General features: G+C 40.7%; 1 protein-coding gene, 2 long non-coding RNA genes and 1 other non-coding gene across 8 annotated transcripts; 1 reads left to right on the top strand and 3 right to left on the bottom strand.

Annotated features, from left to right (window-relative positions):
* Positions 1–4,527: 4,527 nt before the first annotated feature.
* LOC113898088 lies at positions 4,528–23,759 on the bottom strand. Its single transcript, XR_003512518.1, has 3 exons — positions 23,649–23,759; positions 12,667–12,807; positions 4,528–4,657 (listed from the first exon to the last, which is right to left on the bottom strand). It is a non-coding gene; the product is annotated as an uncharacterized LOC113898088 (long non-coding RNA).
* A 2,165-nt stretch (positions 23,760–25,924) lies between these two features.
* SLC17A5 (solute carrier family 17 member 5) lies at positions 25,925–101,989 on the top strand. Of its 3 annotated transcripts, XM_027550944.1 has the most exons (12): positions 25,925–26,154; positions 32,841–32,897; positions 38,363–38,559; positions 41,909–42,142; positions 43,685–43,772; positions 46,281–46,367; positions 47,219–47,337; positions 69,103–69,261; positions 75,513–75,645; positions 77,320–77,467; positions 90,029–90,119; positions 100,622–101,989. In XM_027550944.1, the coding sequence occupies exons 1-12, from the start codon at positions 26,061–26,063 to the stop codon at positions 100,757–100,759; spliced, it is 1,545 nt and encodes a 514-aa protein (XP_027406745.1). In that variant the 5' UTR covers positions 25,925–26,060; the 3' UTR covers positions 100,760–101,989. The 3 variants fall into 3 exon arrangements, with proteins under 3 accessions (XP_027406745.1, XP_027406746.1, XP_027406747.1); XM_027550945.1 differs by lacking the exon at positions 32,841–32,897; XM_027550946.1 differs by lacking the exons at positions 25,925–26,154; positions 32,841–32,897 and adding an exon at positions 36,676–37,802.
* Positions 57,190–57,293, bottom strand: LOC113898940. Its single transcript, XR_003512796.1, has one exon. It is a non-coding gene; the product is annotated as a U6 spliceosomal RNA (small nuclear RNA).
* LOC113898087 lies at positions 92,749–113,094 on the bottom strand. 3 transcript variants are annotated; one of them, XR_003512517.1, is made up of 3 exons: positions 112,555–113,094; positions 106,553–106,666; positions 92,749–92,956 (listed from the first exon to the last, which is right to left on the bottom strand). It is a non-coding gene; the product is annotated as an uncharacterized LOC113898087 (long non-coding RNA). The 3 variants fall into 3 exon arrangements; XR_003512515.1 differs by lacking the exon at positions 92,749–92,956 and adding an exon at positions 99,250–99,489; XR_003512516.1 differs by lacking the exon at positions 92,749–92,956 and adding an exon at positions 105,447–106,149.
* Between the last annotated feature and the right edge of the window lie 10,704 nt (positions 113,095–123,798).

Below are 123,798 nucleotides of genomic sequence, written 5' to 3'. Positions count from 1 at the left end.
GCAGCAACTAACAAAAGCCTGAGGGCAGCAACCAAGGCCCCGCGCAGCCATAGACAAAGAAATAAATCATTGTTTTTTTAAAGAAATTCTCTTTAACCTTTTTCTCAGTAGAAGGGTATTTGGTACATTTAGGTGCATTCTGTTTTCATCTTCTGGAAACCGCCTCATGAAGTCCTTTGTCCAATTTGTATTAGGTTGCCTTTTTCTTACAGATTTATGAGTACTACATATAATCTGGATGCTAAAATGTTATCTTAGCATATAAATTACAAATACCTTTCTTAGGCTCTCTTTTTGTTTATTGTCTTTTGTGGCACAGAAGCTTCTCATTACAATGTGTGCAAATCTATCAGACATACTTAGAGGGTTGTGCTTTTCATATCTCCTGTTAAACAAATAATCTTTCTACTGCAACCATAAAGATAATCTCCTATATTTTCTTCAAGTACTCTTAAAGTTTTATTTTTCACATTTAGGTTTTTAATTCATCAAAACTTTTTATGTACAGTGTGAAGAAAGTATCAAAAACTCTACTTTTTCTCATGTATCTACTGTCTTGACATATATAATAAATAAGGAATCTTTCTTCCATTGATTTGTATTGCCACCTGTAGCAGGATTTAGCTGGAAACATAGGCAACAGAATTCATGACATTTCCCAGCCTTCCTTGCAGCTGCTGGGGCCATGTCTTGGCCAATGAGTTGTTAGTCGAAGTAACATGTGCAACCTTCTGGAAATGTCCTCAGAGGAAGCATTCATTTTCCATTCCTTAACCTCTTTCCTGCTTGTAGAATGCTGCTTGTAGACTTGCTGGTTGGAGCTGCAGAAGCCATCCTGAACCATTAGTTGAGTTTAGAAAAGCAGGCCATGCACAGTGGTATAAAAAGATGTAAGTCTAGGGGCTTCCGTGGTGGCTCAGTGTAAAGAGTCTTCCTGCCAATGCAGGAGACATGGTTTGATCCTTGACCCAGGAGGATCCCACATGCCTCAAAGCAGCCAAGCCCGTGTGCCACAACCATTGAGCCTGTGCTCTAGAGCCAGGAGCCACAACTAGCAAGTCCATGTGCCACAATTACTGAAGCCTGTGCACCCGAGAGCCTGTGCTCCAAAGAGAAGCTTCTGCAATGAGAAGGCCTCAAACCACAACTAGAGAGAAGCCCCAACCCTTCACAATTACAGAAAAGCCCACACAGCAGTGAAGACCCAGCACAGTCAAACATAAATAAATAAAATTATTTTTTTTTAAAAGATAAAAACCTAGGTCCCTGACTTCCTCTGGACTAACAGGTAAGAGAAATAAACAATACCTTGTTTAAGCCATTGTCATTTTGAGTTTTTGTCACTCACAGAAAGAAATTCTAATACATCACATTTATATCAATGTCCCATAAACACTTTAGTCATTTTTCTTAGTGATTATTTCTCTTCTATTAATCTGCTTGTCTATCATTGGGCCAGACACCACATGCTTTAATTAATAAAATTTTGTATTGAGTTTTGGAATCTACTAGTTTTGGAATTTAACTAAGTAAATCACCTCTTATAGTACCTTTTCAGAATTGTTTTTGGCTGTACTTTGACTATTATTCCTCCATATGAACTTTAGAATCAGTCTAATTCCATGGGGAAAAGAGTGATGGCATTATTATTTGAATTTTTATTATTTTATTTTTATTTAACTTATAGATTACCTTAGGAAAATGAACACCTTTATGAAATTGAAGGTTCCCATACTTGTGAGTAGGAGGTATGTGGGGGCTTATTTAGTGGCTCAAATGGTAAAGAATCCTGGATTCAATCCCTGGGTTGGGAAATACCCTGGAAAAGGAAATGGCAACCCGCTTCAGTGTTCTTGCCTGGAGAATCCCATGGACAGAGGAGCTTGGCGGGCTACAGTCCAGGGGGTCACAAAGAGTCGGAAAGGACTGAGCAACTACAGAGCAACAACAGGAAATATGTGGGCCCCTGGGCTGAGCAGTTTGAGTTTGTCAAGTAGAGTAAACTGGAGCTTTGTTTTCCCTAAACACTCAAAGGATAAAGTTAGTGGCAGAAGCTGGGTTCTGCTGCAATAAAGAGACAAGATGACCACTCCTGAGGTCAGGGAAACCTCCCTGACTATACATGTGCAGGAAGACTGGGGGTGTCAAAAAGGGAGGGGGACACCACCCCAAAATAAATGTGGTCAAACCTCCCACAGGCCTTTGTGCTGGAATCCATCTTGGTAAAAACATGAACAAGCATATTTTGGAGGACCCTAAAACAGGTCAGACGAGGGAAAAGAAGTGAGACAGTTGGCCAGAGAAGAACAAAGACCTAGAGGAACTGCCCTATATAAATGATTAAACCGCCTCTTTACTTCATTAGGTAAGACGTCCATACCCTTTCTCTTTGGGTGTGTATTTCTGCCTTCTCTCTCTCTCTGTGTGCGCGCGTGTGTGTGTGCGTGTGTGCACGTGCATGCACTAAGTCCCATCCAACTCTTTGCGACCCCATCGACTGTAGCCCACCAGGCTCCTCTGTCCATGGGATTTCCCAGGCAAGAACACTGAAGTGGTTTGCCATTTCTTTCTCCAGGGGATCTTCCTGACTCAGGGATGGAACCTGCGCTTCCTGCATTGGTAAGCAGATTCTTTACCACTGAGCCACCAGAGAAACCCTACCTAAGGGGTTATTGATGGTATAAAAAATACAATTAATTTTTGCATGTTGATCTTGTATTCACCATTCCTGCTGAACTCTTATTAGTTCCAAGAGTTTATCTGTATAATCTCTTGAATTTTCTATTAAAAGTTGGTTCTCCGTATACCTGAAACTAACACATTGTAAATCAACTACATTTCAATTAAAATTTTTTTAAGTTGGCCCTCCATATCTGCAAGTTCTATACCCACATATTTAACCAACCACAAATTGAAAATACTTGAAAAGAATTTTCCAGAAAGTTCCAAAGAGCAAAACATGAGTTTACCAGGAACTGGCAACTACTTACATAGGAATTATGTTTGTACTTACAACTATTTAGGGCTTCCCTGGTGGTTCAGACTGTAAAGAATCTGCCTGCAATACATAGACCTGGGTTTAATCTCTGGGTCAGGAAGATCCCCTGAAGAAGGGAATGGCTACCCACTCCAGTATTCTTGCCTGGAGAATTCCATGAACAGAGAAGCCTGATGGGCTCCAGTCCATGGGGTGGCAAAGAGTCAGACATTACTGAATGACTAACACTTTCACTACAACTAGAGCCACCAGGGAAGTCCATTTACATAGTATATACATAGTATTAGGTATTGTAAGTAGTTTAAAGGTGCTTTAACATACGTAAGGAAGGATATACATGGATTATACGCAAATATTATGCCATTTTATATAAGGACATCCCTAGATTTTTATATGGGGGCACCTGGAACCAATCCCCAGTGGACACTGAGGGACAAATACAATTATTTTCCATCAAGCAACCCTAGGGACATGAAAAAGTTTAACTGACTTGATGGTAACAGCATCAGAGTCTTGAAACAGATTAAGAACAGGCAAGAAGTTTGGGTGGCAGTGGTAGAGCCTAATCAGTAACATGGGGATAGAACTAACAAGGAAGAGCTGGGATTCTGAACAAGGACACAGGCTAGCACTGGACCCGCAGACGGGGCCTGAAACACAGAGCTGGGGCGGAGGAGGGGAAGGCAGCCTAGGGTCAGGAGTAATTCAGGAGTCAGGCACCTCCACTCCCACGGAAGTCATTCAACGCAGATGGGTTTGAACAAAAACTAGACTTTGTCCAATCTGAAGAAAAATGGGGACAAAGTGGCACTGTTTTGATTGAGACACTGAGGGCCTGTAGGCAACACCACTTCAGTGCCGGAAAAAAACAAAAAATACAGTGAAAGAGAAAAGACCTGGCTCCCCACCAGCAGCGGACTCCCGGAGGCCAATTTAGACTGAAACTTTTTGACTTCTCATAAACATTGAAAAAGGAGGTAATTTTGTTGAGTTATATTGTCTCTTTAAGGACGGTAGTAATAAACCCTTCTTTTTATAAATTCCCATCACCCACTTCTGGGTTCTTTGGTGTTGTTTTAATTTTCATCACAGGACTCAAACTTTTAGAGTGTGACCCTCTGAGTTCCAGGCATCTATATAAGGGGGCCCTTGGGTCACGTTACAATAGTATGGCAATAACTCTATTACCTGGAATAGGATGCTTAGTCTTTTGTGTTTGAAGGTCTAAACGAAGAAATAAAGAGGAAAAGGTAACTGGGTGACAGGTCCATAAGGTGACAGACGGTTGAACTCGTCCAGCTTGCATTCTGAGTCTTGGAAAAGCCTGCGTGCCCCTCTGACCAGAGAATAAGCCAGACGCCGAATGCTGTCGTTTCCCAGGGCACTGTCGTTCTGCATCAGCCTGCCACCTGCTGGTCATAACAATCGATGCAACATGTTACTGGTGTCTCCACACCATCCAAACAGTATGCTGCTGCTGCTGCTGCTGCTAAGTCGCTTCAGTTGTGTCCGCCTCTGTGCGACCCCACAGACGGCAGCCCACCAGGCTCCGCCGTCCCTGGGATTCTCCAGGCAAGAACACTGGAGTGGGTTGCATTTCTGTGCCTGGGAATAAATGCTTCCTGGGTCAAACCAAGGAGGAGAGAGAAGTAAACATTCCTGTAACAATATGACAATGACAAAACAATTACTGATAAAAACTCTTAGAAGAAAAAAAATTCTTAGAAGATAAGAACTATAACTCTTACATTTGTTCCATAATTAAGAGTCTACCTAACACAAGCGTTTTAATGTCACCTGCTTCAACATTTAGTGAAATGGACCATCAACAGCCTCCGCTTACACCACAGTTAGTCATGTGAAATGTGAGGAAGCACAGGAGGACGAGACCACAGGGATTTTAGGATTTCTACCCAGATGGCGGATAGCCTTGTATTCATCACTATAGACAACACCATGGACAAAAGAATTTCAATTTCTCTAACTGAAAATTGGAGGTGACCTCAGCTCAGTGCCAAAAATACCTTCCGCTTGAACTCCTAGAGAACAGACTCTCCAAGACCCAAAAGTAGGACTACGTCACTTATTCTATGCAGTTTCCATTATACTGAGAACTTTGCTGTGAAAAGAGGTTTCCATGGGTCAACACCACAATTCTCGGAGCAGACTTGAGGGATCTCCCAACGTCGGGTATCTCCAGAAGCAGCCAGCCACCCAGGCAGACCCTGGAGTAGTGTTGAGTAACAATATTGGGCCCAGGCTTTAAATCTGAAGTCCCATACATCAGGGATCCCCAACCTCTGGGATCTAATACCTGATGATCTGGGGTGGAGCTGATGTAATAATAATATGAATAAAGTACACAATAAATGTAGTGCATTTACATCACCCCAAAACCACCCTCCCAACCCAGTCTGTGGGAAACTATCTTCCATGAAACTGGTTCCTAGTGCCAAAAAGGTGGGGGACCGCTGTTGTACAGCAAAGCCATCTATCACAGGGACCTCTCATGGCCAATTCACAGCTTTACCTCTAGCATATATGCAGTCAAAAGGCATCATCAACTCAAAACTCCATGACATGGACTTCCCTGGTGGTCCAGTGGTTAAGAATCCACTTGCCAATGCAGGGGACATGGGTTCAATCCCTTGTCTGGGAGGATTCCACGTGCCGTGGGGAAACTGGACCCGTGCACCACAACTGCTGAGCCTGAATTCTAGAGCCCGTGTTCTGCCACGAGAGAAGCCACCACAGTGAGTAGTCCGAGCACTGCAGCTAGAGACTAGCCCCTGCTCACTAGAGAAAAGCCCACACAGCAACAAAGACCCAGCACAACCAAAAACAAATAAATAAATAAAATTATACAGAAAAATTGAGAGACCCCTTCTGTGTAGGAATGGGTCTGAACTGCACCACCAGCAGGTCTGCCTAGACTGAAGGACAGTTTCCATACAAATACTAGACATCTCGATAAAAATTCATCAATCCCCAAAAATATATATGACATGGGAACTTTAGTGATAACAATATACGTTATATTTTAAGCTCTTCACTAAAGGAAATCCTTATTTTTTTAAAGTAGTTTGTTGCTTCCAAACAGATAAGATGTATATTTTTTAAAAACTCAAAAAGTCTGCTTCTTAGGCTTCCCTGATGGTCCAGTGGTTGAGAATCTGCATGCCAATGCAGGGGACACAAGTTTGATACCTGCTCCAGAAAGACTGCAGATGCCATGGAGCAATTAAACCCATGCACCACGACTGAAGCCCATGAGCCTAGAGCCCGTGTTCCACAGCAAGAAGCCACCGCAATGAGAAGCTCACGCACAGCAACTAGAGAAAGCCCGCATGCAGCAACAAAGACCGAGCACAGCCAAAAATAAATAAATCTTAAAAAAAAAAGTTCTGCTTAATAACTCAATTTTCAATCTGTCTGTGCATCAGTCCATAGATCACCACAACACAGACAATACTTTCCACATTACCATTTAAAATGCAGAAATTAAAAAGTAATAAACTATAGAGTAGTAGAGCCTTCATTTAGAAAAAACTATTTGTCAAGAGAAATTATTGCTTCAAGGAACAGGAACTATCATGGCCAAGATATCAACTGTAAACAAGAAAGTAAGATGCTCTGATAGAACCCCCCTTGAACTGATTGTAAATCAGACATTTCCTTTGTGCTCTCATTATTCCTGAAGGGAGTCACAACACGGCTTCTCCAAAATGTATACTTAGCCTAAAGCAATTTTAGAAAGTTATATTTTCAACATCTTTTTTAATGTGCACTAAAAGTCTATTGAAAAGAACTAAAAAGACTTAACTCCACATTGGCCAGAGGTTTTTTTAACCCTATCAGTTATTGTGAAATCAGACAAATTTACAAAAAAGAGAAACAAATCTGTCATGTGAAATGTGTGAGGAATTCCAAAAGAACATAATGCCTGTCTATCCCTTGTAGGCAATATATTTTAAAATATTAAATTGAACTGTCAATAATATAAAATAGAGTATAATCTAGGCACAGTGGTAGAGAATCCACCTGCCAACACAGGAGATGCAAGAGACACAGGTATGATCCCTGGATCAGAAAGATCCCCTGGAGAAGGAAATGGCAACCTGCTCCGATATTCTTGCCTGGGAAATTCCATGGACAGAGGAGCCTGGCGGGCTACAGTCCCTGGGGTTGCAGAGTCAGACACGACTGAGCGACTAAGCACAGTAGTATCTTAAGGTCTTTCCATCCAGTAAGTTCTTACTTGTGTTTTCTCTTTCAAACATGAAGATGATACTAAACTTCTGTCAAAAAGCATGTACTTTACACATCATGAATCTGTCAGAATGTGAAAATTCTGCAAAATAAACGGCCTGGTTTCTTTAACAGGTAAATGGCATGGCAAGGGGAACAGAAAGGTATAAAGCTGTTACAGATTAAGAGACTTGGAATGCTCAACATCCTATGTCATTAAAGAGCTGCAAATCTAAACAACGAGACAGCACTACACACCTGTTAGAATGACTAAACTCCAGGACACTCTAGACACCACCAAATGCTGGGAAGGATGTGAAACAACTGGAACTCTTGTTTAGTGCTGGTGAGGATGCAGAATGGCACAGCCATTTTAGAGGGTCTTCTGTTGTTCAGTGCTTTCTTAGAAAACTAAATCACATCTTACCATGTGATCCAACAGTCATGCTCTGAGTTATTTACCCAAATGAGTGGAAAACTTAAGTCCACAAAAAAAAACCTGCATGTAATAATATACAGCAGCTTTATGCATAATTACCAAAACTTGGAAGCAAGATGTCCAAGATGTCCCTCAATAGGTAAATGGATAAACAAAGCCATACAATGCAATGGTATTCACCAATACAAAGAAACCCATTATCAAGTCATAGAAAGACATGAAGGAACCTTAAATGTGTGAATGCTTATTGCTAAGTGAAAGTAGCCAGGATGAAGAGGCTGCATACTATATGATTCCAACTATATGAAAAAGGAAAAATTCTAGAAACAATAAAAAGACCACTGGTTACCACGACTTGGGAGAGAGCAGGGAGGAAGTGATGTATAGAGCACAAGGGATTTTCAGGGCAGAGAAATTATTCTACATGATACTGTAATGGTGGATATATGATATTATACATTTGGCAAAACCCATAGACCTGCACAGTAGTAAGAGTGAGCCCTAAGGTAGACTATGAACTTTAGTTAATACTAATACTTCATTATTGGCTCATCAATTATAACAAATGTACCACATCAATGCACCAGTGCAAGATGTTAATAATAGGGGAAACTGGGCATGAGGGGAGGAAGTAAGGGAATTGTCTATGAATTCTGTTCAATTTTTCTGTAAACCTAAAAATGCTCTAAGGAATAAAATCTGTTAACTTTTTAAATAAGAGAAACAACAAATTTTTATTTTTTAAGTTAATTAACTTTAATTTTTTAAATTAAGTATAGTTGATTTACAATACGGCGTTAGTTTCAGATATACAACATACTGATTCAATTTTTTTGTAAATGTATTTCATTATCCTGCTGCTGCTGCTGCTAAGTCGCTTCAGTTGTGTCCGACTCTGTGCGACCCCATAGACGGCAACCAGGCTCCCCCATCCCTGGGATTCTCCAGGCAAGAATTCTGGAGTGGGTTGCCATTTCTTCCTCTAATGCATGAAAGTGAAAAGTGAAAGTGAAGTTGCTCAGTTGTGTCTGACTTGTAGCGACCCCATGGACTGAAGCCCACCAGGCTCCTCCATCCATGGGATTTTCCAGGCAAGAGCACTGGAGTGGGGTGCCATAGGTTATTACAAAATATTGGGTATAATTCCCTGTGCTACAAACAGTAAATCTTTGATGCTTATCTATTTTATGTATAGTAGCTTGTATCTATCAATCTCATCCTCCTAATTTGTGCCTCCCCATCTCTCCATCCCCATCCTATTTGGTAGCCATAAGTTTGTTCTTTATGTCTATGAGTCCGTTTCTGTTTTGTCTATAGATTCATTTGTGTTATTTTTAATATTATTGAATAATATTTTGTATCATTTTTCTATTCCACATATAATTCATGTCATACAGTATTTGTCTTTCTCTGACTTATTTCACTAAGCATGATGTTATCTGGGTCCATCCCTGTTGCCGCAAATGGCAATATTTCATTCCTTCTTTTGGCTGAGTAATATTCCATTTTATCCATTTTATATATATTAAATGTTGATGGGCACTTGGGTTGCTTCCATGTCTTGGCTATTGCAAATAGTGCTGCTCTGAACTCTGGGGCGCATGTATCTTTTCTAAATAGATCTTTTGTTTTCCAGATATATACCCAGGACTGGAAATGCTGGATCATATGGTAGCTCTATTTTTAGCTTTTTAAGGAAATTCCATACTGTTTTCCATACTGTCTGCACAAATTACATTCCCACCAACAGTGTACAAGTATTCCTTTTTCTTCACACCCTCTCCAGCATTTATTATTTGTAGACTTTTTTGTTGTTGGCTGCACTGCATGGTTTGCAGGATCTTAATTCCCCAACCAGGGATTGAACTCGGGCCTTCAGTAGTGAGAACTTGGAGACCTAACCCCTGGACCACCAGGGAAGTTCCATTTTATTTACAGACTTTACTAAAATTAATTTTTATTGGAGTATAGTTGATTTAAAATGTGTTCATTTCTGCTGTATATCAAAGTGAATAGTTATATATATACATATATCCCCCCTTTTTTAGATTCTATTCCCATGTAGGTCATTACAGAGTGTTGAGTAGACTTCCTTGTGCTATACAGTAGGTTTTATTAGTTAACTATCTTACATATAATAGTGTGTGTATGTTAGTCTCAGTCTCCCAATTTATCCCTCCCCCCACGTCCCCCCTTCGTAACTATAAGTTTGTTTCCTACATCTGTGACTCTATTTCTGATTGCAAATAGGTTCATTTGTATCATTTTTTTTAGATTTTACATATAAGTGATATCATATGATAATTTTCTTTGTTTGACTTACTTCACTCAGTATGACAATCTCTAGGTCCATCCATGTTTCTGAAACAACATGGCATTGTTTCTTTTTTTTTTCCAATTAAAAAAAAATTTAGTGTGGCTTACAGGATATTAGTTCCCATCCAGGGATTGAACTTGGGCCCAAGGCTCTGAAATCACAGAGTCCTAACCACTGGACCACCAGGGAAGTCTTATAGTATTTGTTGATTTTTTGATGATAGCCATACTAATTAGTGTGAGGTGACTGATACCTCACTGTGGTTTTGATTTGCATTTCTCTAATCCAACCAGTCCATTCTAAAGGGATCAGCCCCAGGTGTTCTTTGGAAGGAATGATGCTAAAGCTGAAACTCCAGTACTTTGGCCACCTCATGGGAAGAGTTGACTCATTGGAAAAGACTCTGATGCTGGGAGGAATTGGGGGCAGGAGGAGAAGGGGACGACAGAGGATGAGATGGCTGGATGGCATCACTGACTCGATGGATGTGAGTCTGAGTGAACTCCGGGAGTTGGTGATGGACAGGGAGGCCTGGCGTGCTGCGATTCATGGGGTTGCAAAGAGTGGGACACGACTGAGCGACTGAACTGAACTGAACTGAACTGAATAACTAATAATAGTGAGCATATTTTAATATGTCTATTAGCCATCTCTATATCTTCTTTGGGGAAAATGTGTATTTAGATCTTCTGCCTGTTGTTCTGATTGAGTTGTTTTTTGATACTGAGTTGTATGAGTTCTTTTATATTCTGGATCTTAACCCATTGTCTATTGTGTCGTCTGCAAATACTTTCCCCCATTCCATAGGTTATTTCATTTTGTTGATGGTTTCCTTTGCTACAAAAAGCCTTTTAACTTTTATTAGGTCCCATTTGTTTGTCTTTCCTTTTCTTTTTTTTTTTTGCCTTGGGAAACTCATTCAGAAAAATATTGCTACAATTTATGTCAAAGAGTATTCTGCCCAAGTTCTCTTCTAGGAATTTAATGGTGTCATGTCTTACATTTAGGTCTTTAAACAAGTTTGTGTTCATTTTTGTGTATGGTATGAGGTTGTGTTCTAATTTCATTGATTTCCATGTAGCTGTCCAGCTTTCCCAGTACCACTAATTAAAGAGGCTGTCTTTTCTCCATTGTATATTCTTGGCTCCTTTATCATAGATTAATTGACCATAGGTGTGTGGGTTTATTTCTGGGCTCTGTATTCTAATCCACTGATCTATGAATAAAACCAATTTTTAATTGAACTTATTCAGTAAAAAGACATCTTTGAGACAACTGGGAGAATTTTAATATGAATAAGTATTAGATGATATTATAATTGGAATATTATGCTTTGGGGCTTCCCAGGTGGCACTAGTAGTAAAGAACCCACCTGCCAATGCAGGAGACATAAGAGATGCAGGTTCAATCCCTGATTCAGAAAGATCCCCTGGAGGAGGGCATGGCAACCCACTCTAGTATTCTTGCCTGGAGAATCCCAAGGATAGAGGAGCCTGGCGGGCTACAGTCCATAAGGTTGCAAAGAGTCAGACATGACTGAAGCGACTTAGCATGCATGCATTGTAATTTTAGTGTAATAATGGCACCATCATTTTTAATCTTTTACCTGAAATGTAGGAAATGATGTCTGATAATTGGTTTTAAATAGTCTGGTGATGGTTATGGAGGAATGGGGGACAGGGAGACACAAGTTAGTTGAATGGGAGATAGATGAAACAAACTTGGCAAAATACTGATAATCATCAGAATCAAATTACTTGTCAATAGTAGTTTATTGGGAGAAGGCGATGGCACCCCACTCCAGTACTCTTGCCTGGCAAATCCCATGGACAGAGGAGCCTGGTAGGCTGCCGTCTATGGGGTCACAGAGAGTCAGACACGACTGAGGTGACTTAGCAGCAGCAGCAGCAGTAGTTTATTATTCTATTCTCTCCACATTCATGCATTTTGAAATTTTTCATAATGGAAAGTTTATGCTAAGGCACATATTTTGAAATGTTTTTTAAGGATTGTGCTGATCTGTTTCCCTCACGTTGTCATTCAGTCGCTAAGTCATGACCGACTCCTTGTGACCCCATGGACTGAAGCACTCCAGGTTCCCATGTCCTTCACTGTCTCCTACAGTTTTGAGTCAGTGATACTATCTAACCATCTCATCCTCTGCCTCCAACCTCTCCTCTGCCTTCAACCTTTCCCAGCATGACTAAAGGGCATAACAAAGCAGATTAGAACGTAGGCTGGGTTTTCACTTAGGACCACCTACTGCACAGCAATAGGAGGGGGACTGTGGGGGGATGACTGGGTCTTAGGTAGTAACTGGAATTTCTTTTCAAGTTTAATGTATTGACAGTCTAATCCAAAAGTAAAGTAATTTCCTTAACCTGCATCATAGCATTCAATGTATACATTCCCTTGCCTAAGCAATCAGAAAAAAGCCAACAATGACTCTTAGACACAACTGAAGCTATCATTGAAAATCCCTTCCAAACTTCACAAAGGTAGGGTAGCATTCATTTCTTTAAATCTGTATCAAAACATTTAATTAACTCAAGCCTAAGTAGGGGCTTCCCCGGTGGCTCAGTGGTAAAGAAGTGCCTGCCTCAGATCAAAGTCCTCCCCATGGCCCTACCTTGTAGCCCCAGTAAAAGACAGAGTCTTCCTTACCAGGTCACTCATGCTCTTCTCCATGAAAATGGATGTGTGGGGTCCACCTCTGCTGACATCACTGTGGCTAAGCTGTCAGCGTGGCTACATGACAGATAGTAGTGTGACAATCCAGCAGTAGACTACTGAGATTTTTTTTTCCTGAATAAACACAAATTAATGAAAAAGATATTGCAAGTTTTAACAGATTAAATACCTTTTCAAAATACTTTAGGAATTTTTCCTTGTAAAACTCTATGAAGAACCAATTCTTCACTCCTGTACACAATTTTGTTATTTTATAGACACATCTTGTGTGTTAAAACCGTGACCTAGTTTGACTGCTTTCCTTTATATGTCATGATGCTACCACATTAGCATTATTAACTCTATGTCTTGTTGTTGGTTTTTATTTGAGTTGAAGGGGTTAATCAATCATGAAAACTCTGAGTTTCGGTTTTGCCTTGGCTGTTGTTATTGTTTGAATTTTGTTCTTTGGTGCTTGTTTGTTTAAACAAAAAGAGGTCTAATGATAGAGACTGGAATCGTTTCATCAACTGATGTAATCAGTTCTGATGAATTTTCTTTTAATAGAAAGGATTAAATATAAGATTCTGATTTACTAGCATTATAGCTAGTGATTTGTAAGATCGGGATTTTTATTCCTGAGATACTCAATTAAAAGATAATCTCAACATAACTGCATTTTTCTTTTTACTTAAATTACTGGTACAGAAAACAAGTATAAATGTGTCCTATTAAAAAAAATAGCTAAATTTGGAAGTCTACATCTTTCATGAATACTGGGAATTGCTGATTTTTTAATTGATTTTTAATCGGAGGATAACTGCTTTATAATGTTGTATTGACTTCTGCCATAGAACAACATATCAGCCGTAAGTATACATATACCAACCCCACATCACCCCTCTAGGTCATCACAGAGCTCTCAGCTGAGCTCCCTGTGTTAAACAGCAAGTTCCCACCAGCTGTCTACTTTACATATGGTAATAAATGTCTCAGTGTACAAATTCAGAAAGCTTAACAAATTGGAAGCCAGATAAATAACGAATCCACACTTAGATGCATAATAGTGAACCAAAAGAGAACAGTCAAAAACAAGTTACTAAAAGCAACTAGAAGGAAAAGACAGATTAACTAAAAAGGGATATCATTTAGTCAGACACCAGACTAATTAATGACCAAAAAAAAGGGGGAAATATGCTCAATTTCCTAAGAGGAAATATTCATCGATTTTTGACTTGTAAAATATCAAACTGTAATTCAACAGTAAAGAAGATAGAGGTTAAAAAAAATACCTAAAAAATGAAAATTCAGCTATTCCTCTACAAAAGGGTTAATCATAGCCCTTTTTTAAAAAGTAGCAAACTCACGTGTCATCTTAAATATGACTGAATTTATATAACCTTTTATATAAGTTTATATAAGGAAAAATAAGGTGCTATTGTGTTCATTGGCAGGTTATAGGGATACCTAGAGCCGGACATCCTGGAATGTGAAGTCAGGTGGACCTTAGGAAGCATCACTACAAACAAAGCTAGTGGAGGTGATGGAATTCCAGTTGAGCTATTTCAAACCCTGAAAGATGATGCTGTGAAAGTGCTGCACTCAATATGCCAGCAAATTTGGAAAACTCAGCAGTGGCCAAAGGACTGAAAAAAGGTCAGTTTTCATTCCAATCCCAAAGAAAGGCAATGCCAAAGAATGCTCAAACTACTGCACAGTTGCACTCATCTCACACGCTAGTAAAGTAATGCTTAAAATTCTTCAAGCCAGGCTACAGCAAGATGTGAACTGTGAAATTCCAGATGTTCAAGCTGGTTTAAAAAAGGCAGAGGAACCAGAGATCAAATTGCCAACATCTGCAGGATTATGGAAAAAGCAAGAAAGTTCCAGAAAAACATCTATTTCTGCTTTATTGACTATGCCAAAACCTTTGACTGTGTGGATCGCAGTAAACTGTGGAAAATTCTGAAAGAGATGGGAATACCAGACCACCTGACCTGCCTCTTGAGAAACCTGTATGCAGGTCAGGAAGCAACAGTTAGAACTGGACATGGAACAACAGACTGGTTCCAAATAGGAAAAGAAGTACGTCAAGGCTATATATTGTCACCCCGCTTATTTAACTTCTATGCAGAGTACATCATGAGAAACGCTGGGCTGGAGGAAGCACAAGCTGGAATCAAGATTGCCGGGAGAAATATCAATAACTTCAGATATGCAGATGACACCACCCTTATGGCAGAAGTGAAGAAGAACTAAAGAGCCTCTTGATGAAAGCGAAAGAAGAGAGTGAAAAAGTTGGCTTAAAGCTCAACATTCAGAAAACTAAGATCATAGCATCCAGTCCCATCACTTCATGGCAAATAGATAGAGAGACAGTGGAAACAGTGGCTGAGTTTATTTTTCTGGGCTCCAAAATCACTACAGATGGTGATTGCAGCCATGAAATTAAAAGACGCTTGCTCCTTGGAAGGAAAGTTATGACCAACCTAGATAGCATATTAAAAAGCAGAGACATTACTTTGCCAACAAGGTCTATCTAGTCAAGGTTATGGTTTTTCCATTCGTCATGTATGGATGTGAGAATTGGACTATAAAAAAAGTTGAGCACCAAAGAACTGATGCTTTTGAACTGTGGTGTTGGAGAAGACTTTTGAGAGTCCCTTGGACTGCAAGGAGATTCAACCAGTCCATCCTAAAGGAGATCAGTCCTGGATGTTCATTGGAGGGACTGATGTTAAAGCTGAAATTCCAATACTTTGGCCACCTGATGCGGAGAGCTGACTCATTTGAAAAGACCCTGATGCTGGGAAAGATTGAGGGCAGGAGGAGAAGGGAATGACAGAGGATGAGATGGTTGGATGGCATCACTGACTCGATGAACATGGGTTTGGGTGGACTCCGGGAGTTGGTGATGGACAGGGAGGCCTGGCGTGCTGCAGTTCATGGGGTCGCAAAGAGTCGGACACGAGTGACCTACTGAACTGATCTGACAACTTTTTAATATCCAGATCTCATTTTCTCAGATTATTTTTCCTGTTATAAAGTAACAATTAGTTTCTAATCCAGTATATCCTTCATTAATCAGAAAATATGAATGTATATGTGCAGAGAATTCTGACCAAAAAGGATTATCAGGAAGAGCTGATTCAACAGCACTGTGGTTTCACACACTAGTTAAAAGAACAAATTTGAACCTTAATCTTCTAATCTGCCTGAGTCATTCAATTTTAAGTTGCTTTACATGCACTTTCAGCTTATTTCTGAAGGTCATTCTGTTTCTTGTGGTTCTTATGTGATTTTCCCAGCTGATTCACTATCTGCTTCACTGATAATTCACATTTGCAAAAATTGACTTATTTTAAATTCCCTAAAGTCAAAGAGATAAAACCAGAACATATCTTCTAAATTTTTCAGTGTATTTAAATGTTACATATCAGTCTTTTCCAGGATTTTCCCAGAGGCAAAATTACTTATGTCTCTTTTTCAAGTGACAGCTTTTTCAGCATCCATATAGCAAATAAAAGAAAGGAAACTGACAAAGAAAATGTCATATAATTTGTAGTCAACAACTAACTTCACATATTATATACCTATCACTGAAATGACTTCCAAGAGTAAGCAAAATTGTACTCAAAAGTTTTAAGATGCAAAGATAATGAAGGAGGTGTTGAAAATCAAGAAAATTATGAAGAAGCACCACCATCCTAGGGGCTCTGAATTCTAGAAAAGGCAATAAACCTAAATTGCCATAGTGCCTCTCACTGACCTTGGACAATTTACTTCATTCAATTGTCATGCATTAGTTCCTCTCTTTTAAATGGTTATAATAACCATGTATCTGTGGGTATATTACAATAATTACCCAATTGCTATGTTAGGTTGTAAAGCACTAAGAAAATTTAAACCCTGCTATAAAAATAATTGAGCGTATGCTGTCAGGTAAACATGACAAAAAACTGTTCACATTTACCTGCCTTACTTTGTTTACATTTTGATCATTGTCTGAGAACATCTGTCAGTACAGCTGCATGAAGGAAACAGGATATGGGAAAATATGTCCAGACTGTTCATTTTTTAAATTCCTTTCTAAAAATATGATCAATCGTCCTCTGGAATACATTAATCATATACCACTGGTTCTCTAGAAAATATACATTTAAAAAAGTCCTCTAATTCATAATTGTTAGAGAAATATTTGTACTTCCCTTGCACAGTAATTAAGAAATATTTTCTCCAAGGTACATTTTATTTATAGACTCCTTAGAGGCAAAAATCATGTTTATTCATCCATATGCTTTATAGCAATCAGGTCGGGCCCTTGGCACAATATGAGGTTCCATAAATATTTCTTAAGTTGTTCTGTCTGCTGAGAGCTGAAATGGAAGATAAGTAAGTCAAGGTTCCTATCCTCAAGGAATGACTCACACACTATAAACAGCCTTAGTTATAGCACAATGTGTTAATATAAATGTATGAACAATACATACGAGAGCATGAGAAAGGGAGAGGTGGCCAAGAGACCTTTAAAGAAATGTGACATTTTAGTCCACAAACAAATAAGAACTCACCATGCACAAAAGAAGTAGACAAAGAAAACATGATGTGGAGTCCAATGTGTACAGCACCCAGAGGTGCAGAAGTGGTGGAAGGTGGAAGGAAAATGGGGCCCGTCAGTAACGGTCTTGTGTTCTCGACCAAAGTATTTAGATTTTATCTTCTAAACAATAGTCTCCAAAGTGGGGGGCACTCACTGCAGAGCATATGCAAACTGATTCAGGGAAAAATCAAAACATCTATTTATATTTTCTCATTTCCTTTTTAATTTTGAGTGTTCATTGAGTATATATATATATATATTCATGTGTCATTTCAAATAAAAATACACAAATTGGGTCCATATTCAGAATTTTCATTGACGTAGTACACAACCAAAAGATGTGAAGACCCAGGCAATAGGTTATCATGAAGGGGTTTTTTAAAGGAGTAATAGTATCAGACCTGTATTATGTAGAGAGAGCATTAAGGTACATGCAGATGATACTGTAACAGGGAAAAGGAGAAATTTTTTTTCCAGCTTTGTTGAAATATTGACATATATGTAAGCTTAAGGTGTACAGCAAGCCTCAGCAAGACTGAGTGACTGAACTGAAAGTGTACAGTGTGATGATTTAACACATGTATATATTATAAAATGATTTCACAAGGTTAGTTAACATCTCCAAACCCTCACATAATTGCCTCTCTGTGTATGTACTGATAACATTTAAGATTTATTCTCTTAACTTTCAAGTATACAGTACAGTACTGTTAGTTATAGTCACCATGACATACATTAGATCTCTTGAACTTATTTATCTTGTAACTGGGAGTTTGTACCCTTTGACTGACATCTCTCCATTTTCCTCACCCCACCGCCAGCCCTTGGCAACCACCAATCTACTCTCTATTTTCAAGTTCAGCTTTTAAATTTCAAATATAAGTGAAAAAATACAATATTTGTCTTTCTCTGTCTGACTTACCTCACCTAGCATGTCCTCAAGGTCCATCTATGTTCTCACAAAAGGCAAAATTTCCTTTTCTATATATCTGAATACTATGCCATTATATTTCCTTTATCCATTCATTTGTTGATGGACACTTAGGTTGTTTCCATGTCTTGGCTATTGTGAATAATCCTGCAGTAAACATGGGAGTGCAAACTTTTCTTTAAGACCCTGACTTCCTAAAGATATATATATATATATACACATACATCCAAAAGTGGAATTGCTGGATCATATGGTAGTTCTAGTTCTAACTTTTTAAGGAATCTCCACACTATTTTCCCTAGTGGATGCAGCAATTTACACTCACATCAACAGCTTTGCCAACATCTGTTATCTTGTCTTTTTGACAACAGAATTTCTAACAGGTATGAAGTGACACCTAGTGATTTTGATTTGCATTTCCCTGTAATTAGTGATGTTGAGCATCTTTTCATGTATCTATATATGTCTTCTGTGGAAAAAAATCCACACAAATCCTTTACCCATTTTTTAATCAGACTGTTTGGTTTTATGCTACTGAGTTGAATGAGTTCTTTCACTTATTATGGATATTAACCCCTTATCAAATAGGTTGTTTGCAAATCTTTTCTCCCACTCTTTTTATTTTGCTGACTGTATCTTTTGCTGTACAGAAGCTTTTTATTTTAATGTAGCTCCACCTGTTTATTTTTTATGTTGTTGCTTATACTTTGGGTGTCATATCCAAAATATCATTGCCAAGACCAATGTGAAAGAGCTCTTTTCCTATGTTCTCTTCTAAGGGGTTTTACAGTGTCAGGTCTCACATTTAAGTCTCTAATGCATTTTGAGTTAATTTGTGTAAATGATGTAAGATAGGGGTCCAATTTCACTCTTCTGCATATAGTTATCCAGTTTTTACAACATCAGTTTTGAAATGGCTATCCTTGACCCATTGACTATTACTGACACCCTTGTCAAATATTAGTTGACCTTATAAGTGGGGGTTTATTTCTGGGCTCTCAATTCTGTTCCATAGGTCTATGTCTTCATTTTTATGCCAGTACCATACTGTTTTGAGCACTATAGTTTTGTAATAAAGTTTGAAATCAAGAATTGTGATGCCAGAAAAGAAGTATTATAAGAAAAATCAATATTCTTAGAATAGAGAGAAATCTTATACTCAATAGAAATTCTCCTACAAATCCTATCTTTTTAAAATATTTTAACACTCCTCCTTGAATAATTACATTAGGTCATTGTTTGAAGTCAGGCTGATTGGAACTACCTAAAGTTTTAGTGTCTCTCCTTTGCAAAAATCTATTGTCTGGGCAAGTATTTGGCCTAACACTCTGTATAAGTTACAAAGATAATTTGAGAAAAAAATGATCAGTGGAACTGAACTTCACAGAATTCTATGAGGAAAAGATCTCCAAAATGCTGGAATATATAATAATGTGATACAATTTAAAGAAAATAGTTGCTAAATCCTAGAGATTCAAAACCATAAAATGACAAAGAATTCTGAAATTAACCCAAAGAAATAAACTCTCAGATGATTAACTGTCACGTGTGGCAAAATAATAATAATTAAGACATTGAATAAAGTATCTCAATAACCATTATAGCTTGATAATCATCACTTGTGTTTATAATTAATTATTTTAGAGGAAAACCTGGAATAAAGGATGATTTTCTAAGGTGACATGTTCATCCAAAAATTCCTTTACAAGTTTTACTATTTCTAAATTTAGTGGTTCCAATATTTGTCTCTCCATTGAGTTTTTACACCCTATATACACATATCTATTTGAAATTTCACCTTGGTAGTTTCACCAAGGCCAACATGGCAAAGCACTGTGAAATACGATAAGCACAGTGAAAGAACCAGAGTTACAAACTTCTCAGCTCACAAAGATAAATGAGACATGATGCCAGTTCCTAGGACACCAACAGTTACAGAAAGGAACTGAAACAGCTGCACAGTCAGATACTATCCATATAATTCTGGACAGAAAGTGATTTGTATTTTGAAAGAGGTATAATAAAAATCAAATTGGAGCTTCTGTGCACTGTTAGTGGGAATGTAAATTGATGCAGTATGGAGGTTCCTTAAAAAACTAAAAATAGAGCTACCATATGACCCAGCAATCCCATTCCTCAGAATATATCTGGGGAAAACCATAATTTTAAAAGATACAAGCACCCCAATATTCATAGCAGCACTATTAAGAATAGTCAAGACATGCTACTGCTACTGCTAAGTCACTTCAGTCGTGTCCGACTCTGTGCGACCCCATAGACGGCAGCCCACCAGGCTCCCCCGTCCCTGGGATTCTCCAGGCAAGAACACTGGAGTGGGTTGCCATTTCCTTTTCCAATGCATGAAGGTGAAAAGAGAAAGTGAAGTTGCTCAGTCGTGTCTGACTCTTAGCAACCCCATGGACTGCAGCCCACCAGCCTCCTCCATCCATGGGATTTTCCAGGCAAGAATATTGGAGTGGGGTGCCATTGCCTTCTCGGAGTCAAGACATAGAAGCAATCTAAATGTCCATCGGCATTGGAATATTACTCAGCCATTAAAAAGAATGAAATAATGCCATTTGCAGCAATGTGGGTGGACCTAGAGAATGTCATACTGAATGAAGTAAGTCAGGGAAGGAAAGATATTGTATGACATCCCTTATATGTGTGTGCATGCTCAGCTGCTTCAGTCGTGTCTGATTCTTGGTGACTCTATGGACTATAGCTCGCCAGGCTCCTCTGTCATGGGACTCTCCAGGCAAGAATACTGGAGTGGGTTGCCATGCCCTCCTCTGGGGGATCTTCCCACCCCAGGGATCAAATCTGCATCTCCTTTGTCTCCTGCATTGCAGGGGGAATCTTTACCCACTGAGCCACCTAGGAATCCCACATATGTAAAATCTAAAAAGAAACAATACAAACGAACTTATGTATAAAACAGACTTACAGACTTAGAGAACAAACTTAATAGTTTCCAGGGAGGGAAGATGGGAGGACGAGATAGGGAGTTTGGGATGGACATGTACACAGTGTTATACTAAAAATGGATAACCAACAAAGAACTACTGTATATAGCACATGGAACTCTGCTCAGTGGTAATGTGGGAGCCTGGATAGAAGAGAAGTTTGGAAGAGAATGGACACCTGTATATGTATGGCTGAGCCCCTTTGCCTTTTACCTGAAACTGTCACAACATTGTTAATCATCTGTACTCCAATACAAAACAAAAAGTTAAAAAAAAAAAGATGTGGTACATATATACAAAGGAACATTAGCCAGCTATAAAAAAAGAATGAAATAAAGCCATTTGCAGCAACATGGATAGATCTAGAGATAATCATACTAAGTGAAGTAAGTTAGAAAGAGAAAGACAAATGTTATATGATATCACTTATATGTGGAATCTAAAATATGACACCAAGGAACTTATTTATAAAACAGAAACAGACTACCAGACATAGACAAAAAAATTTATGGTTACCAAAGGGGAAAGGGAATGGGAGAGGGATAAACTGGGAGTTTGGGACTAGCAGATACAAGCTAATATACATAAAATAGGTAAGCAATAAAGTCTTACTGTATAGCACAGGTAACTATACTCAATATCCTGTAATAAGCCATAGTGGAAAAGGATATAAAAAAGAATATATATATATGTGTGTATGTGTGTGTGTGTGTGTGTGTATAACTGAATCACTTTGCTGTACACCAGAAAATAACATGACACGTGAATAAACTACATTTCAAAATATATAAATAAGGGAGTTCCTAAGATGGGTAAGTTCATTTTCTAAAATGAATTTAACAATAAACATGATAATAGCTACCATATATTGAGACTTACTACCATCATGTAGTGCTTCCCTGGTGGCAGTAAAGAATCCACCTGCCAGTGCAGGAGCCACAGGAGACACGGGTTCAGTCTCTGAGTAGGGAAGATGCTCTGGAGAAGGAAATGGCAGCCCAGTCCAGCATTCTTGCCTGGGAAATCCCATGGACAGGGAGCCTGGTGGGCTACAACCCATGAGGTAGCAAAAGAGTTGGACATGACTTGGTGACTAAACAACAACCCATCCTATACCATGACTTGCATGCATTATCTTATTTATTTCTCATAATAACAAAATGAGTTGTTTAACAATTATAGTTGTTTCTATTATTATCTCCATTTTACAGAGGAAGAAAACAGCTAGTCTTTTGAACTAGGCACTGATCAGAAGACATTCTTTTTCCATGCAAAGACAGAATTTGGGGAAAAAGTAAGCCCTCACATGGTCTACAACTGTGCTGTCCAAAATGGCAGCCCAAGCCACATGCGGTTATCAAACATTTGAAATGTGACCAGTCTTAATAAAGATGTGCTGTAAGTGTAATATACACACCACATTTTGAAGATTTAGAACTGAAAAAAAGGATGTAACATATCTCATTAAGTGGTTTCTGGTTTTGATGTGGATCATTTTTAAAGTCTTTTCTGAATTTGTCACAATATTGTTTCTGTATTATGTTTTGGTGTTTTGGTCCAGAGTCATGTGGGGAGTCATGTGTGATCTTAGCTTCCTAACCAAGAAGCTAAAGAAACCCCCAGCCCCTGCGTTGAAAGGCAAAATCCTAACCACTGAACTACTAGGGAAGTCCCTCAGTAAGTGTTTTATACTGATTAGATATTGAATTTGCAAAAAGTTTGATAGATTTGACTAAATAATATATATTATAAAATAATTTCATCTTGTTTTACTTTTTTGCTTCTTAAGTTTTTAATGTAGCTTCTAGAAAATGTTAAATTACATATATGTCATGCATAATATTTCTACTGAACAGCACTGGTTGAGAGTACTGGTAAAGGAAGGAATTACCAATCAAAAATAAATAAATAACCTCAACAACAATCTTTTATGGCAGTGAGCAGGAATTGAATGCCAGATACAAGGAAGTAAAAGGTGTTACTTCATACTTAAAATATATATATATATATATATTCTCTTGGGAAGATTATAAAAGGAAACAAAAACAAAAGTACCTCCTCTGGGCCTGGAATCAGTGACAACAGAGTAGCAAGAAGTACACCCAGCACCCACCCTGGTTGCTAACATCACTGCCCTTGGAGAAATGGCAGGAGCGGAGACTATTCAGGATGAGCTGCAATAGCTTGTAATACCAGAAACTAAGGTAGTGCTCAAAAAATACACGGCAGGGACATATAAAAGGGGTACAGGAGCCAACTGAGAGGAGCACTCAAGTTACCAAAGCTGGAACAATCTGAGCAATGAAATGAATGACAAAGCGCTGGATTATAACCCAAAGGATAAAAAGCCATGAGTCCACATTAACATAAATAAATGACTGAATAAACAAATATATGGGGGTGGGGGAGGGATAGATTAGAAGTCTGGGATTGACATGTACACGCTGTTATATTTAAAACAGATAACCATGGGAGTTACCTGGCGGTCCAGTGGTTAGTTAGGATTCCTCGCTTTCACTGCCTTGGCCCAAATTCAATCCCTGGTTGGGAAACTCAGATTCCACCAGCAGTGCAGCGCAGCTTAGAAAAAAAAAAAATGAACAAGGTCCTACTGTCTAGCACAGGGAACTCTCAGTACACTAGAATAACCTAAATGGGGAAAGAATTTGAAAAAGAATGATGCATGTACATGTATAACTGAATCACTCTGCTGCACACATGAAACTAACCCAACATTGGCAATCAACAATACTCCCATGTAAAGTAAAAAATTTTAATAAATATGAGTCTCAAATTTTAGATATATATATATACATATAATAAATCAGGGAGAACAGACACATTTCCAAACAAAAGAATTCTGTCCTTCAAAGAGAGGAAGCATAAAGTACCTACCCCTCAAGTACAGGCTGCACATACTGAGAGAAAGGATGGAATGGGAGGGGGAAAAAGAGGAATTTGACACAAGGAAAAACCTGACAAACACCACCTCAAGCATGTGATGAAGTGTAATACCACCAGTGATAACCATTAATGATGAGCTATGCTGACAGCACATTCTCTTGAAATTATGTGATGACGATGGCAATTTACCTCTGCAGTCTTTCTTCAAAACCCATAACTCCAGTTTAATTACAATAAAAGCATCCAACAAACCCAAATTGAGAGCCTTTCTACAAATTCTACCAGTACTCAACAAAACTTTCAAGGTCAGCAAAAACAAGCAAAGTCTGAGAAACTGTCAAGTCTAGAGGAGTCCCATGAGATACAATGATTAAATATAATGTGGCATTTTGGATGGAATCCTAGGACAGAATAAGAATATTAGGTAAAAGCTAAATAAATCTGAATATGAAGTATGAACTCCCATTAACAACAACCTATCAATGGCTAATTAGATGTTATCAATGTATCATACCAACCTAAGATATCAGCTATATGTCAAACAAGACAAATGGTATGCAAAACTCTCTGGATTATCTCCACAACTTTTCTTTAAACTTAAAACTTCTAAAATAAAAAGGGTAGGGTTTTGCATTTTTTTAAAGGACCTCTTGTGGTTTGAAAACTTTCAAGTTTTTGTTGGAATCTTTCTGGTTCAAGTCCTTTATAACCTTGCTATTCAAAGTGTAGCCACCTGTGAACTTCCTAACACTACAGAATTCTGACAGGCCAGAATCCGCCTCAGAGAGTTTAAAATCTACGTAATTTCAGAAAGTAGGTCTGATTTGTCCTAGTTTTAACGTGATAACCTTCCTAGCCATTACCCATGCAGAGGTTAAGAATTCCTTCAGTAACTTCCACCCTCCCCTCTGGAAAAAGGTGACCCCTCTCATTTGTTCCCACGTGGACCTCACCAAGCGCCTGACCTGGCTGACTCAACTGTTGGCTTGTGAGTTTCTTCCCCGCTTTTATATCTCATTAATCTCCAGTTCCCAGGATTACTGCCGGTGGTCACACCAAGGCAAGATAGTGGATTTTCCTAGCGCTTCTCCCTGAGTCAGCAAATGCCCTGTGGAGACGTAAGTCAGATGACTGCATAGGGTGAACCACAGGAAACTGCTGATAACTGGGTATTTTGACTGCAAAGTAGGCAATTACATAGGAATCAAGGTATCTATTGCCTGTTTTCCACCTTCAAAGCTATCCTAGGGACAATATGCTGTCACGGGCAGAAAGAACTGGGGTTGCTAATATCCATGGCAATTTTCCCTTGTGGCTCAGCTGGTAAAGAATCCGCCTGCAATGAGGGAGACCTGGGTTCCATCTCTGGGCTGGGAAGAACCCCTGGAGAAGGAAAAGGCTACCTACTCCAGTATTCTGGCCTGGAGAATTTCATGGACTGGATAGTCCAAGGGGTCGCAAAGAGTCGACTGAGCGGCTTTCACTTTCATGGCAAATTACTACCATAACGGAACGTCATATACATGCTATCCACTCCAAGTTCTCCCCTTAATGATGCACGATTTAAGCCCTTGTCTTCCGCCTTAAGGTTCCCAGTCCCCGCTGCTCTCTGAGCTTTACCAGGAAGCGCAAGGAAGAGTAACACTAGTCTTTAGAATACCAGCGACCCAGCGGGCCTACAGCTGGCGGGCCCGACAACTCGGCGTCCGCAGCGCCTCAGCAAGCCAGGCCTCCGGAACCCGACCGTCCCCGCCCCACCGCCAGCCAAGTGGCCCGACCTCAACATGGCGGCGGGGGCGGAGCCTGCGCGGCCGCCCCGGGGCGGGATCTATGACCGACGTGGCCGGGGGGCGGGGTCAGACTGGGGGTGGTGCCAGCGGCCCAGCTCACCCTGGCCACCTCGGCCCTGGGGCGGGGGGCTTCAGCGGTCAGGCTGGAGCTCTCTTTTCCGCGGGGCAGGTTTGCGCCGTAGCTCCCTGGAGACGTCATGAAGTCCCCGGTTTCGGACTTGGCCCCGAGCGATGGCGAGGAGGGCTCGGACCGCACACCGCTCCTGCAGCGCGCCCCGCGGGCGGAAACCGGTGAGTGGCGGCGCGATCCAGGGGGGTTTCGGGCAGGTGGCCGTCCCAAGGTGGAGGGTGTCCAGAGCCGCTCAAGCCCTCGGGGGCTGATATCAGGGAGCCCGGTGAGGGCCCCCCTCAAGCCTCCGATTTCTCGGATGCCCAGAAGCCCGGTGCCGGGCCCGGGAGGCAAGCGGCGCCGGGAGGCCGGGGCCGGGCGGAAGCTCGGGCGGGACCTCGGCAGGTGCAGCCCCGGGGGTCTCCGCAGGTGCAGCCCAGGAGGCCTCGGCAGGTGCAGCCGGCGGGCTCGGGCGAGGACCTGCTGGGCGCCGCGGACTCAGGGCGCCGGCCGATCTTCCGTAGTATTGAGCTGGGGACCCTGTGGAAGAACGAACTGGGGTAGAGAACCTTGAAATGAATGGGCAGAGGGCGAAGCGGAGGATCCCGAGGAAAAAAGCACCCTGGGGAAACCTGCAATTGAAGGCTGGAGGGCGGGACGGAGACGCGGACTCTTCCTCCTTGTCACTGCCAGCTTGCCACAGCTGCTGGTCCTCCAGCATGTGATCTGGTAGCTAGCTCCTTGGGCGTGGAGACAAAAAAAAAAAAAACAACAACAAAAACAAAAAAAACCACCGGACTGGGATTAACTTTGTTGCGTATGCGGAGGGAAATTATTGGATAACTCAGCGAATATTTTGAAATTGTGCGGTAAAAGTTACTGCATACATTTTCCCCCCGTATAGTTAGTTGTCTACAATGAAGTCGTAGCAGTCTAATAAGTTAGGGAACGGGTAGGCTATCCATAGATAGGCTCAAGATAGGCTATCCACAGAGCACGCTAAGGTAATTTGTCCAAAGCATTGCAGCAAATAGAAAAGGATGTATAATACTTCACAACTTATCTTCCCTGAATTTGGGAAAATTAAAATATTTTGTTATCATGCTTCTTTAAAAGAAATCAAAACTAAAGAATAAATCACTTTGCATGCATTCATTCTGTAGTTTCAAAGATGTATGCTTGAGAAACAGAGCTGAATTAGAAATTTAACTTTTCTTGACCAAGAGCAGTATAACCTTTTAACTTTGTTTTCAACATTACCAGATGGTGGCAGTAGAGGTAGCAATATTATAGCTCCATCTGGCAACTAGGTGCTTATTTTTGTGGACGCTCAGGGTAAGCACTGTACCATACTGGCGTTTTATCTGGAAGTCGGGCTTAGTTCCATAAACTGATCTTTTTTCATGGCATATGAATTAGATTTCTGTAATCCTCTTCTCTGAAATAATCTAGTGTGGAAATACAGAAATAAATGCCGTCATAAAGATATTCCCTAGAAACTACTATATTCTATTGCAATTGGGAAATATATATATATATAATCAAATTTTAACTCAAATGTTAAACAGAGTAGTTGTCAGGAAATGCAGATTAAAACTGCAATGAGCCATCTTACTAAAATAGCTAATGTTAAAATAGCCAAAGATACCAAATACTGGCAAACGTATGGAATAACTAGGACTCATATTTTGCTGGTAAGAGTGTAAAATGGTACAAGTACTTTGGAAAACTGACAGTCTATTAATATTTTAAAGTTAAACATGCAGGACCATAGTACCACACAATGTTTATAGAAGCTTTAATTCATAATATCCATAGTTAAACCTGGAAACAACCTATCCATCAATCCATCAACAAATGACTGGATAAACAAATTGGGGTATATTCACATATACTCAGTGATAAAAAGTAACTACTGACACACGTGATATGGCTAAATCCCAGGCACAAAGGAAACCACCATGTTAATGTATCTTTCCGTCAGTATGAACTTCTAAACAAGCGAAACTAATCTGTAATAACAGGAAGCAGATCATTGATTGCATGGAAACTACAGGCAGGAAGGAATTGCCTGCAGAGACACTAGGGTACTTTTTGGGGTGATGGAAAAATTCTACATCTTGACTAGGGATCACAGATGTATACATCTGTCATAATTCACCAAATAGTACACTTGAAATGGGAGCATTTTATTGTGTGTAAAATATACCTCAATAAAGTAGATTAAAAAAGAAAATTTTCATTCCTTTTGGAAAATGGAATGAGATGGAAATGAAATTTGAAAACAATCCCTCCTTGATTCATGGGTTGAGTGTTCTTGTATAGATCTTAGCCCTGTTCCTCATGTCTTGAGGTGGCGGTCTTTATTATAACCACTTCCCCTCTTATTTTTACTCTATACATTACCTACAGGAGAGGAAAAGAAGATAAAAATAGCACAACACATTGTTATTTTTTGCTATTTAAAATTTAAGGGTTTTATAGAAAAGTTACAGGGTGTTGCATTAGTCAACAATATTTTAAATTAAGCTCTGTGCCTGGCATGCTATGACAAGGACAAGAGAGGAGCAATGAGAAAGACAAAGATGGGTATAACAGCTTTATAAGAGGCACCAGGGGTTACCTCGTCTTCTCGCTCAGTAGTGCCCCGGTCCTAGCTTCTGTACATCTAATAGGAGAAACAAGATGACTATTAGTTGTATTTTTATTTAAATTATGTTCTGTATGTTTACTTTGCACATTTCAGACATTGTAGGTGTTTAAAAAAAAAAAAAAACTTTTAATCCAGAATTAGCTTTTTTAGTGGTGCCTGAAGGAATAAATCTTCAGCTGACCTTAAAATCTCTCTTTCTGTATGTTTATATATGTCTTGGGCTTCCCTGGTAGCTCAGTGGGTAAAGAATCTGCCTGCAATGCAGGAGACCGCAGTTCGATTCCTGGGTCAGGAAGATCCCTTGGAGAAGGGATAGGCTACCCACTCCAGTGTTCTTGGGTTTCTCTGGTAGCTCAGCTGGTAAAGACTCTGCCTGCAATGCAGGAGACCCTGGTTCGATTCCTGGGTCGGGAAGATCTCCTATCCTAGAAAAGGGATAGGCTACCCATTCCAGTATTCTTGGGCTTCCGTGGTGGCTCAGATGGTAAAGAATTCACCCACAATGCGGGAGACCTGGCTTGGATCCCTGGGTTGAGAAGATTCCCTGGAGGAGGGCATGGCAACTCACTCCAGTATTCTTGCCTGGAAAAGCCCTGTGGACAGAGGAGTTTGGCGGGCTACAGTCCATGGGGTCACAAAGAGTCCGACGCGACTGAGCGCAGTATGTATGTTTTACTTATCATTTATGTTTGTTTTGGAACAAGCCTATTTGAAATTAGCAGTATCTTCTCTACGCTTATGTGTATAGTTTGTTTATCAGAAGAGATAACAAAAGCTGATAAAATGTTAGTTATAACGTTATACATCAGTTAAAACACCTTAGAGACTAAACTACCATCTGGTGGGCATCATTTTATATATAAACAACCAAGAGCCAAAGAGATTAAGTTCCCAAAGATTGCTGTAGCCGTGTTAAAGTCTAACCAGAGTTCTTCTAGATTTTAGTCCCATCCTCCTTCCTTGTCACAACACTGCCACCTTTGCGTTACATTTGAGAAATTCCTACTTGCAAAATGCTTAATCATTTTTGTTGACTTCACAAATGTGAAAGTTCACCAATCACTCCATCATGGATAAGAGGACATGGTTTTGTTTTATAGGTAGTGCTTCTTTATTAAGAGAGCTCAAATTAAGGTATATTTCTATAGTATTGTAAATCAGATCAACTGTTAATATATCCCCCAAAATGTTTTTAAGTGATGGGGGGAAGGAAGGCTCGATGCTGATAAACCACAGGAATGTATAGATTTTTCTGCTTAATTTAGATAGGAGGGAGGAAGGGAATTAGGCACACACATAAAATTTCCATTCCTCACACTTCTCACCAGTTGAAGGTTTATTTTTGTATGAATGAAATGTGTCTTGTATTTGATTAAATGGACTTTCAGAATACTGTTTGCACCAAAAATATATTCATTCATGTTAGGAAAAGTCAGTTTTAGATCTCCTTAGACATTTCTTTGTGTTTAAAAGCAGAACATGGATCTGGAGGCAGGGTGCCTAATTGCCAATGCTAGTTTCACTACCTAACCTAACCTCTCTGTGCCTGTAAATCAGAGAAAAATAATATACCTAACCCATAGGGCTGTTGTGAGGATTAAATAAGCTAATAGAAAGTGCTTGGAATAGAGTTTAGCATACAGTAAATGTTAATTACTATTATTATCATCAATTAAAATTGTTTGGATTTTGCATTCCTCAGAGCAGCTGGCACCAAAAAAAAAAAGAGCCCCATTCTTCATGTCACACTCTATTGGAACTTGATTTTCTAGCTTATAATGGCACATCCTCTGCTTTATTTCATTTTTTTTGTTGTTTTGTTTTGTTTTTTGCCTCTACTATTCTTTTGGGACAAGAGGCAGATGGTTACATTCAAGGTTCAGTTATATAAGCTTTGTATGCTAAACTACTGCTAAGTCGCTTCAGTCGTGTCCAACTCTGTGTGACCCCAGAGACGGCAGCCCACCAGGCTCCCCCGTCCCTGGGATTCTCTAGGCAAGAACACTGGAGTGGGTTGCCATTTCCTTCTCCAATGCATGAAAGTGAAAGTGAAGTCGCTCAGTCATATCTGACTCTTAGCGACCCCATGGACTACAGCCCACCAGGCCCCTCTGTCCATGGGATTTTCCAGGCAAGAGTACTGGAGTGGGGTGCCATTGCCTTCTCTGAAGCTTTGTATAGTACACATAAATAGAACTTGTATGTAATTACAGTCTTAAATATAAGGTATGGAGTGCTCATAGTTAGCAACCATATTACAGGATGAAGGGAAGTGGTCTTGGGTCATGTTATGATAATCAGTGTTAACATATTAAAGTAACTGAGTCCATTTTAGCAGTTTTTTATTTTTCTCTTTCAGAGTATAGATTTAAACAAGGCCTACATTTAATATTGTGTGTTGGTCACTCAGTCATGTCCAACTCTTTGCGACCCTATGGGCTGCAGCCCGCCAGGCTCCTCTGTCCATGAAATTCTCCATGCAAATACATTTAATATTGTTGCATATATTTTAAAAATTAATATAGTCAATGCCTAACAGGAAAAAAATTAACTGAGTCCATTTTAATGGAATTTGTTTTCATGTAAATGGATATTAATTTGGGAACTAGAAATGAATAAGGATTTATCAGGAGTGGGTTATCCATAAGACAGGCATGGTGTGTGTGTGTGTGTGTGTGTGTGTGTTAGTTGCTCAGTCATGTCCAACTGTCTTGGCAAGTCCAACCCATGGACTTGCCAGGCTTCTCTGTCCATGGAATTCTCCAGGCAAGAATACTGGAGTGGGTTGCCATTCCCTTTTCCAGGGGATCTTCCTGACCCAGAGATTGAACCTGGTTCTTCTGCATCACAGGCAGATTCTTTACCATCTGAGCCACCAGGGAAGCCCAAGACAGGCTAAGATTAGTTAAATATTTACCTTTTTTAAAAGCAAAACTTATTTTAGCCATTTAGATAAGAACTCTTTTTTAATGCAGTTTCCTGGCCAAGGGGCTCACCCATCCAAGCCCCCTCCTCTAGAAAAAGTCATCATCTTTGCATAGGTCAGTGCCCTTGACCATGAATTTTCCACCTCAGTCTCAGCCCCTCACCACCACTCAGTATGTCCCTGCTCCTCAGCCAGGCCTGCTCATCCCCGAGGCCTGGTATTCTCAGGTTTTCACCAGCCTGCACTCACCTCAGGCACCTCCTTACTCCAACAGAAGCCTGGCCTTCTGGGCGCTCCACTCCCACTCCTTACTGCTGTTATCTTACAGCAATTGGTGGGGTCACTTCCTTCATACTCCGCACTGATGCTCCCAGACAATCAGCCCTCCACTCTCAGGGCCATTCGGCTAGACCACTTTCCCCTACATGGTCTCCTCCTCTGCCCACTGCCCAGCCCTTTGCTTCATTGATCACAGGCTTTACCACCCGACACACGTCCATCTTCTCCGTTCTAATTCCCCACTCTTATCTCAAGTGACTTCTCACACACGTCGCCTCAAGTTCTCAGACTCAAACGTGTCTGATGACTTCCTTCCCCCCTCAGTCACCCCTTGGACTTCGTCAGCTCCCATAACTGCCTTAACCACAACTAGAATTCCTCCCTTCCTGCCTGTGTAACTGCTCCACTTTGACCTCTCTCCTATTCCATCTGAACTTTCCACCCACTGACTCCTCATTTATTTTTATGGAAGATTTCACAAGGATCCAGAAGTAGAGAGAAGGTGTGTCTGTTTTATCTATTGTCAAGATAGATACCAACTTCATAGGTAGAACTGTGAACTTCCATCCAGAAACACCCCTTGGGACTTCCCTTGTAGACCACTAAGACTCTGCCCGCCAAGGCAGGGGACATGGGTTAGATTCCTGCCCCAGGAAGATTCCACATGCCTCGGGGCAACTAAGCCAGTGCAGCACAACTCCTGAGCCTGTTCTCTAGAGCCCGTGCTCCCCAACAAAAGGAGCTACCTCAGTGAGAAGCCGATGCACCTCATGAAGGGTAGCCCCCACTCCCCACAGCTAGAGAAAGCCTACGTGCGGCAGTAAAAGACCCAGCACAGCCAAAAATAAGTAAATCAATAATTTTTTAAAAGATACACCTCTCGACTTTTTCATGTTCGCTCAGTCATGCCCGACTCTTTGTGACCCCATGGACTGTAGCCCGCCAGGCTCTTCTGTTCATGGAATTTTCCAGGCAAGAATACTGGAGTGAGTTACCATTTCCTCCTCCAGGGGATCTTCCCAACCCAGGGATCAAACCTGCGTCTCCTGCGTCTCCTGAATTGGCAGGTGAGTTCTTTACCAGCCGAGCCACTGGGGAATCCACACTCTCTACTTTTAAGCCCCCTAAATATTTGTATGCCAACTCTTGCAGACACTGCTCTAGGCATTGAAGGTGGGCAGCAGTGAACAACACAGCTGAAAAACTCCTGCTTTCACTGAGCATTAGCCCTCTCCATTTTACTTGCTTCTTGAGTCAGACTCGCACTCCAGCACTTTATTTTCTTGCTCGTACTCTAAACTCCTTTGCCCTCTTGCTTTGTCACTGCATCCATCTCAGTGTGAGCTATCTGCTTACAGGCAAGTTGTGCTTCAAGGTGAAATACAAGGGCAGATTGCTCGCCCCAGTTTTGGGTGGATGTTCACTCACTCAGCAATTCTATCTGTTTCACTGGGAACTTCACACCCCCACTCTCTTCAATAGCTTCTTTTTTCAACTCTTAATTTCTCAGAAATGAGAAATAACCTGGATCCCTAACATACATGCATGCTCAGTTGCTTCAGTCATGTCCAACTCTTTGCCACCCTATGGACTGTAGCTCTCCAGGCTCCTCTGTCCATGGGATTCTCTACTCAAGAATACTGGAGTGGGTTGCTATGCCCTCTTCCAGGGAATCTTCCTGACCCAGGGATTGAACCCACATCTCCTGTGTCTCCTGCACTTCAGGCTGATTCTTTACCCACTGAGCCACCTGGGAAGCCCTAATTACCTCAATTCCTAATATCCAGAGAAAGCATTATAATAACAACAGTTCACAGTAATTGAAGCATATTATGTGTATTCTAAATATTTTATATGTGCCACCCCAGTTAACCCTTAAAACCATTATCTAAAACACTTAGACTGATACTGAGCACATTGAGCTCAATAATTATTGCCTATTGTTTTTGTTATTAAATTAAGAAACCAGTGTTCCACTCAGTTACTGCAGCATCATAGTCCAGCCCCATCAGGTCATCTGCTGTTTCCTGCTCCTTTTTTTAAAATTAATTTATTTTTAATTTTATTTTTTTTAATTGGAGGATGATTGTTTTACAATGTTGTATTGGTTTCTGCCTTTACGACAATGCGAATCAGTCATAAATATATATATATATATATATACACCCCTCTCTCTCTTTAGCCTCCCTCCCACTTCCCATCCCACTTCTTGGGGTCATTACAGGATGCCATGCTGAGCTTCCTCTATTATATAGCAGTTTCCCACTAGCCATCTGTTTTCCACATGGTAGTGTATATCTGTCAATGCTATTTTCTCAAGTCATCCTATTCATCCTGCCCTTTCCTTTCCTATTGTGTCCACAAGTTCATTCTCTACATCAGTATCTCCATTTCTTCCCTGTTAATAGGGTCATCAATACTATTTTTCTGGATTCCATATATATGAGTTAAAATATGATATAGTTTTTTCCTCTCTCTGACCTTGTTGTTGTTCAGTCGCTGAGTCATGTGTGACTCTTTGTGACTCCATGGACTACAGCACACCAGGCTCCTCCATCCTTCACCATCTCCCAGTTTGTTCAAATTCATGTCTGCTGAGTCAGTGATGCTCTCTAACCCTTCCTAACCTTTGCGATCCAACCCTTGCTATCTAACTGATGTTTCAGCCCTTCCAATGAATATTCAGGGTTGATTTCCTTTAGGGTTGACTGGTTTTATATCTGTGCAGTCCATGGAACTCTCAGCAATCTAGAGGGGTGGTATAGGGTGGGAGGTGGAAGGGAGGTTCAAGAGGAAGGGGACATATGGATGCCTATGGTAGATTCATGTTGATATATAGCAGAAACCAGCACAATATTGTAAAGCAATTGTCCTCCAATTAAAAATAAGTAAGTTTTTTTTAAAAGAGTCTTCTCTAGCACCACAATTCAAAAGAATCCGTTCTTTGGCGCTCAGCCTTTTTTATGGTCCAGCTCTCCTATCTGTACATGACTACTGGAAAAAACCATAGCTTTGACTGTACGGACCTTTGTTGGCAAAGTGACACCTTTGCTTTTTAATATGCTGTCTAGGATTGTCATAGCTTTCCTTCCAAGGATCAAGCGTCTTCTAATTCCATGGCTGTAGTCACCATCTGCAGTGATTTTGGAGCCCAAGACTTACTTCACTCTGTATAACAGGTTCTAGGTTCAGCCACCTCCCTACAACTGACTCAAATTCATTCCCTTTTATGACTAATATTCCATTGTATATATGGACCACATCTTCTATATTCATTCATCTATCAGTGGACATCTAACTGTGGTCAGAAACCTTTCAACAAACAAAAGCCCAGGGCCAGATGGCTTCCTGCCCCTTTCGTGCTCACTCTTCTTGTTTCCACACTGTGCTTGCCCTGCCTTTGTTTGTATTACTCTCCCTCCTCTAGCCTGCCCATGGCTTCCTGCTTATGGATGAAGATTCAGTGTTGGGTGTTCTTTCTCCCAGAGGCCTTCCTTGACCATCCCCTACCCCACACACAGCATGTTTACATCCCTCTTTTGTCCCGTGTTACACACTTACGTGTATTGTAGCACTGTATCTCATCGGTATGACTTTCTCCAGGGTAAATGGGAAAGGATTCTCTTTTACCGCCTGCCCTTCGGTACTTCATCTAATCTACACACAACCCAGTGAGGTGGATGGCGGTCACCTCATTTGGCAGCTGAGAAACCTCTTATTGGAAACTTAGCGGCCTTCCCCCAAGACACACTGCCAGTGAAAATCAGAGCTGAGATTCCATCAGCAGGTCTGCTGCTGCTAAGTCACTTCAGTCATGTCCGACTCTGTGCGACCCCATAGACAGCAGCCCACCAGGCTCCCCCATCCCTGGGATTCTCCAGGCAAAAACATGAGTGGGATGCCATTTCCTTCTCCAATGCATGAAAGTGAAAAGTGGAAGTAAAGTCGCTCAGTCGTGTCCGACCCTCAGCGACCCCATGGACTGCAGCTTACCAGGCTCCTCCATCCATGGGATTTTCCAGGCAAGAGTACTGGAGTGGGGTGCCATTGCCTTCTCCAATCAGCAGGTCTGCTTTGATCTAAATCAGCCTGTGTTCTTTCAACTACACCTACTTCACATTCCTAAGTTGAAACCATGTTTTAGAAGCTGCTGTTTGTTTTGGTGGGTGCTCCGCTCGTTATGCAAGCATGGTTTTACTTTGAATTTGATTTCTGTGTGGCGGGTGCCCAGTGAATGTACTCTCTCATTGTCATGCAAGCGCACTTTTCTTGGGCCAGTTTCAACCACTGGCCACATTCACAGGTACATTTTGCTCTGCCACCATACATTCCTTTATTCTTGTCATACTTTCTTGAAATAAAATCTTTCCAACTGATTTCTAGTCAACAGCCATTTTTTAAAACTAAGAACGATTTTTTGTAATATTTCTTAAAACCTCATAGTCAAATACTTTGTGGCTTCTGTGTTGGCGTTTTCTTTTCTGATTATTGAATGTGCCTCCCGAAGTTAAAATTGCCTGATCCGTAACTACTAGATCAGATTTTCAAGTAATTGCACGGGTAATTTGAAATCGTTTTACTCGCTTTTTCTCCACTTCCCAAACTTTTGGCACCAAGGATGGGGGAAGGGATAGTCAGGGAGTTTGGGATGGACATGTACACACTGCTATATTTAAAATGGATAACCAACAAGGACCTAATATACAGCACAGGGAACTCTGCTCAATGTCATGTGGCAGCTTGGATGGCAGGGGAGTTTGGGGGAGAATGGATACATGTATATGTATGGTAGAATCCCTTTGCTGTCCACCTGAAACTTTTAACAACATTGTTAATCGGGCTATACCCTAATACAAAATAAAAGGCTTAATTTAAAAAAAAAAACAAACAAACATGCCTTGTAGTTTGCAAACTGTCCTTAACTAAACAGCTACCAATTTGCTTGGGGTGGAGAGCAAGAGTATCTAGATTCAGGTGACAGAGGCAGTGTGAATAAAACTTTATAAATATAGTTTCCACAGGTCTGGATTGAACTGTGGCAGGCGGTGCCACAGTTCGAACACCAGCTCTACTCTTGAGAAAGAAATCAAGAATGCCAAATGAAAAATTTTCTGTTAAAAGATGTCAGTCTTTCACAAAGCTAAAATTAATAGCAGGTGTTAAGTGTATGAGTGCTTACAGAGGAGTGAGTTGGATTACAGTATGTTAACATACACCTAAATGCAGTTGTGCTGTCTTCATTAAGGCTTTAATCTGAATCTGTACGAAGACAATTGTACTCTGACAAATACATCCTTGTGCAAAGCTAGGTCAATGAAAATACCAGGATTCCTGAGTAGGGAACAACAGGCATATGTGTGTGTGTGTACTGTATTTGTATGTGTGCATACAATGCCAATATATCACTGCCAAATAAAAGCACACATATATGCTTTTATGTATATATAAATGTATGTATGTATTTAACTTGTCGTTAGCAATTGAAATAGATTTTCATATCTTTAAAAACACTCAGTGTTGGCCGAACTTATGGTGTAAAACCCTGGATTCACCACTATGTCATTGTCACTTGGGGTCAGTCACCCTTAATTCAGCTTCCTGAATTCTTATCTCCCCTCCAGTTCTGCCACTCAATAAAAGAAGAAAACCAGAGACAGTAGGTGCATACACCTATAATTAGAGGGAAAAAAATAGGTCAAACTCCTCCTGTCATATGATCTTCCTTTAACAGGTTTCTGCCACCCACTCCCTTTCCTTTTGTGTGTGCATGTGTGTGTGTGGTACATTCTCTTACTGTGCTTTTCACCGCGGGCCCTTTAAGCAAGACCAACTGAGCAACTGTCACAGGGGCTGCAACTGTCATAGATTCTGCAAGTTTGCTTCTGGATTCTTAAATACATATATTTCAGGAAAGGCTTAAGTATTAATCATGGCTTCTGATTCAAACCCAGCCTCTGAGGATGGTTTTCAAGGTAAGAAATTGATTGTGGTGTGTGGGGGGCAGAGAGAAGGGAAGGGGGTTCATGCCCTGGCCTTAGCAGAAAGTTTTTATGCTGAGATGTGTTTATGATGAGAGATGACTACTAACCCATAGTTAGTAATGTACACGGTATGCTGAATACTCAAGGACTTATTGGCCATGTTTGAGATCGATTTTCAGCAACAGCAATGCCATTAAACCCCTTTACCTGTGTTTCTCATATCTTGTCAGCTGACAGGGATTGGGGCTTCAGTTTTGACTCCAGAATGCAGATTTTTCTGAGCAAAGTTAATAAAACTGTTGCCTCCATATTTTAAGAAACCATCTTATAGTTCAGGCTCTCATATGTTAAATGTTTATCAAAGGTACAGATACCAGAACAAATTTTCCTTGATACATGCTTTTAGGTATACTTCATCTGATAATATTCTCAGAAAAATATTCATAATTTACTAACTTGTGTACATCTAAGAAGTGACCTTTTTAATGATTTAGACAATATGATCTAAGTTATTCTTTTCATGGAAGTTTTACCCCAAGTCTTTATTTCAGCTCCAGTGTGCTGCTCTGCTCGTTACAACCTAGCATTTTTGTCCTTTTTTGGTTTCTTCGTTCTCTACTCATTACGGGTGAATCTGAGTGTTGCCCTAGTAGACATGGTGGACTCAAACACAACTGCCAAAGATAACAGAACGTCCTACGAGTGTGCAGAGCATTCGGCTCCCATAAAAGTTCTTCGCAACCAAACGGTGAGTGCTGTTTTTTCAAGCAGACGATCTTAATCGTAAAACACTTCCAGGTAAACATATTGAAAAACATTGAATTTGTTCGTCCTACAGAAACACAAACTCTTTCTTCATGTAAACCCTGAACCATTTTCTTTTGTGTTTTCCCAGTGACTGGTTAGCTGCTGCTGCTGCACCCTGATCTGTTTGAAAAGTAACTTTTGAGTTCCCTCCATAAACATGCCATCCTTGAAGAGAATTTAGAAAAACCTGTCTGGCATACTGGGAAATTAGATTGTTTTAGATGTTGCTAAATAGTTTTTATGGGAACAATATTTAATAGCTGTACTCTTTAAAAGGTTCCTGTTGCAGGAGAACTTTTTAAATCTTATTTATTTATTTTTGGCTACACTGGGTCTTTGTTGCCGCGTGGGCTTTTCTCTCCTTGCAGCAAGTGGGGGCTCCTCTCTAGTTGCGGTGAGCAGGCTTCTCATTGCGGTGGCTTCTCTTGTTGCGGAGCACGGGCTTCAGTAGCTGTGGCACGTGGGCTCAGTAGTTGCAGTTCCCCAGACTCTGGAGTACAGGCTCAATAGTTGTGGTGCTTGGGCTTGGTTGGTTCCACGTTATGGGGGAATCTTCTTCATAGGTCAGGGATCGAGCGTGTGTCTCCTGCATTGTCTGGCTGTTTCTTTACCACTGGTCCACCAGGGAAGCCCTCTGTTAGGAGAATTTAAACAATCTCAACTACAAGGGTGAAAAATAAGAATTCATCAATTTATTTTCAAATATCTATAATTTGTCTCACCTAAGCTACTTACATCATTTTGCCCCCCTCGTATTCTAGTGGTATTGATGAGTGCTTGTTCATCATTTGTTCAGAATTGAGTTTTACACATATTAAACGTTTTATTTTGCATGGAGACAATACAGGGGGGACAGGCGGATGTCCTTTTATAAGCATATTTTTATCCATCTTCAGTGCTCATCAAGGAGCCAGATCCCATGTTAGGTGAGTCTTCTCTGCCATTTACAGATGAGAAGACTTCCCTCTTCTCAAACAGGGAAGAGGGTTTCCGCCCCCAAACAAGCACATGTACAAAAATAATGACATCAAAAATCTTTACGTTGGACTTTGATAATGCTACTGAATACATGTTAAGGGTACATATCACCCACTTTCCCTGACTCAACCTGTAACTGCTAGATACTTCATGAAGCCCTAGAATTTCAGAGAAGCTACAGAATGGTACTATAAACAAAGATAATTGTGGGTTTGCTTTGTATTTCTTCCTTCCACAAATTCTTCTGATAATTCAACTACTTGAAAAGTTTTAGTCACTAATCGTGTCCGACTCTTTGCAATCCCATGGACTCTAGCCCACCAGGCTCCTCTGTCTATGGAATTCTCCAGGCCAGAATATGATGGTGGGTAGCCATTCCTTTCTCCAGGGGATCTTCCCAACCCAGAGATCAAACCAAGGTCTCCTGCATTGCAGGCAGATTCTTTAGCATCTAAGCCACCTATCTGCCTTATATGCACAATAAAAAGAAATCCTGAATGGTTCTTAACACATGGGTTAGGTTACATGGCTACGTGTACTAAAGATTCAGATACCCAGCTGTCAAATCTTCATATTCAGACTTCCTTGGTGGTGCAGTGGATAGGAATCTGCCTGCCAATTCAGGACACAGGTTCGGTCCTTTGTCCTGGAAGAGTCTACATGCCATGGAGCAAATAAGCCCGTGGGCCACAACTCCTGAGCCTGTGCTCTGCAATAAGAGAAGTCACTGTAATGAGAAGCCCATGCACCTCAGCTAGAGAGTAGCCCCTACTCGATGCAACTAGAGAAAGCCCATGCATAGCAACAAAGACCCAGCACAACCAAAAATATAAGTTAATAAAATTTTAAAATCTTCATATTCACCTTACTGTGTGTTGCTACTAGTTAAAAGGCATATCCTACTCACATGAAGCTTCTGGCTTGGTTTAAATTCTTGCTCTATTGTACTGCTCTATATCCTTATTTAAGTGCTTGCTCTGAAATGAGGAGACATTATATTTTTGCATACTAGTAGCTAACATTAAGTGATTACTTGGTATGTGTCAGGCCTTATTTTATGTGCCTTTTCCATTTAATCTTCCCAGGTTACAAATCCAGTAAGTAATAGAGCTGGCCTTGAACCCAGTCCTAGCTCAAAAGCCTGGCTTAGCCTCTGAAGTATCCTGATCAGTAACTTTCTGGATCAGCCCTCTGCCTTTTTTGAGCCTTCTTTGTCACAAAACATCTACAATTCATCCCATAGTCTAGTTTTATAAAATAGCAAGCATGCCTGCACATTATGACTTTGAATGATTTTCCATTCACTCCTAGAAACTGCATGTCTGTATCACATTGACTCACCCACCCAAGAGGAAGTCTGCATGTTCTTCAGCCTCCATCAGTGGTTCTGGGGAGTTTCCTGGTAGTCCAATGGTTAAGACTTGGTGCTTTCACTAGTATGGCCTGGGTTCAGTCCCTGGTCGGGGAACTAAGATCTCACAGGCCTCACTGCCAAAAAACAAATAAACAGGGAAAAAAAGAACAGTGGTTCAAAATTGCATTTATATGTACCCACATGCCAGTAAAAGGAGCCATTTTATCAAGATGTTAAAAGGCTGAGTTTTTTTAAATTTTTTATTTGGTGGAAATTTTCTTTACAATGTTCTGTTGGTTTCTGCTGTACAACAATGGAAATCAGTCATAATTATATATATATCCATAGCCTCCCTCACCTGCCCCCATCCCACCCGCTCTAGGTCATCACAGAACGCTAGGGTGGGCTCCCTGTGTTCTGTAGTGACTTCCCACTAACTGTTTATTTTACACGAGTGTGTATATATGTCAGTGCTACCTTCTCCATTCATTCCTACCCTCACTTTCCCCTGCTGTGTCCAGAAATCCATCCACTAATTTCATCAGTACCATTTTTCTAGATTCCAAATATATATGTTAATATACAATACTTGTTTTCCTCTTTCTGACTTACTTCACACTCTATAACAGGCTCTAGGTAGAAACCTCAGGCAATGTTAGTGGGAATGTAAACTGATGCAGCCATTATGGAGAAGAGTGTGGAGTATTCCTTAAAAGAAAAAAAGAGGACTAAAACTACCATATGACCCAGTAATCCCACTACTGGGCATATACCCTGAGAAAACCACAATTCTAAAAGACATATGCACCCAGTGTCCATCGTAGCACTGTTTACAACAGCCAGACGTGGAGGAAACATCCAGGTGCATTGACAGATGAATGGATAAAGCTGTGGTATGTAAACACAATGGAATGTTACTTAGCCATAAAAGACTTTTTTTTTTTCCTATTCTTTATAGGGTAAAAAGTACCAGTGGGATGCAGAAACTCAAGGGTGGATTCTCGGGTCTTTTTTTTATGGCTACATCATCACACAAATTCCTGGAGGCTATGTTGCCAGCAGAAGTGGGGGGAAGCTGCTGCTAGGATTCGGAGTCCTTGGTACTGCTGTCTTCACCCTGTTCACTCCCCTCGCTGCAGATTTCGGATTCGGAGCCCTCGTTGCACTCAGGGCACTAGAAGGGCTAGGAGAGGTATGCTTTTTTCTCTTTTATTTTTCTTCTTACCCCTTCTCACTTTCTTATCTTCTTAAAGATATCATTCTTTGGTATGAACATGAGCCCCAAAAAATGACACTGGAAGATAATAGGGATTTATTTTTTAACTAAAAACTGATTAAACCATAAAATAACATGAGTAGATTTTTGTTTGTGGTCGATGAGCTCTCCAGTGGAAGCACTCCAAAATTAAAAGCTTTACTCAAAGATCAGAGAAAACATTTTCTAGGGGACACTTCATAGCTCCCCCTGTTCCCTCCTACTGAGGAGATAAGGAAGTGCAAAAGTGTTAGTCTCATTCAGGCCTTAAATAAAGTAGATGAGTAAAGTTAACATTGAGAGGAATCCCTTTGTATCTGTGTAGGAAAAACACTGACTGGAGTAGTAAAATCCAGTCATAATAATGGCTAGACAACTTTGGAAATTGCCAGGTGCTATTTAAATTTAAGCTTTGGTCACTCATCTGAACGATCCTTATCAAATAGAGGTGTACCAAATAAGCTCTTCTTGATTATAAAATAAAACTAGCCCCCTAATACCAGGTTCTTCTTCTCCTTACCTGAGTAAAATACATGTTTTACAGATAAAGACATGGAAGTTCTAAAAGGTTAACTGATCTTTCTGAGGCTACAACAGCTAGTGAATGGCCAAGGACAGCAGTGAATCCACCACTTTGAATCTACCAGAATGTATTCCTTCCTGTTCCCGGTAGCATCTCCTCCTCTCCCAAGTCTCCATGGACCTCCCTGCTTTCACTGTTCTGTTACTTCTCCATTATCTGTAACTGGTATTTTTTTAAGTCAAAGTGTAACAGATGTACAATATTATGTAAATCTCAGATGTACAATATAATGATTCAAAATTTTTATGGATGATACTCCATTTGTAATGTTTATAAAATATTATATTCCCTGTGATACGCAATTTCCTGACAGCTTATTTATGTTATACCCAGTGGTTTGTATTAATACCTCTTAATCCCCTCCTCCTATCTTGCCCCTCCACTAATTAGCATTTACTAGGCTGATTATGACCAGAAAACTTAAAAAAAAAATACCATAAACACTCTAATTGTTTTTTGGTAGGACCATTTTTCCTGTTGATAAGGGTGAATTTGAATTTTCTTCTAGTATCCCACCGTATTAGATCAGTATGTTTAAGTTATGTATTGGTTACATTTCCATTTCATTCAGGCCTTAAATAAAGTAGATGAGTAAAGTTAACATTGAGAGGAATCCCTTTATATCATCACTCAATACATTCTTTTATATTTTTTATAACCCTTACCTTGCAGTCCTCAAACCAGTTGACAGAATCCACAAATCTTTGTTCAGATTTTTAAAGTACTTCACTATGAGGTATTTTCACTCAACACTGTAAAGGCATGTCACTCCATGAAACCTAATTCTGGTTGGAGTCTTATCCAGAAATTTTTCTTGCAACAAGATACTCAACTGAATTTAAGACATTAACAAAATGACTTTGTATTTCATCAGAAATGCCTTTTTCCCTTCTCAGGGTGTCACATTTCCAGCCATGCATGCCATGTGGTCTTCATGGGCTCCCCCTCTTGAAAGAAGCAAGCTTCTGAGTATTTCATATGCAGGTGAGATAACCATCTTTATAAAGATCGTTGCTACAGTTTGTTATCTACACATCAACCTTGGGGGAAAGGTATACACCAGAGTCATGCAATGTCAAGTGTTTCCTTTGGGGAAAAATAAAGTTTTGAGGATACAACTTTGTTATTAATGGTTTTCCTTGGCTCACTAGCATATAGCAATGTGGCATAATTGACTGTTGTCCTTTTCTCCATCTGCTATCCTTTATTTCAAACCATGTTGCCTTTTCAGATGTTGGTATAGAGAATGCTTTAACAGAACAAAATCCCCCAAAAGCTGGAAAATTGAATACTTGTGTCCTTAAATTGTGATTTCTGGTTTGATCATCTCATAAACATGTCATGACTTTCAATCCCTCCCTTCAGACACCTTTTTTTTCCCCTATGCATTATTTTCTATCATTTTGATCTATAGGTAAGATAGCATGAGCTTTATATGTGAATTATAATTCCTCCAGCTCACATACTGAATGAAAACTTTTTGACCTGACGGCTTTTAAATACAGTGGTTGAGAAAGACCTCTCTTGCAGTGGCTTTTAAGCTAAAATCTGAAGAATGAGATGAACCAGTCATGCAAAGAGCAAAAAAGGAAAGCATTCCAGCCAATCAGAACAACATGTACAAGGACTGACAGGCAGGAAGTAACATAGTTTCAAAGCAATGAGAAGCACTGCTGCTGCTAAATAGCTTCAGTCGTGTCGGACTCTGTGCAACCCCATAGACGGCAGCCCACCAGGCTCCCCCGCCCCTGGGATTCTCCAGGCAAGAACACTGGAGTGGGTTGCCATTTCCTTCTCCAATGCATGAAAGTGAAAAGTGAAAGGGAAGTCGCTCAGTCGTGTCCGACTCCTAGCGACCCCATGGAGTGCAGCCTACCAGGCTCCTCAGTCCATGGGATTTTCCAGGCAAGAGTACTGGAGTGGGTTGGGCTTAGAGGAATAGACAAGAGCCAGATTACATCAAGGCCTACAGGTCACAGGGTTTTTCTTCTCCAAAATGGGGAAATATTTTACATGAGAGATACGATCTCATGTACATCTTAAGAAGGTTCCTTTTTTTTTTCTTTTCTTTTAAGAAGATTCTTACAGCTGTGTGGAGATTGATGTAAGAAATCTGATAAGAAGTTCAAGAAGAGGCACTGTGGTTCTCCTTTGCCTATTAAATAAAACCTGGGCTCAGATGAGGGGTCAAGAGTCTTTGTGGTCATTATCCCTTCATTTTAGCCAGCCTAGCCCCTGGCACATAGTGCCTGGCAGGGAGCAGATATTCAACAACTGTTCAGCCCGTTTCTCTAGCCTTTCTTTTCCTTTCCTTCACCCAGATGAAGTTCCCAATCCCACTTGCCGCTTTTCTTCTTTCATTCCTTACTCACCCTGTTACCTCTGCCTCCATACCTTCTTTCTTACAGGACCAGATCTTGCTCATCTTTTCAAAGTCCCACCACTGCCTTTTAACATCTTTTCCTGACCTCTAGTGGTCAGAGGTTATCTGTCCTACCTTTGAAATTCCATGTTGCTCTGTGACACTCAGCACTTTCTAACATATAATAATTGTTTATATTTACTCACTCTATAAGACTAAAACTTGAGACCAGAAACAATGTCTGATTATTTTAGCTTACACTGTACCTACTAAGATGGCTTCTGTTTGGTGGTTAAAATAAGTTTTCGTACTTATTTATCTGATACAAATGTGTGTAATGTGTTTAGAGCAAATTAGATTACTGAAAGCTTTGTTCATTTTCCATCAGATGTGCTGCAGTACGTTATGTTTAGAGATCATCTTTAGCCTTTCCCCCAAACACGTGGCTTTCTAACACATTTACTAGTAATGTGGCATTTACTAGCTCATATTATAATAGGTCTTCCGTTGATTGATGCCTTCAAATTCAGCAATAGCTATATAATTGTAACTAATGTAACTATATATTAATGTATCCATTTTACATATTATGAGTTTTCTGGTAAATGATCCCTTAAGAGAATGGATTATTTGTATTTACATGTGACTAACTCAACTCCTCTGGCTTCCCTGGTGGCTCAGTGGTAGGGAACCTGCCTGCCAGTGTAGGAATGGCGTTCTATCCCTCGGTCAGTAAGATCCTCTGGAGAAGGAAATGGTAACCCACTTTATTCTTGCCTGGGAAATCCAACGGACAGAGAAGCCTACATGGTGGGCTACAGTCCATGGGGTCACAAAAGAGTCAATATAACTTACTGACTAAACGACAACCTCAACTCTTATGTGTACTCAGTAGTTGTGCCTGGGCTTAGTTGCTCTGCATCATGTGGAATCTTCTAGGGCCAAAGATCAAACCAGTGACCCCTTCATCTGCAGGCGAATTCTTAACCACTAGACCACCAGGGAAGCCCCACCTATGGCAGCTGATTGCTCTTTTCCTCATAATCTATTATCCATCTTCTTAAGCAGTAAACCTGTCCCCTGTTCGTTCATTTTTCTCCAAAGTTTACAAAGTTTTGTTGTTGTTCCAGGGGCACAACTTGGGACAGTAGTTTCTCTGCCTCTTTCTGGAGTAATTTGCTACTATATGAATTGGACTTATGTCTTCTATTTCTTCGGTAAGTTTATTCAAAATGTAACCTAAATTATGATGTGAGAGGTCTGAAATGTAATAGAGGTTTAATAACTGGTTAAAATATGTATATGCCAACTCACTGAAGTAACCATTTCCTAAACCGCAAAGCCCTGAAACACTTACTGATAACCTGTTTTTCAAGTTCATGTGGCTAAAATGATCTGGCTAAGCTGTGACTTGCTGTTAATGTTGGAATATTTGTTCAATAGAAAGTGCTGTTGAATCCAGGACTTAAATGCTACACTTACTACAAAAATTGCTATGTCATTTATTATAAAAGTGTGAATTTTGAAAATATTTCTTCTCAAGCAAAGTAGGATACTTTCACTTGGTAGTTTTCATCTTTTTTGCTTGTTTGTTTAGCCCCAGGGCCTTTCATTCTTCAATCTCAATAGGAGGATGATACACGTTTTTAATAAAGTAGATTCCACCTAAACATTTACTCAGGAAATATGTCTGCAATCAAAACAAATAAACAAAAGCAGATACCTGTGGAAATAATAGATTGTAGACATTTAGTTTTTTAAAGGTTTTGTCTGGTAGATCCTGTTAGGCAGTCATGTGGTCAAAAGTTGTTCGCTTTAGGTGCAAAATTACCATTATAAAATAAATAAGACTAGGTTTGTAAAGTATTGCACAGTGATATTGTAGTGCATATTTGAAAGTTGCCAAAAGAATAGATCTTAAAAGTTCTCATAACAAAAAAAAAGATTTGTGTGGTGACAATGCTAGACATATTGTGGTGAAGTTTATAATTACATAATTTTTTTCAAGACATAAGTAAATTGCTTCATTGGTACATTCTGACTTCATTTAACTATTTTCTATTTTAAGGCCTTGTTGGAATCATCTGGTTTATTTTATGGATCTGCTTAGTTAGTGATACACCAGAAACTCACAAGACAATCACCCCCTATGAAAAGGAGTATATTCTTTCATCATTAAAAAATCAGGTATGAACTTCGGCATATTTCAAAAATAATTTCAGAAACCTTTTTTTTCAGGTTTAAGGTACCAACTTTTTATTGAATATTTCTGTTGTGCACACTCTAGGCAAATTAATATACAAAGTACTGTTTTGCCCAAGATATTTTAGTTCTTTCTAGTTCAAATCTATGAAAAATTACTTTTCATTTTACATCTTCTAGAGTAATGATTTGCAAGTGACTCTCTTTGTCTTTCTTCTTAGTAGAAAATAAGATGTGTTATCTACAAAAGGAATCTTACAGCTACATTCTAAACGTTTGTTGTTAGGAAACGAGTGTGTTTTTATCTGTATTTTAAATGAGTGTGATTTAACAAGGACAGCACATTTGCTATACTATATAATTTGCTCCTCTAGAATAGACCTTTAGAAAAAATTTATATGCACTAAAGTAAGATTTGCTTCACTTAATTGAGCACAATAGCAAATCAGAAATCAAATCTGTCATAATTTAATACAGTAAATTCTCAAGCCCTGGGGATAAAATATTTGTCTTTTAGTGAGCATAAAAGAAGAACCTGAAAACATTAGGAAAAATTAAAATACACAGTCTTTTCTTTAGCATTATTAATGGCTTCATAGTCACTTTATTGGTTTAAAGAACATGAGATATTTCCTATAAAACTTTTATTCCCCATCAAGTTGTTATTATTGATATTTTCAATTCCCCACCCCCTGCCAAGCTGGTACAATTGTTCTTTTATTCTGTTCTATTTACAGTCATAAGAGTGAGTGATTTGTTGTTGTTGTTGTTATTACAGTTGATTTACAGTGTTATGTTTCAGGTGTAGAGCAGAATGATTCAGTTTTATATATATTCTTTTAGATTTTATTGTAGGTTACTACAAGATATTGAATACAGTTCCCTGTGCCATACAGCAGGTCCTTGTTGGTCATCTATTTTCTTCCTTAATTTTTTTAATTGAGGGATAATGGCTTTACAGTACTTTGTGGTTTTCTGTCATACATCAACAAGAACCAGCCATAGGTACACCCATGTCCCTTCCCACCCAAACCTCCCTCCCATCTCCCACCCCATCCCACCTTTCTAGGTTGTCACAGAGCCCCTGTTTGAGCTCCCTGAGTCATACAGCAAATTCCCACTGGCTATCTATTTTACATGCTGCTGCTGCTAAGTCGCTTCAGTCGTGTCTGACTCTGTGCGACCCCATAGACGGCAGCCCATCAGGCTCCCCCGTCCCTGGGACTCTCCAGGCAAGAGTACTGGAGTGGGGTGCCATTGCCTTCTCCAATGTATGAAAGTGAAAAGTGAAAGTGAAGTTGCTCAGTCATATCCAACTCTTAGCGACCCCATGGACTGTAGCCTACCAGGCTCCTCTGTCCATGGGATTTTCCAGGCAAGAGTACTGGAGTGGGGTGCCATTGTCTTCTCCGATCTGGTGTTGTAAATTTCTACGTTTCTCTCCATACATCTCACCTTCTCCCACCTCGCCTCCCCTTGTGTCCATGGGTCTGTTCTCTGTGTGTGTTTCTCCATTGCTGTCCTGAAAATAAATTCATCAGTACCATCTTTTTAGATTCCATATATATGCATCAGTATATGATATTTATATTTCTTTTTCTTCCTTACTTCACTCTGTATAATAGGCTCTAGGTTCATCCACATTAGAACTGACTCTAATGTGTTCCTTTTTATGGCTGAGTAGTATTCCATTGTATGTATGTACCACAGCTTCTTTATCCATTCATCTATCAATGGACATCTAGGTTACTTCCATGTACTAGCTATTGTAAATAGTGCTGCAGTGAACATTGGGGTACACGTGTCTGTTTCAATTTTGGTTTGCCCAGGGTATATGCCTAGTAGTGGAACTGCTAGGTCATATGGTGGTATTATTCCTAGTTTTTTAAGGAATCTCCGTACCATCTTCCACAGTGGCTGTAATCAATTTACATTGAACAGACTTTTTGATGATGGCCATTCTGACTGGTGTGAGGTGGTATCTCATTGTAGTTTTGATTTGCATTTCTCTAATAATGAGTGATGTTGAGCATCTTTTCATGTGTTTGTTAGCCGCCTGTATGTCTTCTTTGGAGAAATGTCTGTTTAGGTCTTTTCCCAAGTTTTTGATTGGATTGTTTGTTTTTCTGGTATTGAGTTGTATGAGCTACTTGCATATTTTGGAAATTAATTCTTTGTCAGTTGTTTCCTTTGCTATTCTTTTCTCCAATTCTGAGGGTTGTCTTTTAACTTTGTTTGTAGTTTCCTTTGCTGTGCAAAAGCTTTTAAGTTTAATCAGGTCCCACTTGTTTATTTTTGTTTTTATTTCCATTACTCTAAGAGGTGGGTCATAGAAGATCTTGCTTTGATTTATGTCATCTAGTGTTCTGCTATGTTTTCCTCTAAGAGTTTTATAGTTTTTGATCTTACATTTAGGTCTTTAATCCATTTTGAGTTTATCTTTGTGTATGGTGTTAGGAAGTGTTCTAATTTCTGTTTTTGCACATAGCTCTCCAGTTTTCCTAGCACCACGTCTTAAAGAGGCTATCTTTGCCCCGTTGTATATTCTGCCTCCTTTGTCAAAAATAAGGTACCCATAGGTGCATGGGTTTATCTCTGGGTTCTCTATTTTGTTCCATGGGTCTATATTTCTGCTTTTGTTCCAGTACCATACTGTCTTGATGACTGTAGCTTTGTAGTATAGTCTGAGTTCACTAACCTTGATTCCTCCAGCTCCATTCTTCTTTCTCAAGACTGCTTTGGCTGTTCAGAGTCTTTTGTGTTTCCATATGAATTTTTAAATTTTTTGTTCTAGTTCTATGAAAAATGCCATTGGTAATTTGAAAGGGATTGCACTGAATCTGTAGATTGCATTCAGTAGTATAGTCATTTTCACAATGTTGATTCTTCCTACCCAGGAACATGGAATATCTCTCCATCTGTTTATGTCACCTTTGATTTCTTTCATCAGTGTCCTGTAATTTTCCATATACACGTCTTTTGTCTCCTTAGGTAGTTTTATTCCTAGATATTTTATTCTTTTTGTTGCAGTGGTGAATGGGATTGATTCCTTAATTGCTCTTTCTGATTTTTCATTGGTGGTATATAGGAATGCAAGTGATTTCTGTGTATTGACCTTGTATCCTGCAACTTTGCTGAGTTTGCTGATTAGCTCTAGTGATTTTCTGATAGTTTCTTTTGGATTTTGTATGTGTAGTATCATGTCATCTGCGAACAGTGAGAGTTTTACTTATTTTCCAATCTGGATTCCTTTTATTTCTTTTTCTTCTCTAATTGCCATAGCTAAGACTTCCAAAACTATGTTGAATAATAGTGGTGAGAGTGGACACTCTTGTCTGAATTTAGAGGGAATGTTTTTACTTTTTCACCATTGAGAACAGTGTTTGCTGTGGGCTTAATCATATTTGGCCTTTACTATGTTGAGGTAGGTTCCTTCTATGCCCATTTTGTGAAGTGCTCTTATCATAAATGGGTGCTCAATTTTGTCAAAGGCTTTTTCCTGCATCTATTTAGATGATCATACGGTTTTTATCTTTCAACTTCTTAATATGTTGTATCACACTGATTTGTGTATATTGAAGAATCTTTGCATTCCTGGGATAAACCCAACTTGATCATGGTGTATGAGCTTTTTAATGTGTTGTTGAATTCTATTTGCTAGAGTTTTGTTGAGGATTTTTGCATCTATGTTCATCAGTGATACTGGCCTGTAATTTTCCTTTTTTGTGTTGTCTTTACCTGGTTTTGGTATCAGGGTGATTGTGGCCTCATAGAATGAGTTTAGAAGTGTTCCTTCCTCTGCAATTTTTTGGAAGATTTTCAGAAAAGTAAGCATTAGCTCTTCTCTAAATGTTTGATAGAATTCTGTGATACCATCTGGCCCTGGGCTTTTGTTTTGGGGGAGATTTTTGATCCCAGTTTCGATTTCAGTGTTTGTACTTTGCTTGTTCATAATTTCTGTTTCTTCCTGTTGAACTTTCCTAAGAATCTATTTCTTCTAGGTTTTCCATTTTATTAGCCTATAGTTGCTTATAATATTCTCTTATGGTCCTTTGTATTTCTGTGTTGTCTGTTGTAACCTTTCCTTTTTCATTTCTAATTTTGTTGATTTGATTTTTCTCCCTTTATTTCTTGATGAGTCTGGCTAGTGGTTGTCAATTTTGTTTATCTTCTCAAAGAACCAGCTTTTAGTTTTATTCACCTTTGCTATTGTTTCCTTCATTTCTTTTTCATTTATTTCTGCTCTGATCTTTATGATTTATTTCCTTCTGCTGACTTTTTTTGTTCTTTTTCCAGCTGCATTAGATGTAGAGTTAGGCTGTCTATTCGATGCTTTTCTTGTTTCTTCAGGTAGGATTATATTGCTATAAACCTCCTGCTTAGACCTGCTTTTGCTGAATCCGATAGGTTTTGGGTCATTGTGTTTTTGTTGTCATGTATTATTTAATCTCCATGAGTTTGTGTTTTTTGCAATTTTCCCCTGTAGTTGATATCTAGTCTCATAGATACTAGATATCAACTACAGAGAAAATTCTTCATACGACTTCAACTTTCTTAAATTTACTGAGGTTTGATTTGTGACCCAAGATGTGGTCTATTGGAGAATGTTCCATGCGCACTTGAAAAGAAAGTATATTCTTCTGCATTTGGATGGAAAGTCCTGAAGATATCAATTAGGTCCACTTGGTCTAATGTTTCATTTAAGGTTTGTGTTTCCGTATTGATTCTCTGTTTTGATGATCTGTCCATTGGTGTAACTGGGGTGTTAAAGTCCCCTGCTATTATTGTGTTACTGTTTCCCCTCTTATGCCTGTTAGTGTTTGCCTTATGTATTGTGGTGCTCCTGTGTTGAGTACATAAATATTTACAATTGTTATGTCTTCTTCTTGGATTGATCCCTTGATCATTATATAGTGTCCTTCTTTGTCTCTTATAATATTCTTTATTTGAAAATCTATTTTGCCTGAAATAAGGATTGCCACTCCAGATTTCTTTTGGTTTCCATTCACATGGAATATCTTTTTCCATCCTTTTACTTTCAGTCTGTATGTGCCTCTAGGTCTGAAGTCGGTCTCTTGTAGGTAGCATATATGTGTGTCTTGTTTTTGTATCCATTCAGTCAGTCTGTATCTTTTGGTAGGTGCATTTAATCCACAATACATATATTCCTACTGGCATTTTCTTGATTGTTTTGGGTTTGTTTTTGTAGGTCTTTCCTTTCTCTTGTGTTTACTGGCTGTATAAGTCCTTTTAGTATTTATTGCAAAGCTGGTTTGGTGATGCTAAATTCTCTTAACTTCTGCTTGTCTGTAAAGCTTTTGATTTCTCCATCAATTTAGAATGAGATCTTTGCCAGTTATGGTAATCTTGGTTGTAGATTTTTCTTTCAATACTTTAAATATATCCTGCCATTCCCTTCTGGCCTGCAGAGTTTCCACTGAAAGATCCACTGTTAATCATATGGGTTTTCCCTTGTATGTTACTTGTTCCTTCTCCCTTGCTGCTTTTAATATTCTTTCATTGTGTTTAATCTCTGTTAGCTTGATTAATATGTGTCTTGACGTGTTTCTCCTTGGGTTTATCCTCTGAGGGACTCTCTGCACTTCTTGGACTTGATTGACTATTTCCTTTCCCATGTTGGGGAAGTTTTCAATTATAATTTCTTCAAAAATTTTCTCGGTGCCTTTTTTTTTTCTTCTTTTGAAACCCCTATAACTCAAATGTTGGTGCATTTAATATGTCCCAAAGATCTCTGAGGCTATTCTCAATTCTCTTTATTCCTTTCCCTTTACTCTGCTCTTCCGCAGTTATTTCCAGTTTCCATTCTATATTCCAGCTCACTTATCTGTTCCTCTGCCTCAGTTTTTCTGCTATTGGTTCCTTCTAGAGTATTTTTAATTTCTGTAATTGTGTTACTCATCTCTGTTTGCTTATTCTTTACTTCTTCTGTGTCCTTGGTGATTGTATTAACTGTGTTAAATGTTTCTTGCATTTTCTCCATTCTATTTTCAAGTCTTTGGAGCATCTTTACTATCATTATTCTGAATTCTATTTCAGGTAGATTGCTATTTCCTCTTTATTTATTTGGTCTTGTGAGTTTCTACTTTGTTCTTTCATTTGTGCTTTATTTCTCTGTCTTATCATCATTTTTTTTTTCTAACTTGCCCCACTTGATGTCTCCTTTTCTCAGGCCTTAGGGTTATAATCCTTATTCCTTTTGGTTTTTGCCCTTGGAGGTGAAGATTGGATGGGTGGTTTGTGTTGACTTCTTGTTAGGGGTGACTTGTGCCTGTGTTCTAGTGGGAGGAGATCAAGCAGGTAATTACAGAAATAATGGGACATAAACACACACTTGCACACATACAGTATTCTAAAGAAAAGAGCACAGGAGATTGACTTGAATAAGGAAAACCAAAAGTGATATCAACTAATTAAAAAGCAGAGCTAGCGAACGCTCAATCTGGAAAACTGAGCACAATCAGAGTGCCAACTGGGGAATATAGCAAAGAGAGCTCAACAATTTAACTTACTTGGTGAGAAAAAAAAGAGTGAAAGAAAAAAAAGGAGAATAGAAAAAGGGGGAAAAAAGAGGAGAAGGGAAGGAAAAGAGAAAAAGAGGGGATGGAAAAGAGGGTAAAAAAAAAGAGAGAAAAGAAAAAATAGAAAAGCAAAGATAAATAGATGTATTTGGGAAAGATCTCTATATGGTCAGGAATAGCTATAGTCAGTATAGAACGATAGGCAAAGAAGTTAAATATGTAAAAAACAAAATTTAAAAACTCATTCAAAAAAAAAGGTGAAAAAGAAAAAAAAAATCTTAAAAATGAATTATTTTTTTTAACAAGAAAAACAAAGAGGAAAACTCCACAGCACTGCAAAAGGATAATGTGAAGGTGAGACTATGTAGGGGGAGTAAGCAGGGTGATTTATAAGAAAAAATGAAAAAAAAAAAGGTTCTCAAGGTCGTACTTCTTCTTGGTTGTGGAGTCTGCCCTGTGGATGGGGTCGGGTAGTGTCCTGTGATGTTTTCCTGGTTGGGGGAGCTTGTGCCTCTGTTCTGGTTGATGGAGCTGGATCTCATCTCTCTGAAGGGCGGTGCAGTGTCCAGTAGTCTCTATGGGTCCAGTATGTGTTTGGGCAGTCCTTCTGGCCCTGGCAGTGTTAGACACATCTATTTCCACAGCTGCTTCAAAGTGGCCCTCTCAGCATATCTCCACTGTCGCCAACCCCCGACTTGTCTCCGGGATCATTGCTATGCTTCTGTTCTCCTGTCCCGCCCTACACTGCTGGCCGAAGCTAGCTGGGCAGGGGTTTGTGTGGATTTTTTCTTGGCTCCCCAACTGTGCCCTCTGTGTCGTGGAGACTTCTGTGGGCTTCCCTCAGCCCCCGGAACTCACTCCCCTGTGTTGTGGGCTTGTGTACACTTGTGTCAGCTTCATGGTCCCAACCTCTGCATCACAGGGCTTGAGTGCGCTTGTCTCAGCTCCCCATGTCCAGCCTCTGCATCACGGGGCTTCTGTGCACTTGTCTCGGCTCCCGGTGCCCAGCCTTTGCGTCACGGTCTTATGTGCGCTTGACTCAGCTCCCCAGGCCCGGCCTCTGTGTCGCAGGGCTTGTGTGCACTTGTCTGAGTCCCCTGGGCCCATCCTCTGCATCGCGGGGCTTGTGGGCACTTGTCTCAGCTCCGGGTGCCCGGCCTCTGTCTCATGGGGCTTGTGTGCACTTGTCTGGGCTCCCCAGGCTCACCCTCAGCATTGCGGGGCTTGTGTGTGCTTGTCTGTGCTCCCCGGGCTCACCCTCAGCATCGCGGGGCTTGTGTGTGCTTGTCTGGGCTCCCTGGGGTCACTCTCGGCATTGCGGGGCTTGTATGTGCTTGTCTCAGCTCACTGGGCCCACCCTTAAATCACAGGGTTCAATTTTTATATGTAGCAAACCAGGTAATAATTAAACATTTACTCATTCACTTTTCTTTTTAACTTTTTATAATTTGCTACAAAGGTCTCTGTAAGCTGCTGAATTTTAAGAAATATGGCATCCCTTGGTCTTTGCCAAAAGTTAACAGAAATTTAGAAGGTACCACCAATGTAATAAAGTTACTTAGAGATCTCCGTGTTCTCTGAGATATTAATTAAATGAATACCCATTTTCCCCCCACTGAGGAGCAGATTAAAAGAGTTAATGCATTGTAAATGGATCTTGCCACATAAAACATAATGTGTCTTATATATACAGTAGAATATTACTTGGACATAAGAATGAAATGTTGCCATTTGCAACAACATGGATGGATCTGGACGGTATTTTGCTTTAGTGAAATAAGTCAGATTGAAAAAGACAAATACTGTGTCTTTTCATTTATATGTGGAATCTGAAAAATAAAACAAGTGAACAAATATTAAACAGAAACAGGCTCATGGATACAGAGAACCAACTAGTGGATAGAGAGGGAGAAGGGGGAGGGGGGGTCAGGCAAGGTAGTTGAAGGGCATTAAGACGTACAAACTAATAGGTGTAAAATAAGTAACAAGGATGTACTTACTGTGCAGCACGGGGAACATAAGTCAACATTGTGTAATAGCTTTGTATTGAATTTTGAATTATTCTTTTGTACACAAGGAACTAATATAATATTGTAAGTCAATTATGCTTCCATTTTTTAAAAACACTTGGTATGTTTTCTCAGCATTGATTATTAATAACTTGCTACTTCTAAAATTTCATTTTTACCATTATCCTCACTGACTTATGAAACTTTTTAGTTTATTTAGATTTTTTTTTTAAGAGAGTTTCAAAGGTGCCTAAATCTGTCCATTATCCAAACCTAAGGTTAATCTGTTTTTCCATATGCTTCCGAAATTGAAATATTCAGAAGCAAGAGGAATTAAGAGAATTAGGTTTCCTAGAACTTCAAACCGGAGAAGGCAATGGCACCCCACTCCAGTACTTTTGCCTGGAAAATCCCATGGACGGAGGAGCCTGGTAGGCTGCAATCCATGGGGTCTCGAAGAGTCGGACACGACTGACCGACTTCCCTTTCACTTTTCACTTTCCTGCATTGGAGAAGGAAATGGCAGCCCACTCCAGTGTTCTTGCCTGGAGAATCCCAAGGACGGCGGAGCCTGGTGGGCTGCCGTCTGTGGGGTCCCACAGAGTCGGACACGACTAAAGTGACTTAGCAGCAGTAGCAGCAGCAGAACTTCAAATGGCATTCTTAAACCAGATGACATTGTAGTTGAAAATGTCATAAAATGCTTTGTTACATGAAGCTCCACTTTTAATCCTGGATCCAATAAATGTTTGGGGTCTGCTGTACTTCATTCATTCCTTAAACATTTTTTGAGCGCTTACTATGTCCTAGGTTCTTTGTCAGGTGTGTGTGTGCTTAGCTGCTCAGTCGACCCCTGGACTGTAGCCTGCCAGACTCCTCTGTCAATATGATTCTCCAGGCAAAAATACTGGAGTGGGCAGCCATCCCCTTCTCTAGGGGATCTTCCTGACCCAGGGTTCAAACCCAGGTCTCCTGCTTTGCAGGCAGATTCTTTACCATCTTAGCCAATAAGGAAGCCCCTCTTTGTAAGGTACTGAGGACCAAAAAATTGATAATCAGAGAGAAGAAATGAACAAGACATGGTTCCTGTGGGACCTATGATATCCAGAGGGAGACAGGCGTGAATGGACAGAACTTCAGGCCGACACTGCTGTCTATAGGTTACTTAGTACATCTTTGATACAGAGAAGGCAGGAGTCCTCAGCCAGCCTGGAGATGATACTCTCCTGCCAAGGACTGTCAGCAACATACCTGTAGTGTTGAACAAAGGGATTTCTTTCTTTCTTTTTTTTAATATGGAGCATTACATGAATTTGCATGTCATCCTTGCATAGGGCCCATGCTAATCTTCTCTGTATTGTTCCACTTTTAGTGTATGTCCTGCCAAAGGGAGCATGGGATTTCTTGCTTTGTGGCAATGCAGAAGAAACCACACCGTGAGGAACTAAAGGGCATCTCAGTGAGAGCTGAAGGCAGCTTGCTACAGTTTAGACTTGTGTTACTTGACTGTGAGGAAGGTTTAAAGAATCACTGTTTTGCTCCAGAATTGGTGCTGTGAGAAGGCAGTAGCGGTTCTGTGGCTGAGGATCTTAATTTTTATCTAGGTGGGGCTGAGGCTATAATTGGCAGGGAAGCAGCAGTCACATTAGCCAGGAGAGAGTTTTGCTCTTCTGTGTGGTTCATACATTCTTGTTTTCATCTGTGCTCAGAGGTGATCAAGGTGTTGTCCATCTGTCTCATTCCATCGTGTTTTTTTTGAGATTTTATTTGACTGTGTTGGGGCTTCATGGCTGCGGGCTTTCTCTAGTTGTGGTGAGCAGGGACTGCTCTTCATTGCAGTGCGTGAGCTTCTCATTGCAGTGGCTTCTCTTGTTGCAGAGCATGGGCTCTAGAGTGCTGGCTCAGCAGTTGTGCACATGTGCTTAGTTCCCCACAGCATGTGGAATCTTCCCAGACCAGGCGTCACAGTCAGTGGGAGCGTGCTGTGGCCCAACTGTTAGAAGCAGACCATCTCAGGTGAGAGCAGTCAGAGGCTGCGTGTTTCTTTCTTACTGGTAAAAGCTTCATCTGAGCAATCTTGAAAGAGAAGTTGGTGTGAACTAGGCACATTGGGAAAGGGAGAGATGTGTGGGTATCCCCGGGCAAGGATGTGGTATAAGCAGATTCTGAGGAGAGAGAGTGATACTCGCCAGGAATCAGGTCTTGCTGCAGGTAAAAGGCAAAGGCAGAGAGTGGCAGAAGAAGCCTGATCATGGAGAATCCTGTGTGTCCCACTGAGGAGCTTAGACTTTACTCTTTACGCACTGGGATGCCGTGAACTGTTTGTAAGCTTGATGCTGTTAAAGTGCTGCACTCAGTATGCCAGCACATTTGGAAAACTCAGCAGTGGCCACAGGACTGGAAAAGGTCAGTTTTCATTCCAGTCCCAAAGAAGAGCAATGCCAAAGAACGTCCAAACTACCGCTCAGTTGCACTCATTTCACATGCCTTTTGACTGTGTGGATCACAACAAACATGAAAGATTCCTCAAGAAATGGGAATACCAGACCACCTGCCTGCCTCCTGAGAAATCTGTATGCAGGTCAAGAAGCAACAGTTAGAACCGGACATGGAACAGCAGACTGATTCCAAATTGAGAAAGGAGTACGTCAAGACTGTATATTGTCACCCTGCTTATTTAACTTATATGCAGAGTACATCATGCAAAATGCCGGGCTGGATAAAGCACAAGCTGGAATCAAGATTGCCAGGAGAAATATCAATAATCTCAGTTATGCAGATGTCACCACCATTATGGCAGAAAGCAAAGAAGATGAAAGTGAAAGAGGAGAGTGAAAAAGCTGGCTTAAAGCTCAACATTCAAAAAACGAAGATCACGGCATCCGGTCCCATCCCTTCGTGGCAAATACATGGGGAAACAGTGGTTTGATCCCTGGTCTGGGAAGATCCCACATTCCAGGGAGCAACTAAGCCCATGCGCCACAACTACTGCGCAGCAACTGCTAGAGCCCGCGTGCCCGGAGCCTGTACTCCTCAAGAGAAGCCACCTCAATGAGAGGCCCGCACATTGCAACCAGAGAGCAGCCCAGCTCAACGCAGCTGGAGAAAGCCCATGTGCAGCAACGAAGACCCACCATGGCCAGAAAATAATGTAAATAAATAAATCTTTAAAAAAAATATTGGAGCGATTGCCATTCCCTTCTCCAGGGGATCTTCCTGACGCAGGGATCAAACACAACTCTGCTGCATAGCAGGCAGATTCTTTACCATCTGAGCCACCAAGGAAGCCCTATTACAAAATAGTGATTCACGATTTTTAAAGGTTATGCTGCATTTATACTTGTTATAAAATATTGGCTGCATCCCCCATGTTGTATAATACATCCTCGTAGCTTATTTTATACCTAATTGTTTGTACCTCTTTACCCACTCCCCTGTGTTGCCCCTCCCACTGTCCCTCTCCCTACTGGTAGCCATTAGTTTTTCCTCTGTATCTGTAAGTCAGCTTCTTTTTTGTTATCTTCACTAATTTGTTGTATTTTTTAGATTCCATAAATAAGTAATACCTTGTGTTTCTCTGACTTATTTCACTTAGCATAATGCCCCCCAAGTCCGTCCATGTTGCTGCAAATGGCAAAATTTTGTTCTTTTTTTATAAGTTAGTACTATTCCATTGTGTGTATACCATATCTTCTTTATCCATTCATCTGTTGATTGCCACTTAGGTTGCTTCAATTTCTTGGCAATTGTAAATAATGCTGCTATAAACATTAGGATGCCTATATCTTTTCCAATTAGAGGTTTTTGGTTTTTGTCTTTGTTTTTTTCAGGTAGGTACCCAGGAGTGGGATTGCTAGGTCATTTGGTACTTCCCAGTTCAGTTCAGTTCAGTTCAGTCAACTCTGCGACCCTACGGACTGCATCATGCCAGGCTTCCCTGTCCATCACCAACTCCTGGAGCTTGCTAAAACTCATGTCCATCTAATTAGTGATGCCATTCAACCATCTCATCCTCTGTCGCCCCCTTCTCCTCATCTTTCACCTTCATCAAGAAGTTCTTTAGTTCTTCTTCACTTTCTGCCATAAGGGTGGTGTCATCTGTGTATCTGAGGTTATTGATGTTTCTCCTGGCAATCTTGATTCCAGCTTGTGCTTCATCCAGCCTGGCATTTTGCATGATGTACTCTGCATATAAGTTAAATAAGCAGAATGACAATATACAGCTTTTCCCAATTTGGAACCAGTCTCTTGTTCCATGTCCAGTTCTAACTGTTGCTTCTTGACCTGCATACAGATTTCTCAGGAGGCAGGTAAGGTGGTCTGGTACTCCCATCTCTTTAAGAATTTTCCACAGTTTGTTGTGATCCATCCAAAGGCTTCAGCATAGTCAATAAAGCAGAAGTAGATGTTTTTCTGGAACTCTCTTGCTTTTTTGATGACCCAATGGATGATGGCAATTTGATTTCTGGTTCCTCTGCCTTTTCTAAATCCAATTTGAACATCTGGAAGTTCACAGTTCACATACTGTTGAAGCCTGGCTTGGAGAATTTTGAGCATTACTTTGCCAGCATGTGAGATGAGTGCAATTGTGTGGTAGTTTGAACATTGTTTGGCATTGCCTTTCTTTGAGGTTGGAGTGAAAACTGACCTTTTCCATTTCTATGGCCACTGCTGAGTTTTCCAAATTTGTTGGCATATTGAGTGCAGCACTTTAACAGTATCATCTTTTAGGATTTGAAATAGCTCACCTGGAATTCAATCACCCCCACTATCTTTGTTCATAGTGATGCTTCATAAGGCCCACTTTGACTTCACATTCCAGGATGTCTGGCTCTAGGTGAGTGATCACACCATCACAGTTATCTGGGTAATGAAGATCTTTTTTGTGTAGTTCTTCTGTGTATTCTTGCCACCTCTTCTTAATATCTTCTGCTTCTGTTAGGTCCATAGTGTTTCTGTTCTTTATCGTACCCATCTTTGCATGAAATATTCCCTTGGTGTCTATAATTTTCTTGAAGAGATCTCTAGTCTTTCCCATTCTATTGTTTCCCTCTATTTCTTTGCATTGATCACTGAGGAAGGCTTTCTTATCTCTCCTTGCTATTCTTTGGAACTCTGCATTCAAATGAGTATATCTTTCCTTTTCTCCTTTGCCTTTAGCTTCTCTTCTCTTCTCAGCTATTTGTAAGACTTCCCCAGACAACCATTTTTGCATTTTTTCTTGGGGATGGTCTTGATCACTGCCTCCCATACAGTGTCATGAACCTCCATCCATAGTTCTTCAGGCACTCTGTCTATCAGATCTCATCCCTTGAATCTATTTGTCACTTCTACCATATAATTGAAAGGTATTTGATTTAGGTCATACCTGAATGGTCTAGTCGTTTTCCCTACTTTCTTCAGTTTAAATCTGAATTTAGCAATAAAGAGTTCTTGATCTGAACCACAGTCAGCTCCCAGTCTTGTTTTTGCTGACTGTATAGAGCTTCTCCATCTTTGGCTGCAAAGAATATAATCAATCTGATTTTGGTATTGACCATCTGGTGATGTCCATGTGTAGAGTGTTCTCTTGTGTTGTTGGAAGAGGGTGTTTGCTATGACCAGTGCGTTCTCTTGGCAAAACTCTATTAGCCTTTGCCCTGCTTCATTTTGTACTCTAAGCCCAAATTTGCCTGTTACTCCAGGTATCTGTTGACTTCCTACTTTTGCATTCCAGTCCCCTGTGAAGAAAAGGACATTTTTGGGGGTGTTAATTCTAGAAGGTCTTGTAGGTTTTCATAGAACCATTTAACTTCAGCTTCTTCAGCATTACTGGTCACAGCATAGAGTTAGATTACTGTGATATTGAATGGTTTGCCCTGGAAACAAACAGAGATCATTCTGTCATTTTTGAGATTGCACCCAAGTACTGCATTTTGGACTCTTTTGTTGACTCTGAGGGCTACTCCATTTCTTCTAAGGGATTCTTGCCCACAGTAGTAGATACATGGTCATCTAAAGTTCTATTTTTAATTATTTTTAGTTTTTTAAACAACTTCCATACCGTTTTCCACAGCGGCTGCATCAGTTTACATTCCCACCAACAGTGTACAAGGGTTTCCTTTTCTCTACATCGTCTCCAACATTTGTTATTTGTGTTCTTTTTGATGGTAGTGATTCTGACAGATGTGAGGTGACATCCCACTGTGGTTCTGATTTGCATTTCCCTGGTCTTAGTGACTTAAACTTCTTTTAATGTGCTTGTTAGCCATCTGCATTTGCTCTTTGGAAAAATATCTGTTCAGTTCTTCTGCCCATTTTTTAATCAGATTCTTTATTTTTTTATGGTGACTTGTACGTGGTGTGTATATATGTTGGCTATTAACCCCTTGTCAGTCATATTATTTGCAAATATATTCTCCCATTCAGTAGGTACTGTTTTTTTTATTTGATGGTTTCCTTTGCTGTGAAAGAGCTTTTGTGTTTAATTAGATCCTGTTTATTTACTTTTGCTTTTATTTACTTTAGGAGATAGATTCAAAAAACATTGCTACAATTTTTGTCAAAGAGCATTCTCCCTATGCTTTCCTCTAGGAATTTTATTCTATTCAGTCTTACATTTATAAATATTTAATCTATTTTTAGTTTATTTTTGTGTATGGAGTAGAGAATGTTCTAATTTTTTCTTTTACATATAGCTGTCCAGTTTTCCCAGCACCATTTATTGAAGAGTCTGTCTTTCTCCATTGTGCAGACTATCTTTTCTCTCTTGTCATAGAGTAAGAACAACTTCACTTTCACTTTCACCCTCATGCATTGGAGAAGGCAATGGCAACCCATTCCAGTGTTTTTGCCTGGAGAATCCCAGGGACGGCGGAGCCTGGTGGGCTGCCATATATGGGGTCACACAGAGTCAGACACAACTGAAGTGACTTAGAAGCAGCAGCAGCAGCAATTGACCATGCATGTGTGGGTTTATTTCTGGGCTTTCTATTCTGTCCCACCGATCTATGAGTCTGCTTTTGTGCCAGAACCATACTGAGTTTTTATTACTATAGCTTTATAGTATAGTTGGAAGTCAGGAAGCATATTCCTCCAGCTGTTTCTCTTTCTCGATTGTTTTGGCTGTTCGAGGTCTTTTATGTTTCCATACAAGCTATTAAATTATTTGTCGAGTTCTGTGTAGAATGGCGTTGTTATTCTGATAGAGATAGCATTGAATTGGTACATTGGTTTGGGTAGTATGGTCATTTTAACGATATTAATTCTTCCAGTCCAAGAACACGGTATATAGAGGTCTCCTTTTTAATAAATTGTTAAGACATTACCACTTTACCCACTGACGTTTTCTTTCCTCAAGAGATCTGGTATTGTTTTTTTGCTTTTTAATTTTTTTTCTTTACTAAGTCTTTAGGACAGGATATTTTATAACTGTTTTGCTTCTCGTCTACCTTTTTGAAAGAGTATACAATTTTGCAGTCTTATGAAGCAAATAAGGGCTTTGGCTTGAGTATTTAGTTGCGCTAACTTAGAACATGCGTTTCATGCAGCTTTTTCTAAACCAATTTGTTGTTTCTTACATTTGACAGGAAAACATTTTTTTGTGAAGTTGTACATAGAAGATACTCAAATGTTATTGACTGACCTTACCCTTCCTATAGTCTAGAAGATTTTGCACATTTGACAACAAATACATTTTTGTTCTGTACCTTCGTGCTTCAACTGTTATTTTTAAAAGCTGTTTGAGCTATTATTACTTATTTAATGATACATTCTCTATACAAGATTCACGATCTCATTGATTATTCCTTCAGAAATTCCCTTACTCAAATATCTTAAAGAATTTGCTCTCAAAATATTGGCTGGGCAGATGATCTGAACAACTAAAAAATTTCCTTTCCAGTATTTTTTCATTCATCAGCAGTGTCATTTTAGAAGAATGTGGAGCTCTGGCAAGAACTTTTGTAATGCGCTTTGCCAACATTTAAGTATAATGAAGCCAAGAGAGTGTGTGACATTGCGTGATTGACAAGTCATCTCTGATAATAGCAAAAGAATAATTTCTTATCTAGAACATCAGAAAAAGCTGTTTTGTACTTTATTAAGATCTTGCCTTCAACTTTTGTTGTCCATTATGGTAGCCACCAACACTTGTGGTTATTAAATTTTAATTTAGATTAATTTAATTAAAAATTCATTTCCTCAGTCACACTAGCCATATTGCAAAGGCTTGATTGGGCTACTGTTTACCAAATTGGGCAGTGTAGACATAGAACATTTCGGTCACCATAATAAGTTCTATTAGACAGGGTTATCTTAAAATCCTGAAGGATTTTTTTAATGTCTGCCACAGCTAATTGGATAGTTTCTCCTAGAAACATTTAAAAATTCATCACTAATTTGAATGTTTTATAAATGAAGGGTTTCCCCCCTTAAAATATAACTTGTAATGTGGAAATACTATAAATTGATGTCATAATTGTCATTCGGAGAAAAGAAAGCTGTTGTTTTATACTCAGTTTACAAATGAACACTAACATTTACATATCATATTCTTCTTTCCAAATTTCTGACTCTGTGGGCTTCATATTCATGTGATAAATAGCTATTGAGATCCTGCTACATGTCAAGCTTATATGTTTGGCCTACAACTGGTCTTTCCCCCCACCCAGCTTTATTAAGATATAATTGACATTATGTATGTTTGTTTAAGATGTACACCATGATGATTTGATATACTTAATTACAAAATTGGAGAAAGGAACAGCAACCTACTCCAGTATTCTTGCCTGGAGAATTCCAGAGGAACCTGGCGGGCTACCATCTGTGGCGTCGCAAAGAGTCAGACACGACTAAGCGACTAACACACACAAGCACGTGTTACAAAATGATGCCCACAGTGGGGTTTGTTAACACCTCCATCATCTCAGTGGATTACCATTTCTTTTTTGTGGTGAGAACATTTAAGATCTACTCCCTTAGCAGCTTTCAAGTACATGATAGAGTAGTGCTGGCTATCGTCGCCATGCTGACATTAGATTGTAGCAGCTGCTCATCTTGTGACTGGAAGATGAGTTTCCCCCTCTCTCCAGCCCCTGCCCACCACCATTTTATTCTCTTTTTCCATGAGTTTTGACTTTTTGAATTTATGTATTTATTTAACTTTTGACTGCACCGGGTCTTTGTTGTGGCATGCAGGCTTTCTCTAGTTGTGGCGAACGGGGGCTACTCTTCGTTGCAGCGTACAAGCTTCTCACTGTGGTGGCTTCCCTCATTGTAGAGCTTGGTCTCTATTCCACATGATATACGGTATTTGTCTTTCTCTGTATAACTTATTTCACTTAGCATAATGCCCTCAGGGTCCATATGTGTTGTCACAAATGCCAGGATTTCCTTGTCTAAAGCTAACTAAGTCAATTATTTTCCAAGGGTTCCCAGACCACAGCCAAGAAAGGCTGAAGCTGGTTGACAAGTTACTTCAGGATTCACAGCTGGGACCAAGATCCTTATGTCTTTTACACAATGCACAGGCATGCAAAACTCTTACCAGGTCCCTTGGCATATGTTTGTAGATCCCACTGCCCCCAGAAAAACACTTTTGTCTGTGGATGGATGCCAGATTGTTGTTGGGGGTGGGGGACAGTGGATACCAATAAGGGGCATATTATTTGGCCATCTTGCTGACATCACTCTCCACGTATAGCTGCTCATGGTTGAGTGATTCTCCAAAACACTCAGATTATAGAAAATTCAATTGTTAGACTGTGAAAATATTCTGGTATGGCTCAGTTTGTTTCAATTTTCCTTCATTTATATTAATATAAGCAAGATTATGCCTAAATACTGGTGAAAAGCTACAGAAGCTATTATCAGAGCCCTATCCTCTTCTAAAACATCACCATCAGTAAGTGTAAATACATAGTTATAAACATGTCTTAAAATTATTACATATTTTATATCAGATATATTTCAGTTATTTAGATCAGATACATTTAGGCTCATATTTTTCAACAAAGAAGTATGATTTCACTTCTTTTGTGAGTTTCAAAGCCATGTAAAAAGAGCTATATTCCAAATTCCTTTAAATGCTAAATTCTCTAGACTGGTTTTTTCCTTCCTCTTTGTCCTAAGATTTTCAAGCAAGGGGTGATTAGGGCTCAGTGCAGCAGTGGGGAGGTTGCAGAATTCTTTAATTACTACAACTGCTGCTGTGTTATGCTTAGTCGTGTCCAACTCTTTGCAACCCCATGGACTGCAGCCCGCCTGGCTCCTCTGTCCATGAGATTCTCCAGGCAAGAATGCTGAGTAGGTTGCCATTTCCTTCTTCAGGGAATCTTCTTAACCCAGGAATAGAACCAGAGTCTCTTGCATCTCCTACATTGGCAGGTGGATTCTTTACCTCTAGTGCCACCCGGGGAAGCCCCAATTACTACAACAGTGGAACCCAAAGTTTGCTACACTTTGAAATCATCCATGGATCTTTCAAAAATATGGCCACCTACATCCTACCCATCTCCCAACCTGATTTAATTGGTCTCAGGTGTGATTTTGGCTCTGGGGTTTTTTAGCTCGCCTGGTGATTCTAACGTGCAGCAAAGTTTGAGAACCACTGCTGTGTAGAATCACCAGGGAAGCCTTTTAAAATATACACATTGGCCCTCCACTCAGAAGTTTGACTTTGGCTTTGAATCAGCAAGTCTGAGGTAGAACACAGCCAAATGTAATCTTGAAGTGCCAAAGGAGATTCTGAAGTGTAGCTGGAATCAAGAACCCTGCTATATAAGAATAATTGTCCCCTCTCTTTCTCTTCCCCCATATCCCCTACATCTTTGATACATGAGGGGAATCACAAGAGTATATCTACCAAATCAGATCAAAAGTCCCTAGGAAAAAAGGCCCCAAGTAATACTGGTTCTTCCCCTTTTTTAAATAATAGTGCACCCTAGAGGTGAAAACATAGATTGCTCCAGCTTTTGAAGAGACAGAGCAGAGTCTCAGTATACAGGAAATGTAAGGAACTGATTTCTCAGACCAGTGGTCTCCAGGCTTTACTTAATCATGTGTCTGTAAAGCGGGGGTACTTACCTGGTGGTCCAGTGGCTAAGACTCTGTACTCCCAATGCAGGAGGCCCAGGTTCGATCCCTGCTCAGGGAACTGGATGCCACATTGCCACAACTGAAGATCCCAAGTGCTGCAACTAAGACCTGGTACAGCCAAGTAAATAAATATATTTTTAAAAAATACAGTGTGGGGGATAACAATCTGAGCATATGCATATTTTTATGGTTATCTGTATGCACTTCTGTACTTTCATACATTATAAAATTTACATAAAGACAGACTCTTTAAATGATGGGTAAGATGAAATAAACAATATATACATAAATTTTGAATTTTAATAGGAAAAGCTTTTTGTCACTTAAAAATTAATAATAATACATTGTTTAATGGGAATAGTGTGTTTGAATATGGAGTATTGATGAGCCTGCCATCATTTTGTTTGGTATGGTAGCTGACAAAGGGCTCATGAAGAAAAGTGTCAACTCTACTATTTTCTTAGCATTCACTTGTACTTATGTTATTAGACTTCTGTTTACCTTCTCCAGATGAATCTTTTGAAGATTTTTTTTGTCTTTGCTGGGTCTTCCTTGGCGCATGTGGACTTTCTCCAGTTGCAGCCAGCAGGCGCTGCTCTCTAGGTGTGGTGCACAGGCTTCTCACTGCGGTGGCTTCTCTCATTGCAGAGCCCGAGGTCTAGGTGTGTGGGCTCAGTAGTTGTGGCAAGTGGGCTTAGCTGCCCTGCAGCCTGCAGAATCTTCCCTGGCCAGGGATCGAACCTGGGTCACTGGATTGGCAGGCAGATGCTTAACCACTAAACCACCAGGGAAAGGGAAAGTGAAGTCACTCAGTCATGTCCGACTCTTTGCGACCCCATGGGCTGTAGCCTATCAGGCTCCTCTGTCCATGGGATTTTCCAGGCAACAGTCCTGGAGTGGATTGCCATTTCCTTCTCCAGGGGATCTTCCTAACCCAGGGATTGAACCTGGGTCTCCCGCATTGCAGACAAACGCTTTACTGTCTGCGCCACCAGGGAAGTCAGTCCTTGTTAATTCTGTAGATTTGTTTTTGTTAAAACTGGCTAATGAAACCCATAAATCCATTCTGAAAGGCAGGTGTAAACTAAAGTGTGCTGTAATACTACACCAAGGGCAGACCAACAAGTAAGGATGCCATTAAACCCCTTTTGATTGGGGAAATCAGACAATATGTGATTATCTGACATATTCCAGGGCCAACCTATTTGTTAAATATGAATACAACTTAATTTCTTGTTTTAAAATGAGTATAGTGAGTATAGATAGATCTAGTATGCCTTTCCACGCAGTGGAGGATCATCTTGCGACCCCTGGGATGTTTATACCCTGCTTTGAAGACCATTACTCCAGATGGCTACATAAAAAACCTTTTATTGCACAGTTCTTATAAATCACTGTAATTGAATAAAGATTGGAGAATGAAATATGAATTCTAATAGGACTTCCAGTCTCTTACCTTTGCCCTTATGTCAGCCTCTGAATTTGATTATTAAACTGTCCTTTCTTTTTAAGGTGGAGAAATTAATACTTCAGGGGACTTCTGACACTTATAAGGCATTTTTAGTTTGACCTTTGAGCTCTAAGATTACATTTCTGTTTTTTTCTTCTAATCTGAATCATGGAGTTTCTATTGCTATTTAATATTTTTAGAGTTGTTTCAGAAATCTAAGATTTACTAGCCAAGATTGATAATGTGTTCTAGATGAAATTTTAGCTGATAAGATACAGATTTAAACATAGCTGTCCTGTGCTGTACTTAGTTATGTCCGACCCTTTGAGACCCCATGGACTGTAGCACGCCAGGCTCCTCTGCCTGCAGGGATTCTCCAGGCAAGAATACTGGAGTGGGTCACCATGCCCTCCTCCAAGGGATCTTCCTGACCCAGGTATCAAACCCAGATCTCCCGCATTACAAGCAGATTCTTTACCATCTGAGCCACCAGGGAAGCCCAAGAATACTGGAGTGGATAGCCTATCCCTTCTCTGGGGGATCTTCCCGACCCAGGGATCGAACTGGGGTCTCTTGCATTGCAGGCAGATTCTTTACCAGCTGAGCTACCAGGGAAGCCCAAGCATAGCTGTAGCTTATCCCAATTACACCTGGTGTTTGTTTGCTTGTTTTCTAGCTCTCTTCACAGAAGTCAGTGCCATGGATACCCATGCTGAAATCACTGCCACTCTGGGCTATTGTAGTTGCACATTTTTCTTACAACTGGACTTTTTATACTTTATTGACCTTATTGCCTACTTACATGAAGGAAGTCCTAAGGTTCAATATTCAAGAGGTAAGAAAAAATAAGCATCTACTTCTTACAGAGAATATACCGAATTTGTTCCTATCTCTGTGAAACTCAGTTATTTTGCATCTTGCATTTTACTTTTATACTAAATTCTAAAGACTTCTCTTTTTAGCCTCGCTTGTTGCTTTGCTCTGTCTGTGTTAACTCTTGATTCAGGGTATGTTGGCTAGTATCCCCTTTAACTGTGAAGATCTCACTAGTGCCCAGTAACATGCCAGGATCTCAGATGACAAATACAGGTAGTACTGTGTGTGTGTATGTGTGTGTGTATGTGTATGTTAGTCACTCAGTTGTGTCTGACTCTCTATGACCCTATGGACTGTAGCCCACCAGGCTCCTCTGTCCATGGAATTCTCCAGGTAAGAATACTGGAGTGGGTAGCCATTCCCTTCTCCAGGGGATCTTTCTGACCCGGGGATCAAACCCTGGTCTCCTGCGTTGCAGGCAAATTCTTTACCGTCTGAGCCACCAGGGTAGCCCTGCAGGTGATACTGTATTCCCTTGTAAAAGGGATGGTGGCAGGACTCTGCTGGCAGCCGAGTGGGGTGTTGGAAGGCACAAGATTATTGTGCAGAGGTTGCTCTGTATTGGCAGAGCTATAGTTGTAAAGCTGTATAAGACATATCTCCCTAAAACTGTCAATTCCTTCTGATCTCATCAAATGGAGACAATTCCTATTACCTCTGTGTTGATGGATTTTGTCTCTAAAGAAATTGAAGAAAAACATAAAGAGAAAGAGGCATACTTTGTAAGAAAACTTGGTAGTGTTTTTTGTCTTCAAATGAAGGATGAATCAAAGACATAAATGTTAGGAGTTAAAATGATAAAACTCTTAGAAGTGTACATCTTTGTGACCTGGCACTGAACAACAACTTCTCACATATGACCCCAAAAGCACACATGACCAAAAGAAAAAACTGATAAGTTGGGCTTCACCAGAATTGAAACCTTTTGTGCCTCAAAGGATATTATCCAGAATGAAAATCCATTGAATGGGAGAAAATATTTGCAAATCATATACTTGATAAGGATTAAGTATTCCAAATATGTAAAGAATTTATACAACTCAATAATAAAAAGCTAAATAACCCAATTTTTTTAATGGGCAGAGGATTTAAATAGACATTTCTCCAAAGAAAATGTGAAGATGACCAATAAGCCCATGTAAAGATGCTCAACACTATTACTCAATACAGAAATGGAACTCAGAACCATAATGAGATGCCACTTCACGCCTATCAGAATAAAAAATAAATAAAACAGAAAATAACAGGTGTTGGTAAGGATGCAGAGGAAATGGATCCTTCATACATTGCTGGTAGGATGTGAAGTGTAGCTGCCATGGAAAACAGTTTGGCAGTTCATCTAAAAGTTAAACATAAAGTTATTATGACCCAATAATTCCATTTCTGAGTCTATACCCAAGAGAACTGAAAACATATGTGCACGCAAAAACATGTACACGTACACAAAAGCTTATAACATCATTATTCATAATAACCAAGAGGTGCAAACAACCCAAATGGTGTCAGCTGATGAACAGATAAATAAAATATGGTATATTCCCCCAAGAACTATTACTGAGCCAGAGTGGAAACCCTGGAAGAAAAAGTAGCAGCCTGGGTGGTGAATGTAAAGACAGTAAGGCTGACTGCACAACTGCAGTGGTTACATGGACCTAAAGCTATCAACACTGTTAAAGTGAACTTTTCAGTCACTCAATTCCAAAGCATACTGAAAACGTTGGCCACATAGACCAAACCTTAAACTTGACCTAGACGGCTAAGCTGTGAAGAACTCCTCCGGCTACTTTTGAAAAACAAAATCCATTATACTGAAATATATCCACCAATTGCATTAACAGAAGTTAAACTGAACTGAGGCTTTACCCATAGCTTGGGATGGATTTGTTGCAAGCAACCTCATTTTTCCTAAGCTCTCTGTTAACAGAGCTTGACTGTAGTCCCCTACCGTAGTGACAAATTGCATGCAAATTTAAGGATCATTCCACTTGATGCTTCTTTTTGAAAATGTCCCAGGAGAACTATAAAAAGAATGCGGTATCAATAGCTGACTGGTAATTAGTTCAGTTCAGTCGCTCAGTCATGTCCGACTCTTTGCGACCCCATGAATCGCAGCACACCAGGCCTCCCTGTTCATCACCAACTCCCAGAGTTCACTCAGACTCACGTCCATCGAGTCAGTGATGCCATCCAGCCATCTCATCCTCTGTCGTCCCCTTCTCCTCCTGCCCCCAATCCCTCCCAGCATCAGAATCTTTTCCAATGAGTCAACTCTTCGCATGAGGTGGCCTAAGTACTGGAGTTTCAGCTTTAGCATCATTCCTTCCAAAGAAGTCCCAGGGCTGATCTCCTTCAGAATGGACTGGTTGGATCTCCTTGCAGTCCAAGGGACTCTCAAGAGTCTTCTCCAACACCACAGTTCAAAAGCATCAATTCTTTGGCGCTCAGCTTTCTTTACAGTCCAACTCTCACATCAATTCTTCGGCGCTCAGCTTTCTTCACAGTCCAACTCTCACATCCATACATGACCACTGGAAAAACCATAGCCTTGACTAGACAAACCTTTGTTGGCAAAGTAATGTCTCTGCTTTTTAATATGCTATCTAGATTGGTCATAACTTTCCTTCCAAGGAGTAAGCGTCTTTTAATTTCATGGCTGCAGTCACCATCTGCAGTGATTTTGGAGCCCCCAAAATAAAGTCTGACACTGTTTCCACTGTTTCCCCATCTACTTCCCATGAGGTGATGGAACTAGATGCCATGATCTTAGTTTTCTGAATGTTGATTAGTATATGTACTTAATTGCCTTCATTTATTTTTCATTAATATTTTTTTAGTTCTGTAATGAAAGACTTTAAAACTAGAATCTTAAAAAAAAACTAGAATCTTTTTACTTGGCATTTTCATACCAAAATAAAACAAACCAAAAAAAAAAAAGGCATTTGCTTTTTGAATCAAAATTAAAAGAAATGTGAATAGAGTTTGAAAATGATTCTCTTATTATATAGAAGCCTCTTTTTTAATGGTTTTTTCCTTGAAAAATCAGCATACTACATTCATGAAACAGCCTTTGTTCAAAATAAAGCTTGATTTGAAATGCATTGTATTTAAAATTATAATCTCATTAATTAAAAAGTTTAAAGATCTGATCATTTGTTATAAGCTTGCTTTGTTATATGTTTAGTTTTATTAGTTATCATCACTTTTACTTTTTCCTCATTTTTTCCTAGTGTCCCTATTTCTTACAACTCAGTGAGAGTTGAAGCAGTATCTGTTGGCCTATTTTGAATATTAACATTTTGGAATCAATTTTTTAAATAAATGAATACAAGGGACTATATCCTTGAACCGAATGCTTAATAACTATAGAAGACACCCATGGACATATACATGTGGTATAAATGTTGAAGATGTTAGCAGTTTTAGGTTTTCAGGGGAGTTTTCACCACTGGAATTTTAAGTGGAAAAATTCAGTAACTAGTTATTGTTGGTCTTAGCCCAGCAGAGGACAAGGCCAAGGTCAGAAAATTCTCTTCTCCATTTGCTACAGTTATTCATGTGTAAAGTTCTGCCACAAACAATAGATGTGGTCCCTCTCTGCAGAATTCCTTTTGTTTTTAGCATCTCTTATTTATTTGGCTGAACTGGGTCTTAGTTGCGGCACGTGAGCTGTTAGTCGTGGCACGTGGGATCTAGTTCCCTGACCAATGATTAAACCCTGGGCCCCTTGCATTGGAGCCGGAGTCTTAGCCACTGAACCACCAGGGAGGTTCCCCACTATGCAGAATTCTAAATGGAATAAAGTTAAAGAAGAAATTACTCAATACCAGAAAAAAGAAAAATATTCAACCATAGAAGTGGAACTAGAAGCATACAACATCTGAAAATAGATCACAAATTGTGATAAAAAATTATATCTTTTCTTAAGCACTCTTAAATTTAAAATATTAGCAACTTTTGCTGATCTATTCCATTAATTATGCTTAGAATTACTACCAGATTTATTAGGTGGAATGTATTTATTCGATAGATGGGATTTATTTATTAGACAAATAGAATTTATTTATTAGATAAAATTATTACCAGGATGGGGCGGCCACATGTATACCTATGGCCAATTCATGTTGAACTGTGCCAAAAACCATCACAATATTGTAAACTAATTATCCTCCAGTTAAAACAATTTTAATAAATAAAAAAGTAAATAAAAAATATTTCTCAAAAGCTTAATGGGGCTGGTGCACTGGGACGACCCAGAGGAATGGTACAGGGAAGGAAGAAGGAGGAGGGTTCAGGATGGGGAACACGTGTAAACCTGTGGCGGATTCATGTTGATATATGGCAAAACCAATACAATATTGTAAAGTTAAAAAGTAAAATTAAATTAAATTTAAAAAAGAAAAAGCTTAAAGAGAGTCCATAGTAATAATAAAATAATTAATAATAAATACATTAATAATAGTAACAATAAAATAATAAAATCAACAACTATAGCAACAGAGAAAAAAGAAACAAAAATCTAGAACCAACTACAGAACAAATCAAAATATAAGAATAAATTGTTTTTCTTGGAAAAACAATTATTATTACCAGATTTTAGTATCAGTGATAAAATATCTTTCTACCTTTTTTGTGTTTGTACATCTCTAACAGGTGTACCCATCTCTCTCAGACTAAAAAGTGTTCTCTTTTTAACTTTTTACTTTGTATTGGGGTATAACCAATCAACAGACAATCTTGTGATAGTTTCAGGTTGAACAGCAAAGGAACTCAGCCAAACATATACATGTATCTATTCTCCCCCAAACTTCCCTTCTATCCGGACTGCCACATAACATTGAGCAGAGTTCCCTGGGCTGTACAGTAGGTCCTTGTTGGTTATCCATTTTGACTACAGTAGCGTGTACATGTCCCTCCCAGACTCCCTAACTATCCCTTACAGCCATCTTCCCCCCTCCCCAGAAACCATAAGTTCATTCTCTTAAGTCTGTGTCTGTTTCTGGAAAACCTTTGTTTTTATCAGAATTGGGCCATTTAGGCTTGGCACCTCAGGTTGTGCTTAAAGAAAAAATGAATAGAAAGAAAATTTTTTTTTGAGTATGCTTTCTTCATTTTCCAGAATGGGTGATTTCCTGAAAAGCAGTCAAATCAAAACGAATAACACATTTCCATGAGACATTCTGTTTCATATCTCATGGTTTTTTCATTTTGTTTAGGTAGTGTTGTAGAGGAAGAGAAGAGGGGGGAAAAATAGAGCTCTCTCTATCACCCACCACCTTTGTCCTCTGCTCGAAGCATGTGCGAGTGCTCCAGGCACTGTTTTTTTAAACTGCATCTTCTTTATGTTGCATACTTTAATTTCAGAACAAAATAAACCAAAAAGACAACACGTAACATTCAAACCCCATGTCAGACGTGGAAAGGAATAGAGCCTGAGGCCCTTGTATCCTGCCTTAGACAGAAGGATGGAAATAAAACCACTGGACATCAGCAGAGGGAGCTGGATGGGCCAGGGCCACTGGGGCTACTGCCAGGGGAATCACGGGGACACGATACAGAGGGCACAAAGTCTGATGAGAAACTCCTCATCTACTTCTTCCATGCATCCTCGTCACCCTGGAGCAAGGTGGGGGGCGGTGGTGGGGGGGGGGGGCACCAGCAGCCCTGGGCTCCTCTGCTGTCACTTCACCTTCATCAGCGCCCGGCACTGATGCAGCTGAAGTAGGTCTGGGCATCCTCAAGCAAGAAGCCGGAAGAGAGCAGTTTCTAACAGCATCTGGATGGTGCTCACTTTAAAATAATTCATTAAGCTGTGCATTTGACTAATGTGATTTTCTCTGAATTTTATTTTATAATTAAAAAATGTTTTCAAAATAAATAAATTAAGACTGTCCTATGGGAGAAAGCCCTAGGCTAATAGGAAGACATCCTCTCACTGAAGCTAGAGCCCAAATCCCAAAATAGCATTCAAGATCACCCTAAGCAGACTAGACTACGGGGAGCTCTGGTTCCCCGTGAGACAGGCTCTCCGGGACTGCATTGAGCTGAATCCCGGAATCCTTGTAAAAACCGAACTTGCTTACTGTATTATGTAAAAATTAGCACAATACTGCTATGTATTTCATGTGGTGGTAAGGGTATGTGTATGTGTGTGTGTGTGTGATTTTGGTTCTTTTTCCCTCCATCAATCCTGGATCTTCTTATTCCTTCCAGAATGGGTTTTTATCTGCAGTCCCTTATTTAGGCTGTTGGTTATGTATGATCCTGTCTGGTCAAGCTGCTGACAATTTAAGGGCAAGATGGAATTTTTCAACTCTATGGGTTCGAAGAGTTTTTAGCCTTATAGGTAGGTAAAAATGAATCATGTTGTTTTGGTTTACAATTATTTACTGTGTTTACGTTGAAAGGCAAAGTAAAAGTGATAATATTAGTTATTTGTTCACATATCAAAACAATATATTTTAACACACGTAGTACATGTCTGTATAAGATGGTTCTTTTTGAATGATGCATTTTGAGGATTGCGATTTATAATATCCTGTTATCTCTACCATACTCTTATAGCTATAAAAAAAAAAAGGCTTGCTTTGCTAAATATCTTCCCCAGAATTTTTATAAATCATTTTGTTTTCAACTCTAAGTTTGCAATGAAAGTAAGAAAGTCTCCATCCCTTTTCTATTTTAAATTTCAATCAAAAATAAATACTAGCATCATTATAGCAAATGAGGACCCATAAATCAAAGAACTCAAAGGAACCTTAAATAATCATGTTTCAGACTCTGATTTCAGAAAAGTGAATTTTAAAACGATGTAAGACAACTACTAAGTTCCTTGGTTGCAGTATCTACAAATACAGCATTTCCATCATCATAGAGAGTTACTGAATGGCCCTGCTATAGGCACAGAAAACACAGCAGCTGCTCGTTACATCCCTTCCTATATTACTTTTATGTTATGCTTGCTACTACTACTGCTAAGTTGCTTCAGTCGTGTCCGACTCTGTGTGACCCCATAGACAGCAGCCCACCAGGCTGCCCCGTCCCTGGGATTCTCCAGGCAAGAACACTGGAGTGGGTTGCCATTTCCTTCTCCAATGCATGAAGGTGAAAAGTGAAAGTGAAGTCGCTCAGTCCTGTCCGACTCTGAGCGACCCCCATGGACTGCAGCCTACCGGGCTTCTCCATCCATGGGATTTTCCAGGCAAGAGTACTGGAGTGGGTTGCCATCGCCTTCTCCGATGTTATGCATAATTGCCTGTAATAAACTCCGCGTACCGGTTTCAGTTGTCAAAACCTAGATGGAGTATTTTCCTAACCTTATCTAACAAAGTTTATTATTTAGTTTACTTTCTTTGGTTATGTGAATTTTGAATCATATTCTGTATCAAATGTTGCCTCTCTCTGGAACCGTATGTTTTAGTCATTCTCTTGCTCTTTTCTCAAACATTGTAGAACATTAGCTGAGTCCTGGTCACATGTAAATTTAATAACATTGCATAAAGAGATTTTTTAACTTTTATAATAGTTGCATTAATCCTATATATTTTCCAGCACTTTTTATTTCAGTTCAGTTCAGTCGCTCAGTCAGTCGTGTCTGACTCTTTGCTACCCCATGGACTGCGGCATGCCAAGCTTCCCTGTCCATCACCAACTCCTGGAGCTTGCGCAAACTCATGTCCATTGAGTCAGTGATGACATCCAACTATCTCATCCTCTGTCGTCCCCTTCTCCTCCCGCCTTCAATCTTTCCCAGCATCAGGGTCTTTTCAAATGAGTCGGTTCTTCACATCAGGTGGCCAAAGTATTGGAGTTTCAGCTTCAGCATCAGTCCTTCCAATGAATATTCAGGACTGATTTCCTTTATTTATGAAACTATAATTGAAGCTGAGTCTTCCAGGCAGTACAATGTTTCTACAGTAGGTGGCAGTAATATCAAATCTCAGATTTATGCTGTATTAAACAGCAAGCAAATACTAATGCTGGGGCTTGTTTTTTTCTTTCTGTAACGTTTTAACTCCAGGGATGATTGGACCTGCGATATTCCTGGTCGCTGCAGGATTTATAGGCTGTGATTATTCCTTGGCTGTTGCATTCCTAACCATATCAACAACACTGGGAGGCTTTTGCTCTTCTGGATTTAGCATTAATCATCTGGACATTGCTCCTTCGTAAGTACTGATTTAAGATTGGTTCAGATTAGCTTTAAGTTATTATTTAAATTATTAATCATTTGATCATTATTAATCATTAATTGTAGTGAATTATGCATAACATAAACTTTACTATTGATACCATTTTTAAAATATCTTAGAAATTCTAATGTATTTTTATTTATTTATTTTTGAACTTTTAATTTTGTACTAGGATATAGCCAATTAAAAATGTCGTGAAAGTTTCAGGGGAACAGCAAAGGGACTCAGCCAAATATATACATGTATCCATTCTCCCCCAAAACCCCCTCCTACCCAGGCTTCCAAATAACATTGAACAGAGTTCCTTGTGCTACAGAGTAGGTCCTTGTTGGTTATCCATTTTACATATAGCAGAGTCTATATGTCCATTCCAAATTTCCTAAGTATCCCTTCATTAAGTGCATCCATTCACATTGTCATGCAACCATCAACATGATCCATTCAAGAACTCTTTTTTTTTTTTTTAATATTTATTTCTTTATTTAGTCACGCTGGTTCTTCATTGCTGCTCAGGCTTTGTTCTAGTTGAGGAGAGCAAGTTCTGCTCTCTGGTTGCAGTGTGCTGGCTTCTCATTGCGTTGGCTTTTTTTGTGGAACAAGGGCTCTAGGGTGCGTGCTGGCTCAGCAGTTGTGGCACACAGACTCAACTGCCCCGAGGCACAGGGGATCTTCCTGGACCAGGAATCGAACCCACGTGTCCTGCACTGGCAGGCAGATTCTTTACCACAGAACCACCAGGGAAGCACGTTCCAGAACTCTTTTTTATATTCCCAAGCTGAGAGCCTGGACCCATTAAACACTAACTCCCATTCTTCCTCCCTCACCCCCGCTCCCTGGCAACTGCCCTTCTATTTTCTTGTGTCTATGAATTTGACTGCCCTAAGACTGACTTAAATCTTTAAACAAAGTTTCAGTTTACATAATAATTAAAGCATGAAGTTGTTTTTAAATTTAAACGTTTAACTATCATCACCTCTGTAAAAACATTATATACACCACCCAGCTAGAATAGGACCTCAGTGAAGGCAGAGTTCTTCAGAGTCTTAACGTTCTCAGGGCTCACCATGGAGCTTGGCCACGGTAAGCATTTAGTTGGTTGGATGAATGCCCAAGACCAGACCAAGTTGTTTGTCCAGTTATGATCTTCAGTTCAGTTCAGTTCAGTTCACTCGCTCAGTCGTGTCCGACTCTGCGACCCCATGAATCGCAGCACGCCAGGCCTCCCTGTCCATCTTACCTATGTGCAAATATATTTGTTTAGTACTTGATAGCATATAAACCCTCTTCACAAACATTATCTTGTTTGATCCTCAAAGCATTCCTTTGAGAAAGGAATTCTTGACCTATTTTATGACTGAGAAAACTCAGATTCAGAGAAGTCAAGTGACTCATCTTGTATCGCCCAGCTAATACATGATAGAGGCAAAACTTCCCCTAGGATCCTACTTTTAAGCCCAGAATTCTTTCAATAGCTATTTCTCTGGAAGTATTCTTTGGGCCACATTCTTCTAGAATTCTTTTGTGCCAGTTGATAGAAGGTAGAGGGGGGGGACTGTGTGAATATTTTAACCCAGAGGATTCGGTGCACTTAATGTTTTTAAAATAATGAATATGAATTTATTTTTAGAGAAAAGACAAGTAGTCTCCTACCCCTTAGCCCCATTTTTTCACACCTAGATTACCCCAGAATCTTCCTATTCCTATTAATCCTCAGTTTCCCATCCCTTCAATAAATACTTCTAGATAAGCACCAATAAACTGATGCTCATAGAACTTGCATGGACCTTTGAAATCATTCTAATCCAGTCTCTTGTTTTGTATAAGAAGTCCAAGAAGGCACCGCAGGATCAGAGTCTTTGTATGCCTGGCTCCAGGCAGAGTCCTGTCTGCTGTCCACAACGCCTTCCACTGGGATTCATTCTCAGCCTCTGGTCCATCTCCTTTCCTCCCCACCCGTATGAATCCTTCCCAGCTCACATCCCAGTTCTTCATTAAGCCTTTCCAGACCCTTGTGCTTTTTTCTCTCTTCCTTTTCTCAGTTTATAATTTTATGCTGGATATCATAGCTTAATTTGTAATTATTTCTGAATGTAACTCTTCTCTTTCTTCTCGCCCTAGTCTGTTTAGGAGCTTTCTCAGACTGAGACATCTTATATATCCATATCACAACTTCTACACAAGGAGAAGCACCCCCAATCCATAGCTGTTGAGTGCTTGATGTACATGATCATGCTAAAAAAAAAATAGGAGCTTCCATCTACATACCCTTAACAGTGGGGAACCGAGGAAAGAAAACGAGTGACATGTGGGTATTGGGCCAAGAAACGATTTGAAACAAAAGATAGCCAAGCAAAAGCTCTGGTGCTGTCACCTCTGAGGGTCCAGGGCCCAAGTCTGTCCTGTTGACCCCCGGCAGTGCTGTGCAGGGCCATCGGCAGTGCTGTCAATCAATTACATGCATGGAAGACGGAAAATAGATTTTCTTTTTTTATCATTTTATTTTATGTATTTATTTTTGGCTGTGCTGGGTCTTTGCTGCTGTGTGGGCTTTCCTCGAGTTGTGGCAAGTGGGGCCTACTCTGGTTGCGGTGTGCAGGCTTCTCGTTGTGATGGATTCTCTCGCTGCAGAACAGAGCTCTTGGGCACGTGGCCTTCAGTAGTTGCAGCTCCTGGGCTTTACAGCGCAGGCATAATAGTTGGGGTGCACGGGCTTAGTTGCTCCCCGGTACTGGGATCTTCCAGGACCAGGGATCAAACCGGTGTCTCCTGCGTTGGCAGGCAGATTCTTTACCGCTGAGCCACCAGGGAAGCCTGGAAAACAGATTTTCGTATTCAGTATCATGACAAAATCCTTTCTAAAAACCTGTTTGTGTATTGACCTTACTGTGTGTCAATCAACACTTTGCTTTAATGCTCTTTCTTATGAGAAACAGGGGAAGAATTTTGTGAACTTTACAAGCTAGAAAATGTTAAGTATACATGTTGTTGAGTTTAGAACTAAAGGAGTTTTAGAATTCCCCAGTGGTCCAGTGGTTAAGGCTCCTCACTTCTAGTGCAGGGTGCACAAGTTCAATCCCTGTTAAGGGGGCTGTTAATAAGATCCAACATGCCGTGCAGGGCAACCAAAAAAAATTTTTTTAATTAAAAAAAAACAAAACTAAACTAAAGGAGCTTAACATAGTGAGGAAAGAGAAGAAGACTTGAAAAGTAAATTAACCTCAAGAAAACCTTGTTAAATATAGTGACAGTTTGAAAGATCGGATACAAACGTAACTGAAATAATTAAGAGCCCATTGACATAAAAGGAGTGAAGGTGTAAGAAGCCTTTTCAGCAGATGGGCCTAAGCAGGAGCCCAAAGGCCTAAACACATCTCTGCTCGGGACTTGAGGTAGACGTGGTATTTACAAAGTAGACTAAGTCTCATTACAGAAAAGGATTCAAGGCATAGCAATAATTAAAGGACTGAAATATGTTCCCTTATGCGATTGATTAGAAAAGGAATCTGGAAAGGATTTCCCTGGAAGTAAGTTAAACGGGTGACATTGTTTTTGTAAACTACAGTGCACAGTTCGTACATCAGGGTATACAGTGCATAGTTCGTACATGCAGGGTATACGTGTATAGTTGATACAGTGTATAGTTTTATCATAGAAAGTTAGAACTAGGAAAGATTTAGAGTATTCTTATCTATGAGGACTCTGGTCCATGGACCACTGGCATCATTACATGAGAGCTTGTGCAAAATGCAGATTCTCAGGCATCTCTCCAGACTTAGTGAACCAGAATCTGCATCTTTAGATCCTCAGGGATCTAAAGGATCCTTTATATCCCTGTGCTTTCAAGCATGAGGCCCAGGTCTGGCCCAGTCCTCTAGTGCATACAACAAATGTCTGTATAGTACCAGTTGTACATTCAACCCTCCACGGGGCACTATAGAGAATAAAACCCAGCTCCTGCTCACAAGGCAATCAGTCTAGTTTGGGAAAGAAACAATAAAAAATAATTGTAATAAGTTATGAATTCATTCTTTCAGCAAATGCTTATCACGTGCCCACCTACTAAGTGTCAGCCAACACAGCCCAGCCCTGGCCTGTGGAACTCTTAGTCTAGGGTGGTAGACATGAAAGAAACAAATAAAAACTAACTTTTTGAAGAGAAAGTAAGAGAATATAATAGGGGGCATAAGGCAGATCAGGGAGCAAGGGAAGGTCTCTCTGAGGAACTGATACTTATTTAAGCTAAAGCCTCAAAGATAAGCAAGAAGTTAGGCAAAAAGGAAGTAGTGTTCTTGACAGGAGAATTTACATGGCAGGAAGAGGAAATTGGTGTGTGTCTCAGTCTGCTTGGGCTGCCAGAATAAAACACACAGACTGAGTACCTTAAACGACAGAAATTTTCTTACAGTTCTAGAGGCGAGAATTCCCATCAAGGTGCCGACACCTTGGTTTCTGGTGAGCACTCTTCCTGGTTGGCAGAAGGGCCAACTCCTTGCTCTGTGCTCACATGGCCTTTCCCTGGGTACGTGTGCATGGGTGTGTGCAGAGAGCTCTGATGTCTCTCACTCTTCTTATAAGGGCATCAGCTTTGTCAGATGAGAGTCCCGCTCCTTATGATCTCATTTAACCTCTATCACCTCGTAAAGAGCCTGTCTCCAAATGCAATCACATTGAGGGTCAAGACTTCAACATATGAACTTTGGAAGCACATAGACATTCATTCCAAAACTCTATATTTCACTTAACTGAGAGGTCACCTGTGGCTGAGATGCAGGGAAGAAGGCCACTGGGGAGTAAGTAGGGGCCTATCAGTTCAGTTCAGTTCAGTCGCTCAGTCGTGTCCGACTCTTTGCGACCCCATGAATCACAGCACACCAGGCCTCCCTGTCCATCACCAACTCCCGGAGTTCACCCAGACTCACGTCCATCGAGTCAGTGATGCCATCCAGCCATCTCATCCTCTGTCATCCCCTTCTCCTCCTGCCCCCAATCCCTCCCAGCATCAGAGTCTTTTCCAATGAGTCAACTCTTCGCATCAGGTGGCCAAAGTACTGGAGTTTCAGCTTTAGCATCATTCCCTCCAAAGAAATCCCAGGGCTGATCTCCTTCAGAATGCACTGGTTGGATCTCCTTGCAGTCCAAGGGACTCTCAAGAGTCTTCTCCAACACCACAGTTCAAAAGCATCAATTCTTTGGCGCTCAGCCTTCTTCACAGTCCAACTCTCACATCCATACATGACCACAGGAAAAACCATAGCCTTGACTAGATGGACCTTTGTTGGCAAAGTAACGTCTCTGCTTTTTAATATGTTGTCTAGGTTGGTCATAACTTTTCTTCCAAGGAGTAAGTGTCTTTTAATTTCATGGCTGCAGTCACCATCTGCAGTGATTTTGGAGCCCCAAAAAATAAAGTCTGACACTGTTTCCACTATTTCCCCATCTATTTCCCATGAAGTGATGGGACCGGATGCCATGATCTTCGTTTTCGGAATGTTGAGCTTTAATCCATCTTTTTCACTCTCCACTTTCACTTTCATCAAGAGGCTTTTGAGTTCCTCTTCACTTTCTGCCATAAGGGTGGTGTTATCTGCTTATCTGAGGTTATTGATATTTCTCCCGGCAATCTTGATTCCAGCTTGTGTTTCTTCCAGTCCAGCGTTTCTCATGATGTACTCTGCATATAAGTTAAATAATAGGGTGACAATATACAGCTTTGATGTACTCCTTTCCCTATTTGGAACCAGTCTGTTGTTCCATGTCCAGTTCTAACTGTTGCTTCCTGACCTGCATACAGATTTCTCAAGAGGCAGATCAGGTGGTCTGGTATTCCCATCTCTTTCAGAATTTCCCACAGTTTATTGTGATCCACACAGTCAAAGGCTTTGGCATAGTCAATAAAGCAGAAATAGATGTTTTTCTGGAACTTTCTTGCTTTTTCCATGATCCAGCAGATGTTGGCAATTTGATCTCTGATTCCTCTGCCTTTTCTAAAACCAGCTTGAACATCAGGAAGTTCACAGTTCACATATTGCTGAAGCCTGGCTATAGTAAGTATTTTAAATTGTATCCAAAGCAAGTAGGAAGTGACCTTCTCTGGTCACTTTTAATGTCACTCTTGTGTGAACAAATACAAGCAGAGAAAAGCAATTAGGAGGCTATTGCAGTAACCCAGGTAGGAGGTGGTGATGGCCTGGAATGGAGATAGAAGATGTAAAGAGGTAGATAGAGTTGAGATCTTTGTAAATACAGTAGAAGTGACTTGACAATAGATTAGACCTGAAGAGTAAAGAAGATACCCATGATGATGCATGCATGCTCAGTCACTTCAGTCGTGTCCAACTCTTTGTGACCCTATGGACTGTAGCCTGCCAGGCTCCTCTGTCCATGGAATTCTCCAGGCAGGAGTACTACTGGAGTGGGTTGCCATGCCCGCCTCCAGGGGATATTCCCAATCCAGGAATAGAACCCACATCCCCTGCACCTGCTGCACTGGCAGGCAGATTCTTTACCCACTGAACCACCTGTTGTTGTTTTTGAGTCACTCAGTCGTGGCCAACTCTTTTAGACCCCATGCATTGCAGCACACCAGGCTTCCCTGTCCTCCACTATCTCTCGGAGCTTGCCGAAACTCATGTCCATTGAGTTGGTGATGCCATCCAACCATCTCATCCTGTGTCATCCCCTTCTCTTCCTACCTTCAATCTTTCCCAGCATCCGAGTCTTTTCTAGTGAGTCAGCTCTTCATATTAGGTGGCCAAAGTATTGGAGCTTCAGCTTCAGCATCAGTCCTTCCAATGAATATTCAGGACTGATTTCCTTTAGGATTGACTGGTTTGATCTCCTTGCAGTCCAAGGTACTCTCAAGAGTCTTCTCCAACACCACAGTTCAAAAACATCAATTCTTTGGCACTTTATGTCCAAGTCTTGATGGTCAAACTCTCACATCCAAACATGACTACTGGGAAAACCATAGCTTTGACTATACAGACTTTTGTTGGCAAAGTAATATCTCTGCTTTATAATATGCTGTCTACATATGGCATAGCTTTTCTTCCAAGGAGCAAGTGTCTTTTAATTTCATGGCTGCAGTCACCATCTGCAGTGATTTTGGTGCCCAAGACAATAAAGTCTGTCACTGTTTCCATTGTTTCCCCATCTATTTGCCATGAAGTGATGGGACCAGATGCTGTGATCTTTGTTTTTTGAATATTGGGTTTAAGCCAACTTTTTCACTCTCCTCGTTCACTTTCATAAAGAGGCTTTTTAGTTCCTCTTCACTTTCTGCCATAAGGGTGGTGTCATATGCATATCTGAGGTTATTGATATTTCTTCCAGCAATCTTGATTCCAGCTTGTGCTTCTTCCAGCCCAGCGTTTCTCATGATGTACTCTGCATATAAGTTAAATAAGCAGGGTGACAATATACAGCCTTGACGTACTCCTGAGCCACTTGGGAAGCCCATTATTGTGGTGACTAGGTTGTATTACATTTTTGACCCATAGTTTTTCTCATTAAGTAAACTGTGAGCTCCTTGAGAACAAGAACTATGTTTAATTCATTACTGGACATGAGAGTCCTCTGTAGTGGTGGACACAAATGACATACTTAGGAATTTTTTGTTAAGTGAGCCACCACGGTGAGAAGCCCATGAACTGCAGTGAAGCATAGCACCTGTTCACCACAGCCAGAGAAATGCCACACAGCAGTGAAGACCCAGCTCGACCAAACATAAATAAATAAATAAAATTTAAGAATTATTTGTTAAATGAATAGATGGATGGGCAGATGACAGCAATAGTTGGTGTTTACTATTAAAATGGCTTGAACTGTTGGATCTCCTTCATCCATTATAGTTATAATTGGTTAGAAACTGTGATAAGAATCGACTATGTTCCAAGGAAGACATTAGGGTGAGTGATGTATTTCTTACACATTTGAGGAGTATCTTCATAATCAACAATTTTAGTTCATCCTGTTCCCTCTTACTCTGAGAATACTCAATAAATTGTGGGGAAATAAGACGTAATTTTTAAAAATGTATTCAACAGATTATTTATTGAGCATCTACTGTCCAAAGTGGTATGTGTCCTGGGCACACCCAGATTCTATCCTCAAGGAGGTTAAAATAATAAACTATAGTTGTTGTTTTTTATTTATGTTGGAGTCCAGTTGATTTACAATGTTGTATTAGTTGGACAGCAAAGTGAATCAATTTGCTGTATATGTATATGAATCTATTATATGTATCCATATATCCTCTCTTCTTTAGATTATTTTCCCGTGTAGGTCATTATACAGTATTGAGTAGACTTCCCTGTGCTATGTAGTAGAGCCTTACTAGTTATCTTTTTTATATATAGTAGTATATGTATCAGAGAAGGCAATGGGACCCCACTCCAGTACTCTTGCCTGGAAAATCCCATGGACGGAGGAGCCTAGTGGGCTGCAGTCCATGGGGCCGCTAAGAGTTGGACATGACTGAGCCACTTCACTTTCACTTTTCACTTTCATGCATTGGAGAAGGAAATGGCAACCCACTCCAGTGTTCTTGCCTGGAGAATCCCAGGGACGGGGGAGCCTGGTGGGCTGCCGTCTATGGGGTCGCACAGAGTCGGACACGACTGAAGCGACTTAGCAGCAGCAGCAGCAGCAGCAGTACATGTATGTCAGTCCCAGTCTCACAGTTTATCCTTCTCCTTTCCCCTCCCAGTAAAAATAAGTCTTTTTCTACATCTGTGACTCTATTTCTGTTTTGTAAATAAGTTCATCTGTACCTTTTTTTTAGATTCCACATGCCCATCCATAATGCCCTACAATGGCATTATTTCTTTCTTTTTTATGGTTGAGTAATATTCCATTAAACATATGTACCACATCTTCTTTTTTTTGTTTTTGTTTTTTTTGTACCACATCTTCTTTATCCATTCCTCTGTTAATGGATATTTATATATCTGTAACAATGCCTTATTGAAAACAGTCATCACTGAATTCAGAATGTAGGAAAGATCAGTTTTCTCATGCTTAATTTTTTGCTACAAGCCCCAGCATTTAGATTATAACATTCCAATATTAAGTACTGATTTGGAACCAGACAAATTGAGTAACATTTTATAGTCTTTATTTCTTTCTTATCTATAGAGTAAAGATAACCTTCCTCTTGGGGTTCATTTTACTGTTAAAGTGGGATAAGATATAAAAACTACTTAGAACCCTGCCTGGCATAAGGTTTTTCAACAGGCAATCAGTCCTGTTAGCATGTAAATATATGTTGACATGGTATTTTTTAAGCCTTTTCTTCTGTGGACTAAAATATATATTTTCTATGGATAATTTTGTTACTCAGATTTCAAAGGATTTGAATAGATTTTTAACTATTAATCCCACAGAATTCTAAGACTCCAGTAGCACAGAATCCAGACTGAGTCCATACAACAATTTCTTTCCCCCAGGCTCTCATCAATCTTTCATGGCCTTTCTTGCCCAGTGTAATATAAGTATTTGAATGAGCTTCTTGGTGCTGACATTTAGAATTTCACAACATTCATCTGCACTTAATATCTGTCACTGAAAAGGCCTGGCAACACTGCAGTCAGTTCCTCCTACTGCCAAGGTGTTAATGCTTTAAAAAAAAAAAAAAAGGACAAGTTCTGCCAAGCTTGGTTAATTTAAGATCTGCTCCCTAAAGGGCATAAGCCAAAAAGCTCTGAGCTCTTTCGTTTGTTGTTGCACACTGTGTAATCAGTTTTCAATATAAAAATTTGTGATGTTTCCAGATAACTGAATTGGGTTCAGCAGGATATTTTATTTAGGCACTGTGTCGATCAACTCAGGATGCCATAAAAACACCATGTGGCTGAGTAGCTTGAAAAACAGAAATTGATCTTCTCACAATTCTGGAGGCTAGAAGTCTGAGGTCAGGGTGCCTGCTGGGTTGCGTTCTGGTGAGGGCTGCCCTCCTGGTTTGCAGACAGTCACCTTCTCACTATGTCCTCATGCGGCCTCTCCTCGATAGGAGCTCACAGAAACAGAGAGAGCAATCTGCCTTTCATCCTTTCCTGGTAAGGCCACCAAGCCTATTAGGTTGGGAGCCTATCTTTATGACCTCATTTAACCTCAATTACTTCTTAAAAGCCCTGTCTCCAAATATAGTCACATTGGAAGTGTGGGTTGGGGGAGGACACAGTTCTGTCCGTAGCAGGCACTTTTCCACGTCTAAAATGGGGCAAGGAATTTCAGATCAGCGGTCTGCAACCGAGGTACTGAGGATCCTAAACCTAACGGAAACAGTATCATCCCACAATAATACTTTATGGTCTAATTAATACCAAGCTTCTTTAATTTTGACCACAATTTTATTTTATAATATCACTGATTATCTCATTAAAAAGTTGAAAGTCTCTAATTGGCCTTTGTATATAACTTGGTGGCTTTTGGGCTTCCCTGGTAGCTCAGCTGGTAAAGAATCCACCTGCAATGCAGGAGACTCCATTTCAAGTCCTGGGTGGGAAAGATCCCCTGGAGAAGGGATAGGCTTTCCACTCCAGTATTCGTGGGCTTCCCTTGTGGCTCAGATAGTAAAGAATCCATTTGCAATGTGGGAGACCTGGGTTCGATCCCTGGGTTGGGAAGATCCCCTGGAGAAGGGCCTATCAACCCACTCCAGTATTCTTACCTGGAGAATCCCCATGGACAGAGGAGGCTGGCGGGCTACAGTCCATGAGGTCGCAAAGAGTCAGACACGACTGAGTGACTAAGCACTGCACACAGCACAGGTGACTTTTATAAAAAAACAACTTAATTTACTTGATTAACTAATTTTTAACTCTACCACCACCATTGAGTTTTCATGCTAAAAATATCAAACCTAAATATAGTGAACCCTCTAGGATCTCAAGTCTGTAGTCTGCCACGACCCTATGGACTGTAGTCTGCCAGGCTCCTCTGTCCATGGAATTCTCCAGGCAAGAGTACTGCAGTGGGTTGCCTGCCATTCCCTTCTCCAGGGAATCTTTCTGACCCAGGGATTGAACCTGGGTCTCCTGCACTGCAAGCAGATTCTTTACCATCTGAGCCACCAAAGAAGCCCATAGATACTACCAGTGTACAGGAAATACAGGGGAGATAAAGTGAAAGTGAACTCTCTCAGTCATGTCTGACCCTTTGCAACCCCATGGACTGTACCCTACCACGCTCCTCTGTCCATGGGATTTTCCAAGCAAGAGAACTAGAGTCGATTGCCATTTCCTTCTCCAGAGGATCTTCTCAACCCAGGGATCAAACCCAGGTCTCCCACATTGCAGGCAGACGCTTTACCATCTGAGCCACATAGGACTATATCAAATGATGCCTCAGTCTACAAAATTTAGAGTTGTAGGGCCATCTGCAAGACAAAATCCCAAGTTTTTCCTTTAATACACACAACTTAGAATACTGTTCAGCAACCCTAGCATGTAATCCAAAATGTTACATACTGTATAATCCTTCAGAATCAAGTCCCAGGAGAAGGTACTTTGTCCCTTTGTCTCCAGGGGACAAAGCTCCAGCAGCCAGTGCAGCCAGAGCCCCATAGGACCAGGCGTGGGACCTGACCAACTGCGGGTCACACACCATTTCTCTGGTCAGCATATATTGAATTAGCATATATGTTGCACTGGAAATAATAAAGGAGAATAAAACATGAGTTTTCAGGGAGACTATGGGGTCAAAATTAGCAAACTTGAATTAGAGAATGATTACCTCTTAAAACATGAAGTACCAGCTTTGAGGACAATAAAGATTCTGAAAAGAATTTTTATCAATAGGCATTTTTGTCATATACACACAGCATTTATAAACTCAGTTTATCAATTTCTAGGACAATATGCAGGGATTTAGCTACAGGAAGATATGTAATAAGTTCAACAAATAAGTTGTGAAACTGTGCTTGATATCTCATTTCTATAATAATATATTGTTATGTTATTAGATATATTAAAATATATACAGGAAAAAGGATATTTACCAAAATGTTACTGTTGATTGTCTCTGCATAGAAGGATTATAAGTAATCTTACTTTCTTCATAGTATTTTTCTTATTTAAAATTTTTAACAATGACATAAATTTTGTAATCGGGAAATAAATTCTTTTTTTAACTTAAAAAGTTTTAAGATACATGAAACTTCCTATCTAGACACCATCTTGTATGAAAATCATATCTCAGCATGTCTCCATTTCACTGTAAAAGAGATCATTTCAATGGCTGTGTTCCTCTATATGATGTTAGAACTATTGAAATACAAGGTTTTCAGCAGCTAACTATTTAGTCCTATTTCAGTAAGACATTGCATTTAGACATAAAATTTCACAAGAGTACAGCATAGGAATGTAGTTATCTATGGACAGAAGCTACTTAATTGTGTAACACAGGGAATTGCCTGGTGGTTCAGTGGTTAAGATTCTGCACTTCCATTGCAGGGAGTACAGACAAGTTCAATTCCCACCCTCCCCCCAAAAAAACTGTGTAACACATTAATAAACCTCTATGAAAATGTCTCTGCAGGTATGCTGGTATTCTCCTGGGCATCACAAATACCTTTGCCACTATTCCTGGAATGATTGGGCCCATCATTGCTAGAAGTCTTACTCCTGAGGTAAGTAGATAACTTACTTATAAACCAAAAAGGTCTAAACAGTTCATTTGAAACTGCACATCTATATCGAGTATATTTAATTAAGGGTGAAATGCTGAATCCCAAAGAAAGGCAATGCCAAAGAATGCTCAAACTACTGCACAATTGCACTCATCTCACACGCTAGTAAAGTAATGCTCAAAATTCTCCAAGCAAGGCTTCAGCAATACATGAACCGTGAACTTCCAGATGTTTAAGCTGGTTTTAGAAAAGGCAGAGGAACCAGAGATCAAATTGTCAAGATCCGCTGGATCATGGAAAAAGGAAGAGAGTTCCAGAAAAACATCTATTTCTGCTATGCCAAAGCCTTTGACCACGTGGATCACAAGAAACTGTGGAAAATTCTGAAAGAGATGGGAATACCAGACCACCTGACCTGCCTCTTGAGAAACCTATATGCAGATCAGGAAGCAACAGCTAGAACTGGCCACGAAACAACAGACTGGTTCCAAATAGGAAAAGGAGTACGTCAAGGCTGTATATTGTCACCCTGCTTATTTAACTTATATGCAGAGTACATCATGAGAAATGCTGGGCTGGAAGAAGCACAAGCTGGAATCAAGATTGCCGGGAGAAATATCAATAACCTCAGATATGCAGATGACACCACCCTTATGGCAGAAAGTGAAGAGGAATTAAAAAACCTCTTGATGAAAGTGAAAGAGGAGAGTGAAAAAGTTGGGTTAAAGCTCAACATTCAGAAAATGAAGATCATGGCATCTGGTCCCATCACTTCATGGCAAATAGATGGGGAAACAGTGGAAACAGTGTCAGACTTTATTTTGGGGGGCTCCAAAATCACTGCAGATGGTGATTGCAGCCATGAAATTAAAAGACGCATACTCCTTGGAAGGAAAGTTATGACCAACTTAGATAGCCTATTCAAAAGCAGAGACATTACTTTGCCTACAAAGGTCCATCTAGTCAAGGCTATGGTTTTTCCAGTGGTCATGTATGGATGTGAAAGTTGGACTGTGAAGAAAGCTGAGCACCGAAGAGTTGATGCTTTTGAGCTGTGGTGTTGGAGAAGACTCTTGAGAGTCCCTTGGACTGCAAGGAGATCCAACCAGTCCATTCTGAAGGAGATCAGTCCTGGGTGTTCTTTGGAAAGACTGATGCTAAAGCTGAAATTCTAGTACTTTGGCCACCTCATGGGAAGAGTTGACTCATTGGCAAAGACTCTTACGCTGGGAGGGATTGGGGGCAGGAGGAGAAGGGGACGACAGAGGATGAGATGGCTGGATGGCATCACTGACTCAGTGGACGTGAGTCTGAGTGAACTCCGGGAGTTGGTGATGGACAGGGAGGCCTGGCGTGCTGCAATTCATGGAGTCGCAGAGTCAGACACGACTGAGCGACTGAACTGAACTAAACTGAAAATGCTGAATGCCTATTCTTGTGCAGTTATTTACAGCAATGAAAAGCTAAATGCCTTAGTAGGTGGGAAAGTATATTTCAAAGAACACTCTGAATTTTAGACAGAACAATAGAACAATGAAGATCTTGTAACTGAACCCGTGCAACTCCTTAAGAGTTGTGATATTAGAGCAGATACATGACTTGTGTCTTTGGTTTGAACAAATAAATTTGGCAGTGTAGAATTATTCAAGAAGTGGAACCACAAAGATATCAGGAAATCATGTGCGAATGAACAAAAACAGTTGAAATTATCAAGAACGTTTAGAAAAACAGAAGATTTAGCAAATGTATAGATGTCTTTGGGCTTCCCTGGTGACTCAATGGTACAGAATCCGCCTGCAGTGCAGGAGACACAGGTTCAATCCCCGAGTCGGGAAAATCCCCTGGAGGAGGGTGTGGCAACTCATTCCAGTATTCTTGACTGGAGAATCCCATGAACAGAGGAACCTGGCAGGCTACATACAGTCCATGGGGTCACAAAGAGTCAGACACAACTGAAGTGACTTAGCAGGCATGCATAGATGTCTTCACATATTCAAAAGATGGTGACTTCTCTCAAGAGTTCCACAAAAGCAGATAGAAAGAAGTTGCTGCTGCTGCTGCTGCTAAGCTGCTTCAGTTGTGTCCGACTCTGTGTGACCCCATAAACGGCAGCCCACCAGGCCCTGCCGTCCCTGGGATTCTCCAGGCAAGAACACTGGAGTGGGTTGCCATTTCCTCCTCCAATACATGAAAGTGAAAAGTGAAAGTGAAGTCACTCAGTCGTGTCTGACTCTTAGCGACCCCATGGACTGCAGCCTACCAGGCTCCTCCATCCTTGGGATTTTCCAGGCAAGAGTACTGGAGTGGGTTGCCATTGCCTTCTCTGAGAGAGGAGTTAGGAGGAGATAAATAGCAAATTTTCTGTTTAAAGCTTTTACTGTGTGGAATGGGCTGCCCTATGACTTAGTGGGCTTCCCTGGTGGCTCAGCAGTAAATAATCTACCTGCAATGCAGGAGACACAGGTTCAATCCCTGGGTTGGGAAGATCTCCTAGAGAAGGAAAATGGCAACCCATTCCAGTATTCTTGCCTGGGAAGGACCGTGGACAGAGGAGCCTGGTGTATTACAGTCCATCAGGTAGCAAGAGTCAGACACAGGGCTTCCCTGGTGGCCCAGTGGTAAAGAGCCCACCTGCCAGTGCAGGAGACATGGGTTCGATCCCTGGTCTGGGACAGTCCCACATGCTGCGGAGCAACTCAGCCAGTGCACCATAGCTACTCAAGTCCACGCACCTGGAACCTGTGCTCCACAACAAGAGAAGCCACCACAACGAGAAGCCTGCATCTAGAGTGTAGTCCCCGCTCGCCAACTGGAGAGAGCCCTGCAGCAACAAAGACCTAGCAAGGCCAAAATAAATAAATTTCAAAAAAAGAGTCAGACATGACTTAGCAACTAAACCACCACCACCGTGAATTAGTGAGCCCTGAAACAGTCAAATGTATATTCAACTGGCACTTCTTGTTTTCTTCCTCTCTTCTATTTTATTTTTTATTTTTTTAATTTATTTATTTTAAATGGAGGCTAATTACTTTACAATATTGTAGTGGTTTTGGCCATACATTGACATGAATCAGCCATGGGTTTACATGTGTCCCCCATCCTGAACCCCCCTCCCACCTCCTTCCCCATCCCATCCCTCTGGGTCATCCCAGTGTACCAGCCCTGAGCACCTTGTCTCATGCATCGAACCTGGACTGGCAATCTGTTTCACATATAATAATATACGTTTCAACCCCATTCTCCCTAATCATCCCACCCTCACCTTCTCCCACAGAGTCCAGAAGACTGTTCTATACATCTGTGTCTCTTTTGCTGTCTTGCATATAAGGTTATCATTACCATCTTTCTAAATTCCATATATATGTGTTAGTATACTGTATTGGTGTTTTTCTTTCTGACTTACTTCACTCTATATAATAGGCTCCAGTTTCATCCACCTCATTAGAACTGATTCAAATGTACTCTTTTTAATGGCTGAATAATATTCCATTGTGTATATGTATCACAGCTTTCGTATCCATTCGTCTGCCAGTGGACATCTAGGTTGCTTCCATGTCCTGGATATTATAAACAGTGCTGTGATGAACATTGGGGTACACGTGTCTCTTTCAATTCTGGTTTCCTCGGTGTGTATGCCCAACAGTGGGATTGCTGGGTCATATGGCAAATTCTATTTCCAGTTTTTTAAGGAATCTCCACACTGTTCTCCGTAGTGGCTGTACTAGTTTTCATTCCCACCAACAGTGTAAGAGGGTTCCCTTTTCTCCACACCGTCTCCAGCATTTATTGTTTGTGGACTTTTGGATAGCAGCCATTCTGACCTGCGTGAGATGGTACCTCATTGTGGTTTTGATTTGCATTTCTCTGATAATGAGAGATGTTGAGCATCTTTTCATGTGTTTGTTAGCCATCTGTATGTCTTCTTTGGAGAAATGTCTGTTTAGTTCTTTGGCCCACTTTTTGATTGGGTCGTTTATTTTTCTGGAATTGAGCTGCAGGAGTTCCTTGTATATTTTTGAGATTAATTCTTTGTGAGTTGCTTCCTTTGCTATTATTTTCTCCCATCCCGAAGGCTGTCTTTTCACCTTGCTTATAGTTGCCTTCATTGTGCAAAAGCTTTTAAGTTTGATTAGGTCCCATTTGTTTATTTTTGCTTTTATTTCCATTACTCTGGGAGGTGGGTCATAGAGGATCCTGCTGTGATTTATGTCAGAGAGTGTTTTGCCTATGTTTTCCTCTGGGAGTTTTATAGTTTCTGGTCTTACGTTTAGATTTTTAATCCATTTAAAATTTTTTGTGTGTATATGGTGTTAGAAAATGTTCTAGTTTCATTCTTTTACAACTGGTTGACCAGTTTTCCCAGCACCACTTGTTAAAGAGATTGTCTTTTCTCCATTGTATATTCTTGCCTCCTTTGTCAGAAATAACGTGTCCATAGGTGCATGGATTTATCTCTGGGCTTTCTATTTTGTTCCATTGATCTATATTTCTGTCTTTGTGCCAGCACCATACTGTCTTGATGACTGTAGGTTTGTAGTATAGCCTGAAGTCAAGCAGGTTGATTCGTCCAGTTCCATTCTTCTTTCTCAAGATTGCTTTGGCTATTCGAGGTTTTTGTATTTCTATACAAATTGTGAAATTATTTGTTCTAGTTCTCTGAAAAATACCACTGGTAGCTTAATAGGGATTGAATTGAATCTATAGGTTGCTTTGGGTAGTATACTCATTTTCACTATGTTGATTCTTCCAATCCATGAGCATGGTATATTTCTCCATCTATTTGTGTCCTCTTTGATTTCTTTCATCAGTGTTTCATAGTTTTCTATATATAGGTCTTTTGTTTCTTTAGGTAGGTATATTCCTATGTATTTTATTCTTTTCGTTGCAATGGTGAATGGAATTGTTTCCTTAATTTCTCTGTTTTCTCATTGTTAGTGTATAGGAATGCAAGGGATTTCTGTGTGTTAATTTTATATCCTGCAACTTTACTGTATTCATTGATTAGCTCTAGTAATTTTCTGGTGGAGTCTTTAGGGTTTTCTATGTAGAGGATCGTGTCATCTGCAAACAGTTAAAGTTTTACTTCTTATTTTCCAATCTGGATTCCTTTTATTTCTTTTTCTTCTCTGATTGCTGTGGCTAAAACTTCCAAAATTGTGTTGAATAGTAGTGGTGAGAGTGGGCACACTTGTCTTGTTCCTGACTTTAGGGGAAATGCTTTCAGTTTTTCACCATTGAGGATAATGTTGGCTGTGGGTTTGTCATATATAGCTTTTATTATGTTGAGGTATTTTCCTTCTAATCCTGCTTTCTGGAGGGTTTTTATCATAAATGGATGTTGAATTTTGTCAAAGGCTTTCTCTGCATCTATTGAGATAATTATATGGTTTTTATCTTTCAATTTGTTAATGTGGTATATTACACTGATTGATTTATGGATATTAAAGAGTCCTTGTGGTCATGTGTGGATGTGAGAGTTGGACTGTGGAGAAAGCTGAGCACCGAAGAATTGATGCTTTTGAGCTGTGGTGTTGGAGAAGACTCTTGAGAGTCCCTTGGACTGCAAGGAGATCCAACCAGTCCATTCTAAAGGAGATCAGTCCTGGGTGTTCATTGGAAGGACTGATGCTAAAGCTGAAACTCCAGTGCTTTGGCCGCCTCATGCGAAGAGTTGACTCATTGGAAAAGACTCTGATGCTGGGAGGGATTGCAGGCAGGAGGAGGAGGAGACGACAGAGAATGAGATGGCTGGATGGCATCACCGACTCAATGAACATGAGTTTGAGTAAACTCTGGGAGTTGTTGATGGACAGGGAGGCCTGGCGTGCTGCGATTCATGGGGTCGCAAAGAGTCGGACACGACTGAGCGACTGAACTGAGCTTTACCTGCTGATTATTTCTCTGCCTTTTCATCTTGTTTAGATTGCTGTGTTTGGGGTGGCCTTTCTGTATTCTGGCAGTTTGTGGTTCCTCTTTATTGTGGAGGTTACTCCCTGTGGGTGGGGCTGGACAAGTGGCTTGTCAAGGTTTCCTGGTTTGGGAAGCTTGCGTTGGTGTTCTGGTGGGTGAAGCTGGATTTCTTCTCTCTGGAGTGCAATGAAGTGTCCAATAGTGAGTTTTGAGATGTCTATGGGTTTGGTGTGACTTTGAGCAGCCTATATATTGAAGCTCAGGGCTATGTTCCTGCATTGCTGGAGAATTTGCATGGTATGTCTTGCTCTGGAAGTTGTTGGCTCTTGGGTGGTGCTTGGTTTCAGTGTAGGTATGGAGGCTTTTGGATGAGCTCTTATCGATTAATATTCCCTGGAGTCAGGAGTTCTCTGGAGTTCTCAGGTTTTGGACTTAAGCCTCCTGCCTCTGGTTTTCAGTCTTATTCTTACAGTAGCCTCAAGACTTCTCCATCCATACAGCACCAATAATAAAACATCTAGGTTAATGGTGAAAAGATTCTCCACAGTGAGGGACACCCAGAGAGGTTCACAGAGTTACATGGAGAAGAGAATAGGTAGGAGGGAGATAGAGGCGGCCAGGAGGAGAAGAGGGGGAATCAAAAGGGGAAAGATCAATCTAGCCAGTAATCAATTCCCTATGTCAACTGGCACTTCTTGAGTGCTTATTTGTGTGACAGATACAAAGGATTCGAAGGCAAAATTGCAAATTCTCATTATTTGAAGGTTGTATGTACAGTGTGACGAAGGCAGAAAAAAATGTGTGTAGAGTGCTTTGGGTACAGAGAAGGGAACAGCCAGTTTGTGGGGACGGAGCCTGGAGGGGTGAGCCAGGGTGTGGGAGGGGCCCCTCCCACCCCCCCAGGGCCCAGGCACTGCCCCGGAAATACCATGGACCCGGGGCTGGTCTGCCCTGAAGCCAGATGGCCGCCTGAGGCCAGATCACTAAGCAGGGACTCTGAGTTGTATAAAAAACCAAATTCAGCAACCTCAAAGGCCCTTTCAAACTCTAGTTTACTGTTTAAGAAAAACTAAAGGACTAGTGAAATTGGATTCTTCAAGAGGCTTATTTACTGACTGCAAAAAAAAAAAAAAAAGAGGCTTATTTAAATCTCTATAAATAGACTTAATTTTCTGTCTCTGTGATGAAATTAACACTATCCAATCCTTAGGATTTTCAGGCTATGCCTACAAATTGTCTTATTACCAAATACTCTTGTGTTCACTGCAGGTGGCGCTCTCTACCATTTCTAATTCCTTACTCACGTGAATCAGTGCCTCCTTGTTATGCTTTTCTCTCACTTAATGGAAAGGAATGTTGAAACATCTCAGCATGATCAGGTCACAGATGTTTAGCCTTATCTTCCTGGAGCATTGTGGCAACACAAGAACCTAAGTCAGCTTAGGTTAGCTTACACACTATCATGAGTAATTCCATACATTCTCAATAGTCCTGGCACTTCTGCTGGGAAGATACAGACTCCTGAATTCAAGTCTTGAATGTTTGTAAAGTGGAAATGAACTGGATTTCAGATATGTTGTTTTAGCGTTTGTTTAATATTATTAGAAGGCCATTCTTGTAATTTACTATTTTTTTTATACTTTTATATTTTTTTGGTTGTACTGGGTCTTCATCGCTGTGCGTGGGTTTTTGCTAGTTGTGGCAGGCAGGAGCTACTCTTTATTGTGTTGTATGGGCTTCTCATTGCAGTGGCTTCTCTTCTTGCTGTAGGTACGAGTTCAGTAATCGCAGCACCTAGGCTCAGCAGCTGTGGTTCCAGGGCTCTAGAGCTCGGACCCAGTCTGGTAGTTGTGACCCAGAGGTTTAGTTGCTCCACAGTACGTGGAATCTTCCTGGACCAGGGATCGAACCTGTGTCCTCTGCATTGGCTGGCAGATTCTCACCCACTGTGCCACCAGGGAAGTTCAAAAGGCCATTATTTTTTTTTTTTTTAAAGGAAAAGCACATTTGCCTTTACAATTGTAATTACTTACAATTAAAGTTTACTGCACAACCACCAAAATTTTGTGGAATGAGTCAGAACATAAATAAATAATGAAACAGGAAGTTCCCTGGAAGTCCGTGCTTAGGATTTGGCACTCACTGCTGTGGCTCAGGTTCAGTCCGCAAGCTGAGATCCCACAAGCTGTGTGACATGGCCAAAAATTAAGAAGAAGAAGAATGAAATAAAAGGTCAGAGCATGCCTGAGGTTCAATTTTGTTACAGACAAAACAGTATTCTTGAAAAACTGGTGGAATTTTTTTGTTAAGAGGCAAACTAGGAGCTTTGTGAATTTCTGATACTATTGATTGATTTTAAGTCACCCATTGCCTCCAGATAACACTGAAGTGTTATTTCATCCTGTAGATCACACACAGAGAAGCTTTGTCTTGGAATCCTAAGAAACTGTCTTAAACCTGTCTCTCTGATTTATAACTATAATTACTGACCGACTTCTACCCCAGGATGATAACACATTGTTAGCAACCATATCTAAATAGTCCCTAAAATTTAAGCACAGTTCTAAGATTTTTTTCACCAAAATACATTAATCTCGATTCAGTTCAGTTCAGTTACTCAGTCGTGTCCGACTCTTTGCGACCCCATGAATTGCAGCATGCCAGGCCTCCCTGTCCATCAACAACTCCTGGTGTTCACTCAGATTCACGTCCATCGAGTCAGTGATGCCATACAGCCATCCCATCCTCTGTCGTCCCCTTCTCCTCCTGCCCCCAATCCCACCCAGCATCAGAGTCTTTTCCAATGAGTCAACTCTTCACATGAGGTGGCCAAAGTACTGGAGTTTCAGCTCTAGCATAATCCCTTCCAAAGAAATCCCAGGACTGATCTCCTTCAGAATGGACTGGTTGGATCTCCTTGCAGTCCAAGGGATTCTCAAGAGTCTTCTCCAACACCACAGTTCAAAAGCATCAATTCTTCGGTGCTCAGCTTTCTTCACAGTCCAACTCTCACATCCATACATGACCACAGGAAAAACCATAGCCTTGACTAGAAAGAACTTTGTAGGCAAAGTAATGTCTCTGCTTTTCAATATGCTATTTAGGTTGGTCATAACTTTTCTTCCAAGGAGTAAGCGTCTTTTAATTTCATGGCTACAGTCACCACCTGCAGTGATTTTGGAGCCCCAAAAAATAAAGTCTGACACTATTTCCGCTGTTTCCCCATCAATTTGCCATGAAGTGATGGGACCAGATGCCATGATCTTCATTTTCTGAATGTTGAGCTATCTCAAATAAGCATAATTAACCACAGAGTGCTCCTTTCTTTTTCCTTTTTTCCTAAATAAATCATTTCATGCCAGCTTCCAACTTCCTGGTTTCCTTTTTCTTCCTCATTGCTAGTTCTGCTGTTTGTTTTGTTTTTCTTTTCTAAGTGCTGCAAATGTAGCCCCCGGTTACACTGAAAATGTGAAAATCCAAAAAAAAAAGTTATTAAAGATAGTCACATGACCCAGAGATTTAGATAACTACTGGATATTTTTTACATAAATTATTTTTATTGTGCAAAAATGTCATAATTCATAATGATTAGACTTCTGGATATTTTTGTACTGGATTACACACTGTATCTTTTTGATCTCTCACTGACAAATCCCATCCACGTCATGTGTTGTGTGCCATTCAAGAGCCCTGCAACTTCCCTGGTGGCTCAGACGGTAAAGCATCTGTCTACAATGCGGGAGACCTGGGTTCAACCCCTGGGTTGGGAAGATCCCCTGGAGAAGGAAATGGCAATCCACTCCAGTACTATTGCCTGGAAAATCCCATGGACAGAGGAGCCTGGTAGGCTACAGTCCATGGGGTCGCAAAGAGTCAGACATGAATGATCGACTTCACTTTCACTTTCAAGAGCCCTGCAGGATCTTTCAAGCCAGGTCTCAAACTTGAACTTCAAAGTCCGTCTTAACTCATCCTTACTTGATCTGCCCCTAACACATTCCACGTGAGAACTTAGGAGGTGATGTGCTGGCATAATACTAATACTTTCCTAGTAACACATGATTCGAGGACATACCAATGTTTTATTTTTAGTAAATTTTTTCTTGAAGTACAACATGCATTTTTAAAATGCACAAATCCTAAGTACATAGTAGGACGAATTTTCACAAAGTTAAAACATCCACATAACCCGCACCCACCCAATCAAGAAACAGTGGCCAGGTAGCCCTTCCTATCTCTTTCATCCCCACCAAGAGGAACCACTATCCTGACTTCTTAACACCATAGATTAGCTTTGTCTGATTGGCTTTATATCAGTAGAATCACTCACCACTCTTTAGTGTCCGGCTTCTTTTGCTTAACATTTTGTGAGCTGTATCTATGTTGTTGTGGGTCATTCATTCTCATTGCTGTGTAGTATTCCATTGAATACATATGCCACAAGTTGACTGTTGATGGACATTTGTGTTGTCCAGGTTTTACCAATAATGCTACTGCTATGTCACAACAGTCTTGAGGCACCACCTTTTTTTAAAAGTGAACTACAAACAAGATATTTTTGCATTTGCATCTTTTTCTCTCTTTCTCTGCAGAACACTATTGGAGAATGGCAAACTGTTTTCTGCATCGCTGCTGCTATCAATGTATTTGGTGCCATTTTCTTCACACTATTCGCCAAAGGTGAAGTGCAAAACTGGGCTATCAGTGATCACCGAGGACACAGAAACTGAAGGAACCAATAAATAATCCTGTCTCTATTAATGTATCTTTGTTTATCATGTAACCTAAAAGTGCCTTTGATATTTTAATGTGTAAGCAATCTATATACAAGAAAAAATTATACTGTATTAGATTTGTAAGGCTTGTAATCATGAAATGTCACTAGTTGCCATATAAGCAAAATTAGCTATTTTTAATTATTATTAACCTGTTTGCTGGAACTTATAATTCAGGGTCACATACCTGACTGCAAGTCAGGCAACCCGAAATAGGGGAGTTCTATTTACTTATAAGACCGTACCTAAAGAGATGAGCTGAAATAGACCCTTCTATACCTTTGCTTAATTAAGGTGGATAATAATTCTCAGGTCTTGTTAAACATCTGTTTTTGTACACCTTCCTCAAAAAATTATTTGTCATCAGCAATCCCTGACACATAGGTCTCAAACTTTAGCCTCTTGACGTAGCTGGCAGCCACTGTATCATTCAGCCCGGCAACTTCACTGAGGGAAGCATGCCCAGGCAGCTGCCACACGTCCCCTCTCTGGCTTCAGGGACAGTGCCCAGCACTTAGGCAGCATCCAAGACCAGGGTCAGTGCCAAGGCTTTGGATGGTATTCTTCCCCTGGGGCTGTTAATGTGTAGATGAAGCCCTGAGCCAACAGGGACAACTCGATCCACAGTCATGATTTCCATGCACCCTCTCCCTTCCCTTCCCAGCGCATGTAATCTGCAAAAGAAAGTGTGATGCCTAATTAGCCACATATAACATCATCCTTGATGATCCTACCTTCACATGGATCAGAGTATAAATCTTCAAGTCCTGTGTTCTAGGAGCTACACCAGAATAATTAAAATATAAAATGAAGAAAAACATTTTTTTCTGTCTTAAACCTAAGTATCTGGTTGCAGTTCAAGGTTAAAGTGACTTCTACTTCCACATAACCTGCAGCCGGTGGTGTAATCATCTTTAGTGTTGATTTCTGAAATCTTATTTTTCCAGTTTTTCCTGGACCATCTTCCAGTGGTTTTGAGCATGCTTCAAGGGCATTTATGTGATTTAGAACTTGATTTATGTTTCATTGTGTATGTTCAACACTACCTGTAATATTTTAACTAAAGCTATTTAATGTAATATGATGTGTATACATTCTGTAAATTAATTTTTAAATCTGTAAATAGCTTTAAGTTGCTATGGTGATATTTCTTTTATAAATCAAAATAAACCTTTTCAGAATGACTTTTTTGGGGGATCTGACAGTTCTATGATATCTTCTAGTATCCACAGTGGCTATTTTACATCTTTTCTGCCATCTTCCTCAAATCACTGGTCGACCTCTGCATGCATCTCTACCACCACCTGGGCAGGATACTTGGTCCTCTGAGTGATGCAGCATCACAAACCCCTACGGCCATCAGCCTGTCCTTCCTGCTCTCAAAAGGGTCCACTCTTCCCACTAAAACATATGCTTACATCAGTGATTATATCTTCTCCACCTCCACTAGACCTTGCTTCAGTAATTTCTCTTTAATTTGCTTCCTCAGTCTCTACCTCTCTTCTTGTTCTTTCCCTTCTGTCTCAAAGACACACAAAAGCCTTCTCTAGCCTTTAAAAAGCAAAAATACCAGGGACTTCTCTGGTGTTCTAGTGACTAAGACTCTGCACTCACAATGCTAGGGGCCAGAGTTCGATCCCTACTCAGGGAACTAGATCCCACATGTCCCAGCAGAGATCAAAGATCCGGTGTGCCCCAACTAAGACCTGGCCAAATAAATAAATATTTTAAAAAATACAAAACTCTCCCAGGGACATAAAAATGGTCCAGTGGTTAGAACTCAGTGCTTTCACCGCCAGGGGCTGGGGTTCAGTCCTTGGTTAGGGAACTCAGATCCTGCAAGCAGTGCTGCTCGGCACAATAATAGATAGATGATAGATAGATAGGGCTTCCCTGGGGGCTCAGATAGTAAAGAATCTGCCTGCGATGCAAGAGACCTAGGTTCAATCCCTGGGTCAGAAAGATCCCCTGGAGAAGGAAATGGCAACCCAATCCAGTATTCTTGCCTGGAGAATCCCATGGCCAGAGGAGGCTGGCGGGCTACAGTCCAGGGGGTCCCAAAGAGTCAAACACAACTGAGCAATTAACACTTTCACTTTTCACTTTCAGATAGATATAGATATATACACACATATATATGGAATATTTCTAGAGCGATACTCAAGAGACTGGAAACAGCAGTTCCTCCTGTAGAGAAAAAATGGTCTATGGGGTGGGGGAGGTGGAAAGGAGATTCATTTTCACCTTTTGAAACGTGACAGTATAACCTAGTCACATAAAAATATCACTTAAAAAACAAGACACCTGTTACTCAAGCTACTGTGTAATCCCCACCAGGCTTTCCACTACCTAACGGACATCCCCAGTGAGCTGTCTTCACTTCACCTGAGAAGTTTTAATCCAGCCTCACTCCCTCACCCCGTTCCCCCAATAAACAACTGTTCCCATCATGATCTTCACTCCTGTTAAGAGTTTCATGCCCCTGTCACTGAGGCTCGGGCTTGAAGTCATTTGTTGTTGTCTTCCTCCTCCCTCATCTCCCACCTCACCCTCAACCCTGTTTATAATTAACCACCTGTATTTTCCATTCTAGTCTTTTTAAGACTCTGGAATTTTTTAAATCTCTTTGGCTAGCTCTCAAATGGATCTTTGCAGCTTTTGTTTCCACCTGGAATAGACAAGTAATCTCACTGCCTTTAGTCTGAACCTCTTCTGCCTGACTTCCCACCTGTGCTGGGTTATTAGTCCAAGTACATCCCACCTCCCAGACCAGGATGCCCCCACAGGGTGAAACACTCCCACCCCACTTCCCTCTGCCCACCCAACAATTCCTTTACCCAGTATGCTGCAGACCAACGGGGTCACAAAGAGCTGGGGAGACTGAACAGCAACATTTTAGTTGCGTAACGAATACTTAGTAAATAAGCCTTTATTACAGGTATTGATTTTTTTAAACTCATATATTACTTTTTCAATAGACTGTTTTCTTCTCAAAAAAGAAACTGAATAAATGCAGAAAGGATATGCTAACCTCAAAGTAAGTTATAAGTGGCAGTCATTGGTGAATGGTTTTGAAAGTATTTGAGAATAGCTCAGTCCGATATAGGCAAAGTAATTCTCCCAGCTATACAGCAAGTATTTTCCACACATTCATCAGGTGCTGAGCAATACCGTGTGAAAAAAGCAAACGCCTTCTCCCATGAAGTTCACATCCTGATTTATCAAACCTTTTCCTTCATGGGGTCCGGCCTTGGAAACCTTCTATGGAGATTGTCACTATCCACCTAACAATCAAATCCAGGGCAAACAAGCATGCCAGCTGACCTCGGGAAGCCGAGTTACGAAAGAAACGGAGGCAACGCTGGAGTCAGCAGTTTGTGTTAACCATTGTAATGTCCTTCCTACTTCAGCCTTTGTTTCATTTTCAAGAAATCAGAGATGTTTGAATTTAGATCCTATTGCAAAGTAAATGATTTCTCTGAGGGAAGTTTATCACTGTTAAATAAAATTGCCCCAACAGAAAAATAGTGGTCAAGTTTTTAAAGTTAAAGGCAGGAAGAGCCCTATAGGAAGCGACCTACTTCCTCTTCCTCTCAGGAAAAGCATGTTACTGCCTCAGATGACTAGATATGAGGTGAACGTCTAATTTCCGTTTTAAAAATAAATAATCTTTTTCATAGAAATGTAAAGTGGATCACAACGCCTTTTCAGATGCCTCTGTCTTTTAGAGCAACCATAAGGAAAGCCAGTTATAAAAGTTTGTGCTTTAAGAGGGTAACAAAGAAAGTAATTTCTTGGAGCTCTGCTATGGCAAGCCTTGAGTACAGGAAGTACTGAAACCAAATGAAATGTAATCCCTTTTCCTGCCACCCTTTTCCGTGTGCCTTGATGAGGAAGAACACTAGTAGTTTTCCGAGTGCCAGCTTACTTTCACTTTACCTTGGCGTAGGGGGAGGAGGAAGCTGACGTCCTGCCCTGCCAGTCCTGTGCTTTTCGGTGAGGAGCCACGATTGCACAGCTGAGCTAGAAAAGTAGTCAAGTGACCGCTTTCCTCTCACACAGTCTCCCTGCAGGGATAGGCTGCGCTTGGGACAGGGAATCCTCCTTCTGTCCTAAATATTGTGTTAAGTCTCTTCCTGTCACGCTCTCTTCAGCAGAAACCACTGAAATATGCTAGCCCTTCGAGGGTCGCTGTCTCTGGGGGATCAAGTGCATACTGGCCTCATGTTGCATTAGAGCCATTGATAGCCCTTCACTTTGAGTATTTCACAGTTTCACCTTCACTCCACAGCCTGAAACTTGAGCTTCCCACAGAAGCTTGGTTGAGATTAACAGTGATCGAGATAGGATATACAGCCTTTTAATGCTCAAGAACTGTTTGTGAAAAGTATTGGGATGCTGTCAGAGGAAATTTCAATCGGTATATTGTATAAATTACCTATACAATATTTATGATGTGTGTGCATGCTAAGTCACTTCCATCGTATCTGACTCTGCGACCCTAAGGACTGTAGCCCGCCAGGCTTCTCTGTCCATGGAGATTCTCCAGACAAGAATACTGGAATGGGTTGCCGTACCCACTTCAAGGGGATCTTCCTGACCCTGAGATCGAACTGGTGTCTCTTGTGTCTCCTGCATTGACAGGCAGATTCTTTACCACTAGCGCCACCTGTGAAGCCCAATATGTATGATAATACACTTTTTTTTCCCCCGCAACAAAGCTGCTGTGCTTTGAGTTGTTCTGTCATTAGCGGCAGGGCATTCACAGAGGTCTCTTTTTGATCGTCATCAGCTACATCAGCATACGATAGGTGACAGTATGTGTATTTCACTGTCACATAGATTACCTCGCTTAGTATCCACAGATATACAGCCAAATATGCAGGCAACAAGACTTAAAGCTGGGATCCAAGATACATGCTCTGTTAATGGAGAGATCTTTGCAGCTTACAGGAACCCCACCAGCAATCTTGGCTCCCCGTGCCAACTTCAACCAAATAAGCCCACTGACTCAAACTATTACACTGAGTTGGGAATTTTGTATCACTATCTCAGCTCCATGTATGATATTAGGGAATGTGTAGTTATTCTATGTTTATTCTATAGCGCTATGAATCTTTTTAATGTTTTCTACAAACCTAAGTATGTTGATATGATTCAGTTGCTTCTATGGAAAAAAAAAATAATTCATTATTTCTATTCCTGAAATAGAAAACATTTAAAAAGGGGAAGGAACAGAGGAGCCAAGGACATCAACAGTGACTCTGCAACTACTATTCCTGCTATCAGCAATGATGGGTGGTGGTTAGAGCCCGCTGTCCATGTCTGAGGAGCTCAAAGCAATCCTGAGAAAGAAAAACGGAAACTTGAGAAATCAGGCTCCCTGACTTCAGACTATACTATTAAGCTAAAGCAGTACGGTATTGGCACAAAGACGGACTTATAGATCAATGGAACAGAATAGGAAGCCCCAAAATAAACCCATACACATATTCTCAATTAATCTACAACATAGGAGACAAGAATAATATTGAAGAATATTGAAGTTTCTTCAATAAGTGGTGCTGGGAAAACTAGACAGTTACATATAAAGAATGAAATTAGAACATTCTCTAAGACCGTATACAAAAATAAACTCAAAATGTATTAAAGACCTAAATGTAAGACCAAAGACTATAATACTCTTAGAGGAAAACATACGCAGAAGAGTCTCTGACATAAATCACAGCAATATCTTTCTGAACCCACCTCCTTTGTTGTTCAGTCGCCCAGTGGTGTCCGACTCTTTGCGACCCCGTGGAATACACCTCACCAGGCATCCCAGTCCCTCACCATCTCCCAGAGTTTGCCCAAGTTCACCTCCTAGAATAATGAAAATAAAAACAAAAATAAGCAAATGGGACCTAATTAAACTTAAAAGCTTTTGCACAGCAAAGGAAACCATGAACAAAATGAAAACACAATCCTCAGTATGGGAGAATGTATTTGCAAATGAAGAAATCAATAGGGGATTTATCTCCAAAATGTATATTTTGTATAAACAACTCATGCAGCTCACTATCAGAAAAACAAACAAGCCAGTCAAAAAATGGGCTGAAGATCTAAATAGATATTTCTCCAAAGAGGACACATAGGTGGTTAAAAAGCACATGGAAAAGTGCTCAACATCACTAATTATGAGAGAAATGCAAATCAAAACTACAATGAGGTGTCACCTCACACCAGTCAGAATGGCCATCATCAAAAAGTTTACAAGCATTAAGTGTGGAGAGGGTGTGGAGAAAACAGAACTCTCTTAAACTGTTGGTGGGAATGCAAATTGGTACAGCCACTATGAAAAACAATATGGAGACTCCTTAAAAAAACTGAAAATAGAGCTACCAAATGATTCAGCAATCCTATTCCTGGTCATATATCTGGAATAAACCATAATTTGAAAAGATACGTGCCCCCCAATGTTCTTTGCAGCACTGTATACAATAACCAAGACATGGAAGCAATCTAAGTGTCCATCAACAGAAGAATGGATAAAAAAGATATTGTACATATATACAGTGGAATATTGTTTTTGTTGTCATTTAGTTGCTAAGTCATGACTGACTCTTTTGTGACCCCACAGACTATAGGACTCCTCTGTCCATGGGATTTCTCAGGCAAGAATACTGGAATGGGTTGCCATTTCCTTCTCCAGGGGATCTTCCCAACCCAGAGATCAAACCCGTATTTCCTTCGCTGCAGGTGGATTCTTTACCACTGAGCCACCAGGGAAGTCAACAATGGAATATTACTCAGCCATAAAAAGAATGAAATAATACCATTTTCAGCAACATATATGGACCTAGAAATTATCATACTAAGTGAAGTAAGTCAGACAAAGACAAACATCATATAATACTGCTTATATTTGGAACTTAAAAAATGATAGAGATAAGCTTATTTACAAAACAGAAACAGACTCCCAGACTTTGAAAATAAACTTATGGTTACCAAAGGGCTTCAAAAGGTGGTGGGGAGGGATAAATTAGGAATTTGAGATTAACAAATGCACACTACTATAAAATAGATAACAAGAACCTACAATATAGCACAAGAAACTCTATTCACTATTCTTTAATAACTTATATGGGAAAAGAAGCTGAGAAAGAATGGATATATGCATACGTACAATTGAATCACTTTTCTATACACCTGAAAGTAACACAACATTGTAAATCAACCATACTCCAATATAAAATAAAAATTAAGTTAATTTTTAAAAATCATGTTTGGTTCCCCTCTGGGCTTGGACCTGGTTTGAGGTGATATGGCTAACTGTACCGGGAAGGCCAGGACCACTGTCGGTTCAGGATAATGTTGACCTAGTGCCTCCTGCAGGAAGATAGTGAAGAGAATCAGCCTGCACACCAAGGACGCCTGCTCCTTCTGTGGCAAAACCAAGATGAAGAGGGAAGCCGCAGCTCACGCATGAAAACGGAGGCTGGTGGGACCTGGACCACAGCACCACTGGTGCCCTCACAGTGGAGTCGCCTTAGAGACTAAAGGAGCTGAAAGAACAGCAGAAGCAACACCACTGGAGACATCACCAGCCTATAATAAAGAGTTAATTAATATAACAACTACTCCAACAGCAAATTGTGTTTGAACACTGCCAATGGAAATACAAATCATTACAACATTTTTGGAGAGTAGTAATAAGTCAAAATTAAACATATTCATTAAACCAGAAAGTCTGCCTATGGTAATCTAGCTTAAAAAGTACTTGAACAAGCACCAAGCATTTTTTAAAGTATTGTCAGTTTTTCATCAGTAAGGACATTGTTAAAGAAGTTATGGTACATTCATATAAGAGAATACTATGCAGCCATTAAAAAGTAACCATGCTGAAACAGAGACATAGGAAAATGTCCATACAATTTGTGTGAATATGAAAAAGAGCTTATGAATATGAAATGAAAAAGAGCTTTGAATATGAAAAAGAGCTATCATATTATAATACAATAATACATTATCGTATTATATTTTTGTTAAATTATGGATGTGTTGATATATACATGGGAAAAGATCTGTTAATAGCAGTAATATAAAATTAGACAGTGAAAAGAAAAAAATACTGGAAAATATCTTTAGCATTTAGGAACAAGGGAAAATTATCTTTTTTTTAATCTTTTTTTTTTTTTGGTTGTGCTGGGTTTTAGTTGAGGCACATGGGATCTTTTTAACTGTGGCATGCAGAATCTTTAGTTGCGGCACGTGAGATCTAGTTTCCTGACCAAGGATTGAACCTGGGCCCCCCGAACTGGAAGCATAGAGCCTTAGCTACTATGCACCGGGGAAGTCCCTAGGAGTAAAATTAAGTGGTCTTCACTACATTAAGTACTTCTCCCAGCAAAACATACCAATCAAAGTTAACAGATACTGGAGTAGAGGAGATTGCAACATCTTGTCTGTAGAAGAGATTACTATCTAGAATATTCAAAAAGCTCCTACAGATCAACAAGAAAAAGTGAGAAAACCCAACAGAAAAATGAGCAGTGAATAGGCAATTCACTTAATAGAAGACAAGATGTCGAACAAGTATATGAAGAGCTGATTAAATTCCCTTGTAGAGACTGGTCCAGTGGTCCAGCCAGGTGGTCCAATGGCTAAGACTTTGTGCCCCCAGTGCCAGGGGCCTGGGTTCCATCCCTGGTCGGAACTAGATCCCACATGCCGCAACTAAGCGTTCAACTAAAAATCTTGAGTGCAGCAGCTAACCCAGCACAGCCAAACAAATAAATATTTTTTTAAATAAACAAGTAAAAAACTTCACTGGTGGTAGAGTGCATAAGAATCCTCCTGCCAATGCAGGGGACACAGGTTCCATCCCTGGTCGGGAAAGATTCCACATGCTGCAGAGAAGTCAACCAAGCCCCAGTGTGACACAACTACTAAGCCTGGGTGCTGCAACTACTGAAGCCTCGGAGCCCTAGAGTCCATGTTCCACAAGAGGAGCCACCGCATGAGAAGCCCATGCACCGCAACCAAGAGTAGCCCCCGATCGCCGCAGCTAGAGAAAGCCCTTGAACAGCAACGAAGGCCCAGTGCAGCCAAAAATGGAATAAATAACTCTAAAAAGAAATAAATACAAAGGTTATTTTTTAAAAAATAAACGAATCCCTTGTAATTATAGAAACAAAAAGAAATGCAAATTAAGATATTCCTTTCAAACCATCAAATTAATAAAAATTAGAAAGTTTGATGCCATCAAGTGTTGGCAAAGGATGTGAGGAGGTGGAAATTACTGTCCACAGGGAGAAGGGACTATAAACTGGTGTATCCATTCCAGAAAGCAAAATGATTGCATTTAAATTAAATAAGAATATATCCTTTGCCCCAGCACATTGCCCCACATCAGGTTATTTGTACCAGAGTAATTCTTGCTCAAGTTCTGAAGGGAACAGATACACCACGCTGTTCCTTGCGACAGAGCTGGAGGTGAGCCAGGTGTGCCTCATTAGGGAAATAGATGAGTAAAATGTGGTGAATTTTACTGAGGAATGATATCACGTAAGAACATGCAGAGACCTCAGAAAGTGTTGCATAAGAAGACTTAATAGCACAATAACCACTTCCAAACATTAAAAACCCATACCAAAATGTGATATTTTCCAGAGATACTTGCATAATGTAGGACATACAAGGATCACAGAGTGAATGGTGACACAGGGGAGGAAAATGAAAAGAGAATTAGAGAGAAGAAAATTAAAAATAAAAACAATGGGCTTGCCCCGAACCTAAGGTTCTATAAACAGAAGAGTATTAGATAAAAATAATTTTTAAGCAGTAACTCTGAAGGTGTTGAAGATGGGGGGGAAATAGTTCACTTTCTTCTGTTCACTCTTCTTCTGCATTCTTCAATTTTTTTTTAGAATAACTGTGCATTACTTTGATAATTAAAAATAGAGATATTACAGAAGAGTAGTCTTTCGGAATATTAGGGAAATGTTCATAATATGAGGTAGAGTGTGATTCCATTTACTTTTGTTTAACAGCAGCTTTTTGAGATACAATTCACACAACATAAAATTCATCTTTTTTAAAGTGTACAGTTCAATAGTTGTTACTACATTACAGAGCTGTGTGCCCATCACATATTTAATTCCAAAACATTTCATCAGCCCAAAAGGAAATTCCATCTCCCCAAGCTCCAGTCCCTGCCAGCCACTAATCTAGTTTCTGTCTCTAATGTGCTGTCTGTGTGTCTGGCTTCTTTTTAGCATAATGTTTTCAAAGTTCACCCACTTCGCAGCATGCATACACATTTCATTCTTTTCAGTCCCAAATAATATTCCATTAAATGGATAGATAATTTTTTTTGGTTATCCAGTCATCAGCTGAATTCCTTCCACTTTTTAGCAGTTAGGAATAATGTTACTATGAACATTCATACACGGTGGTTTGGGGGAGCATTTATTTTCATTTCTGTTGAATATAGCAATTCCATTTTTGTTTAAATAAAATAGGAATAGAAAGACAACAACAACACACACACACCAAAATGTTAACAGAGGTTATTTCTGGACAGGTAATTTTTTTTTCCTCCTTTGAGCATTTTTATTTAAATTTTTCAAAAATAAAAATTGATTGTTTAATCAGGAAAAAACATTTTTTAAAAGAAAAACAAAAGCAAAACCTCATGTCAGCCCCAGAACTGATCCCCTGTCTTTCCAACACCAAACTCAGAGCCGCTGGCACTGGAGCTCTTGGCTGGAAAGTTCCACGTCCCCCCAACCCCCACCCCCCGCCGCCACCAGCGTCACCACTTTTAAACATTACACCTCACCCTGGGCGTAAAGTGGCTTCTGTGGCCTACAAAGTGGCCCTTGTTGATATTCCTGTCAGCCACAGGCCATGCCAAACGACCCATATTTACTTGCCAAAAAAAACAAAACAGGATACCGTGGAGGCTGCCATTCAGCTCAGGTATCTTTGCTCCCTATCCCGGGACAATGTCCATCAGTTTCACTGTAACAGTTTTATATTTTTAAAGAACCGATTATTGAAGCGTGCGCGCGCGCGCAAACACACACACACACACACACACATCTCTTCAGAAGCTTGGACTCCACTGCAGTTTCACTGCCCTGAAAACCACTTAACGGCGCGCAGATCGGTTTGCCCTGGACACCAAACAAGTGCTCCAGATTTGAGCCACTGGGTGGCGAAACGAGAACTGTGGGCGCTCCCCGTTAGGGTGGGGCGGAGCAGATATTTCCAGCTCTCAGGAAACTGGAGTTTGACTCATATTTTAGCTGACTCGTGAATCAGAACCATCAAAGGCTAGATTTCTTTTGTCTGAGCAAAAAAGATGACTCTTAACAGCAGCCATCCCCGCGCTTGCGGAGGGAAAACACAAAAGAGAAGAATTTGGAATGACTCAGCCCGGGCCGCCCGCGGGCGCGGGCCGCGCCAACAATGGAAAGTCACAGCGGGGCCTCAGAACTGGGCTCCGGGCACCCCGGACGCTTAAAAAAAAAAAAAAAAAAGTGACTGTTACTCTTTTCTTTTTTAGCCTAAAATGCAGAACTAACTTTTCAGATTACTGTTCACTGATGATACTTCGTAAAACGCACAGTAGTCGTGGGACCGTATTCCCCAAAGCCAGGGTCATCGTGGCGGGAGAAAGACGCCTGGAGACCCCCCCCCCCCCGCCAGATCTACTCCCGTTCCCCCCGGGGGGTGGGCAGGACCCTCATGCTCTCTTCACCCACCAAAAACTATCCTGAAACAGGCACAAGAATCCACATCACAGCCTCAGCGTCCAGGCTCAGGGTGTAGGCTCGGATCTCGAAGGGAAGAACTTGCCCCCGGCGGGAACACGGTGTCGGTGAGGGCGCTGGCCCGAAGCCTGGTGGTGAGGAGCTCTTTTCGGGGCGGGGGGCGGGGGGGAGGTGGCAGGGAGGGGAGCCGTCGTCTATTACAAAAGTGTTGAGCTTGGAGTATGCAGTATCTTGTCTGGGACTCAGTGACTCTCGAGGAATATGGCAGCTGCCGCCAAGAGTCGAAAATCAATTGATGTTTCATATCCCGATTTCTGCCCTCGGCCAGCTTGCCGATGCGCAGGAAGAAAAGCGTTGCTGGCCTGGGCAGGCGCTCTGAGGGTCCCGGGGCAGCTCCAGCCGGGCCCCGGGGCGGCCAGGCTCAAATCTTCCCATCCCCCAGCCGTCGGTGCACCCCAAGCGGCTGCGGCCCGCAGCGCCCCGGCTCCGCTAGCCCGGGAGCAGCCGGAGGCCCCAGAGGCGGTGCTGCGCTTTGGGGCGAAGGGCCGTGGTGGGGGCGGCGGGGTTGCGGGGGGGTGGGGAGTAGGGGTTGGATCTCTTCCGTGTTCCACCCCCGCTGGCCAGCACCCGGTGGCCTGCCCAGGACGGCTTCCTGCCGCCCAAAAGCCCAGGTTGCCATATCAATCCATACCTTGCTCCCCTAAAATCTCCCTCCCAGCTTCCAAGAACACCTCTCTGATACCCTAGTATGTAAGAGTCCCTCTCTGAGATTTCTCTATAGTTTAGTATCCGAAACCAAGAATTCTCAGATGCAACTAGAGATTATCATACTAAGTAGAGGAAGTCAGAAAGGGAAAGATAAGTACCATATGCTATCACTTATATGTGGAATCTTAAATATGACACGTGAGATAGTCCCTGGAAGTCCAGTGGTTAGGACTCCTTCCACTGCAAGGGACGCAGGTTAGATCCTTGGTTGGGGAACTTAGATCCTACAAGCCATGCCACCGGGTCAAAAAGTAAAATAAATTTAAAAATATGATACAAATGAACCTATCTAGGAAACAGAATAAGACACGTGAAGAACAGACGGGTGGTTGCCAAAGGGGTGAGGGGAGGGAGAGGGGTGGATTGGGAGTTTGGGATTAGCAGATACAAACTGGTGTATATAGAATGGATAAGCAACAAGGTCCTCCTACCTTATAGCACAGGAAACTATATTCATTACCCTGTGATAAACCATAATGGAAAAAAATTAGGAAGAATGTATTGGGCTTCCCTGGTGGATCAATGGTGAAGAATCCACCTGCCAAGGCAGGAGGTGTGGGTTTGATCCATCGTTCGGTAAGATCCCACGTGTTGTGGAGCAACTAAGCCCATGCTGCACAATTACTGAGTCCTTGCTCTAGAATCCAAGAGCTGCAACTACGGACCCCATGTGTCCCAACTACCGAAGCCTGTGGCCCCAGAGCCCACGCTCCTGGCAACAAGAAATCACTGCAATGAGAAGCCTTGCACAGAAATTAGAGGGTAGTCCCTGCTCCCCAAAACTAGATAGAAGGCCATGCAACAACAAAGACCCAGCATAGTCAAATAAATAAATAGTAAAAGAAGAAGAATGTGTATACATATATAACTGAGTGACTTTACTGTACAGCAGTAATTAATACAACATTGTAAGTCAACTATACTTCAATAAAAATAAATTAAAAAAATTTTTTTAATATAGCGAATGATCAAATGGCATTCAATATTCCCACACAGAAAGTTTCCACTGGTGTCAATATCTCATTTATGCCACACTCCATCAGACAAGAGTCATAGAGAGCTAAAATGCCAAATTTTATAAATCGGTTCAAAGTTGAACTTTAGCAGTTTCCACAAAGCTTGAAAAAAAAATGGTCATCTCAGAATCTCACAAGGATAGGAAATTGTTAACAACAAAATTAAAAACTATTAAAATGGGAATTACCCATATTATACTTGACATGAGCCATACATTTTTTTCTTTTTATAGAATGAATGTAAATCCCCAATTGTTTTATATATAAGAGGAGCCTGGTGGGCTACAGTCCATGGGGTTGCAAAGAGTCAGACGCAACTGAGTGACTAACACACACAGACACACATATATATATATGAGCGTGGTGCTAGTGGTAAAGAACCTGTCTGTCAATGCAGGAGGCATAAGAAACTCGGGTTCCATCCTTGGGTCGAGAAGATCCCCTGGAGGAGGGCATGGCGATCAACTCCAGTATTCTTGCCTGGAGAATCCAATGGACAGAGGAGCCTGTTGGGCTACAGTCTATAGGGTCACAAGGAGTTGGACAGGACTGAAATGTGCACAAACAACCTATATTTATAACAAACATTCTAAGGATATCCAGATTGCTTGATGGATTACAGTGATATGAAAGTGAAAGTGAAGTCGCTCAGTTGTGTCCGACTCTTAGTGACCCCATGAACTGCAGGCTACCAGGCTCCTCCATCCATGAGATTTTCCAGGCAAGAGTACTGGAGTGGGTTGCCAGTTCCTTCTCCAATGTGCACAAACAACCTATATTTATAACAAACATTCTAAGGATATCCAGATTGCTTGATGGATTACAGTGATATAAATACATACAATTTTGGGTTGACCAATTTGAATAACATATTTCTACTTCTTGAGTTCTCTTTAAACTGTCTTAAGAAACAGACTTTCTCTTTAAGCAAAAGTCGCTCAGTCGTGTCCGACTCTTTTCGACCCCATGGACTATACAGTCCATGGAATTCTCCAGGCCAGAATACTGGAGTGGGTAGCCTTTCCCTTCACCAGGGGATCTTCCCAACCCAGGGATCAAACCCAGGTCTCCCACATTGCAGGCAGATTCTTTGCCAGCTGATTCTTTATCAGCTGAGCCACAAGGGAAGCTGGAGTTTCTCTTTAAATAACAAATAAAAATTCAAGATAGAAGCAAACAAAACAGACTTCTCAGAGGGCAAAGCATACTATTAATTAGTCACCCAAACAGTGGCAGAAAACCCATCTGGGGCAAACCAGGTTCACCTTGGGAGATCTGAGCAATTTATCTGAATTCAGAAACTACTCCTTACCCCTCACACTCCCAGTGAAAAGGAAAGAGGGCGGTAAAGAAGCAGGTGAAGGTACAGTTTTAAAAGAAAAGAAAGCCCAATTCAGCACTGTATTTTGAAAAGACACCTATCTTTATTAAGAGCTCTTACAGCTAATTAGTGTGTTTTGTACTGCTTTTGTTGGATACTTGGAGATTTATTTGCAAACTCTGCAATAATTTCTGTGGACATCAGCAAAGCTGGGTTAGCAAGTGTGGCAGGAAATGTGGAACTAGCCTGACTGTGTCAGACTGACCTGACAATGGTATTTCTTCCTGGGGATGCTCTTTGTGCATTATCTTTATATACACAGAACTATTGTGCATGCCTACTAAGTCTCTTCAGTCATGTCCAACTCTGTGCAACCCTTTGGACAGTAGCCCACCAGGCTTCTGTCTCCGTGGAATTCTCCAGGCAAGAATACTGGAGTGGATTGCCATGCCCTTCTGCAGGGAACCTTCCCTGGGATGGAACCCACGTCTCTTATACCTCCTGTGTTGGCAGGCAGGTTCTTTACCACTAGCGCCACCTGGGGAGCCCACACAGAGCTGTTACTTACCTATAAACAAATTTGGAAAAAAGTAGTTATTTTAGCAATAGCTTCCTAGTTGCAGAGTTTCAAAGTATAGCAAGGAGAGATAAGAAAGCCTTCCTCAGTTATCAATGCAGAGAAATAGAGGAAACAATAGAATGGGAAAGAGTAGAGATCTCTTTAAGAAGATTAGAGATACCAAGGGAACATTTCATGCAAAGATGGGCTCAATAAAGGACAGAAATGGTATGGACCTAACAGAAGACGATATTAAGAAGAGGTAGCAAGAATACACAGAAGAACCGTACAAAAAAGATCTTCACGACCCAGATAATCACAAAGGTGTGATCACTCACACTCACCTAGAGCCGGACATCCTGGAATGTGAAGTCAGGTGGGCCTTAGGAAGCATCACTACAAACAAAGCTAGTGGAGGCGATGGAATCCCAGTGGAGCTATTTCAAATCCTGAAAGATGGTGCTGTGAAAGTGCTGCACTCAATATGCCAGCAAATTTCGAAAACTCAGCAGTGGCCACAGGACTGGAAAAGGTCAGTTTTCATTCTAATCCCAAAGAATGCTCAAACTACCACACAATTGTACTCATCTCACACGCTAGTAAAGTAATGCTCAAAATTCTCCAAGCCAGGCTTCAGCAGTACGTCAACTGTGAACTTCCAGATGTTCAAGCTGGTTTTAGAAAAGGCAGAGGCACCAAAGATCAAATTGCCAACATCTGCTGGATCATTGAAAAAGCAAGAAAGTTCCAGAAAAACATCTATTTCTGCTTTATTGACTATGCGAAAGCCTTTGACTATGTGGATCACAATAAACTGTGGAAAATTCTGAAAGAGATGGGAATACCAGACCACCTGACCTGCCTCTTGAGAAACCTATATGCAGATAAGGAAGCGACAGCTAGAACTGGCCACGGAACAACAGACTGGTTCCAAATAGGAAAAGGAGTACGTCAAGGCTATATATTGTCACCCTGCTTATTTAACTTATATGCAGAGTACATCATGAGAAACGCTGGACTGGAAGAAGCACAAGCTGGAATCAAGATTGCCGGGAGAAATATCAATAACCTCAGATATGCAGATGACACCACCCTTACGGCAGAAAGTGAAGAGGAATTAAAAAACCTCTTGATGAAAGTGAAAGAGGAAAGTGAAAAAGTTGGCTTAAAGCTCAACATTCAGAAAACTAAGATCATGGCATTTGGTCCCATCACTTCATGGCAAATAGATGGAGAAACAGTGGAAACAGTAGCGACTTTATTTTTCTGGACTCCAAAATCACTGTGGATGATGATTGCAGCCATGAATTAAAATACGCTTGCTCCTTGGAAGGAAAGTTATGACCAACCTAGATAGCATATTAAAAAACAGAGACATTATTTTGCCAACAAAGGTCTGTCTAGTCGAGGCTATGGTTTTTCCAGTAGTCATGTATGGATGTGAGAGTTAGACTATAAAGAAAGCTGAGTACAGAAGAATTGATGCTTTTGAACTGTGGTGTTGGAGAAGACTCTTGAGAGCCCCTTGGACTGCAAGGAGATCCAACCAGTCCATCCTAAAGGAGATCAGTCTTGGGTGTTCATTGGAAGGACTGATGTTGAAGCTGAAACCCCAATACTTTGGCCACCTGATGCAGAGAGCTGATTCATTTGAAAAGATCCTGATGCTGGGAAAGATCGAGGGGAGGAGGAGAAGGGGACAACAGAGGATGAGATGGTTGGATGGCATCACCGACACAATAGACATGGGTTTGGGTGGACTCTGGGAGTTGGTGATGGACACAGAGGCCTGGTGTGCTTCGGTTCATGGGGTCGCAGAGAGTCGGACAGGACTGAGCGACTGAACTGAACTGAACTCCTAGTTGCCTAGTTCTGTGTAGTCAACAATACTCAACCGATTGCCTTTTTAATGAACTCACAGCTCATACTATGTGCACGCTGAGTGCTCAGAGGAACTCATTTAATCTAAGTCATTTAATCCTCAGGAAGTAAGTATAATATTATCTTTCACATTTTACAAATAGAGAAAATGAGGCAAAGAGAGGTGAAGTAAATTGTCCAAAATCTTGCCTCTAATACATTGTACAGGTGGGATTAGAACCCAGGCAGTCTGTGCCAGAGTCCACACATCCAAGCACTAAGCTGTGCAGACCTGACCTGCAAATGCTTCCTAAGGGGAATAGACATGTGAAGTGGCTTAATTAAGCTCATTTGCTAAAGATGTGTTAGCAAAAATGTGTTCTAGCGCTGTCCATACCTCTCTAACAGATGTTTTCACCAGCCATCCTAAAATAAATCTGTTGCTAGTATTTACCCAGCAGTGTAAGTTTTGAAGCAGTGTGACCCAGTCTTTCTCTTTAACTCTCGGTTTCAGCTAAACTAAAATTCCAGTTCATATTCTCCTGCCTCAGCATTCTCTCTGTGCTTTTCCCTCCACCTAGAATGCCCCCAAGGTAACTCTCCCCAACTGCCTTCTTTTTTTGAAACTCCATCTACTCAAGGCCCAGCTCACACCAGCATTCCATTGTCACCCTAGACAGAAACTCTCCAAAGTCTGAAATCATACAGCTGCTATTATCTGCACCACTCATATGCCTACATATCTTATCTCCCCTGCTCAATCAGCAATTTCTTTCCCCCACAATACTTAGCACAGCACATTTTCCCATAAATAGCTCCCTGAATGTATAGCCCTACATTGTTTGTGCTCCATTCATCCTCTCTGCTAAATATCTACATACATAGATAGATACATTATATACATGTTTATGTAAAATTTCAAAAAGAAAAGACATCCTACTAAAAGAACCATGATTTTATTCAGGTATCTTTCCATCTCCAGTTCTGGAAGTTCAGTTCAGTTCAGTCGTTCAGTCATTTCCACGTCTTTGCCACCCCATGGACTGCAGCACACCAGGCCTCCCTGTCCATCACTAACTCCTGGAGTTTACCCAAACTCATGTCCATTATGTCGGTGATGCCATCCAACCATCTCATCCTCTGTTGTCCCCTTCTCCTGACTTCAGTCTTTCCCAGCATCAGGGTCTTTTCCAATGAGTCAGTTCTTTGAATCAGGTGACCGAAGTATTAGAGCTTCAGCTTCAGCATCAGTCCTTCTGATGAATATTCAGGACTGATTTCCTTAACCATTGACAGGTTTGATCTCCTTGCAGTCCAAGGGACTCTCAAGAGTCTCCTCCAACACCACAGTTCAAAACCATCATCAATTCTTCAGTGCTCAGCTTTCTTTATGGTCCAACTCTCACATCCATATATGACTACTGGGAAAACCATAGCTTTGACTAGATGGGCCTTTGTCAACAAAGTAATATCTCTGCTTTTTAATATGCTGTTTAGGTTGGTCATAACTTCTCTTCCAAGGAGCAAGCGTCTTTTAATTTCATGGATGCAGTCTCCATCTACAGTGATTTTGGAGCCCAAGAAAAAAAGTCTCTCCCTGTTTCCATTGTTTTCCCATCTATTTGCCATAAAGTGATGGGACTGGATGCATGATCTTCGTCTTTTGAATGTTGAGTTTTAAGTCACTTTTAACTCTCCTCTTTCGCTTTCATCAAGAGGCACTTCAGGTCCTCTTCGCTTGCTGCCATAAGGATGGTGTCAGCTGCGTATCTGAGGTTATTGTTCTTTATCCCTGCAATCTTGATTCCAGTTTGTGCTTCATCCAGTGTGGCATTTCTCATGAGGTACTCTGCATATAAGTTAAATAAGCAGGGTGACAATATGCAACCTTGACATACTCCTTTTCCAATTTGGAACCGTTTTGTTTTTCTATCTCTGGTTCTAATTGTTGCTTCTTGACCCACACATAGGTTTCTCAGTTGGTCTGGTATTCCCATCTCTATAAGAATTTTTATTCATTTGTTGTGATCCAGTCTAAGGTTATAACGTAGTCAGAGAAGCAGATGTTTTTCTGGAATTCTCTTGCTTTTTCTATGATCCAGCGGATGTTGGCAATTTGATTTCTGGTGCCTCTGCCTTTTCTAAAACCAGCTTGAACATCTGGAAGTTTTTGGTTCATTTACTGTTAAAGCCTAGCTTGGAGAATTTTGAGCATTACTTTGTTAGCGTGTGAAATGAGTGCAATTGTGAGGTAGTCTGAACATTCTTTGGCATTGCCTTTGGGATTGGAATGAAAACTGACCTTTCCCAGTCCTGTAGTCACTGCTGAATTTTCCAAATTTGCTGGCATATTGAGTGCAGCACTTTCACAGCATCATCTTTCAGGATTTGAAATAGCTCAACTGGAGTTCCATCACCTCCACTAGCTTTGTTCATAGTGATGCTTCCTAAGGCCTACTTGACTTCGCATTCCAGGATATCTGGCTCTAGGTGAGTGATCACACCTTCGTGGTTATCTGGGTCATGAAGACCTCTTCTGTATAGTTCTTCTGTGTATTCTTGCCACCTCTTCTTAATATCTTCTGCTTCTGTTAGGTCCATACTGTTTCTGTCCTTTATTGAGCCCATCTTTGCATGAAATGTTTCCTTGGTATAGCTACTTTTCTTGAAAAGATCTCTACTCTTTCCTATTCTATTGTTTTCCTCTATTTCTTTGCACTGATGGGTAAGGAAGGCTTTCTTATCTCTCCTTGCTATTCTTTGGAACTCTGCATTCAGATGGGCATATCTTTCCTTTTCTCCTTTGCCTTTAGCTTCTCTTCTCTTCTCAGACAACCATTTTGCCTTTTTGCATTTCTTCTTCTTAAGGATGATTTTGGTCACTGCTTCCTGTACAATGTCACGAACCTCCATCCATAGTTCTTCAGGCACTCTGTCTATCAGATCTAATCCCTTGAATCTCTTTGTCATTTCCACTGTATTATTGTAAGGGATTTGATTTAGGTCCTACCTTAATGGTCTCTTGGACATTCTGGAAGTAGACCCTTGTTTTTTCTAAGCAAACAGAAATATAAAATGAGTTGCTTGGGTAATTTAAAGTTTTCTAGTAGCCACATTAATAAAGCAAAACTAAAAAGGAGAAATTAGTTTTAATAATAAATTTTATTTAACCCAGTCCACCCAAAGCATGTTAACATTTTCAACATGTAATAAATGTTTAAAAAAAAACATTAAATCAGTATTTTACTTGTGTATGTGAGAGAGACACACAGAGAGGAAGAGAGAAAGAAGTTTTGGGAATCTGATGAGTATTTTATGCTTAGAGCTTCTCTTAATTCAGACTGGGCACATTTCAAGTGCTCAGTAGCCACATGTACCTAGTATCTTCCATTTTGGATTAGGCAGGTCTGAGGTCCATCTAGTCAAGGTTGTGGTTTTTCCAGTAGTCCTGTATGGATGTGAGAGTTGGACTATAAAGAAAGCTGAGTGCAGTAGAATTGATGCTTTTGAACTGTGGTATTGGAGAAGACTCTTGAGAGTCCCTTGGACTGCAAGGAGATCCAACCAGTCCATCCTAAAGGAGATCAGTCCTAAGTGTTCATTAGAAGGACTGATGTTGAAGCTGAAACTCCAATACTTTGGCCACCTGATGTGAAGAGCTGACTCATTGGAAAAGACCCTGATGCTGGGAAAGATTGAGGGCAAGAGAAGAAGGGGACAACGAAGGATGAGGTGGTTGGATGGCATCACCGACTTGATGGACATGGGTTTGGGTGCACTCCAGGAGGTGGTGATGGACAGGGAGGCCTGGCATGCTGTGGTTCATGGGGTCTCAGAGTCAGACCCGACTGAGCAACTGAACTGAACTGAACCCATCAACATGGCCTTCTCGTGGCAACCCATGTTAAGTCTAGACTGGAGACCTAAGTTGGGTTGATGAGACTAAAGCAGAAGATTTATGATCCACACTTGGGAGAGATTTCCGCCTGGTGGTGATGATGAAGGAAGCCTCTAGCTCTGATCACCTGGCAGCCTTAGTGAGAAGCATCTCAGAGACATGAGGAGCAACCAGCAGGATTGGTGGTAGGATGTCACCAACCCTGAAGATGATGGAAGTGGGGAGATGGAAAGAACTTGGGCTCCTTAGTGACATCACACAGCGCCTGGAGCTCATCCTACTTCTGGTCTTGAAAAATAATACATTTCCCTTTTATTTAAATCAGACTGCGTCAGAGTTTTCTGTAACATCCCAATATCAGAGCCAACCCTTGGATCCAGTGTTGTAGCCTTCTCTGGGGCCAGTCTACTCCATCAGGATGCTTTTCAAGAATTATTTTTAGCTGATTCTTCTGGATTCCACTTAGAGTCTTTCAGTAGTTTCAAATTGGCAACTGCCAATGGGTTGGGGGGTAAAGGTCCTCAAAGATGCCGGTACTTGTGAAGGCCTCACCTAGCAGGTGAGGCAGTGAGTGTACAGCAGCAGCATCTCAGGACAGACACTGCTAGCACACTGCCTTCTCAAGCAGCCAGCATGTGCTCCATTTGTCAAGGCAGGTATTTGTCATTGCCTTTCATCACCTCTCCTGGAACCCACAGGCTCTGGGACTGGCCCAAAGCTGGACAAGCAAGAGCCTTTTGCCAAGAAGCAGCTCAAGAAGCCACACTTTCCTCTGGGATATGGCAACTTTTTAGGGCAGCTTTTCCCTGTTGAAGACAGGACAGGGTGCCCTAGGACAACTGCTGGTGCAAGGAATTTTGAAGAAAGATCAGAAAGATGGACAGAGGACGTTCCTGGTGGTCCAGCGGTTAAGAATCCACCTGTCGGACTTTCCCGGTGGTTCAGTGGATGAGAATCTACATGCCAATGCAGGGGATATGGGTTTGACCCCTGGTCTGGGAAGATCCCACATGCCGTGGAGCAACTAAGCCCGTGGGCCACAACTACTGAGCCCACATGCTGCAACTACTGAAGCCCATCTGCCTAGAGCCCATGCCCTGCAACAGAAGCCACCACAATGAGAGGCCCCAGACAGCGAAACTAGAGGGTAGCACCTGCTCGCTGCAGCTAGAGAAAGCCCACGCCAGCAATGAAGACCCAGTGCAATCATAAATAAAGAAATAAAAGAAAGACAGAGAGAGTCCTCACAGCTTTGGGGCCGTAAACTGAAGAGAAGTGGAAATAAGAAAAATGGGCAGAAAAAATGCCAGCAAGGGAGTGAGATAAAATTGCTCACAAGCCCATCGCTAACAAGCAGCAGCAGTGTGTGAACGCACCTGCTGCAAGGCAAGCAGACCTTAGGATTCACGACGATGCACAAGTCTTACAGCCCCAAACTAGGGATGGCAAAGCCACAGATTGCTGCCCCTTCAGTCCATCTGCCTTGGAAAACACACCTTGGGCACCAGTTGGTGAAAAAGGAGCAACATAGTAGAGTGAGAAGAATGTGGCTCCAGGACCAGAGAACGCCACTGAGGGAGGTGACTGGTGGACAAGGCCTCCACGAGCCTCAATTTTCTAGTCTCATGAAATGAGCGCTATTATCTCAATCTCACAGCTCTAAGAAGCTTATGTTCCAAAATGCACCTTACTTATAGCACATCAGCTATAAATGCCATAAATGTCACTGTTACGATTCCTTTAATAAGGAAAAAAATACCTCTGATGGATTTTTCATGCCCAGAAGCCACTACCGTTAGTGTTGCTTCTGAAG

The sequence above is a fragment of the Bos indicus x Bos taurus genome, chromosome 9 (genome assembly GCF_003369695.1).
Source record: "Bos indicus x Bos taurus breed Angus x Brahman F1 hybrid chromosome 9, Bos_hybrid_MaternalHap_v2.0, whole genome shotgun sequence".
Lineage (NCBI taxonomy): Eukaryota > Metazoa > Chordata > Mammalia > Artiodactyla > Bovidae > Bos > Bos indicus x Bos taurus.
The sequence above is the reverse complement of the archived record's forward strand: the minus strand, read 5'-3'. Positions and strand labels throughout refer to the sequence as shown.

Bases quoted from the DNA above. Each gene is read 5' to 3' on its own strand.
- SLC17A5 (XM_027550944.1), top strand. From the start codon at position 26,061: ATGAAGTCCCCGGTTTCGGACTTGGCCCCGAGCGATGGCGAGGAGGGC. The intron at 32,898-38,362 runs GTGAGTTCTTTA...TCTTTATTTCAG, and splicing joins TGCGTCTCCTGAATTGGCAG to CTCCAGTGTGCTGCTCTGCT. The intron at 75,646-77,319 runs GTAGGTAAAAAT...TTTTAACTCCAG, and splicing joins AAGAGTTTTTAGCCTTATAG to GGATGATTGGACCTGCGATA.